Source organism: Rhinopithecus roxellana, chromosome 9 (genome assembly GCF_007565055.1).
Source record: "Rhinopithecus roxellana isolate Shanxi Qingling chromosome 9, ASM756505v1, whole genome shotgun sequence".
In the NCBI taxonomy this organism is placed as follows: Eukaryota; Metazoa; Chordata; class Mammalia; order Primates; family Cercopithecidae; genus Rhinopithecus; species Rhinopithecus roxellana.
Genome location: NC_044557.1, coordinates 113,309,066 through 113,453,244, shown reverse-complemented (window position 1 = coordinate 113,453,244; position 144,179 = coordinate 113,309,066). Strand labels below are relative to the sequence as shown.

Genomic DNA, 144,179 nt, shown 5'->3' with positions numbered 1-144,179 from the left:
TTTGTGTCTGGTTTGTTTCACTTAGCATAATGTGCTCAAGTGTCATCCATGTTGTAAGTAGCATGTGTCCAAATTTCGTTTCTTTTTAAAGCTAGGTAATATTCCCTTGTACATTCAGCCCCCAGTGTTCATCCATTCGTCCTTCAATGGGCACTTGACTTGCTTCCACCTTTTGGCTATTCTGAATGGTGCTGCTGTGAAAGTGGGTGGGCAAGCATCCCTTCCAGCCCCTGCTTTCACTTCTTTGGGGGTAGCCAGAAGTGCAACTGCTGATATTATTTACAGAAGAAGAAGAAATCAGGTGCAGGAGATTAGGCGACTTGCCTAAGCCTGTGTGACTAAGTGTCAGAACCAGGATTTCTCCCAAGCAGACTGGCTCCAAGGTCCTGGCTCCGGACCACCAGGCTCACTGCTTCCCACCTGTGCCTCTCACTTTCTGAGATGACCACACCTGGAAGGTTACAAAGAGTGGTCATGCTGACCAGCAGAGGGCATGCCTTGGCCTCTCACGGGGTCGCCCATCTTCTCTGCCCTCCACATCTGCGGCTTGCAGAGACCACAAACCGACGTGAAGAAACATCCTATAGAAGGGCCGGGCACAGCAGCTCATGGCCGGGTGCAGCAGCTCACGCCTGTCACCCAAGCACTTTGGGACGCCGAGGTGGGCGGATCACTTGAGGCCAAGAGTTCAAGAGCAGCCTAGCCAATGTGGCGAAACCTCATCTCTACTAAAATAAATAAATAAGTAAATAATTAGCCGGGCATGGTGGCAAATGCCTGTAGTCCCAGTTACTTGGGAGGCTGAGGCAAGAGAATCCCTTGAACCTGGGAAATGGAGGTTGCCGTGAGCCGAGATCACGCCACTGAACTCCAGCCTGGGCAACAGAGCGAGACTGTCTCGAAAAAAAGAACATAAATGTCCTTTAGAGACTGGAGCCGGGCGCGGTGGCTCACGCCTGTAATCCCAGCTCTCAGGGAGGCAGAGGCGGGAGGATAGCTTGAGCCCAGGAGTTCGAGACCTGCCTGGGTAATACAGCGAGACCCCGTTCTCCACAAAAAGGAAAAAAAAAAAAGACAAAAAAAAAAAAAAGAGACTGGATATTCCACTTCCCTCCACACAGCTGTAAAACAGAAATTGGTTCGCTCCCTCCCCTGCCAAACCTGTCATTGTGTCCCATTGCTCTTAGAGATCAAAATCTCTAAGATTATTATGGTCCGCCCTGGTGTGATCCTGCTGCTTCTTTACCCCATCTTTGCTTCTCTCTGACATTCATGTTTCCATCAGAGCCCACCTTCTTCCTATCCTCAGCCATGTGATCATAGACCGACTAATGGCCACCCAAAGATATCAGGGCCTAATCCCTGGAACGTGTAAATATTAACGTGGTGCAAAAGTCATTGTGGTTTTTGTCATTACTTTCAATGGCAAAAACCTCAATGACTTTTGCACAAACCTCATACTACCTAATAAGGAAAAAGGGCCTTTGCAGGTGTGATTAGGGTAAGGATTTTGAGATGAGGTGCTTGTCCTGGATTATCTGGGAGGGCCCCAAACGCCACCACAAGTGTCCTTATAAGAGAGAAGCAGAGGCAGACCAGACACACAGAGGAAAAGGCTATGTGAAGACTGAGGCTGAGGTCACAGCAATGCAGCTACAAGCTCTGAACTCCTGGAACCACAATGGCTACCTCAGGGCCTCTGCGCTGCATACCTGCCCGTCTCTACCTCTGCATGGCTGGCTTCTTCCTGTCTTCACACCTCAGCACAAGTTTAGGTCTTACCCCCTTGGAGAGACCTTTTTCGCCTTCCAGACCTCCCTACAAGCCCCCATCACACTCCATGACCCCACCCTATTTATTTTATTCCTACCCTATCACTACTATTACTTATTTCCTTCTATCTTATTTGTGTCTTACTATAAACAGGCATTTCTAATTCGACATAAATATAATAAGATGCAGAGGTTTATATGGATCTTATTTTTTGCCTCCTGCTCTAATCCATCAGAGCAGGGACTGTCTCTATCTTCTTTGATGCTGAACCCCCAGTGCCTGGAACACTGCTGTGTTTGCCAAGGATACCATAACAAAGTACCACACAGACTGGACGGCTTCAACCATGGAAATTTAACTTCTCAAAGTTCAAGAGGCTAGAAGTCCATGGCTGGGGGTGGTGGCTCACACCTGTAATCCTAGCACCTTGGGAGGTTGAGGCAGTAGATCACTTGAAACAAAGAGTTCAAGATCAGCCTGGCCAACATGGCGAAACCCCGTCTTTACTAAAATTACAAAACTTACAGCCGGGTGTAGTGGCTCACACCTGTAATCCCAACACTTCGGGAGGCCAAGGTGGGGTGGATCCCTCGAGGTCAGGAGTTCGAGACCAGCCTGGCCAACATGGTGAAACTCCGTCTTTACTAAAAATACAAAAAATTAGCTGGGCATGGTGGCACATGCCTGTAGTCCCAGCTACTCAGGAGGCTGAGGCAGGAGAATTGCTTGAACCCTGGAGAGGCAGATTGCAGTGAGCTGAGATCACGCCACTGCACTCCAGCCTGGGCCACAGAGCGAGACCTGTCTCAAAAAAAAAAAAAAAAAAAAAAAAATTCGTAGGGCGTGATGGTGGGCATGTGTAATCCCAGCTACTTGCCAGGCTGAGGCAGAAAAATTGCTTGAACCCTGGAGGCAGAGGCTGCAGTGAACTGAGATTGCGCCACTTCACTCCAGCCTGGGCCACAGAGTGAGATTCTGTTTCAAAATAAATAAATAAATAAAATAGAAGAAGTCCAAGATATAGGTATCAGTGGATTTGGTTTCTTCTGGGGCCTCTTCCCTTGGCTTGCAGAGAAGTAGCTTTCTGGCCGTGTCCTCACGTGGCCTCAGTTCGTGTGCATCTGTGGTGTCTCTTTCTGAGCGTCCTAATCTCTTCTTGTGAGGACATCAGTCAGATTGGATTAAGGACCAGGCTAACCACTTCCTTCTAACTTAATCACCTCTTTAAAAGTCCTATCTCCAAATATAATCTCAGAGCTTCAACTACGGTGAATTTGGGGAGGCGGGATCCAGCCCCTAATAACCACCTCACATATGTTAATGGTGGGCATGTGGCAGCCATGCTGTTAGGTGAATGCTAATGCTATGATCACACCAACAGAAACATAAATGGAAGAGGGAAGTTGGAAAGCCACAAAAGAAAAACTCAAATGGACAGAAAATATAAAAATACATCCAATCTCACTAGACTCAAAGAATACATATTAAGGCAACAATGAGACACTATCACTTGCCTAACAAAATGGCTGAGATTTAAAAGTGGACAATAGTTGCTTGTAGGAGTGCAGAGGTGGTACACGCCTTCTGCAAAACAACTTGGCATGAAGCAAAGTACAGAGTTCCACGGGATGGGCGGTCTCCCTTAAAGAAGTGACCTGAAGGTAATTCTTAGTCAAGTGAAGACAGAGAGAGGAACAAATGGGGCAGAAAGAACAGTCTGATTAAAAGCCTCGAAGCCACAAAGTACAGTGCCTTCAAAGAGGTAGGAGAGCCCTATTCCACATAGTACTGGAAGTCCTAGCCAGGGCAATCAGGCAAGAGAAAGAGATCAAAGGTATCCAAATTGAAAAAGAGAAAGTCAAATTGTCCCGGTTTGCAGATGACATGATCTTATGTCTAGAAAAATCTAAAGATTCCACCAAAAATCTTAGATTTGATAAATGAATTGAGTACAGTTGCAAAACCAATATACAAAAATCAGTGGCATTTCTGGCTGGGCTTGGTGGCCCATGCCTATAATCCCAGCATGATTGAGATGCCGAGCTGGGAAGATCGTTTGAGGCCAGGAGTCTGAGATCAGCCTGGGCAATATAGCAAGACCCCATCTCATTTTTTCAAAATTAAAATTTCAAAAATGAGGGAAAGGAAAGCACCAGGAGCCGCCGCTGCCAGCACAACAGTGCCTGGAGGCGGGAGGAGATCCGGGCCGCCATGCGGCCTCCCCTGCATCCCGCCACCAGCCGCCTCTGTCCTTGGACCTATTCCAACAATCTCTTAAAACATGGTGGATTAGTAGGAAGTTCTAGGTGTGTAGAGACATGCCTCACCCGAGGATGTTAAAAAGGCATATGAGAAACTGGCTCTGAAGTGGCACCCAGATCAAAATCCTTGGAATAAAGAAGAAGCAGAGAGAAAATTCAAACAAGTAGCACAGGCATTATGAGGTGCTGTCAGATGCTAAGAAACGGGACATCTATGACAAATATGGCAAAGAAGGATGAATTGGTGGAGGGGGAGGTGGAAGTCATTTTGATGGTCCATTTGATTTTGGCTTCACATTCCATAACCCAGATGATGTCTTCAGGGAATTTTTTGGTGAAAGAGACCCATTTTCATTTGACTTCTTTGAAGACCCTTTTGAGGACTTTTTTGGGAATCGAAGGGGTCCCTGAAGAAGCAGAAGCTGAGGGACGGGGTCGTTTTTCTCCACATTCAGTGGATTTCCATCTTTTAGAAATGGATTTTTCTTCTTTTGATACAGGATTTACTTCATTTGGGTCACTAGGCCAGGGGGACCTCACTTCATTCTCTTCTACATCATTTGGTGGTAGTGGGATGAGCAACTTCAAATCGATATCAACTTCTACGAAAATGGTTAATGACAGAAAAATCACTACGTTTCCTAAGGCCTTCCCAGCCATGTGGGACTGTGAGTCGATGAAACCTCTTTCCTTTAGAAATTACACAGTCTCAAGCATTTCTTTATAGCAGTGTGAAAATGAACGAATACACTCTCCTTTCTTTTTCACCTCCCCTTTATCCCTCACAGCTCCCCTAATCCCCTTCCAAGGAACAGGGATTCTCACACAGGTCCCACGGCAGGACCCATGCTTACCAAGCCTCTGGCTCTTTCTCCCAGCTCCAGAATCCCTAGGTTTCATTTTGGAAACAAATTTATGTCTAGCTATTAATAATGTTTCATAGCATTACCTCGTTTATGTAATATATTTGCACTTAAATTTGACTTCAAGAGACTACAAAGAGAATTGTTGAGAATGGTCAAGAAAGGCTAGAAGTTGAAGACGGCCAGTTAAAGCCCTTAACAATAAGTGGTAAGGAGGAGCTGCTGTGCTTGGGTAACGAGTAATTCAATGCATGCACTGAATAGAAATGTTAAACTGTAATAAGCATCATTTGAGGATTAACAGGCACTGGCACTTTTTTTTGAAGACTTCAAATGAACTCCACTTTCAGTATAATTATACCAAATCTAAAGAATTTATAAACAACTCATCAGAACCTCTATTTGTCATAGACTTTTGAGTTTATTGTTGGGACAACATAAGAAGACCATTTTTTTTTTTGTCTTTAAAATTTTTGTAAATCTCTGTATGCACTTTGCTTTTTTATTAAATGTACTCCAAGGTGACCCTGACTCTTTAGTGTAGGACAAGATTGCACACTAACACCAGCATGGATCTGCTTTTCCATTGTGTCTGAAATGTGAGCCACGTGGTGTCAGTCTGCTGTGAAGTTAACATTGCCAGTACAAATCTTCTACAGAAGTAATTTCAATTTATTTTCAGTATTTAGTAGTGAAAGATATTAATGCATTAATGGTAATACATTCTGGTTTAATATAAATTAAAAGTGGCTGAGTGCGGTGGCTCACGCCTGTAATCCCAGCACTTTGGGAGGCCGAGGCGGGCAGATTATTTGAGGTCAGGAGTTCGAGACCAGCCTGGGTCATAGGGTGAAACCCTGTCTCTACTAAAAATACAAAACTTAGCCAGGCGTGGTGGCGAGTGCCTGTAGTCCCAGCTACTCGGGAGGCTAAGGCAGGAGAATCACTTGAACCCAGGAAGCGGAGGTTGCAGTGAGCCAAGATCATGCCACTGTACTCCAGCCTAGGTGACAGAGCGAGACTATGTCTCAGAAAACAACCAACCAACCAACCAACCAAAAAAACAAAAACCCTGCCCTTGTATGTTTATACAGCACTATTCACAATGTGGTCTGATCAGATTTGCGTTTCAGAAAGAGTATAGTGACCAAACCAAGGGAGGAGCAGCAGGAAGAAAGGAAAGTTGAGGGACACTGGAAAAATAATGGAGTCAGAATCAGCAGACCGGTGACACAACAGACCTGCAGGGAAGCAAAAGAGAAGGAAGTGTGGGTCCCGCCCAGCTTGGGGCTTGAGCAGGTGAGTGGTGGCGACTCTTTCCAGGGGAGATAGGGAACAGGAGGAGGGGCTTCAGGGGAAAAGCCTGGCATGTCTTATCCTAGACATGGTGAGACTGAAGTCCTGTGAGAGATCCTCGGAAAGTTCCAGCAGGCAATAAGCATATAAAGGTATTATCTATAAGTCAAAACGGGAAGCCAAAACCTATGTTAGGAAGAGATTGCCCAAGTGGGGTGCCCAGGACCGGTCCACCCAGCCCCAGCCTCATAGCCATGACCAACTACTATTGCATCAGTTTGGTACTAAAGCATCAGGAACCAAGGTAGAGGCCATAGGCCTGCCTGAACATGGACATGTTACAGGCTCCAGGGAGTCCCAACAGCTGGGAAGTTGAGCCCTGTCTCTAGATAAGGCTGATTCTGGGAGACAGGCTTTCACAGACATTTTATAAGATCCAAAAATTATAGCACTGTATCTTGCGTAGAGGGTCTTCCCCACACTGTCAACACTTACCTGCAAATTAGAGTCGGGGGAGGGTGCCTTCTCAGAAAACACAATTTTTCTCTTTACCATAGGTGTTGGAAATCTTTTCGCAATTTATCATTTATCTTTTGACTTTATTTATGGTATTTCTCATACATAAGTTTAATGTTTCTGGTAATCAAATTTATTTTTATTTTTTATTTACTTATTTTTTAAAAATAGAGATGGAGTCTAGCTATGTTGTCCAGGCTGGTCTTGAACTCCTGGCCTCAGGCCATCCTCCTGCCTCTGCCTCCCAAAGTGCTGGGATTATAGGTGGTAATCAAATTTAAATAATCAAATATTTTCCGTAGGATTTCTGAGGTTAAGCATGGGGTTCCTAATGTTCAATAAGGCCCCCTTTGTCTTTGTTTTTTTATGAGTCAATTCTGAGAATCACACAAGATCTTGAACTCACAAGGACAAGATGGGATCAACAATAACTTAGGCAAAATATTCTATTGTCTGCACTAGCGAGGCTATGGTTTGCTGCCTTCACTGATTTTTTTTTTTAATTCAGTGTTATATTTATTTTAGGGATATTATTGAGGATGTGCCCTTTTTTTTTTTTTAACACTTTTAAGGAAAAAAATTTTCAGGCAGCACTGATCAAAACTATGCAGTCAGCTTGCTTTTAGTTTTTTGGGCTGTGTGTGTGTGTGTGTGTGTGTGAGTGTGTGTGTGTGTTTTCTTTCTGTTTTTTGGGCTTTGATGGATTGAATTATGTTTGCCTCTTTGCACTGGACACCAGGATGCTCAGGTCAAAGGTTTTTTTAACCCTTCCTTTAAAAAAGCTCTTGTCATAACATTTGTGTTCGGGGAATTAATATTTGCTCAAACTTTACATTTTTCTTCTATACTTTTTTGCCTTCCCTTCCAATTTATCTTTTAATCTTTTTTTTTAAAATTCAACCTTTATTTTAGATACAGGAGTACATGTGCAGATTTGTTACATGGGAATATTATATAATGCTGAGGTTTGAAGTATGAATCTCATCACCCAGGGAGTGAGCATAGTACCTGATAGGTAGTTTTTTAACCCAACTACTTCCTTTAGTAGTCCACAGTGTCTGTTGTTCCCATATTTATGTCCATGTGTGCTCAATGTTTAGCTCTCACTTATAAGCGCGACCATGCAGCATGTAGTTTTCTGTTCCTACACTGATTTGCTTAGGATTATGACCTTCAGTGCCATCCATGTTGCTGCAAAGGACATGATCTCACTCTTTTTACGGCTGCATAGTATTCCATGGTGTATATGTGCCACATTTCCTTTATCCAATCTACCATTGATGGGTACCTGGGTTGATTCCATGTCTTTGCTATTGTGAATATCTCAGTGATGAACATACAAGTGCATGTGTCTTTTTGGTAGAATGATTTATTTTCCTTTGGGTATAGACCCAGTAATGGGGTTGCTGTATCTTTTAATCTTATCTTTGATATGGCAATATGAAGTCCTTTTTGAAAGGGGATGGGAAAGAAAAAGATGGAGAAAGGGTGGAAGAGAAAGACAGAGAGAAAGAAAGTAGCTAACTATCGAAATGTGCAGTTAGCAATCAGATACATTATTTATATTAAAAAATCGCATTTAACTTCACCATGGGGTTACTTGATGTAGAGTTCCCAGAAAACATTTTATTTGCTTTATTACAAAGCATTCCCCACAAGCACAGTATCTCAACTCATCTACTGTGTAAAGTGAACTTTATCTGTATTTTAGAATAAAGAAAACCACTCAGCAACATCTGCAAAGTGGAGAACTCAGCTACCTGCTGAACTTGGCAATGATCTAGCCCCGCCCCGCTTGCTGTCTTGCTTTATTTATTCTAGCTGGCATTTTAAAATCAAGTGTTTGATACACGCCAGGCCCCCTTCTTTTATGTGTCTATTTCTTTTAATCCTCATTAGGAAGAGACTGAGACTCAGATAATTTACATGATTCCCCAGAGTAACCCAAGTCAATGGCAAAGTAAAAAATGTCTGTCTCCACTCCCTGGGTGTCTGCCACTATGTCGCACTGAATCCTTCATTCCCAAAGAATTCCAGTTATATTCTCAGGACTAATTAGCAAAAATATGTACTTTATACCTGCAGTCTCCCTCGTTTCTCCTCTCTCCCTCCTCCTCCTTCTTATGCGCACACACAGGCGCGTGCACACACACGTGGCTTTTAACTATGATGTTTATCTTACCAGGTATAAATCATCTCAAGGTCAAAATTACAAATTTAAATCTTGATCATCTCACACCCATTAGGATGGGCCCTATAAACAAAAACAAAGTGACAATTGTTGGTAAAGGCGTGGAGAAATTGAACCCTTGTGCCCTATTGCTGGGAACGTAAAATAGCACAGCTGCTATGGAAAACAGTTTGGAGGTTCCTAAAAAATTAAACAGAATTATTGCAATGATTCTGTAATCATCCTCCTTCTGAGTATATATCCGAAAAAATTTAAAGCAGGATCTCAGAGATATTTGTACACCATGTTCATAGCAGCATTATTCACAATAGCCAAGAGATGGAAGCTACCTAAATGCCCACCGGTGTTCCAATGAATAAAATGTGGTCTATCCATACAATGGAATGTTAGTCAGTCTTCAAAAAAAGACAGAAATTTTGTCCTATGCTAGAACATGGATAAACTTTGAAGATATGATGCAAAGTAAAAGAAGCCGGTAACAAAAAGACAAAAACACTGCATGACTCCACTCATATGAGATGTTAAAATAGTCAAACAAAGTACAAGAGTGGTCGTAGAATAGAGGCTGGGGAAGGGGAACAGGGATTTGTCATTTAATGAGTGCAGTTTTGCAAGATGAAAAAATGCTAGAGACCTATTTTACAACAGTGTGCTTATGGTTAACACTACTGATCTGTACACGAAAAATGGTTAAGATGGCAAATTGCATGTTCTGCTTGTTTTACCACAATTTTAAAAACACAAACAAAACAAAACACTTCTACAGTCACAGAGAGACTAATCAATGCATTAATTTGAGACACTCAGAATTTGACTTTCATGAGAAAAGATTTATAAATGTGTTTGCAAATATAATTAATTTCAATAAAACCACATATTAGAGTAAAATAAATTTAAATCCTGATGAGTTAGATCCTAATTTAAAAAACTGACTTTATGCAGTAGTTTTTGTCAGTTTGCCTGAGACATTAAGCTTTGAAATGATCATTTGTCCTGTCTGTCTGTCTCTCTCTCTGTGAAGGGCCTCACCCTGCCCTCACCCCTCCCTTTGCTCCTGCACGCCTTTGGCCATCATGCTGAGCCAGAGTCAAACGAACCTCCTGCCAGGCACAGGAAGATACAGGCAGGCTTCTTGGGGGTGAAGGAGGGGCTTGAGGATCGCAGCAAGAGTTGACATCAAAGCAGCCTGGTTTTTTTGTTTGTTTGTTTTGCTTTTGTTTGTTTGTTTGTTTGTTTGTTTGGAGATGGAGTCTCGCTCTGTCGCCCAGGGTGGAGTGCAGTGGCGCGATCTCGGCTCACTGCAACCTCCACCTCCCGGGTTCCAGCAATTCTCCTGCCTCAGCCTCCTGCGTAGCCGGGATTACAGGCGCCCGCCACCATGCCCCGCTAATTTTTTTTTATTTTAGTAGAGACGGGGTTTCTCCACGTTGCCCAGGCTAGTCTCAAACTCCTCAACTCAGGCAATCCGCGTGCCTCGGCCTCCCAAAGTGCTAGGATTGCAGGTGTGAACCACCATGCCTGGCCCAAAGCAGCCTCGTTTTAAGCAGAACCCGTCAGGAGAAAGTGAGCTGAGCAGCTGCTGGGCTCCAGCCCTCACTGCAATGTGAGGAGATGGTGAGATCCTACACCTCTTGGCATTCTTCTTGCACGATGTGCTGAAATCTGCTGCTGCTCGTCTCCCGTTGTCTTTATAAGGATCAGTTTATTCTCTTTTTAAGTTCTGTTACCGTAATTTTGGCAGGGTCTCAAGAGGGAGAGGAGATGAGTGTTCAGAACTCTGCTTTTTCTAAAGATCTGGTTCTCTCTGATGCTCTGTGTCTGCGCGCGCACGTGTGTATATGTGTGTGTGTGCGCGGAGTGTATTTCAGGATAAGAGCCTCATTTGATAAGCAAGTGAATTGTCTCGGAAGCCGCTGAGAAACTCTGCGTTTTAATGGTGAAAACCCAACGTTGCAATTAGAGCGGATTGTCCATGAGGTGGCAGATGCTGGTCCTTCGGTGGGAAGGGAGGAGTGGCCGGACCCGGGGAGACTTGGGTCCCCGAGCCTTGGAGCAGGCAAGGCAGGTGAGTCGTGAGACATCAGAGACCAGCACCCGACTCAGTACCACTGAGTTCAGCTGTGCGAATTATACAAGTCCTGGACAGGTTTTGTCTATCCCAGGAAAGCAAAAACGATTTTGCATTAAATCTCTTAATGTAATTCATGACATTAACATATACAAGAAAAAAAATCACCTCATCTCAACAGATGCAGGAAAGGTATTCAACATAGGTCACAGCTCATTAATGACTTTTTTTTTTTTTTTTTTTTTTTTTTTTTGAGACAGGATCTCATTCTGTCGCCCAGGCTGGAGTGCGGTGGCACAATCACTGCTCACTGTAGCCTCAACCTCCGGGGTTCAAGAGATCCTCCTGCCTCAGTCCCGAGTAGCTGGGACTACAGGTGCACACTGCCACGCCCAGCTAATATCTGTATTTTTTGTAGAGATGGGGTTTGGTCATGTTGCCCAGGCTGGTCTCAACTCTTGGCTTAAGTGATCCGCCTGCCTCCACCTCCCATAGCGCTGGGACTATAGGCTTGAGCCAGCACACCAGACCCTGACAAAATCCTTTTCTGTTTAAATAGACACACCCATGTACGTAAGTTGACATAAATAGGACCATGTCGTATGTGCTATTTTGGGCACCTCAACTACCGTCCCCCCACCACCACCATATGAGGGCCCCATCCCCACACTTCCCATTAGTCACTTCTCTCCACAGTCATACAATGCCATATACAACTATGTGCACATACATATATTAAAGTATAAATGAGGGTAGACCCTATTTAATATAAATGGAATAATATTTTACAGACTTCCTTGCATCATGCTTTTTTAAAATGAAATTCACTGCAAGATATCTAATGTGACTCACACATTCTCTTAAATGGCTGTTCACTATTCATTGATGTGGAGGAACCAGACCTCATCCGGCTGTGCCCTACTGATAGGCTTCGCTCATTTCCATTTGAGGCCTTTACAGGCAGCACTGACAAACATTCTTTCACTCATGATTACAAACTTGGTAGTGTGGTATGTTTTTTTCCCATGGGATAGATTCCTAAGAGTCAGATTCGAAGACCAGAGTATATGTCGACTGTTCATAAATGCTGCCAACTGTCTCCAAAATGACCCTCCTGCTCCCCATTTCCACCAGCACTTATAGGAGTCCGCCTTTCTTCTCACCCCCACCTGTAGTGACAGGGTTTTTAAAATATTTTTGGCCGGGCACAGTGATTCATGCTTGTAAATCCCAGCACTTTGGGAGGCCAAAGTAGATGGATCACTTGAGCCCAGGAATTTGAGAGCAGCCTGGGAAACATGGTGAAACTTCATCTCTACCAAAAAATATATGTGTACCAAAAGTAGCTGGGCATGGTGGCATGTGCTTGTAGTCCCAAATACTCAGGAGGCCGAGAAGGAAGGATTGCTTGAGCCCCAGGAGGCAGAGGTTGCAGTGAGCCAAGATCATGTCACTGCACTCCAGCCTGAGTGACACAGCAAAACCATCTCTAAATAAATAAATAAATAAATAAATGTTGCCATTCTGACGCGTACCAAGTAATAACTCATGCTCACTTCAATTGGAACCGTCCTGATTGCTTCTAAATTTGAGCTTATTTTATTTTTACTTCGTGTTATTTTTGTCAAAGTTCTACATCCCTACAGTACGACAAGGTCAAACAAGGACTTCTGAGTGAAGAGGGCAGCTCAAACCCACCCATCTACTTCTGCTGCCTCCTTATTTAACGTGACAGCAAGCCTGTGTTTCCCACAGGCATAGAGTAATTGACAAATAGGCTTTACTCCCTAAGCTGTGGACTCCTCGTATGCTGTTCATTGTATTATTTTGTGGATCTTTTTATATGTCTAAAATATTTCATTGTAAAAAGTCTGGGGAGTGCATATCCATATGCTGGAGCATTCTACTGCCATAAAAAGGAATGAAGAACTGATAGCATGTTGGAACTGACGGCGTGTTGCAGTGTGGGTGAACCTCACAAACACAACGTCACATGGAAGAAGCCAGACACTCCGTTCGTGGTCCACGTGTTCGCCCAGGCCTGGAGGCTCCAGGCAGGTGGCAGGGTTGAATCAACACTCTCTGACTCCGCGTCCACCTCATGTGGGCACCGAGAGCCCTGATTTTCCAGCTGCACCACTGGCTTTCTGATAGGAGCGCAGAAGGCTGTGCTTGCCATTGCGTTCGCCTCACCCCATGGTTCTATGTTCCTGTTGCTTCTGTTCTGTGAAGATGTTTATCCTGTTCCAAGTGTGACTATGAATTTCCCCAAATTAAAAAAATTTTTTTTTAATTTTTTTGCTTTTGCTTAGAACGGGCTGGAGAGAGCTTCTTTCACCACTGTTTCAACCAATAAATATTGCCTGTAAAGTATGTGTGTGTGTGTGTGTGTGTGTGTGTGTGTGTGTGTGTGTGTGTGTGTATGTGTGTGTGTGTTTTTTTTTTTAAAGAGACAGGGTCTTGCTCTTTCACTCAGGCTGGAGTGCAGTGGTGCGATCACAGCTCACTGCAGCTTCCAACTCCTGGGCTCAAGAGATCCTCCCATCTTAGCCTCCAGAGTAGCTGGGATTACAGGTGCGCCCCACCACACCTGGCTTTTTTTTTTTCTTGTAGAGACAGAGTCTTTCTATGTTGTTCAGGCTGGTCTTTAACTCCTGGCCTTAAGCAGTCCTCCTGCCTTGGCCTCCTAAAGTGTTGGGATTACAGATATGAGTCACCATGCCCAGCCAGTAAAATGAATTTTGAAGGCATATTTACAACTGCATACATCCAGCATTTATGCAATATGTGCAATTATGATGTCACACTGCAGGTATAATTAGTAAATATATGTTAAGTTTCTTTGTCTGCCCCACCCCCTTTTTAAACAAGTTTGTCAGATGACTGCCGTGAGCATCCAAAACAACCATCGAGGTTGTTTTCAGTTCTCCAATCAATATTTTGTTTTTTAAAATGAGGATGTGAGGAAAGTAGAACAGAGAATAATTAAAGGATGGGAAGGGTAGAAGAAGGGGAGATAGGATGCAGAATTACAGCTAGATGAAAGAATAAGTTCTATTCTATAGCACTGTGGATGACTATATTTAACAATAATATGTAGTTTCAAGTAGCTAGAAGGAGGATATCAAATGCTTCCAACACAAAGAAATGACAGATGTTTGAGATGGTGGATATGCTAATTACCCTGATAGGATCACCGTACATTAAATGTTTCAAAATATCACCATGTACCCCATGAATATGTATCATTATTATTTGTCAATTAAGAAATAAAAATAAAATGAAGATGTGAGAATTTTCGGGGCATGGAACTGTTCTGTATCTTGATTGTGGTAGAGATTATGCAATTGTACCTACCTGTCAAAATCTACAGAACGGTCTACTACAAACAGTACGTTTTTCCTTATGTAAATCAAATTTTAAAAAATGAGGGCCTGGCACTGTGGCTCACACCTGTAATCCTGGCACTTTGGGAGGCCAAGGCAGGAGGATTGCCTAAGCTCAGAAGTTTGAGATCAGCCTGGCAAACATGGCAAGACCCTGTCTCTACCCCCCATCCCCCTCTACACACACAATAAATAAATAAAAAGTGGAGAAAAATAATAGTTTTCCCACGTACCATCTCCAAGTTACAATTCTGACCCGGTTGTGAAATTCAAGTTTCTTTGAGGGCCCCCCCCAAATAATCCACCCTGTCTCTGTGACAGGATTTTTTGTTTGGAAGAAAGAGGAGGAGAGATTTATACTCCAGAGCCTTTTCAGAAAGAGAGTATCTGTTGCCTCCTTCCTCTCCCTGTCTCCTTCCTAGTTCCCCAGGAACCTGATCTGACACTCAACCTCAAATTCTTCTCCCTTGACTATAAAGAACAGTTTAGCCCCCTTGGCGATGTGTTCTCAAACTCACATACCAGCCCTGGTCGTAACTGCAAGTGTTAAATGTGGTCACGAATATGGCTTTAAAAATCATGTTACAAGCCATATTTGTTGGTCTGAATGGCATTGAAACAGGACACGTTCGTTGTTCCTTATGGAGCCATCTGGGTACGGAGGGAGCTTCTGGAGGACTGGTGCTTCTCTGTGTCAAAAACAAAACAAAACCCTGCCCCCTTCCTCCCTCTTCTGTATCCTCCACATCTCTCGGTGATGATGAATTTAGGGGTCAACTTCGCTAGGCCCTGGTGGCAATACTTGGTCACTTTCGCGAGGGTGTTTTTGGATGTGATTGTGATTAACATTTAAATTGGTGGAATTTGGGTAAAGCCCCTTGCCCTCCATAGTATGGGTGGAGTGGGCCTCATCCATTTTGTTGAAGGCCTCACTGGAATAAAAGCCCAAGGTCCCTGGAGCAAGATGAATCTGCAGCAGTTGCCCTTCGGGTTGGAACTGCATGGTCAAGTCTTCCCTGGGTCTCCGGCCTCCATAACCAGTGACCCAAGCCTTTGCAATAAATTTCTCTATTTACACACATCCTATTGGCTCTGTTTCTTGAGAACCCCAATACAGAGCCTTCCCTCTAGTATTTAAATATGCTCAAATCTGTCCCCCTTAAAAAAATCCTTCCTCAAGCCCCTATTCCCTATGCTTAACATCATCTCTCTTCCTTCCCCTTCAGGGCCACATTTTGCAGAAACGGGGGCTGTTTTCCTATTGTTTTACCTCTTCACACTCTCAGAGCACCCTAGTCTAACTCCCATCTCCAGCAAGCTTCCAAAAGGGTGGCTGTTAAAATGAATGATTTCCATGTTGATGAAACCAATAAATGCCAGACAGTCCCTCCTTTCCATTGATCTTGAAACACGTGGCTTTACGGCTCTTGAAATACGCTCTTCTCAGGGCCTCGTTTTCCTCTTGCTGTCTGGCCTTTTCAACCTCCTTTTAGCTTCTCCTCTGCAAATCTTTCAATGTTGGAGTTCTCTGGGCTCTTCCTAGACCTTCCTTTTTCTCTCCACTCCCTCCTCCAGCCCCAGGTCATGTTATCCATTCTGTGGCTTCACCTACCACTGGTTGCTGATTAAGTCCAAAGTCTCTGTCTCAGCCAGGTCTCTCTTCTGAGTTCCCGACTCTTGTATCCAACGGCGCAGTCAATGCTTCTGCATGACTGCCTGACACTCCACTCCCACACTCCTTCTGGACCACCAGATGCTGTCCCTTAAGAAATGCGACTGTAATTCCAAAGCAAGCTAGGTGTGTCCTTTGACACTTTGGGGTGACATATTCCGTCATTCATCCCATCTTACTGAGTGTACTTCCTAGATATTTCTCAAATCCATCTTTTTTTCCCCCGTCTCCACCACAAATTTAGTTTTAAGCCACTGTAAATTCTTCCTCCTAACTTGCCATCTCATACCTATGCTTGTCTGTCTCAAGTTCATTCTCCAAGTTTAAAAGAGTGGCCAGGTGCGGTGGCTTACGCCTGTAATCCCAGCACATTCGGAGGCCAAGCAAGGCAGGCAGATCACCTGAGGTCAGGAGTTTGAGATCAGCCTGGCAACATGGCGAAACCCCGTCTCTACCAAAAATTAGCCCACGTGGTGGTGGGTGCCTGTAATCCCAGCTACTCAGGAGGCTGAGGCAGGAGAATCGCTTGAACCCCAGAGGCGGAGGTTGCAGTGAGCCGAGATCACGCCACTGTACTCCAGCCTGGGTGACAGAGGAAGACCATATCTCAAAGAAAAAAAAAAAAAAAAAGAAGAAAAGAAAGAGTGGTCTTTTAATAATGCAAACCTAAAAACCTAAGTCTGTTGTTCCCCTATTTAAAACTCACTAACGGCTTCCCAAAACTCTTTGAATAAAGTCTGTAATTGTCAGTGTGGCCTCCAAGGCCCTTCCTAATCCATATGTTGTCTCTCCAAGTTCTCCCAGCTCTCGGTGTCATCACCGACTGTCTTTCAGCGATGCTCCTGTTCTTTTTGACTTTCAGAGCATTTGTTGTTCCCTATTCTCGGGAAGTTCTTCTCCACCCTTTCTCCTGGCAGCTCACAGCTTCTCAGATTTCAGGGCTTGGTTTAAAGGCTACTTCAGCTAAGTCCCCATTTCATAGGTTCTCATAATTCTGTGTCTCCTTAACACTAACCCTAATAATGTATGCAATTATTTATCTGTTTACTTTCCCTGCTAGATAGAAAGTTCCATGTCCATGTTTGGTTCAGTCACAGATGACATTTATCTTTCCTTTCGGCAACCGAGCATATGAACTTCTTTCTAGGCTGGAAGAATCGACCACTTTATGAGTCCTGGTGGGGGTGGAGGGCAGGAGGGCAAAGGAGCACCCCCAGCTCCACTCACTTTTCAGCCTCTCTTACAGGCAGGACACCAGCAAGCCCCCCAATCAGGCACATCCAGAGAGATGTGGGCTCAAGAACCAGTGACACAGGAGGAAAGGGTTGGGAAACTCCCTTCCTTCGGGCGGAAGGAGGAGGGGGGTGCTTCAAGGGTGAGCTCCTGGGGAGAAGCGTTTTGGTGCTGGCAGCAGCAGTGGCCGCACAGTGAGGTCCTGGGAGTAGAAAGTGGAAAATGTAGCGCCTGGTGTCTGGGGGTCTGTATCCTTCAGTAGAGTGGCTCTCCAGCCCTCGATGATTCCATCGGCTTGTAATACAGTTTTTAATAGACCTTTATGTGCATCAGGCTCACGCTGTAACAGAATAGCAGGCTATAAACCACAGTGGAGTCCTGGCATGTGGTAGGTACACAATGAATATCTGCTGATTAAAAGAATGCACTGAACAACGGGGTCTTAGGTGCTTTTGTGGACTGAAGAAGATCCGTTATTCTTACACAAATTTTTGAAACTCACACCCATCTTCCATTTAAATGACAAAAATCACAAATGTGAAACCAAAGAAAACACTATTAGTTGATGTTGGAAATGCCTTTAAGATTGTGTTCACTGCATTAATATATGATTTGTTTTCCTAATAAAAAAGAAAACCACACCCACCAAAGAACAAAAAGGTGGCCTGGCAACCCGGGACAGTGCATCACGTGAAGGCTGGTTCACTTTGAGGGGAGGGCTACCTCGCCACAGACACCAACCCAAAGGAATTCAAAAGTTGCTCTGGCCGGGTGTGGTGGCTCATGCCTGTAATCCCAGCACTTTGGGAGGCCGAGGTGGGTGAATCACAAGGTCAGGAGATTGAGACCATCTTGGCTAACATGGTGAAACCCCGTCTCTACTAAAAATACAAAAAATTGGCAGGGCGTGGTGGCAGGCGCCTGTAATCCCAGCTACTCGGGAGGCTGAAGCAGGAGAATGGCGTGAACCCAGGAGGCGGAGCTGGTGGTGAGCCGAGACCGTGCCACTGCACTCCAGCCTGGGCCACAGAGCAAGACTCCGTCTCAAAACCAAACCAAACCAAAACAAAACAAAACCTGCCCTGTAAGAATGCAGAACAGAGACCTGGTTCCTTTACTGAACACTAATTTTCTCATCTATAAAACTGAAACAGCTCCTACTGCAAATGGGCGTGGTGAGATTAAAGAATGTAAGACCTCAAAATTCAAGGTCTGCCTCATGGTAAGGGCTCCCTGAACATTTCCATATTTCCTTCCTCCCTCTTCTCCTTCTCACTCGAAACAGTGATTTGTTTATTAACTCACATGTCGAACACAGCAATGTTTAAGAAACCAGTGATACTGACAGTTTTTTCCAGGCAATATATTCTCACCCTGGCTTACAGCCCCCAAAATATGGATTCTTTGGCAGGAACATTTATAGCACTTATAAAAAAGCACAGATGATATGAAAATTAACTTTTGGAAATGGTTGAAATGCATATGGATTTTTCTTTTACAGATTTATTCATAATGCTGAACCTAGGGATGCCCAAATGGATACTTTAAAGCTCAAAATCTATCTTCACACAAGGATTATTAGAATTGCCAAATACACATAGAACAAAATAGGCCACACTGACAACACTGTCTAGTGTTTGATTCAGTTCTTTTATTTCTCAAATCTGCCATTAGAACTGCTTTTTTTTTTTTTTTTTCTGAGACGGAGTCTCGCTCTGTCGCCCGGGCTGGAGTGCAGTGGCCTGATTTCAGCTCACTGCAAGCTCCGCCTCCCGGGTTTACGCCATTCTCCTGCCTCAGCCTCCGGAGTAGCTGAGACTACAGGCGCCCGCCACCTCGCCCGGCTAGTTTTTTGTATTTTTTAGTAGAGACGGGGTTTCACTGTGTTAGCCAGGATGGTCTCGATCTCCTGACCTCGTGATCCGCCCGTCTCGGCCTCCCAAAGTGCTGGGATTACAGGCTTGAGCCACCGTGCCCAGCCGAGATGGAGTCTTACTCTGTTGCCCAGGCTGGAGTCTAGTGCGTGATCTCAGCTCACTGTAATGTCTGCCTCCCAGGTTCGAGCAATTCTCCTACCTCAGATTCCCAAGTAGCTGGGATTACAGGTGCGTGCCACCACCACATCTGGCTAATTTTTTGTATTTTTAGTAGATAAGGGGTTTTGCAATGTTGGCCAGGCTGGTTTTGAACTCTTGACCTCAAGTGATCCACCCACCTCGGCCTCCCAAAGTGCTGGGATTACAGGCCTGAGCCATTGCACCTGGCCCAGTATTTTTAAGACTACTAATTATTGCAGTAGTTAATGATCTGGTTAGAAGTTGTGATTTTCAAGATATAAACTGATTCTAAGGTACTCTTTTGGAAATACTAAGAAACCTCAGATTTAAAAAGAAATGCTTGATTTAAAAAGAAACGCTGGGGCCGGGCGCGGTGGCTCAACCCTGTAATCCCAGCACTTTGGGAGGCCGAGACGGGCGGATCACGAGGTCAGGAGATCGAGACCATCCTGGCTAACACAGTGAAACCCCGTCTCTACTAAAAAATACAAAAAACTAGCCGGGCAAGGTGGCAGGCGCCTGTAGTCCCAGCTACTCGGGAGGTTGAAGCAGGAGAATGGCGTGAACCCAGGAGGCGGAGCTTGCAGTGAGCCGAGATCCGGCCACTGCACTCCAGCCTGGGCGACAGAGCCAGATTCCGTCTCAAAAAAAACAAAAAAAAAACCAAAAAAACAAAACAAACAAACAAAAAGAAACGCTGGTTCCTGAAAAGTGCTTTTGCTTTGAATTGGCATCCTGACTCGAGTTTATTAATGCTGTGATAGGGGTGAATTGAGCCCAGGTTCCTTCATCAGGAACTATCCCTTAGGACTGCTAGTAACTAATAGCCACTTTTGATGCTCAGCACAAAGTTTTCAACAGATGCAGTTTTTCTCAACAGGCAGCGGAGATAACTTCTCAGGAACACTGATAAAAAGCCTCAGGCTCTCCACACCTTTCTCTGAGAGCTGAATTTTAGTGTAACCCCTCCGATGTCCAGTCATCTCATTTCAGGTCACTGAAGGCAATCCCAGCCTGTAGACAATACTATATGGCTAGAATTAATCACCATTCCATGTTTGATGTCATGCCAGCCAGCCCTGTAGTACAGGCTGGGTATATCTCTTGGGATCTGAAGTGCTTTGGATTTCAAATTTTTTTTGAATTTTTTAATATTTGCATTATACTTACCATTTGAGCATCCCAAATCTGAAAATCTGAAATCCAAAATACTCTGAAATCCATAGCTCACTGCACCTTTGACTTCCCAGGCAGGCTGTGATCCTCCTGCCTCAGCCTCCTGTACCTGGGACTATAGGCATGCGCCACTGAGACTAGCTTTTTACCTTTTGTAGAGATGGGGTCTCACCATGTTGCCCAGGCTGGTCTCAAACTCCTGGCCTCAAGCAATCCTCCCGCCTCGGCCTCCCAAAGTGCTGGGATTACGGTCGTGAGCCACTGTGTGCAGCCATTAATTTTCAATAGGTATTTTTAGCATGCATTATGTCACAAGTCTGGGGCCAATTCTGGGGTACAGTGGGCAAGACACAGCACTTACCTAGAGGAACTACAAAAGAGCCAGACAAAGACAATTCTCATTCAGGGTGACTGGTGCCACAAGGGGGAAGTGCTGGGTGTTCCGGGAGATCAGAGGACAGGCACCTAGCCCAGGTAGGGGAGGGACGTGTGGCAGATGTCAAGGAAGTTTTCTCAGAGGAAGTGACTGCCAAGCTGAGCCCTGAAAAATGAAGCGGGGGTGGGGGAGGGCTATCCCTGGCAGGGAAAACAGCACTTGGAAACAGGGCTACAGGAGCATGAAGTTAGGCTGACTTCAGTGGGGTGGGAGTCGAGGTCAGCCACGGTCCAATGAAGCTGGAGATCAGCAGGTCTGGCAGCCACTATGGGAACTTGAACTTGGTCCCCAAGACAATGGGGAACCATTTAAGGATTTCAAGTGACACCATGATCAGATTTGTAATTTAGGACAATGACTGTGGCTGCTGAGAGAAAAGTACAGAGCCACAGAACTCAGCTAGAAAGCCCTGGGAAGGAGGCAATCAAGGGCTCTGGGGCCTGGATTAGGTAGGGCAAGGTAGGAAAGGTCGGTGACACTCAGTGGTGTTTTGAAGGTGGAATTAACAGGTCATGGTGACTGACCTGATGTAGAAGGAAAGGAAAAGAGTAATTGGCAAGTTTCTGGTTTGAGCAATTGAAGGCACCCTTGCGCCATTCACAGACACCATAAAAAGATGGGCACCTGGAAGAAAAGAGGAAGCAAGAGGTAGGGAGTTCTGGATGCACAGGGTTTGAAATGCCCATGGACGTTTGAATGGCCATGTCTAACAGGTAGCTGGACATATGGGTCTGGAGTTCAGGGGAGATCAGAGTTGACTACAGTCATGGGCATCATTTCTCCCACACCTGAGGACCAGTGAACTGCGTCTTGGCTGTGCATCAATCACTTTTGGAGCTTTTATTAAAAACTGTGTTTCTTTCCTTACCAAGTATGTCCATGATTTTTCCTTACTTCTACTAGGAGTGGGAGTAGCAGACAGGACATTGTGTAAGTGGGGTAGAGGTCAAATTCACTGAGATTGAGCTTTTGTTTTTGCAGAGCATTTTGAAGAATGATGAAGCCCCAGAGGAGGTGTATCTTTTCCTGAGTGGCAACCAAATAATTTCTGGTAGGATTTGTAGCCCCTCTTCTCTCACACCAAGTTTCCAAGCCCATTTCATTGGGACAAACTTCAAACTGGCATTTCAAAGCCTAAGAACTAACCAGCAGCTTAACAATCAATTACTGCTTATTCAAAACCCTTTGACTGTTATTTCAGATATTTATAGGACTTGCTATAGTCCATTTACTTCTGATGACTCTGTTGTCCCAACTGAAGAAATGAGCTCTTCGGCAAGACTGATTTTCTCTTGATTTGAATTTATAAATTGGCTAATTTCATGACCTTAAAGTTTGTATTTTTACCACTAGGTCAGAAATAGTAACAGATGAAGTAAAGGACATGGTAATCTTTACAAACTCTTTCCTCCCCCTCTAAAGATTTTGTTACATTTTACAATTAGTTTATAAATGTGGTAATACTATGAACTTCACACCTCTCATGAAGCAGTGGTACAAGAAATAATTGAAGGGCTAAAATACGTAAAAGCAAAAACATCAACAATGGGGCCCACTGGCTTCCTGAAGATCAAGCTTTTGTGATGTGGAATCTCAGCTCACCTAAACCCAGAATTTATATTTTTTTCTCTGCATTCTGTTCCATTATCTTGGTCCATTTACATTTTTGATGCACTACCAAAGTAATATTTATAAAATGTCCATAGTGTCTATTCCTCATTCACCCATCCTTTTTTTTTTTTTTTTTTTTGAGACAGGATTTCACTGTTGCCCAGGCTGGAGTGCAATGGCACAATCACAGCTCATTGCCGCCTCAACCTTCTGGGTTCAAGCAATCCTCCCACCTCAGCCTCCTGAGTAGCTAGGACCACAGTTGTGTGCCACCATGCCCAATCAATTTTTTGTATTTTTTTGTAAAGATGGGGTTTTGCCATGTTGCCCAGGCTGGTCTTGAACTCCTGAGCTCAAGCAATCCTCCCGCCTTGGACTCCCAAAGTGCTGGGATTACAAGCATGAGCCACTGCACCTGGCTCCTGCCTTTTTTTTTCAGACACGGTGTCGCTCTGTCACCCAGGCTGGAATGCAGTGGTGCAATCCTAGCTCACTGCAGACTTGACCTCCTGGGCTCAAGCAATCCTCCCTCCATCAGTTTCCGAATAGCTGAAACTACAGGTGTGTGCTACCATGCCTGGTTAATATTTTTAATTTTTAGTAGAGATGGGGTCTTGCTATATTGCCCAGGTTGGTCTCAAATTCCTGGGCTCAAGTCATCATTCACCCATTCCTAATCCTGCTTTTTACCCTGAACCACAATTTACTAACAGCAACTGTAGCATTAAAAGGTCCACAGAGAGCACCATGGGCAGCCCGTTGGCTTGACTCATGAGACAGCTGAAGCTCAAAACATCATGTCACCCAGGCTGTGAAGCAGCGGATCCCAGTCCACCTGCCTGGTGCTTCTGGCTGCACTGGGGAATGAAGGCAGGAGCCATTGTAAGGCTTTGAGGATTTCAGCATTAGTTCCCGTCTCCGTCCAGAGAAGGAGATACTTCTACTTCTCTGGGAAACAACTCTGTCTTCCTTCATCATCGACCTCTGCCTTCTCTTCAAACATGGAGAAACTGCAGCCACCAGACGCAGGTTTCCTCACTTTCCATTTCTAACTGATCTCTCCTCACCCCTTCTCACATCTTCATTTCTTGTCATCAATGTCTGGGTTGTGTAAACTCCACCTTTCCAAGGCTCACTCCCCACTGAGTGCTTAATTACATTTCCTTCCTCTCACTCTGGGAGGGAGTAGGTCCCACTATTCCATTATCGATCTGCTCCCTCCGCAACTCTAATATTTCCCTCTGCTCTCTCTCCTTAGCCTACACATTGACCCGTCTCTATTCCCAACCTAAGCCAACAATCCTACAATTCTGTCTCCTCCTCAGAAACTCCCCCCTTGTTTTCTTAATCATGAAGTTTATTCAGAAAAGCCAACACTTCTTGCTATTCATTCACTGACCCGACACAATCTTATCCAGGATCCCTCTTTCACTCCTACAGAAAATGCTCTTGCAAAGATCAGCACAGATCCAACTGCCATATTCCAAAGCTTCTCGATTCATCTTACTTCACCACGAAACATGGTCACCTCCTACTTTGGGGGTTCTGTGATACCAACAATATCATTCACTTCGAACTTCTCTTCTGCTCAGCCTTCAAATGTTGGGCTTTCCCGTTATTTGAATAACTTTCTTCCTTGTCCATTGTCCAATATAATGCACGGGTCTGTGTTTTACTTTCACTCCAGACCCTTCTCCTGGGTTACAGTTCTATCTAATAAGTGTCCCATCAGAAGTCCCTCAGACATTTCATGTTCAATGCACTCAAAACTGAAATCCTCCCTCTTTGCTCCTACCACTCCATTTCTTCTCCTGTCCTCCTTTAATGGGATCAACCCATGTTTTCAGGACAGACACACACACACACACACACACACACACACACACACACACAAAGGAATACACATGCCTTCCTCTCTAAGTCACCTTCTGACCAGTTTACTTCCGCTTTGTTTCTCATACATATCCTGGCCCACCACTGCCAACCCCAGGGTGACAGCCCAGGGCAGGCCCTAGCTCCTCACCTAGAGAACTGATTGATCTCCTCTGGTACTCTCTCACCAGGTGGCTTGACTGTCTAAAATATACGTCTTAAATCACCTCCCTGTTTAAAAGAAGTAAACCCCCAAAGGTATCCCTGATGAAGTGTGACCCCTGGGAAGGCACACACATTTCAATTAGGTTCAATACTAACCTACATTTTTCAGTTTCCTCTGTATCCATCCTGTTTTTCAGGCACATGGAACTTCCAGTTCCTTCTGGATCCACTTTCGCAGGTGTCCCCACCACCATTCCCATCAGGGCACACTCCGCGTCCCTCTTGTACTTCCGGAGCACTCCCCCCGTGAGCACCCTCCTGCCACCACCTGGAGGCAAATGCTCTGAATGCCACAGTCCCGAGGCACTCACAAATGCTCACAGCTCGGTGACCGTCCCCACAGAACACTGTTCACACCCTGAGCACTGTCAGCAACTCCACTGCTGGGGAGCCAGATGACTGGAAGGCTGTGCGCAGGCGAGGAGGCCTCATCGCCCGAAACTCCCAGACAAGACATACGACAGAAAAATGATATACTGACAGGGAAAGTTTTGTGAGAGCTTTAATGGCACAAAATGTTTATAGCTACAAGTTATGCATGTATTGTAAACTGTATATAATGGTACAAAGTGCTAACTAAAATAGATGAAGAATGCATAATCACTTTGGCTCAGTTAATTCCAATAATTTCCACAATGGGTTCATGAAAAAACTTATCTGCCTGGCTAAGTCTTCAATTCTCATTTTTTTAGAATAGTAAGTATTTTTACTGCAATCACGGGAAGTTGTTGCACTTTCCAATGTGCAAGTTTGTGCAGTTTTGCTCTTGATTCTATTTACAAACATCTTAAGCCAGTTTTCATCAAACATATGAAAAATGAAGCCTGCCTTTTTGTCTCCAAATTGTAAACAGGTGTAAAGCTTTTAAAACATTAATCTCACAACTTCCACTGTTAATTGTTGAATTCTCCTTTCCAATCCACAATGTTTTCGTTCAACACAAATCTGGGGGTAGCAGTAAAACGTCCATCCCGTGTGTTAGGGCTATAGATACACACTACACGCTCTCATAATAAATTCTACTGTGATGATGTATTCATGTTTTAAGCAATTTTCCATAATTTCATTGAGGCTTTAAGAAAAAGGGCAACACTACGTCTATTTTTAACATTGAAAGAAATCATAAATATACCCAGGTTCAATGGCACTACTGACAGAACTGCTGCTGAACGTGGAAAGAGCACAGTGCACTAGCTGTAAGAAGTCACTTTCAGGTAAAGTATAATTTTACTTTCGCCCCGTAATACCAATTGTAATAGAAATTGCATACTGTAGCAGTTTAGCTAGTCAGTTCTCCTAACTTTCCGGCCTTTCCAATTTTATTCAGGCTTTTCAAAAATCAGTGAGCCATTGGATTTACTTTCTTCCCAAAGAAATTCAAATATGAACACTTGAAATAAATAGGTTATAGAAGGCAAATCAAGTGTTACCAGGTTTAAGAGTAAGACAGAAACACAGTCTAATAAAAAGATGTCCAAAATTATTTAGACATCAAATGCTAGAAAGAAAAAAGAAAATGACTTGCAAAACTATTTAGGATATATCATCTTTCTTAAAGATAGCCAGCTATATTCTTGAAAAAAGATAAACATTTTCTTGTTTAATCTGTATGTTATTTTCCACTATAACACATCAATTTTACAAATGTTGATGTGAGAGAGAGAGTTAGATAGTTTCTGCAAACTGGCAAACCTGGCTGTCAGTGTTTTTATTCAAGTTGACCTGATGCACTTTATAGATTGCTAGTTTTAAAATTAACAATGGCGGCCGGGCGCGGTGGCTCAAGCCTGTAATCCCAGCACTTTGGGAGGCCGAGATGGGCGGATCACGAGGTCAGGAGATCGAGACCATCCTGGCTAACACGGTGAAACCCCGTCTCTACTAAAAAATACAAAAAACTAGCCGGGCGAGGTGGCGGGCGCCTGTAGTCCCAGCTACTCGGGAGGCTGACGCAGGAGAATGGCGTAAACCCGGGAGGCGGAGCTTGCAGTGAGCTGAGATCCGGCCACTGTACTCCAGCCTGGGCGACAGAGCGAGACTCCGCCTCAAAAAAAAAAAAAATAAAATAAAATAAAATTAACAATGGTTCTCTAAAGAGTCAATATCAATGTCTATATCATAAACATTAATTATTTATATATAAAACATGTGGTATCCTTCGGAGTCATACTGGATGTTCTGAAATCCAAGAAAATCTACTAGAGATAACTGGTCATCCTGATGCTTTCTAACAATTTGGTCCTAAAGCTTCACATTTTAGAAATGAATGAACAAGTGTATCATTGAAGGAATCTGTTGAGTCTTCTGAACTTCAAGAGTTTTACCATAACTGAAAAGACGGCTACATGAGAAAATGACCAATGCCTGCAGTCGCAGGAATCACCTTGGGAAGACTGTACAGTAAACATTAATCAGTGAGAGATCAGAAGGAAACAAATGGCATCTTTTCAGAACGCTGTCAACTGTTCCCACAACCCAAGTCTGTTTTTCCAAGTTGCACAACTGCTTGGAATAACTCTGAAACAATTATCTTCAGAGTTTAAAGGCTTCAGAGTATAGGTGATGCTTCCTAAAACAAGAAGCCTGTATTAACATCACAAATTGGAATTCATTCCAAAGCCTCTTCTTAAGAGAAAAAAAAAAAAGGAATAAAAAATAAAAAATTTAAAGTCATGAAAAATCCACATGCAGCTAATTAACATAAAAAATATCAAACACACACACAAAAATCTCGAAAAGCAATTTCATATATTTCTAGGCCTGAGACGTTCCTTATCAGAAAGAAAGATTCTACACCATAGAAAAGACAGCATTACAACAGACTAGTATGAAAATCTGCTGATGTATTTCAGTTCTTATCCTATTTCATACCTATTATTATACAGCTTGCCTCCTATCAATTAAAAGGCGCTATTAGGAGGCTTAGACAAAAAAAGTGGCTCCAAAGCTGGTTTAAAATAATTTTTTTATTGCCCAGGATATTTTTTTCTTGTGTCTTGCTTTTTTTTTTGTTTTCTTTTTAATAACTATCAACGCAAACTGAGGGAAGCTTGCCTTTGTCTTGGGGGAAAAAAACAACTAGACAATAAGCTTCTTTTACATCATTTGCTAACCTGATCTCGTTTTAAGAGAGAGATGGTAGTTATGTTGCAAGAGTAAAATTTATACCATGAATGATACAGGTCTAGTCTGGTGGTACTAATTAGAGATAATAGCATTGTTGACAAAATTATAATCTGCTGGTGGCATTTGCGGAAAAGAAGCCCTTGCAAATTTCTAAACAACAGTAAACTCTGTTAGGAAATTCTAAAATGTCTTACAGGCCAAAAAGGGTATAAGGTTAGTAAAATGTCTCAACAGAGTTTGAATAAAATACTGGATTGGAGAGTTACTGGAATTGGATATGTAAAAACAGGGTGGTAGGTTGGGTCATGCTTACAATGGTCTCAAGTTCAAATAAGCTACTGTGACAATACACCACTTCACAGGTCACACGCATTTCCAGGGGCTTTTCCTTTCCCTCAGTAGGTGCTGGCAGAGGGTGTGCTCAGTCGCTTTCCAATATAGATGCTGAAAGGAAGCAGAGGTATCATGTTTCACCTGTTTCAACAGTTCTACACCAGCTTGTCCACAGTCTGAACTCTACTTAACACTCTTCAGTCTTTGTAAAAGGCTCTAAAGGTTTGTGGGCACCGCTCCCCAAACTAACATGAAATCATCGCTGACTTTCTTAAAACCAGTCACCAGCCCAGCCAAACTGGTTTTATATGATTCTGTTTACTCTTTAAATTGGGGCTCCACAGCGAAGGGGTAGTGATTAGACAAAGTAAAGCCAGAGAGAACAGATCCCTCCACAGAGTAAATAAAGCAGCCCAACTCCTTCAATATGTTTCCCTTTGGTGGACAGAAGGTTCTACTGACACAAAAATATAGTAATATGTGAAATCATTTTGGTGCTCTATGTAGGACAAAAAAAAAAAAAAACCCTTAAAAGCTGTCAGTGCTTTAAAGACAGCTCTTACTAGTAACTCTTAAGGATTAGGGGCCTTATAATACTTTTTCAGGCCAACCAAGTATTTGGCCTCTTCAACAGCAAAAGCAGAAGGGAAGTTAAGGAAAATATGTAACAAGCTTCACCTCCAGTGCAATTAAAGCAACCAACTTTTTAAACCCTCTTTTTACATTCATCTATAGCAATAGTTATACTTAGAGCCAAGACAAACAATCTGAAGATGACTGAAAGAGAGACGGCAAGGTACAGAAACCAACCGCTTAAGGGCAATGAACTGCTGTATAGGTAGCAACGTATTAAACTCCTATACCTGCCCCATATCGACCCCCACGCAGCGGTCACACACTGCTCTTCTGCACAAATCCCTTCTAGGTTGTTGTCTGTGATTACTGTCCTCGCCCTCACAAAAGCAGATCAAGCACCCAAGAGAGACAAGAGGGGCGTGTGGAAAGCTGTATGCAAGTTTCTGAGGTCGTGACTGAGCATCTCTCTCCAATACGCTGAGCTCCTTAAAGGGAAGAAAACAATGACCCACCTTCTGTATATCTTATATGAAAACGACCCATTGGGCATACTTAGAGCACAACATATGTCTTGAAAAAAATTAACAGCTACTGTTTAACTCCTAAAATCTTTCAGAAGTGTAATTCCTCAATTGTTTAAATCAAGGAAAAAAAGCAATTTATTTAAAAGATGTGGCTGAAAAACTAATGAATTACACATAAATATGAGGTCGATTTTAGCAAAATAAATGAAAATACTACAAAGTTAAAAAAGGAAAAAATGAGCACCAATCAACCTACCAGTTTCATTTAAAAAAACCATTCAATGTAATCATGTATTTTCCCATATGAAAAAAGTATTTGCATTGACCACAAAATTTACATGTTAAAGATTAGTTTAGTTCAAAAATTACTCAAGATTAAACAACAAAACCCAAAAAGAAAAATCAATCACAGAAGAGTCCAGTTAAAAATGATCATTTAGGAGATTAATAGGAACATCTTTTCTTTTTTTTTTTGAGATGGAGTCTTGTTCTATCCCCCAGGCTAGAGTGCAGTGGCATGATCTCTGCTCACTGCAACTTCCGCCTCCCATGTTCAAGCGATTCTCCTGCCTCAGCCTCCCAAGTAGCTGGGACTACAGATGTGCACGACCACGGCCAGCTAATTTTTGTATTTTTAGTAGAGACCAGGTTTCAACATGTTGGCCAGGCTGGCCTCGAACTCCTGGCCTCAGGTCATCCACCCACCGTGGCCTCCCAAAGTGCTGGGATTACAGGCATTAGCCACCACACCAGGCCAAACATCTTATTTTCAAGTAAGAAAAAAAACCTCTACTATTATTAAAAATGCTTATTTGTAGAACAATTGTGTACCCACTTTAATCATTCTTAAGTTAACCTTATTTGCACTGAAACATTAAAAGTAAAGCAGTAAAAACTGCTTTCACATACATTTCTTCAATCCGAAAATAAAATAGGATAAAATGAATGGAAAAAACTTCAAGAGTTGGCCAGTACTTACCCTAGCCCCAAAGCCAAAACATGAGAAAGGAAGAGAGATGGAATGAAGACCTTCAGAAATTCTGCAGAGAAAATACCCCCTTTCTTCATGGCTCCACTTTTCCTCATGCTTAAAGACACAGAACGTTTAGGGTGTCTGAAGTGGAACTCCCTGAGAAAGAAATTCAGAGGCAGATGTCATTTGCTGAAAATATCGTGGGGATTACCATCCATTACCTATAAGCAGGTGCAGATCAACTGTGTCCACCGACAAGAAACATGTGAGAACTCACTTGGGTGGAATGTTTTCGGGTCTACTGGACCAGTCTGACACCCAGTCCGCACTTTTCTTCAAAGCCTCAACTTCCTTCTCTCCTTCTACAACTTCTTCTTCTGACTGTAAAGAATAATTCAAAGTTTAAGAAAAAAAGGAAGACCAATTCCTCCTAATACAAAGACAAGTCTGGACAGGAAATATACCAAACTCATAAGGTTGCGTCTCAGCAATTTTAGATAAGAAACAAGCTGTGGCCGGGCGCGGTGGCTCAAGCCTGTAATCCCAGCACTTTGGGAGGCCGAGGTGGGTGGATCACGAGGTCAGGAGATCGAGACCCTCCTGGCTAACACGGTGAAACCCCGTCTCTACTAAAAATACAAAAAACTAGCCGGGCGCGGTGGCGGGCGCCTGTAGTCCCAGCTACTCGGAGGCTGAGGCGGGAGAATGGCGGGAACCCAGGAGGCGGAGCTTGCAGTGAGCCGAGATTGCGCCACTGCACTCCAGCCTAGGCGACACAGCGAGACTCCGTCTCAGAAAAAAAAAAAAAAAAAAAAAAAAAAAAAAAAGAAACAAGCTGTTTTTCTAAAAAATGCTGAAAAATAATCTAAGATCAGAGTATGTAATATCTTCAGAACAACCTGAGTAAGCTTTACTGTTGGGATATCTAAGCACAGCATAGGAACTGGAAAAAGACTGTATTTTGGGATGTAATGCTAACTGAAGTATGAAAAACCTCGATAAGAGTTATATCTGGGCGATACTTGTAAGGAGGTCCATTATATTATTCTCTCTTGTATGCACTTAAAATTTCTGTAATTAGGCCGGGTGCGGTGGCTCGCGCCTGTAATCCCAGCACTTTGGGAGGCTGAGGCAGGTGGATCACTTGAGTTTTGGAGGTGGAGGTTGCAGTGAGACGAGATCCAGCCACTACACTCCAGCCTGGGCAATAGGGTGAGATTCTCTCTAAAAAAAAAATTCATAATTAAAAAAATAAAAGGAAATAAAAGGATATGCTAAAAATAAAATGAGAAGTAAAACAAAAATAAGTGAGAGATGTGATGAGGAAATAAATAATAGTATTTACTGAGCACTTAAAGGGGCAAATATTATTCCAAGCATGCTACATGCATTAACTTTTTTTTTTTTCCTGGAGATAAGGTCTCGTGTGTCACCCAGGCCAGAGTGCAATCATAGCTTACTGCAACCTTGAACTCCTGGGCTCAATTAATTCTACCTTAGCCTCCCAAGTAGCTGGGACTATAGGTGTGTGCCACCACGCCCAACTAATTTTTGTATTTTTTAAAGAGACAGTGTTTCACTACGTTGCCCAGCCTGGTCTTGAACTCCCAGGCCCAAGGGATCTTCCCCGCCTCAGTCTCCCCAAGTGCTAGGATTACAGGTGTGAGACACTCTGCACCCAGCCACATGCATTAACTTTCACCTTGCAAAAAACAACCCTATAAAAATAGGAATTATTAAAATCCCATTTTACAGATGAGGAGACTGAGACATAGATTAAATAATTTGCCTAAAGTTCCACAACCAGTACATAGCAGGGCCAGTATTCAAACCCAAGAACACTGTATAGAGAGGTCCTACTGTTAAGCACCAGGGTTGACTCTCCAGAAGGAGATTATATTTTTAGGAGAAATTGCTATGCAAACATTTTCCAAGGTTTCGAAACTATGTTAGTCAAAAGTTTTTTGGAATAATTCATAATAAGTTGAGTCAGAATTTAACATCTGTCATATCAAATAAAATAAAAAATGTGATTTTAAAAAATTGCTAATGATAACCTAAAGTTTCAGGCCAAGAACAATTAACATTTCCAATAGCTCCCCTGTTAATAGAACCAAAAGGAGGGGAAAAGTCCTAAACATATTTATTTATTCAGTTATATTGATTCAGTATTATTTATTCAGTTTTCTTTTTGAGACGGAGTCTCGCTCTGTCACCCAGGCTGGAGTGCAGTGGCGCGATCTTGGCTCACTGCAACCTCCACCTCCTGGGTTCTAGCAATTCTCCTGCCTCAGCTTCCAGAGTAGCTGGGATTACAGGCACCTGGCACCACACCTGGCAGATTTTTATATTGTTTGTAGAGAGAGGGTTTCACCATGTTGGCCAGGCTGGTCTCGAACTCCTGACCTCAAGTGATACACGCACCTCGGCCTCCCAAAGTGCTGGGATTACAGGCGTGAGCCACCGCGCCTGGCCATATTCAGTTTTAAAGAATGTCCCCAAACGTAAGGGCCTCAAAACTAAGAAGCATTTTGACATTTTATTTTGTTTGACTGGGATTCACTCTTTGACTAAAGCTGTCATTCTTTTCAGTAGGTAGCTAAGAAATGCAGAGTCTGACATATTCACATGACTCTTTTTTGACAGGTCTAGTTCTCTGTGAAATAGCTACCCCAGGACAGGAGCTTCAGACGGGGCAAAGTAAAACCCCTGTGCGTTGTCTACTGCTCGTTAGTACCATTCTTATCTAGTTCTGCTGAACTTGGCAAATTCCGCTGAATGACACAATGTAGCATTTAGGATTAAGCTCTTTCCATTGGCTATTGAGATTACTCAGAATCATGAGTTGGCTCTTTGGAGTAACACTGAAATCATCCCAAATCAAAAACAAAAAACGGTTACAATTTACTTGCAAATCAGTTGCTGTGCACACAGTATCTGACTATACTCAACATACTGCAGGTCGTTTCTGTTTAGTTTCCTGCTTTGGCCTCACAGTTCTCTCTTTAAACGTGCTCAAAGATTTAACAAGTTAATATTTCATAATTCCTGACAGAATGAAAACGCAGTAAGATTTTACGCTCTAATTTTTGTTTTCAAGAGGATGGAATTTTCTCAGTTGAGTGAAGCAAAGTTACCTCTGAACAAGTGTTTTCAAAAGAAAACAAAACAAAAAAGAACTCCAGATAAATTTCTCAACTTATTCTAACACTTTAAGAGTGGTAAGCTTTCCCCATTTACTACTGCTCTGTGCTTCCTTTTATTAGTCTTAAATTTGCCACTTTCAGGTTTTAAACTGCCTTCCAATTCTTAGAATTCCAGAATATGGTAAAAACGTACTTAATCTAATTATGTAAGATTTGTGCTTTTAAAATCAATAATCCTCTCTCTATACCTACATCTATTCAAAGATTCTGGCTGGGCACTGTGGCTCACACCTGTAATCCCAACACTTAGGGAGGCTGAGGTGGATGGATCACTTGAGGCCAGGAGTTTGAGACGAGCCTGGCCAAGAGGACAAAACCCTGTCTCTACTAAGAATACAAAAATTAGCCAGGCATTGTGGTGCACACCTGTAATCCCAGCTTCTTGGGCGGCTGAGGCAGTAGAACTGCCTGGAAACAGAGGTTGCAGTGAGCCAAAGCCACTGCACTCCAGCCTGGGCGACAGAGTGAGGTCCGTCTCAAAAACAAGAAACAAAAACAAAGATGATTCTGATCATTCTTGCCTGTTCTCTCACATGGAGTTCTTTATTTTCTAATCACTTAAGTTTTCCTTCTCTGGGTCCACCTCAAGGTCACTTTGTCCTCTAAATAGGGATATTAAGCTGTATACCATGATTCATGTACAGATAAAAATCACAGTTTTACAAGAGAGGAAAAGGAGGACACTTTCTGTTTGGATCATTTTTCAGTAACACTCAACACTGTGCTGGCATTTTTTGGTCCCAGAAACACAATGCAAAAATGTCTTCAATAAATAATCTATACTGCTTCTCGGACTTTTGGCTAAGATCAAGTGAAAAAACAATCTACAGTCTGTTTTCTGATACAAAACTGAGACTCTTGAGAATGATCATCCCAAAAGCAGTTTCATGATCTTTTTCCTAAGTGCACACTGCCTTAGGCGGAAATTCCCCACACCATAACTCAGCAGACATTTCTCAGTTCATTCTCGTGGCTTTGTGAGCTCTCCTGTTAATCGAATGCACTTACTTAGTTCAGTAAAAAGAACAAGGGCCACAGACTGAGACCTGCTTTGAATCCTGGCTCTAACACTGACTTGCTTTGTGATCTTAGATAAGTAATTAGTACAAAGCCTCACTTTTTCCATTTGTCCATGGGGATAATATCACTGCTTTCACTGGATTGAGAACATTAAAAGAGAGGTGGGAATAGTAACTCATGTCTGTAATTCCAGCACTTTGGGAGGCTGACGTGGGAGGATCATTTGAGGCCAGGAGTTTGAAACCAGCCTGGGCAATATAGCGAGACTCTGTCTATACAAACAAAATAAAAAATTAGCCAGGCGTGGCAGTGTGTTCCTGTAGTCCCAGCTACTAGAGAGGCTGAGGCACAGAAATTGCTTGAGCCAGGAATCGGAGTCTGTAGTGAGCTACAACTGCACCATCGCACTCCAGCCTGGGTGACAAAGCAAGACCCTGAGACACTGTCTCAAAAAAAAAAAAAAAAAAAAAAAAAACGAAAGAAATTGAACAACTAGAACATATCTAGTTAATGCTAGTGACTTTCCTTCCTCATCTTAGAAAAGCTTGAAAATGATATATAGTCCTTATAAACACATATAAAAACATTCTATAAGATGAAGTACAATAACAGGCCTTAACCTGTTTTTTTAAGTTTCCTAACCCTCAACTTTCTTCTTATTCAGGAAGAAAATCAATGTTCCCAAATCCTAAATAAATTAATTTTTAAATTATTGTTTCTTCCATTAAAAAAAGGCAATGTAAAAGGTTTTTGAAAGTTTAAACTATACCTACTGACAGCTCCCTTATTAAGTCTTACTCAACTGCTAAAATCTCTCTCATAGGAGTTACTGTCTTTCTAAACTCTTCCCTTGGTTGAAACTGACCGATCTGATTGTCAACATAAAATACCTCCTCTTGATGACGGCCTATGCTCTCTTAGGGATTTGGTCCTGCGAAGGGATCAACACTGGCAAACCTGCCAAAGGCCAAAAACCTGACATTTTCTTTCTTGAATTTCAAAAACTCCTTTGGAATTCCAGGACAGATGCATTCGGCTCTAGAATTCCATGTAAATTCAATATTCAGCTAAGCCTAATTGCACATCTGCAACTCTGTGAGCCAGGAAAGCACTTACCAAAGTGCTCCACAGAGTTATTAAGTTCTTAAGGGAAAAATGTATGCAGACAAGAGCAAGAAAGTCTAAGGTCAAATAAGCTTGGGAAACATTTGGTTTAATTAAACCCATTTCTTTTTTTTTTTTTTTTTTTTTTAAGAGACAGAGTCTTGCTATGTTGACCAGGCTGGACTCAAAACTCCTGGGGCTCAAGGGACCCTCCCGCCTCCACCTCCCAAGTAGCTGAGACTCAGGCAAGTGCCACCATGTCCAGCTTAAACTATAATCATTTCTTTACTGCAGGAACTGGTCAGAACTACTCATGCGACTACTAGGGTGAGAGTGTGGGGGAGCCTGGGGCTGCATTACTTTCCATTTATTTGACTTCAGGACTATCTTACAGAAATTCCCTTTGAACAAAATTCTTGAAAACACATTTTGGAAAATGCTAATCTAAACTTTAAGCTTTCTGTATAAAAGGTGATATGGATTGAAGAAATCCTCCTCAGGAAAGACCACAGCAAATAATTTGATTTCTCTCTTGGATTCCTTGGTACGCTTTCTGCTATAGAGACTTTGTATGCTTTCTTCTACATCAGCTATCACTTACTGCATGTGGCCAAACTGACATACATAAGCCTGCAACTCAAATGCTCCAGTCAGATTATCTTACTACATGACAGCCTGCTATTGTGAGCTTCTCTACAGTATAAAGCTTATCATCATAAAATAAATTCATGCTGAATCCATAGATTTTCGACATTTCAGAGGAAAGCAAAAATAGAGCATAGTAAAGTATGGAGGAACTCTGTGGCCTTCAGAAACAGAAAGAATACTGGGTGGATACACAAAATATTTCTAGTGCTCAGGACACAGCATATTGAAAACCCTACAAAACAAGGTTTTAGTTGCAACTCATTCAAAGGTTCATTCAATATTTTTCAAGCACCCTAAATACAGGAGAAAAAGAAAATGGTTCCCATCCTCAAGAATTTGTACTCTAACGACACTTTCAGGTGATCTTACATATCAATAAAGTTAAAGCCTGGCCACGAGTATTCTAAATCATTAGCAAAAATTATATACTTACCATATTTTAAGTTTTATAACACAAACATTTGTAAGATTTTAATACTATATCCCTGTTTCCAACATTGTGAACTCCTAGTAAACAATATTTATCTTCAAGGAATCTTGCATAATTTAGATAAATTTTATGTCTACCTCTTGAAATTTATCTCAAAAGTCACTGCTTTGATTTCAGATGCATAAAAAAAAAAGTCTTCATGTCTAGTTCTTCATCTTCATTTATTCTGTGGTCTTAAAGCATCTATCTCAGTTTTTTCTACTTATAAACTCAAGAAACTAGCCTGGAGTATTGGCATGATTCATTATGGGCAAGAATTTTCCAATTCTTTTAGAGAGCCAAGGCCCCAAATCCTTAATTGTAAAGGAGTGCAACATGAACTATACCATCCTAAATAAGTTCCAAAATCAGAAATTCAGTAATAGCTTCAAACTATTCCTAAAAGTCTTCATGTTCTTTATTTTAGGAAAATATACTTACAGAATTTCCATCTTTCTTGTTTACTGTATATCAGAATCCCCCCCACACACCTGAGAGCTATGGTCCCTGCTGGTGTGCATTTCCACATCAAACATGATCTGCCCATCTTCTTGTGGCGAAGGGCTAGAAGAGAAGGAATTTAGCTATCAGTTTTAATTCTCACTTTGTCAAATGACTTAGTCTCTACTAGAAATTAGAAAATTAAAAGTTACAGCAGTATGGCTTTGAAAAAGCAAATTAGAAAATATAATATCATGACCCCATACAAGAAAAATGTATGTGATATTAAATGGCTAAATGAAATTGAGCATTCTTACTCCCAAAATGTTCTGTACTTTTTCAGTAGTAATAAATTCCTTCAAAATGATACATTTGCAAAGGAAATACTACCTACAGACACAAACTGTCACATTTTCTTATATTTACTCTTTTGTCCATTAAAGGTAAAAAATCTTCAAATTCAGGAACTTTAGTTCAGAGTTCTTTTTCTCAAAGTTCCCTCATCACTAAATAATTCACCAGTAGTTCTCAAAGTGCATAAGGTCGTTCTCAAAGATGCTTTCAGATGGTCTTTGAGGTTCAAGTTCCTTTCTTAATACTAGTAGGATTTATTTGCCTTTTTCATTCTCATTCTCCCATGTGTACAGTGGAGTTTTCCAAAGGCTACATGATGTGTGATAGTAAAACAGTTAGAATGCAAGCGTGGATGACAACCAGCTGTTTTGTATTAAGCTGGGTGTTAGCGATTTGTAAACGTGTAAAACAATGCCACTATTCTTATTAACTTGGAGGGTTTATAGAAAATAGGTACTTTCACTAAAAAAAGTTACTTATGTTAAAATATTATTTTTGAATATGTATTTTCTCAGCTTTAATTTCTAATATAGTAAATATCAAAATATATGAACCCACAAACAAGTCCTTTGGGGTCCCTAATGATTTTTAGGAATGTAAAGATATGCCGGGCGCGGTGGCTCAAGCCTGTAATCCCAGCACTTTAGGAGGCTGAGACGGGCGGATCACAAGGTCAGGAGATCGAGACCATCCTGGCTAACACGGTGAAACCCCGTCTCTACTAAAAAATACAAAAATCTAGCCAGGCGAGGAGGCGGGTGCCTGTAGTCCCAGCTACTCGGGAGGCTGAGGCAGGAGAATGGCGTGAACCCCGGAGGCGGAGCTTGCAGTGAGCTGAGATCCGGCCACTGCACTCCAGCCTGGGCGACAGAGCAAGACTCCGTCTCAAAAAAAAAAAAAAAAAATGTAAAGGTATATAATGACCGAAAACTTTGAGAACCACTATTTTACTTATTTCAGAAATATTTGCTTTGAGATATTTCAGAGTGAATTATATAAGCTTATATATTAATATAAAACCTTTATAATTGCATAAAATACATTCTTAGAACTGTAAAAATTTACAAATAAGTTTTTAGACAAAAACAACACGGTCACAAACTGCACTTGATGCAAGAGATGAACAGAATGTGCTAAGCTAATTTCTCAGCTTTATCAATGATTCCTTGTGTAAAAACTGAAAGTCACTGGGGATCCTTCACTACATACACAAACCCTCCCCCAAAATCTAAAATAGAAATAAAAAATATTTGAGGCTTAACTTGCTGAAAGGAATAGATATTAACTATAAAAGTTATCAAGAGTATGTATACAATGTTAATTAATGTACGGAAATGTTGGTGAGACTGACTCAGAAGTAAGATCGTCAGAAATTTATCTGACAGATGAGGCCTAGGAGTCTTTTAGACTGGTATAACTGACATAGGAGATTCTTAAATGGGGACAGGAAAAGAGAAAAGCTGGTTCTGCATCAAACAAACGACATATATATTTAGGAAATTTTTGTCTTGAACTAGCACAGGAGTCAACCAGAACTGGGCACTCCTGGTGGCCTCAGTTTACTATCTTGGTGCTCATAACACTGTTGGGTTCACAGCTACACATCCGGGTAAGGGTCAGCCTTACACAGCCTTGACCAGGTCAAGGCAGTCAGGGTGACAAAGTCAAGAATCCTATGGAAGCATCGCTCTGCTTTCATATGCTTCTTCACACTGGCACCAACCTCTTCTCTAAACTGTTTATTTCCTCCTAACAATTTGGAATGCATTAGAGCTTCACCCATGGCACATATTAGAATTGGCTGGGGAGCTTTTAAAATATTGTGATGTCTCTACCCTGCCCCTGTCAACCAAAATGAGAAGTTCTTGAGATGCAGTCCGTGTGCTGGCATTTTTAAAAGCTCCTGGGTGAATCTAGTGTGCCGTCAAGGTGAAAACCCCTGTGACAGGATGGAAGGCAAAGCAGAACACACTGGGGTTCCCAGCTAACAATCCTTGCAGCAACACAAATATTTCTATGCAATAATTTTTAAGTTGAAAATATACATAGATCAGCTCTAGGACTGATACCCAACAACCCCAAAACTTTTCCCCCAACAAAAAACACTTCCCAGTGACTTTTCAAATACAGAGACGCATGGCGATTCAAATGACGTGAGTTTTGAAGACACTCCTCAATGGTAAAGCATGTTAGTCGGATATCCCAGAAGAGTACTGTTGCACACTCAAGTTCTAGGCGTTCTCTGAAAGATGACCACTAATTTAGGGCCTGGAGATACATAAGATGAGGGGTAGGAAAGTGTTCAAAAGCACTTGCCATGCCTCCTTCTCACATGCTTTAGCAACCTAAACTGAAACATGATCATGGGAGGGTGAAGGCATATTCAGTCACATGTAAAACTGCACCATAAATGAAATAAGATGAACAGACAGGTAAGCAGGTGACTTTTCTCTGCTCATTGACAGCACCATGTGAACAACAGGCTCATGGACACCATGGTACCAATGATCAAGGCCTACACACTTGAACTTAGAGTGAAAGCCTTGTTGACAGGCCATAACAAGCAGAAAACTTGAGAAACCCATCAGCGAGTTCCATAACATAAATACAAATCTTCATTCGGAAAGACAGACTAATGCTGTAGCTACTAGAATCAAGGGCAAGCTGTTCAGAAGAGAGCCATCTGTTCTGGTTCCGCTTATGACAAGAGCCATCCCAGGCTCTAAGAAACACAGGGACAAGTAAGGGATGACACGGGGGTGGCGGGGGTGCACAGTGTGCCACAGAGCCAACAAGCCAGTCCCCCCGCTGCCTTGGCAACATGAGTGGATCATAAGCCACTCAGGAAGCTGGACGTGATTTAACTCATTTCTCCTTTTTTTCACTTCTTCTGATAAGTAATAATATGTGCAATATACACAATTTTTAGAAAATACAAAAATGTTAAGAAGAAAAATACCCATACTGCATTCCTAAAGATAGTCACTGTTTACATTTCCTTAATCTGCTTCCTGTGCGTTTGTATTTTATGGTTAACATCAGTTAACAACTACCCAGAAGGTCATCCAGTGACCCATAATGCTAACAGTGTAGCTGTCACTGAAACAAGAATTTTTTAAACGTCATTTAATATCTAGCCCTTTTGGAAAAAAAACAGAAAAGTTTATACTAAAAAATAATGACCTGGTTTCATTCCACACACATATCTCATCGTAATCTTACTCTTTCACCATAAGCAGTCCTTAATCCATGGAACTAGTTTCTTCAGGTCAAACACAGAAAAATGAGGTCTGAAATAAAACATCCTCTGAGAAAGCAGAAGAGCCTTCAAAACTATCTTCACAGACCTTGGTTGGTGCTTCCAACTGTGCAAACATTGCTATAACGTGCAACGACCTGCAGGTCCTATGAGTCAAACATTTACTGAGTGTCTATTATGTGCCAGCACCATTACTGTGAAGCTAATAAAAATGAAACATGGCTCCCGCCCTTTGAAACATCAAGATCTAGAAGGGAAGACAGACACATACAGAGGTAACTAATTCAAGGCAGTCTGTGATCTGTGAAACAGGGATACAAAGGAAAATGGGGGAAAACTATATTAATTCTATAAATTAGCATTTACGCCACTGAATTTTTAAACCGATAAACTGCTAAAAACAATATAATCTGGGTAAGAAAAATGACAATCTGGGGAAAAACAGTGGGCACTGAAGCATCTGTCAATTAGCTGTCTCATATAAACACAATATATATCTGTGCAATATATATTACACTGCAATATATCAGAAGGCATATTTTGCTAAGTGAAGATTTAGGCAAATAAATTTTTCCTAGAGAGAATGAGCCCTATAACCCACTCATTTCCTGAATTCCACCAAAACATGGGTCTCACTTACCTGTCACAGTGAGAACTGCCTCTTGAACTACTCTGTCCTGATTCATGTTGTGCATCCAGTAGAATCTTCTCCATGTCTCCATTGTGGATGGAGGATGAGGACGGTACGTGTTCCAGCCCCCCATTTTTCCCATTGCCATTATCATTGCCATTGCTGCTGCTCATGGGGAGCTCCACCCAGGAACCTGTTGGACAAGTCAGATAAGTTAACCACAGCAGAACTGAAATCTGTCATGTGCACACAGATGTGAACATGGTGAATCCAGATAAGAATTCTGACTCTTCTCAAACCAAAGGCAAAAGTATTCTGAAGAAAATAGGTAAGAATAAAAGTCTAAAGATCTATATAGTTCTGTTCCTGAAATATCTCATGCCATCAACTGAGAAGCAGCTCGAACTCTAAAACATCTCAGAAAATGTGTTTTCCAGTCAATATTCTCTCTGGGTAAAGCTTAGTTTATGATAACACTTTACTGAAAACTCTGAGGTTGCTTTTCAAAAAAAAAAATTGCTACTTTTAGGCTACTTACCTTTAATATTTTAGTTGGTGTATATATATACACACACACTTTCTTCATAGTCTACCTCATAAGCTACTCAGCTGTATCTGCTCCAGAAATGAAATAAATACATCACTTACAAATTTCATAAAAGGTCATCTAAGTAAGTTAGCAACTATATCCTACTTAGTGCAAACAACTGAGAAATTCCTAGAGAGGGAACCTAAATCCAATAGCAAAAATTTCAATTTGTACACAAATCAGGAGCATAAAATTAATGTGGCTGGTTAACTAAATCAGGTGATAATGCTAAAAATTCAGAAAAAAGCTTTAGCTCTATCTCACTGATTATTTTCTTCATTTCCTTTATATCTCATGCTTTCTAGTCTTTCTCCTTTTTTATACACTAAACATACCTTGTGAATTTGTATATTTTCTCTTCTCTCCCACGAGTTTCCACTTTCTAGGGTTTTCATTAAACCCTGTTGATGTGGGGGCAGAAACAACCGCCCATCAGCTACAGGCAAACACGAAAAGTTTTCTTGGACACAAAGTTGAAGGGGTGGAGCCACAGAAAAAGGGGATGTGCCACTGGTAATTCTGCATAGGTCTTGAAAATATTTATTGGTCCAATGAGTTTGCAAAACATATTAAGGTGCTTTAATTTTAGTAAGAGTTGAGGCCAGGTACAGTGGCTCACACATGTAATCCCAGCACTTTGGAAGGCTGAGGCACCAGGATTGCTTGAGTCCAGGAGTTTGACACTAGCCTGAGCAACATGGCAAGACCCTGTCTCTACGAAAGAATAGTAAGTAAATAAATAAATAAATAAATAAATAAATAGTTAACAGTAGCCAATAAACTAACTTCACAGTAAAAAGAGATAGTAGTATATTTTGTTCATAATTTCCATTTCTAACAATAAATTTTGTTTTAGAAAATGTAACCAAGTGGCTTGGTGTGGTCATCCCTCTAAACTCCCAGCAGAAGTGTTAGAGAGTTCCAGGGATGAACAAGGAGTTCCGTCAGTAAGTTAAAGTAAAATCATCAAAACTGGCTCAAACTCTAAAATGCACTCTAAATGTGGCGATGGCTACACCAGTTCCAGAGTGAATTCAACATCGCCCTCACAAGAAAGAAAACTCCAAGGCAGACGTAGCTGGGAATCTGACCCCATCACTTCCTGTCTACCTTTGTGACCTGAGCTTCAGCTTCCTCATTTGTAAACAGAGATAATAACAACACCGGGTGCTGTGAGGATTTAGTAGTATCAAGTGCTGGTAAATGGAAGATGCTCAGTTATACACTAGAATTTACATTTGTAAGTCCTTAGAACCCTTTTCTTTCTGTTTGAAGCAGCCCCAGTGGCTACCACCATCCCATAATCACCACCAATTCCTTAGGACTCTGCTGCCAAATGACAGAGCTGTACATCTCCATGGCCTCATTCTATACACACATAAAATGGACGCAGACTAAAGACAACTCAAAATGGATTAACAAATACAACTAGCAAAGCTAAGAGAGATCTAACATTGAAGATAATTTATCTAGAGTGCCTCTGGAGTGTATAAGAAATATGCCAAAAGCATCCCTAAATATAGAACTCTGTAAAATATTTCAACTGGAGAGAAAGGGGGTGGGGGAGACAATATGTATATAAAAACAGTTTTTTTCTGACTCTCACTGTTTCTAGGATTTTCAAACTTATTTTTAAACCAATGGAACCAGTTCTTCTTGTATAGAAACCTAATGTGTACAACAGTAACAAACCAAAACCCAGAGCTGCTCTGACAGAAGCACAGCTAAGGAACCAGGAGTTCCAGATGGGTCTCTGTGGAAGCCAGTCTTCCCTAAAATACAATTAATGTTCACTTGAAGTAGCTGATCAAAGAGAAAAAAGGGTGTAACAAACAGTATCAGGTTTTCTGTTCCTTACTTTTGTCTTTCTTTTGAGACAGTCTTGCATTGTCACCCAGGTCGGAGCACAGTGGCAAAATCACAGCTCACTGCAGCCTTGATTCCTGGGCCCAAGCAATCCTCCCACCTCAGTCTCCCAAGAAGTTGGGACTACAGGGCACATGCCACCATGCTCAACTTATTTATTTATTTATTTTGTAGAGATGGGGTCTCCCCCTACATTGCCCAGGTTGGTCTCAAACTCCTGAGTTTCAGCAATCCTCCCACCTCAGCCTCCCAAAGTGCTGGGCTTACAGGTATGAGCCACTGCTCCCAGCCTGGTTTTTACTTTTTTGAAGGACTTTTAAATCAATGTCTGGATCCTATTTTCTTCATTAAAAACACGTAAGTAATCATAATCTAATATATACTTTAGGAACTTGAAAGAGACATACCTAGAACAGCTTAGAAAAAGTGATCTGTGCTGTGGCCTCCACACCCTGTAGCATAACTGAAAGCACTTCTACTTAAGGCAGACAATTTGTACTTGGCATACACTGGTATAGTTTGGTCAGGGGCTGAGACTGAAGCCAGGCTCCCACTCTCAGTTACAGCTGTTACCCTCGCACAGGGTACTTAACCTCTTTGTGCCTCAGTTTTCTCATCTATAAAACAGAGATAATAATTGTATCTACCTCGAAGACTTTTTTAGGAGGATTAAATGAATAAAGCACCCAGAACAATGAGAAAGGGCCCTAAGAAAGTTTTAGCTACTATAACTATATTCTGTATCATAGAAAAACCATTCCTTACTGGAAAAATGTGTTCCTAGAAAATGTAAACATCAATACATAAAATTAAAAATTAACATCTCTCCCAACCTCCCATTCCTTCTCCCAAAGGAGCCACTTTTCACACTTTCACATGGAGACTTGCAGAGTTTTTTCCAATGAAATATAGGTCTGTTTTTGCTTTTGTTTTTATAAAGAAATGGAACTGCACCACACACACACACTGACATATTCTGTAAGTCGTTTTTCAGACGTCTTCCCTATCAATATATACTGACATTCATTCTTTCGAACAACTGCATTGCATCTCATCTTTTATAAAGATATACCATACTTTAACCATTATCTAAATGGCAATGGTTAACCACTACTCAGATGGTTGTTTCTAATACTTTGTTATTACAATCAGGGCTTCAGTGAACATTCTGGAGAATAATTTGCCAATATGTATTAACAGCCTTAAAAGGGTAGATTTCCTTTAACTCAGTAATTCTCTTTCAAAAATATCATCTATGGAAATACATAGTGGGTGCAGAGAGTTATGTACATAGGCATTAATTAAGAGGCTACATATTAATCTTTTGAGTAACATACAAAAAAAAAAAAGTCTTCCTCAATAGATGAAAAACACATCCGTTTCCCATCACCTGATTCGTTCCTGATTTACAGCCTCAGAATTTCTTAGTATTCTAACTCTACCAATCCTCACAAAGCCCCTTTTTACTTGCAAAGGAAACAAGGCTAGATAAGACGTTTGTGCTGTCCAAGCAACACAAAGTAGAAAACAACCACAGAGTGAATTCTCTTCCTAATAATCAAGCTTGAAAACTAAAAGCTGGAAAGCTTTCTCTATTATTTAAAAGACTTTACAAATTAAGAGCTGTTCCTTATGCCAATCTGTACATAATATGCAATGACATGAGGTATCTTCTGGTTTGGGTTTATTGGGAATGACTAAGAGATTCAGAGAAACTTCTGTGAATGCTTCTCCATTCTCTAATATAATAGATCGTGAAGGGTAGTCCAATAATTGTGATTATACTCATTGCTGTATGTTGCATAATCTTTACAGTTTTATAATTACTAGTTCAATCCTCTTGCAAGAAGAAGAGGAGAGGAGCTTTGGGACAAGAGGAGGAGAGAATGAAGAGTATTTCTTCTCATTTTTTCCCCCTAACTTTTAAAGGCCCACATGTAACTCTTTTCAAATTTCATTATATTTATATTCTTTCCTCAAAGCTTTTCATTCATTATTGAAAGGAATTCAGACCAGGCCAACAAGAGTCACTGGCATTCTTCTTAAATTAAAAAAAAAAAAAAAAAAGTTGGTCTTTTTGCAGAAGTATGTATTTACACACAAGTTACACAGGTATTCAAAACATTATGAGGCAGTGACAATCCATGAAGGCCTTAACAGCACTCTTCATAACAGGAAAGCAAGGACATCGTGCTTGAAGACGTTTCTATTTAAAAAAAAAAAAAGTTTGTGACCAGCTTGGGCAACAAAGAGAAACTCCATTTCTACAAAAAATAAGTCAGCCAGTGACCAGCCTGGGCAATGAGGTGAAACTCCAACTCTACAAGAAATAAAATAATTAGCTGGGTGTGGGGGTGTACACCTGCAGTCCTAGCTACTTAAGAGGCTGAGGCAGGAGGATCACTTGAGCCCAGGAGGTCGAAGCTGCCATGAGCTTTGACTGCATCACTGCACTCTAGTTTGGGTGACAGAGCAAGACCCTGTCTCCAAAAAACAAACAAACAAAAAAAAAATTGAAAAGAAAAAAAGGCTATATTTCTCAATAACAAGAATTACACTACGACTTATACTACTACTTTGATTTTCCTTATTCGACCAATTGAATCTTATTCAAATATTCTTAAGGAAATTGATAGTTTTCTTAACAACAAAACAAACTGGACAACATCCTTTTGACTTGGAAGGAGTTTGGGTATTTGCCCTGTAATTTTTAATGAAAGTGAACAGTCTCTCCACAGCGGTAAAGTTAAAAAAAAAAAAAATCACAGAAATACTTCATTATTCAACTATTTCAATAATTTGCTATTGAAACTCTGCTTTGACCCCTGAACTAAAGATAAAAAATCCCAAACCCAAGAAAATCTGTACATTTCATCTGTTTTTCAGTTGTGCAACTTTACCCAACAAAGTCCTTCAACTTATCAGCAATTTGGATAGTACTAGGCGCCTGAATAAATTGTTTTGCCCAATGCCCAAAAATCACTTCAAGGAATCAATGAGGCTTCTTGTTTTGTTCAGTGCAGTGTTGTGTAATGAGCTAAAAAAACGAACAGAGTTAACAGGAAAGAGGGGAGTAATTAAATATGGCGTTATCTAAAAGCTTTTCAGAAAGCTCACCCTATCCCACGTAAAATACTTTCTATCTAGAAGATTTCCCAAAGCAACATTTTCATATCCCATGCAGGCTGAGTACTTCCACCTCTGTAAGAGCTGATGTCAACCAAGCAGGAACCGACTGGCCAAAGACATCAAACTCCTCATAGGTCTGTCAGACTCCAAGATAAACAATGACATATGGCTCAGCCCCCCCTTTTTTTTTTTTTTGAGACAGAGTCTCGTTCTGTCAGCCAGGCTGGAGCGCAGTAGCCCGATCTCCGCTCACTGCAACCTCCGCCTCCCGGATTCAAGCGATTCTCCTGCCTCAGCCTCCTGAGTAGCTGGGATTACAGGCGCCCGACAAGCCAGCTTAATTTTTGTATTTTCAGTAGAGAAGGGGTTGGTCTCTCACTATGTTGGCCAGGCTGGTCTCGAATTCCTGACCTCAAGTGATCCACCCGCTTCGGCCTCCCAAAGTGCTGGGATGACAGGTACGAGCCACCGCGCCCTGCTTGGCTCAGCCCTTGTTGTTGTTGTTGTTGTTGTTGTTAAAGGGTCAAAGGAAGATGAAAATCCCTTAGATTTCTGTGAAATCATGTACACCTACCAAGTATCTTCACTCATAAGAAAACTGTACAATTAAGAAACAGAATACTAAAAAGAAACAGAAAGGTGGGCCACCTTTGTGAATTACGTAGAATAACACACTGACAAAATAAGACACACAGACCAGCAGGAGGTTCTGGACCACTGAAAAGAAGTCCTGAAAAGAGGCCGGGTGCGACGGCTCAAGCCTGTAATTCCAGCACTTTGGGAGGCCCAGGCGGACTAATCACGTGAGGTCAGGAGTTTGAGACCAGCCTGGCCAACATGGTGAGAGACCAACCCCCTCACTACTAAAAATACAAAAATTAGCCTGGGTTGGTGGGCGCCTGTAATCCCAACTACATGGTGAAACTTCGTCTCCACTAAAAATACAAAAATTAGCAGGGCGGGTGGCAGGCACCTGTAGTCCCAGCTACTCAGGAGGCCGAGGCAGAAGAATCGCTTGAATCTGGGAGGTAGAGGTTGTAGACAGAGCGAGACTCCATCTCAAAAAAAAAAAAAAAAGCCCTGAAAAGAGCAGTAGACAGGCTGAACATGAGAACCTCTGCTTTGCTCCCAGCCAGTTGTGAACTTGGACCAAGCTCTTTACTCTAGACTTGTTTCTCTACAGGTAAACAACAGGAGGCAGTTAGCTAGCTCTGAAGTTTCTTCCCATTCTAAAATCTAAGACAGTATGTTAAACATGGGCAATTAACTTGAAATTGCATAGGAATATGTGATACGAATAACGTTTAATGACTCATACATTCATCCTAATTTACTGTGGGAAATAACATAACCATCTTACATTCTGGAATATAGGACATTTAAAGGTTTTGGGAATTAACCCATCAAAACCTGGAGCAGCAGCATCTGTCTTAAAATCTCCAAACTCCGTCGCTACCTGGTGAGGGCTGAAACTCTCTTCCCTAGAATAATCTTCAGGCCACACTGGAAGCATCTCCCTCTTAGGAAAGATATCGCATGACCTTTAAGCATCCAAGCGGTTTTGAAAAGCCTTCATCTGGCCATATGCTCGCTGCCCCCATTACCTCTTTCCCAAGAGCTGAATGAAAGAATGGTTAGGCAAGAACTCTTCCAAGAAAGCTCCCGGTTCTCACGACCAGGAACAATCTGAGGACAAGATGTCTGGGCAGCGGAATGTTATGAAAAGACCCTGGCCTGTGTTGTCCATCAGCCTTGCCCGTTAACTTCCAACTGCCCGAGTGCGTTTTTAATTCCGTTTCTTTAAATTCATGGCCCCACACTCCCTGACGTGTGCAGTCCTGGGTGGTTCAGCAGGCTGCTCTCAGGTTTACTGGGCGCACAACCTCATGGCTCTAAAAAAAAAAAATCACTTGAGCAACTTCGAGAAAGCTAATAAAAAAAATAAAAAAGGAAAAAGGAGAAGCAAGGCACAGCCTCTCAACCCACACGTGACTGAAGCCACCCCTAGACCAGCAAATGAATTTTCCTGACAAACATGTGGCAACAAAGGAATGCTCGCTGGGGGCTCCCGAGCCCGCCAGACGCTGCCCGCCCGCGGGCCCCGCACACCTGATCCCCGACACGTCCCGCGGCAGCCGCCCGCCCCGCCCCGCTCCCGCGCGTCCATCCCCCGGCGTCCCCGCCGCACGTCCCCATTCCGGCCCACGTCCCCTCCGCGGCCCGCTCCGCCCACCCGGCCTCCCAGCCCCCCAGGCCCGCCCCCGCCCCGCCCGGCTCCGCTGCTGGGGACCACCCCCAGCACCAGGGGAATCCGCGCTACCTGCGCCGCTCCCGGACCGCGAACCCAAACGGGCCCCGGCCTAACACCCCAGGAGGCAATAGAGAGGCCCGGAGCAAGGCAGGCGCCCCTCCTCCTGACAGGTGACGGGAGCTGTCAGTCACCCGGACATCCCCGGCCTGGGCCAATGAGCTGCCTTCTCCTCCCGCCTCCCGCGCCGCGCCGGTGGCGGCGGCCGGGGCGGCTCCTCCTCCCCCATCCCCTTCACCAAGCCCTCGGCCCAGCACTCACTGTTGAGGCCGGCCGGCTGCGGCAGAGACTGGCCACTTTCCTCGCAGTTGTTGTTGTTGTTGTGCAGGGGTGGCGGCGGCTCGACTAGGTGGGACATCGTCGGACAGCTGGCAGGGCTCCGGCAGCAGCAGGACCGTCTCAGGATCCCAGGCAGCAACACAACAAGCCGAGTCCCCCGCCCCCTTTTCTGCGCCTGCGCTGTCCCTCCCCTGCCCCTGACGTCAGGGCCCGCCCAGGCCACGTGATGACAACACAACAAGCGACCTGACGGGGCAGGGGCGTTCCCCTGCGGGTCCCAGACGTGGAGACGCGCGAGTCAGGCTGACGCGCGCGCCAGGAACGAACTCTTGCGTGTGACTTGGGATGACCAGATGGGATGAGTGATGCCAATGGCACTGGGAGAGAGGATGAGAAGAAGCGGAATGAGGAAGTGCGCTCCTGTGTTAGCGCCCGTGCCTCCTCTCACACAGGCTTCACACTGCTTCATCCAGCGCTGCGCATGCAGCTGTTTTCTACCTCTTAGGACTCACTTCTGCAATAGGTGTCTTGGGGACACAAAGGAAGCCCCAAACCCAGGTGCTTCCATGTGTAAACTCCAAATAAAGCTGCTGAAACATCAACCCTCCATACGGGAAACAAGGGAAGGCCGCCCCCAAATTTAATTGTTACAGAATTTTTAAAATGTCGATTACAAACACACCATCATTGTAAAAAAAGAAAGAAAGAAGAAAGGGAAAGAAATAAAAAAGAAAAAGAAAAATTCAGGAAAAACAGAAGAAAGCAATCACCCAAATCCCATCGACTAATCGATTTCTGGGACATGACGTGGGAAGCCGTTTATCCTGTACGTGGATGACATTTAACTATTTTCCTGAGCACACCTCCTACTTCACGTCTCCATGTCTTCGCCCTGTCTCCTTGGTTTGATTTATGAGTCACATATGTTTCTCTCAGTCTCTGACTTGTCTTTTAATTTTTTTTCACTGTGTAGAAGTGTAAGGTTTTCATGTAATCAGATTTATCATTCTTACATGACTTGGGGAGACTTTCGCACCAAGATTATTAATCTATAATTCCCCTATAACTTTTTCTAATTTTCTTATAGGCTTAAATTTACATTTAGAGCTCTAATCCATCTGAAATTTATTTTCCATATGCTGTAAATGATTTAAATTCAATTATTCTCAATTTTGTAGCCCATTGACCCAATAATATTAATTTTAAGCCATCCTTTCTACCCTGATTTGAAATTGTACCTTTGTCACTCTCTGAATGTCCACAAAATTGTGAGTCTGTTTCAGGGCTATCTACAATACCTCTGTTAGATAACTATTAAAGTTTCTCTTCATTTGTCTTTTTCAGATGTTGATGACTAGTTACTCTTCAGATGAGCTTAAAAATGGACTTGTCCAAAATTGACCATGTGTTGGTAATTATTGAAGCTATGTAATACATTAAAGTATTCTTCTAATTTTTTAATATATTTGAAAAATTCCATGCTAAAAGATTTTTTCTAAGGATTGATTTGTCAAATCCCTTTGCAAATTATTTTAAGATTTTGGTCAGAAATGAAATCTATTAATAGATTGAGTGCTGTTTTCAATCATACCTGGAAGCAGGAGTTCGAGCCTCAGCTGGTAGGGATTGGCGGCTGCTGGCCATCTGAGTTTTTTAAAAATTGCTTGCCGTGAAGCCAGTCTGCAGCCAAAATGTCCAGCAGAAACAACAGGCTGCCCAGCAACCTGCCGCAGTTACAGAATCAGATCAAGCGAGACCCACCGCCCTACATTGAGGAGTTTCTACAGCAGTATAATCACTACACATCCAATGTGGAGATTTTCAGATTGCAACCAAATAAACCCAGCAAAGAACTAGCAGAACTGGTGATGTTTATGGCACAGAACATCCTAGATATGTGCATCTGAATAATAGGAGAGAAAGAAACGTCAGAAGAGCCTTTGCTTTGTTACAGATTAGTCTCTGCTATGCAGGGTATCTAAGTAATTTTCCTCAAGTGGTGAAAGATCTTCTGTCCTGTAATCATACCGTATTGGATCCAGATCTTCAAATGACATTTTGCAAAGCTTTAGTCTTGCTGATAAATAAGAATCTCATCAATCTATCAAGCCTGCCAGAGCTCTTCTTTGAACTTCTATGTTGCCATGATAAGCTTCTGCAAAAGACTTTATACACACATATCGTGACTGATATCAAGAATATAAACACAAAACGCAAGAATAAAGTGGATGTAGTGTTGCATGTTAAGAGATAGCAATGCAACCACAGCCAAGATGTCTTTAGCTGTTATGACTGAACTCTACAGAAGGAACATCTGGAATGATACCAAAACTGTCAATGTTATCACAACTGCATGTTTTTCTAAGGTCACCAAGATATTAGTTGCTGCTATGACATTCTTTCTTGGGAAAGATGAAGATGAAAAACAGGACAGTGACTCCGAATCTGAGGATGACGGACCAACAGCAAGAGACCTGCTAGCGCAATATGCTACAGGGAAGAAAAGTTCCCAAAACAAGAAAACGTTGGAAAAGGCAATAAAAGTGCTCAAGAAACAAAATAAAAAAAACCAGAGGTGTTTAACTTTTTAGCTATTCACTTGATTCATGATCCCCAAGATTTTGCAGAAAAACTACTAAAGCAGCTTGAATGCCATAAGGAGAGGTTGGTAGTGAAGATGATGCTCATGAACCTCATCTCCAGGTTGGTGGGAATTCATGAGCTCTTCCTCTTCAATTTCTGTCACTTTTTGCAAAGGTTTCTGTAGCCCACCAAAGAGAAGTAACAAAGATCCTTCTGTTTGCTGCACAAGCATCTTATCACCTAGTACACCCAGCGATTATTCAGTCATTGCTTATGACTGTGGCCAACAATTTTGTTACTGACAAGAACTCTGGAGAAGCCAAGACAGTAGGAATCAATGCTATAAAAGAGATAACAGCTCAGTGTCCTCTGGCCATGACTGAAGAGCTTCTCCAAGACCTGGCCTGGCTCAGTATAAACCACACAAGAATAAGAATGTAATGATGTCTGGTAGAACTTTGATTCAGCTCTTCCGAACACTGAATCCTCAGATGCTGCAGAAGAAAATCTGGGGTAAGCCTACAGAAGCCTCCGTAGAAGCAAGAGTACAATAATATGGAGAATTAGATGCTAAAGATTACATTCCAGGAGCAGAAGTTCTGGAAGTTGAGAAAGAGGGGAATGCTGAAAATGATGAAGATGGATGGGAAAGTACCAGTCTCAGTGAGGAGGAGGATGCCGATGGCGAATGGGTTGATGTTCAGCACTCTTCTGATGAAGAACAGCAAGAAATTTCCAAGAAGCTGAACAGCATGCCCATGGAGGAGCAGAAAGCCAAAGCAGCAGCCATCAGCACCAGTCAAGTTTTAAGTCAGGAAGACTTCCAGAAAATCCGCATTGCCCAAATGAGAAAAGAACTTGACGCTGGCCCCTGAGAAATCCCAGAAGAGGAAATATATTGAAATCGACAGTGATGAAGAGCCCAGGGGTGAATTACTTTCTCTTCGGGACGTTGAATGCCTTCATAAAAAGCCAAAGTCTAACAAAGAGACAAGAATAGCAACTGCAATGTCTGGAAAGACAGACTGAAAAGAATTTGTGAGGAAGAAAACCAAAATGAATCCATTTTCCAGTTCAGAAAATAAAGAGAAGAAAAAACAGAAGAACTTTATGATGATGCGATATAGCCAGAATGTCTGGTCAAACAATAAGCATTCCTTCCGAGAAAAACAGTTGGCGCTGCGAGATGCACTTTTGAAAAAGAGAAAAAGAATGAAGAAACTTCCCAGAAAGTTTTCCATTCCAAGAAGAATGCTAATTTGTGTCATTACTCTGAAAATTTATTATTCATGCAGAAGTATTGAGTGCCTATTGTCCCTGTGGATACAAAATGAATGAGTTGTAACTGCCCCTTCACTCAAGGCTTGACAGCTTAGTTGTGGGGGTGAACACATACATGTGTATTTACAGTGCAGTGTAAATAGTTCTCTAGTAGAGGTAGGTCCATATTTCTATGCAGTCACTGAGGCCTTATGGACTAACTCTGTGGGGATGAGGGTTATATATTCCTGTAAAACAAAACAAAACAGGACAATTGTTAACAAGAGTAAGAGGTTCTTACTTGTATGTAGGCTTACCTGCTGAAAACAGGCCCCTGCTGTACAGATTTTGGGTACATAATTTAGCTCTTTTAGTCAATTCAAGAGATTTAAATGACCCCCTCTTTTTTTTTCTTTTTGGAATGCCATTTAAAGGCTTTTTGGTTAATACCTCATTTTTTGGAATGTATTTAGTTCATCATTTGAGACGACTTCATACTGGTTTCCTCAACCTTCCTTCACCCTGTATTATTTTCAGCCCACTGTTTACCTTGTCTCAATAAAAGGTTTCTAATGCCAAATAAAAAAATAAAAATATTGAGGGGATTATTGACATATTTATAGAATTGTTTTCCCAGTCAGGACTACGAGATCCCACTTCGTTCTATTTTCCTTTTAGGTGCTCCTTTTAAAAGGTTTTAAACTTTCAAAAAAAAGTTTTTTATTAATCATATGCTATTTTATTTTATTTTATTTTATTTTTTTGAGACAAGGTCTCACGCTATCACCCAGGCTGGAGTGCAGTGGTACAATCACGGCTCACTGCAGCCTTAGCCTCTGGGGCTCAAGTGATTGTCCCACTTCAGCTTTCCCAGTTGGTGGAACTACAGGTGCTTGCCATCATGTCCAGCTATTTTTTTGTATTTTTTTGTAGAGACAGAGTCTTCCTGTGTTGCTCAGGCAAGTCCCAAACTCCTGGTCTTATGGGATCCTCCTGCTTCAGCCTCCCAAACTGCTGAGCCACCTCGCCCAGCTTACTATACTCATTTTACTGAAAATAGTTAGGTTTCCTTTTCTCTGGTCTTACGTAGATGACATTGAAATTACTTTCTTTAAGGAGATGTTGTAATTCCCTATGGAAACATTGGGGCCTGGTGCTTTTAGGAAGATTATCTCTTGTTTCTATAGGATGTTATCTTTATTTCTTATTTTATGTTGTTTGTCCTCGGTTTTTTTCTTGATTATATTACCTAATCATTTATTTTATTGACTCTTAAATTGAATTCCTGCTTCCTAGTTGTATTATTCCTAATTCTTGTTTTTTAACAGCCCCATTGAAATATAATTCACATACTATACAATTCATCCACTTAAAGTTCAATTCAATTTTTTTTTATATATTCAGAGTTATGTAACCATCACAGTCTAACTTTGGAATGCTTTTGTCACACTGCCCCCCACCCCCCAATGAAACCCTGTACTCGCTGCAGTCACCCTCATCCTTTCCTAGCTTCTTATATCTTTGATAGTTATTTCATTCTTTATTAATTTGCGTATTTAAGAATTTTTCCCTGGTCAGATTTGGTTTTTGTACCATTTCTAGTTTGGGATTTTTTTTTTTAAGGTGTTCTCTGGGGCCTAACTTATGATTCTTTTTGGTGACTATTCCATATTTGAAAAGAAGGTGTAGTTTGTGTTCACAAAATCAGGTTTGATGTATCTATTGGAACCACCTTAATGTCATTTAAGTTTTCATATAGTTGATTATTTTCCTCCCTTTACATGTCATGGATTTCAAGAGGTAAATTAATATCTCCTACTCCTGTTTCTTTCTTCTTGTATCTTCATTCCTTATAGTTGATGCACAGATATTCATAACTATCCCTGTTTATCACTATAAAGTGGTCATAATTTTGTCCTCAGTTCAATCTCAATACTAAGATCATGGTTTGGGTTTTTACTACTATTACTGTTGCTTAGTTGTATTTGCCTGATGAAATTTTAATTTTTGTTCAGTTAATTACCTTTATATATTTATATAATCCTCCCTAATCCTTCTTTTCCTTAGTTTCTTTTAATGCCCAGCAAGGAACAGTAATGAAATTAGTATAATTCCTCTTCTTCCACCTTTACCTCTACTACCCATTTTTTAGGTGATCATATCCTTCTTTCTTTTTTTTTTTTTTTTTGATAGGTTCTCACTCTGTCACCCAGGCTGGAGTGCAGTGGCAGGATCCCAGCTCACTGCAACCTCTACCTCCTGGGTTCAAGCGATTCTTGTGCCTCAGCCTGAGTAGCTGGGATTACAGGTATGTACCACCATGCCCAGCTTTTTTGTATTTTTAGTAATAAAGACGGGGTCTCACTATGTTGGCCAGGCTGGTCTTAACTCCCGACCTCACGTGATACACCTACCTTGGCCTCCCCCAGTGTTGGGCTTACAGACATGAGCCACCATGCCCAGCTGATATCCCCACTTAATATTTACTTTTCTCATTTTAGATAGTTGTACTTCTCTTACTTGATTGTGGCAATAGCTACTGGATACAATTTCTTGATTTATTAAGATGATTAATTTTGATAATAAATAAGGTAATATACTTGCCCTACCAATTATTTATTTGTTTAGAGACAGAGTCTTGTTCTGTTGCCCAGGCTGGAGTGCAGTGGCATTCGAGACCAGCCTGGGCAACATGGTGAAACACCAACTCTACAAAAAATACAAAAGGGCGTGGTGGTGCACGTCTGTAGTCCCAGCTACCCGGGAGGCTGAGGTGGGAGGACCACCTGAGCTCAGGGTTTAAGGTGGCAGTGAACTGTGATCGCACCACTGCCTACTGCCCTTCAGCTTGGGTGATGGAGTAAGACTGTCTCAAAAATAAAATAAAATAAAATAAAAATAAAAGAAAATAAAAAGAAAACAGAAACAATGCTGTGCTCTGCAATATGTTTTACAATAATTATATTAAACTTTTGAACATTGATTCCATAATACCACATCCAATTACAAGTAGTTTTGCCTGGTTTGGTCATAATTTTAAAGCAAAAGAGGAGGCACAAACTCAAATGGTTACAGAAGGAAGGGGAGTTAGTGTAGTTGAGTGGAGGAGTGACTGTTGAGAGGCAGTCATCCAAGGACCAGATAAACTTGTGTACAAATAGGTCAGCACTTGGCTGCCAGTGGACAGAAAGAAGTAAGGATGAGAGGAGGGAAGGGGAGAGGAGGAGGGAGAAGTTTCTATTTTCTAGGCTGGGCACAGTGGTGGCTCATGCCTCTAATCCCAGCATTTTGGGAGGTGGACACGGGAGGATCGCTTGAGCCCAGGAATTCAAGCTTAGCTTGGGCAACATCTCTACAAAAACTTTTTTAAAAAGTTAGCTGGGCATGGTAGCAGGTACCTATGGTCCCAGCTACTTGGGAGGCTGAGATGAGAGGACTGGGCCCAAGACGTTGAGGCTGCAGTGAGCCATGATCAGGACCACTGCATTACAGCCTGGGTGACAGAGTGAGACCCTGGCTCAAAAAGCAATTATCATTATTGTATTTTCTTAAACTCACAGGATTCCTAGTATGGCAGTCCAGCACATCCTAACCACTTTGCTCTGTGTTACTTAACAACTGTATTACCTGATCAGTGAACCTTTTTAGGCAGTGGTAAGTTGTGTTGGGCAACAAAAGTTTGATATAGATTTGGACTAACAAATTTACATTTTCAAAGATACTGTAAGAAAGCAAAATGGTGTTTGACAAACTCAAATTATGATGCTTCATTCTGTTAACTGCTGGGCAATCGATTTAGTGAATAGAGCAGAAATACATTTCAATTCTGAAAAGAGAAAAATGTTCTCCTTACAGAGTGACTCAGTGATGTGACCTTTGATAGAATGGTATTTAATAATTTGTCACTAGCAAATTCTACCAAACACTGAAGGAAGAAATTATACCAATTTTGTCCATATTCTTCAATAATACAGGAGAGGAAAATTCATTTTATGAGATCAGCGTTACACTAGACAGTGACATTAAAATATAAAAAAATTGTAGATCAGTATCCTTCATGAACATGGATGCAAACTACTCAACAAAACACTTGCAAAATACAAAACTTAGCTGGGCGTACCCAGATGCCAACTGTGATGTCATTACTTATGTTGTACTACTTTATTGTATATTGTATGACTTTATTGTAGTACAATGTAAGTAATGACTTTACAGTTGGCATTTGTGTTCCCCTCCATCATTGATTTCTCAAATATTTACTCGAGGGTCATAGTGAACAGTGGTTTGGGGCACACAATATCCTGTATTTGGTCCCTGATTTTCTTTTTAATAATGAAGCTCTTCCAGTACAGGAAGACTCCCGTTTATACATTCTTAAAAACACCCCATCATTGCTGCTCAAAACTTAACGATCACCCCCTAGTGGTTTCTTAAAATATATTTCTTAAAATACATCTTTTATTTGTAGAGATGGGGTCTTGGTTTGTTGCCCAGGCTGGTCTCAAGTGATCCTCCCACCTCAGCCTCCCAAAGTGCTGGGATTACAGGCATGAGCCAATGCTCCCCACCATTGCCCTCTAGTGGGAAAGTCCTCGAAGAACTTGTTGCTATTCAGATTACAAAGGAGCATGAGTAGAACATTTGAAAAAACACTGAACATTGAAAAATATTAGCTTTTCCCCTTATGCCAGTTTGCCAAATTCCTTTTAGAGGAAACAGCTTTGTAGTGCCTTCTCTTTGATACACTGAGCCAGCAAGAGACTTATTAACGTTAAGCCTGTAAAGTGGGTGTTTCTTCATTCTAATACAGAGGTAAGAGGTTCCAGTCTAATACCACTATGGAATAAAATGTTGAGACAATCTCAGTTACAAACAGTGTCTTTGGCATCTGAGAACACCTCAAGACTGCAGAATCGCTAAGCATTTGATTAATACTAAATGAGTTGTAATGTTTTGACCTCACGCATAATTACAAAATGAAGCAGGGTCATTTTTCAAGGCTTTTTTGGGGGCAAGAGGAGGTGCGTCAAACCCCCTTTTTAACCACGTTAAGACATACACACAGAGCTTAAACTATCACCATCTGAACAGATACTAAAATACAGGTGCTCTCAAATGCACAAGTAAACTGACTTGATTCTTGACTATGCTGCATATGCCTATCTTTTCCATCTTTTGGGCCGGGGGGAGATGGGTTTGTTCTTCTGGAAGTGCACAATACTATCTACATTTGAATTTATGTGTGGTAAAGATGCTCAAGCAATATTCCCTTAGAAGGGTTTAAATATCACTAAAAATTCTTTAACAGTACTGCATAGCTTTCCTATGTGCAACTTCTTAATTAGCACCTTACTCAAAAAAATAGTCACACATTGAATCAAAGAAGCTGCTTTCCTATCTCTGGCTTGCTGTAGACATTCCTCTAACCAGAATAACTCACATTTAAGGTTTTAAAATTCTCTTCATTTTGAAAGGAAAAGAGTGCATGGATGCATTTTTGAGACGGTGTCCTGTTGTGTCGCCCAGGCTGGAGTGCAGTCACGCAATCCCCGCTCACTGCAACCTCTGCCTCCCGGGTTCAAGCCAATTCTCCTGCCTCATCTTCCGGAGTAGCTGGGATTAGACACGTGCTACCATCCGGCTGATTTTTATATTTTTAGTAGAGACAGGGTTTCACCATGTTGGCCAGGCTGGTCTTGAACTCCTGACCTCAGGTGATTCACCCACCTTGGCCTCCCAAAGTGTTGGGATTACAGGTGTGAGCCACCACGCCAGACTGGACGCTTTTTTTTTTTAAATCCCAAGAGACGGAGGGCTGCACAGAAGCTTACCATCCACCAGTTAATGGTTGCATAAACATGTATTTAGACAGGTTTATAAAATAGTTCTTCTTATTGCCCAGCCACTAAGTAAAGATCAAAAGAGGTTAATAGAATGAAAGTCCTTTTCCTACCACAATCTCTCCTAAAAGGTTAAGAGATGGAGTATGTGCATGTATATTAGTGGCAAGAGAATAGGAAATACAAGCAACTTGACAAGACTAAGTTTATTCTAAGTATAATTTTTATTAATAAAAAGATTAACCATGGCCATGTAAAATGAGTGGCTGGGCTTAGAGTTTGCTACACCAATGAGATTAAAAAATTAATACTTGAGAATGTTAACAATAATTTATAATAGCATTCCTTGATAGAGGCATTTTAATTTTAGCAATTATTTCTCTTAAATATATAAACTAATCCTTAGTGTCATGGAGGAGAATCATCATAGCTACTGATCAATCAAAAAAGAATTTCTGAGAGCTGTTTAGTGGTGTTATCTCAAGACATACAACCAAACTGTAGGAAAATCTCCCAAAAAAGATCTGGAAAACTGTCCAGTCACAACACAGGAAGTATATCACTGTTGGACACTTGTGGCAGGGGAATATCCCACTTGCAAGTCAAGTGTGAAGAATAAATAACACAAATTAAGAATGTACCCAAGATCCCCAAATAAATTAGTAGAAGTGCCATTAAGAATTATCAGACATAGAATGTGTTCAAATACAAATTTGTTAAATCCAAGAGATACAGTAATTTTATTACATAAAATTTCTCCTGTGTGCTAAAAATGCTAACTTACAAGACATAATATTTGTAATAGAGGGAATCACGGTCGGCTCGTTGAATTCTTTTTCATTATTGTAGAACAATAGGTAGTGGACATAGAAGCACTCAGAGTCCTCTGAAATTCAAGGTTGTTACATTACGTTCAACCAAAATAAAACTACCATTCTCTAATAATATAAATGCCTGTTCATTTCACCTTTCAAAAATAAAGTCCATTTCTTCTCCATTAAAGCTTCTGCAAGACTGACAAAGGTACATTCTACCTATTAAAAATAGGGGCACTCTTCATCTTTGGATAATGTATCACTGCTTAGGGAAAATGTACTCATATACAGATTTTTGAGGCAGCTGTTGGAGTTCATTAAGCACTTTTTGAATGCTGTACCTTTAAAAATTTGTCTTTAATATAGCTTTGGAAAACCAAAAATAGAAGAAAAATATCTATGGTAAAGTATATTTCATTCTGATTTGATAGCAGTAAAATACAAAAAAAGTATTTAGTGCATTGTCGTCACTTGATGTTTTCTGCTATTTTATATGACTGAATGACAAAAAAAGTTCTAACTTGTTAAAAATGTTGTATAAGTCTTTGACTAGTAAGGCAAAAATGAAATTAAGCACTGTAAAAAGTAGAAATTAAGTTCTACAAATTTGGTTCCCATTTACAACAATTTCATTAACAGATAATGAGTTAAATAGAGATACAACGTATCCAATACCCTCATGATGATGGTAAAAAGAAAAAAAAACTAGTAGCATTTATAGATTGTGAAATCCTTAATAAAACCAATATATATTCAAAATATGTTCATAGAGAACCAATACCTCTCCTCCTGCATGTAAAAGAACACTTGTTAAAAATAATTAACAAAAATACCAATAAAACAATGAAAACCCATTTTGTTTCACTGTGCCCAAAGATATGACACAAAATATTGGCTACAAGAGGTAGGTTAAAAAGAAAAAGAAAACCAGATTCTCCATTCTTTGTCACTTTTATTCAGTAGTAGGTTTTTTTTTTTTTCCTTATTTTCAGTGCCAGACACGGCGAGGAGTGATTACAGCCAACTGTTATTAAAACATTTGTTCGCAACATATACCCCCTTTATACCACTGACCCCAAACTGACTCATTTTGTGTGCTTTCATTCTTTCTTTTTTTAATATACCACCACCAAGACCGGGTGGAGGGAGCAAGGGTAAGAGAGATGAAGGGGAGGAGTCCAGGAGGCCAGAAGAGGAGGAATGCTACAAGCCACAGTAAGAATGAGCTGTATTTAATTTAAAAAAGGGGGGAAGGGGTGTACCCCACAAATGATACAGTAATGATACACAATTAAATCCCATAGCATGACTGAAGGCTTTCACTGTGTTTGACGTCATCACAATGGAAGGCATAAAAAGTGGAGTAAATCAATGTTGATACAGTCCAATCTAGTCCATTAGGCAAGATGGTGCAAGAAGTCATTTAAATTAAAAGTGCCCTACCCTTACCTAAATGGCTAGCAGACATGGAGAACACCACAGTGATGAATCCACAGAGCTTTCTCCATGTAGCTATAACAATGTGTTGTCGAATGGCACACTGTCAAACACTGGAAAGGGGCGCCACAATGGACCTCTCTCTTTTATAGGAACGAATGCTAGATTCAACTATCTCAACTAAGCAGGAAGTGGGTTCTTCTGCTAGGAATGCCAACCCTAATTCACTTTGTCTTGAAATATATACAGATTGTTTGTAGTAGCTACGGCAATGATATTTTCCTTGGGGTGCCAGGCTGTGTGAAGGATTTTCTTATTGAAGTCTAGGCTGTCAACACTTATTTCATCTTTCTTTCGCTTGCCACTTGCACAGACTTTGCGAGGCTTCAGAACCGTGCGAGGCTTATTGTTTTCCCGCGATGCTTCTAGGGTGATGTCTCGCTTTGTGTTTCTGTCAAACATTCTGAAGAAATTATTGTAAGATCCAGTCATGACAACGCTGTGAAAATAGACAGTACACTCAGTCAAACAAGCAGAACAAGAAATTGTTTTTAAGTAAAATTATTCAGTGATTAAACCATAGGAAACAGCTACTTCAAGCAGATTTAAACTAAGGGACAGGGCTGTTGACATCAACTCAATCACTAGAATAAACCAGAAATATGGTACTAATTAACTGAGTTTTCTGCTGCTTATTCCTTTTCATGGCTACCAAAACTATCACCAAAGTTGACAGCATCCTCAAGTAAAACTTCTTAGTAGTGCAGAATTATCTTGGTTGAATAGTTTTGCAACTACAGGTTGTGTGATCAACCAGGCCAGGCAGCTTCTCAAAGGAGCAACTATCTGTGGAACTCACAGGTTCTAAAATGAAAGAACCCCGCATGAAGTAGCTGTAGCTGTTCACAAGAAACCAATGCTTTATCTTATGATTTACATTTTTTGGGTCAGGCACGGTGGCTCATGCCTGTAATCCCAGCACTTTGGGAGGCGGAGGTGGGTGGATCACGAGGTCAGGAGATTTGAGACCATCCTGGCTAACAGTGAAACCCTGCCTCTACTAAAAATACAAAAAAAGTAGCTGGGCGTGGTGGTGGGTGCCTGTAGTCCCAGCTATTCGGGAGGCTGAGGCAGGAGAATGGTGTGAACCCGGGAGGCAGAGCTTGCAGTGAGCCGAGATCGCACCACTGCACTCCAGCCTGGGCGACAGAGCGAGACTCCGTCTCAAAACAAGATGACGACGACAAAAAAATACAAAAATTAGCTGGGCGTGGTGGCACGTGCCTGTAGTCCCAGCTACTCAGGAGGCTGAGGCCAGAGAATCGCTTGAACCTGGGAGGCAGAGATGCAGTGAGCCAAGATTGCACCACTGCACTCCAGCCTGGGTGAGAGTGAGACACTGTCTCATAAATAAATAAATAAACAATTATCTTCTCAGGGTGTTGTCTGGTTCAGATAATCACATTTAATAAATGCTTATAATCTGCTCCTGAGAAGTGGTACATAATATGTGTGTGTGTGTGTGTGTGTGTTTGTGTATGTATGTATTTTTTTGAGACAGGGTTTCACTCTGTCACCCAGGTTGGAATGTGGTGGCACAATCACAGCTCACCACAACCGCAACCTAGACCTCCTGGGCTCAAGCAGTCCTTGCACTTCAGTCTCCTGAGTAGCTGTGACTACAGGCACATGCTACCATGTCCAGATAATTTTTAAATATTTTGTAGAGATAGGGTCTTGCTACATTGCCCAGGCTGTAATATTTTATTAACAGAACATCATTTTACTTTTACCACTAAAAACATTTTAAGCAAGTATTTGTAAAAGTATCAGTTTAAAGGGGTGGCAAAACTTTTAAGCTGCCCAAGACACTTCCCTGTCAGTTCTATTTGCCACCCATTACTGCTCGACATTTATTAAGTATCCTCACAAATAAAACTTCCTAAGTTTGAAGCTCTTAATAATTTGGAAAGGGTCTGCTACCACTGCTTATCACATGGTTCAAATTATTATTGTAAATAAGGATTACAGGATACTGGGGAATTGTTCAAAGTAATACTTACAGACAAAGATCACCTACTGAGTACAAATGATTATCTATTTAGTAATGTCAATTCCCAAAGAACACTTGACAACAACTTTAATCAAACTCAAGGTAATGCATGCCCCTGAAGATAAAACTGTATTTCTTTAAAAATGGCTCATGTAATTTAGATTGACATCCCCATATCATCTGAGTTTGTGTGTTTTAATGGATTAGGACATTTAGTCTGTGGCTATTTGAAACTTTAAAAAGGTATCATTAGGTCAGCATTTCTGTGGTCTTCCTGCCAAAAATGTATAGCTTGAATCTAATAACGAGGAAACATTCTATAAAATAATTGGCCTGTGTTCTTCAAAATGCCAAGGTCACGAAAGACAAGGAGAGACTGAGGAACTGTTTCAGAATAAAGGAGCCTAACAAGAGATGACAACTAAATGTTGGATACTGAACCAGACTGACCCTGTTCTGTGCCATAAAGAACACAGTTACAGTAACTGGTGAATTTTAGTGGGTCTGTGGATTAGATGGCAGTACTGCATCGCTGTGAATGTTGCTTTGGATGCTGCACTATGTTGGAAAAGTGTTTTTGTCAGGAAATATTCAAGAATTTAGGGTTATGGGCATCACATCTAGAGTAAATGGGGTAAATTCCCATGTGGCACACAAGTTGTGTGTGTGAGCACGTGCGCATGTACCTATGTGGACAAACATAGCTATAAACAAACAGAGGATAGACCACGTGATACAGCAAACAGCAACAGGGGAACTTGGGTCAAGGCTGGCCAAGAGTTCTTTGTGTTATTCTAACAAATTTTCTCTAAGTTTGAATAATTAAAAAAATTTTTTTAATATTAAGGAAAACAAATAGTTTCTTTCTGATAATATAACATACAACTGCTAATTATCTGCTTAAACAATACAAGGAAGAACTAGTTGTAGCTGTCGCCACACCCTAGTTCAGTATCTCTTTACTCTTCAAATTTGTTAATCTTTTTTTTTCTTCTTCCTTTTCCTTCTTTCTTCTTCCCTTTCCTTCTTTCTTGATGCCTCAGGTTTAGTAGTGGCACTCAAAGGCAATGTTTGCTACCAATAGAGCTCTACTAGTTTACTAGTAGTAATAGTTTACTAGTCCTCTCATCATGTCACAAATCAGGTAATTTTAAAAGCCAGATGAAAGAAGACATTCTGTAAGTTCTATTATCCTTTGTAACACGTAACACCATGAAATCAGAATCATATTAAGCTCTGTGATAAAACTGTTAAAGTATCTCTAATTACTGTAAATGTCAGTTTAATTCCAAAAATTATGTTTTACTACTTTCTGTTCTACTGGAACATAGTGGCAAATAAACAGACAACTAAAAGACTCAAAGACTGACTTTATCTTTAAATAACGGTAACATTTTACTAAAAATGAATACTAAAAAGGAATTACACTACAGCAAAACTGGAAATTACAAAAAGCAAAGGATAACTACTCCTAATATTTTAACCATATATATTATGGTTAACATCATACATAAGATACATATGAAAGACCACTTCTATGAGGTATTAATGTAGCATCTGGAAAACCTGGTGTCTCTAACAATTCAAATGAATTATCTGCCGCCTGAATGATTCTAAAACAGTTTAATGGTAGAATAACAACCAAGCTGAAGCTTCACTGTTTTAATGGTTAGCATGTCAGAAATGTGATCTGGTTCATAAAAGAAAATTCTAGACATTTAAATAATTTAGATTACCTAGAATTTGTGTACTTTTACATTTACTAGTGAAATACAATGCTTAATTTTTATCTGCCAGTACGGCCGTGCTATATCTAAGATTAGTAAATTTATTTCAAGGAATCCCTAGAGACAAATGAAGTTAGGACCTGGAATGAAATAGTTAAGTTTCTTTTCTTTATAAAATTCCTATTTGAGAGGTTTGACTTAAAATCAATTACCTGTCAGATCCATTCCAACAACATTCAAATTTGTCAAATATGCAGTCATTTTCATACAGTGAACAGAGTTTACTTCTGAGGTATTCATGCACCTGGGGAAAAAATACAAATATACTGCACTGAAATTAGGAAAATGATTTAACAAGTCCGTATTTTTAAAAAGAAAAAAAGGGCATATACAGACACACAAACAAAACCTTTTAAACCTATTAATCTCAATCTTCTCAGTAACAATAAAGGCATTTTGTCCTTTTACAAAACACACAAGCCCTTCAGGGAGGCACATTTTCCTACTGGTATGACAAAGGAAAACTCCATTCTGGGCATGGCACACATAACCTTTATAAGCCTGAATAAAACATTCAGGCCAAAAACACTTGAAAATGGCACAGTTTAAGAGACTAATAAAAGAACATTACAGCAATATCTGAATATCACTATTCTTGGCTTTCAGTCCATTAACTACTGATAACAACACTGAAACTGTGCCTATTTCTTAAATACCATTTTCTGGGCATAAATTTGACTGAAGCCTGTATTTCCAATTATAAATGCACATGTATGCATAGTGTAACCATGCCTTGGTTTGGTGATAAATTATATGGTTATCCTGGGCATATATTATTAAAAATTTGATAGTATCATATATTACTTATACAATGTCAGAAGCAAACAAAGCTGTGCCTCTGTTTTTTGAATTATACAATTCTGTATTTACTAATGTCAAAATAGGATAAACTAGAAATAAATCTCATATTTTAAAAAGTAGCCTGAGAAATATGACATATTTCAACATTAATATTAATTACAAAGAAAAGTTCCAAAGTATTTGTTGTAACTCAAAGGAAAAAAGAAGTGTCTATATTTCACCATCTCTTTTTAAGGAGCTACTTAAGGAGAAACGACAGAAATGAGTAGGTATCTTCTAAATGCTTAGAATTCTCTATTCTATATGAAACAATCTAAACTTATTTCAGTGTCCATTTTAACTTTAAATATAGAGGAATGATTCAGGCCATGTCTCTGTGACATAAAGTGAAAATCTGTAATACAGAGGAATAGCAACTCATGTGGGGTCAGGACCAAAACTGAGCATGTAACACAAAAAAATCAGTAAGAAAAAAATACCCTTCAATCACACAAAACTTGGGAAGACGCTGGTACAAATTCAATAAAAATAGTTTTCTCTATGTAAGATACGTTTGCCTATAATGTGACTACTTTTAATCACTCCAGTTGATTATCGGTAGAAAAGTAGCAAATCAGGTAAAATTAGGTAGATCATAATTTAGCAACATTTTAGAATGCATGTTACAGGGTTTCTCACTATACATCAGTATGAAGCTAAGGTTCAAATCAATTCTTCTCAATGGGAATGAAATGGTGGTGAGGTAACTAGATGTATCAATCTTGGCAGTTACACAAACATAAGTCTTTTTTCAGTATACATGAGGGATCGGTTCCAGGAACCCCAGGGATGCCCAAATCTGCAGTTAGCCCTGCGGAACCCACACATGAAGTTTTGGCTCTCCATATATTTGAGGGGTTTGCATCCCTCAAATACTGTATTTTCAAATGTGCACTGGTTGAAAAAAACAAAAAAATCTGTATGAGTGAACCCATGCAGTTCAAATCTGTGTTGCTCAATAGTGAACTACATTTTGAAAAGCAAAGCAGTATTTTGTCTTTTTGGCTTTTGTTTCAGTGCAGTATTTATTTTGAAATTTCACATATCAAAAACAATCTTGGTTTGTTTGTCAGAGGATTTAAAAGTTTGAGAAACATACTTCCAAGTCTATTGAGAATATATAACATAAAGTATATGTATAAAATAGAGTTAAGTGATTTCAACACTGCAGTCTAGGGCCTAGTGCAGGTTTGTGCTGGCCCTCACCCTGTTCCAGACTGTGTACTTCATTCTCTTTTGTTTGATGTAGTGGACACAGATAAATAGTAGTGGCTGGCTGATAAGAGAATCAAGAACTGATATCCAACAACGGATAGGCAACTCCTAAAGCCATCTGCTAAGGCTTTCAAGCCCTTCTCCTTTAGCTGAAGACAACAGTTATCTGCCAAAAGGCAGAACACCAGTCCATTTGACTTGGCACACCAAGTTTAATCTCTAGTTGAACTACTCCCACAACCTGAGCAGATGCACCTCTACTAGGACTGGCCATTTTCCCCAATCCTCTTCCTGCCCAGACCTTAATGAGGGGTGCTCTTCCTTCCTCACTTTAAATGTACATAGCGGCAGGAAAAAAAAAAATGTCAATACTGAACCAAATGGGTAAATCACACTTTAACTGCAAACTCAGGAGAAGACACAACCTATGTAAGTATACATACATTTAACATAAGGAAAAGCAACATACTCATAGATCTCTGAGGGAAAAGGCCTAATGGTGAACCAACACCATACAGGGATTAAAACCTAGTAACAAAATCCTTCTCTATAAACACTTCAAAGTAAACAGGGTATATGCTCATTGAAAGAAAAAACTGCAAATACCTGGTATGTTTCCACAGGCCTGTTTTCCATATTTAAGTCCCAAATTTTGACTGACAAATAGTCTCTAGTCATCATATATCGACCACTATGGCTGAATTTTACATCCGAAATAGAGGAGATGATTTCGGAAAAAAATGACCTGTTACTGGGATCTTCAGGTTCTTCAAACACTAAAAACAAAACAAAACAACACAAAAAGGGCAAGGTACAATATTCTGGCTTGGAAAAAGCATTTCCTAAACAACCATTCACAAACTCCCTACAAGTGAGGTAAAATACCAGGCTAATAAAGAACTGAAAAACATCTCTCTGGCTAGTTTTCTCCTGAAAGCTTCTTAGGATAATTGAATATTGAAGTTGAAGATGTGTAAGTATTCAGTATACTTCCAGTCATGACTAATTTAGAACCAGACTCACCTGGGACTTCTGACTTCAGTGCACCAGGTTTATTGGTATATTCCTGCAATATGCCTCACTCACTGCCTATATTCACCATGAGAAACACACCATCCTCGCCCATCCCAAATTCATACCAGGATTTTATTTTCTAGTAGCCAGGTAAAATTACTTTGGTAACAGGCATGTATCAATTTTCATGAGTTAATATTCAACAAGACAAGAATACTGTATCCTGAAGTTTTTAAACCAAAGTTGTTTTGTTTTTTTAAGCCAAGGAAACCTGTTCTCAGAAGAAATCTTCCTAGAAAGCTCAAAATAGGAAGGGAGGATGGGAAAGAAAGGAGCAGCTCTACTTGAATACAAGGTTAGAGAGCCCAACCACAAGTTACCAAACAACAGCAGCATTCCACGAGAAATACATTCCTTGTCTATATTATCAACAGACATGTGCCCCAAGAAAGCTTGACTATACATGCTTCCAGGGAATAACCTGGAAGGCCTCATGAGGAGGTAGGCAGATTACCAAGGGTACAAGTGGCTCTGGACACACAGGTTTAAGACTTGTAAACCTCTGTAATTGTACTTATCATATCTGAGGCTTATTTCAGACAAACAGAATATGTAATCATTTTAAGGAAAGATACAATAAACTTACATTTAGAATGTCTATCACAGAGGGCAGATGCCCTCATGTCACATAGCCGAATAGTTCCTTTACTGCTGCTGTATACAAATGTGTTACAGCTGTTTGGATGAAATTCTGCTGCTGTAATCACCTCTGTCAGCTCTTCCATATTGGCAGGCTTGATATCCACAATGTCTAGATAACATTTTATTAAGGAATTTCCACTTAGAAAAAAGGGCAAATATAATTCTACATTTCTCAAACCTAAAACTCATTCATGGACCTAAGCAAAAGTATTAATTCTGAATTGTACTCCACTGTTTTTATGAGTATAAATTCCAAAGGTATTAGAACATTTTTTTTAGACGGAGTATCATTCTGTCACCCAGGGTGGAGTACAGTGGCACAATCTCAGCTCACTGCAGCCTCCGACTCCCAGATTCAAGTGACTCTCCTGCATCAGCCTCACGAGAAACTGGGATTACAGGCGCACACCACCACAGCTGGCTAATTTTTTTTTTTTTTCTATTTTTGGTAGAGACGGGGTTTCACTATATTGACCAGGCTGGTCTCGAACTGCTGACCTCATAATCCACCAGCCTCGCCTCGGCCTCCCAAAGTGCTGGGATTACAGGCGAGAGTCACTGTGCCCGGCCTCAATAGAATATTTTTATTGACCCAATCATGCATCATGACTTGAGTGAATTTCTTTTTCTAATCTTAATGAGACTATATGTGTGTATATATATATATATATATATATATATTTTTTTTTTTTTTTTTTTTTTTGAGACAGAGTTTCATTCTTGTTGCCCAGGCTGGAGTGCAATGGCACAATCTCAGCTCACTGCAACCTGTCTCCGAGGTTGAAGCAATTCTCCTAACTCAGCTGAGATTACAGGCACGTGCCACCATGCCCAGCTAATGTTTTGTATTTTTAGTAGAGATGGGGTTTCACCATGTTGGCCAGGCTGGTTTTGAACTACTGACCTTAGGTGATCCACCTGCCTTGACCTCCCAAAGTGTTGGGATTACAGGCTGAGTCACCGCGGCTGGCCGAGACTATTTTTACAATAAAAAATTCAAACACAATACTCCACAAATTTGATTAGAAGAAAAAAAAATTTTTTAGAGACAGGGTGTTGCTCTGTCATCCAAGCTGGAGTGTAGAAGCATGATCAAGCTCACTGTAACCTTGAACTCCTGGCCTCAAGTGATCTTCCCACCTCAGCCTCCCAAACTGCTGGGATTACAGGCATGAGCTACCATGCACAGACCTCACAAATTTGATTTTTAAAACAAAAAACTGTATTATAAAAAAAATTCCTATTTCCATAGATACAAGACAAATTCCTTAAAATTCCATGACTCCAATTTTAAAATAATACATTATGCCCTTTATGTTTAGCAAATAACTTTTTCCAGTATTTCACTACTATGAGTATGTATATGATATGTATATGATACAAAGAAACAATAAGTTGCCATACATATATGTATAGAGACTATAAAAAGAAGGAATGAAATTCATTAAGGAGAGATGAAATAAATCCAATATGGGCACAACATGCCTTCTTCACCAAACACCAAAGAAAACCAAATGGATACTAAAACTCCTATCTGTAATTTCCAGATGCCAAAGATTAATCCGCAAATCATCTGCAGATAAATATGTTTCATAATCACTATTAATAGAAATTGAGTTGATGTGATATGTATGAGCATTGGCAAATATTCTTCGTGGACTGGCCTCAACCATTAGATCCATAGGCCTAAAGACTGGCACCTGTCAATAAGACACATGAAAAAAAGAAGTTACAAAAGGTTCAGTTTCAAATAGCAATTAAGATTCAGAAAACTTCATTATTTTAGTTTTTGAGAACATAAAATAGAACAATATTACAGAGATTTAGTTTTAAAAAGCAACTGATGTTGATCCTTTCAAATGCTGAAGAAAAATGAACAATGTAGATAATGTATCTTCTTTTACTGGCAGCAATACTATTAGAATTTGCAGTTCTTAGTTCCGATATTTTGCTTGAAAGACATGCCAAGTTAATGAATGTTTATGGTTCAAGTTAAAGAGGCTAAAAAAAAAATTAACCCATAACATCTAACGTTGGGTATTTTTTAGCTACAATTAGAAGATTTGATCTACATCTACTTTTTTGATTTCCAAAGAAAATTTATCTTGAAACTTGACCTTGTAGTAGCTAACATGACAAACCAGAGATGAAGTCTGATGGCGTGAAACACTGTCTTGTGTTTGAGTCCTGCTTCTGTCCCTGGCCAAAGTGAGACCTGTATGTAGGTCAGTTTCTATGTTTAAATGAGTTACTCAATATTCTACCTGATTACAGAATTATTGGGAAAGGGGAGACAGACTATAATTATTCCTATTCAAGCTCTGCTCAGGATTTGGTCTATATAATATGAATACAAACACTATCTGTGACATTTTATTCTTACGTACTTACTCGTAGTGTAGTAACTGTAGTAGGATCTCTATACCTTCCATCTTCCTCTTTCAGGTTATACCCTTCTGGTCTTTTGTCCCTTTCACTGATTTTCCATAATTTTATTGTTTTATCTGGGAAGAAAATAAAGCAAGTCCTTAAAATAAAAGAGTAGTACTGAAGGAGAAAAACATTTTAAGGCATTTAAAATATGCTATTTCACATTTCACCTAAAAGGATTCCATGGAAAAAAAAAACAAAAACCCTAAGCTGACTTACTAAAAAATGTCCTATTATCAGCTGAATACCACACACACATAGAAATAAAGTACAGAGATCACAAATTTATACATTAGTGGCACTCATATAAATTCCATGTGATAGTCAAATCAAGTCAGACAGGTCTCTATCCCTATCCCTTAGAAGTAATTAAAGCTAGAGGGAAAAACTTGATATGCATGTGTGGTATATGCAAACACATGTATGTCTGTACATATATGTACACATATACTCCATATATGCTCAGTATCGAATTTCGTATCAGGGTTCAGAAGTAGGAAACGGGGCCTGAAGAAAACTGATTAAAAGCATACATCCCCAAGTCCTTCAAGAAGAAACCAAATTCCTAGGTATCAAGGATATATAAAATGGCATCTGTTTAAAAACAAACTTTTGTTTTACAATTAAGTTCAGATTTACAGAAAAGTTACAAGAACTGTAGTGTTCCATATATCCTTTACCCAGTTTCTTCTGTCAACATCTTACGCAACCGTGGTACATGTGTCAAAACTAAGACATCGACTTTGTATATTACTATTAACTCAACTACAGACTTCATTTGGAGATTTAACCAGGTTTTCCACTAACATTCCCTTTCTGTTCCAGAATTGAAACAACACTGCATTCAGTCATCAAGTTTCCTTAGTCTCTCTGCCTTTAAGTTTCTCAGGCTCTCCTTATTTTTCTTGATCTTGACAGTTTTGAGTATTGGTGGTGAGGTACTTTCTAGAAAGCATATCCCTCAACTGGATTTGCCTGCTGTTTCCTCATGATCAGACTGGGACCGTGGGTTTTCAGGAAAACAACAGAGAGGTGAAGCAACTTCTCACAGCACTGTTCAAGGGCATACAGCAGTATCAACATGACTTACAGCTGGTGGTGTTAACTTTGGTCATTTGGTTAAGACAATGTTTGCCAGGCTTCTCCACTATACAATGACTCTTTCACCCTTGCCATATTCTATTCTTTAGAAGTGAGTCACTAAATCCATCCTGTACTTAAAGGGAGAAGTAAGTTATACTCCCTGTAGGGAAGAGTATGTATCCACGTCTTATTTAGAATTCTCCTGCAGGAAGCATCCCTTCTCTCCATTTATCCATTCAATTGTTTATTTGTATCACTATAAGCTCATGCACGTTGATTTAAAACTGTTATAATCGTAAAAGAACATTCTTATAGGAAAGCATCATATTCCTAATGATTTTTCATAAGCAAAATGGTATAAAAAAATTGTTTAAAACAGTATATAAAGCCATTTTATAAAAACAGTTAAAAACAATTCAGAGAGATGCCAGTGACTCTAGCCTGGTAGTCTCTGTATCGTAGAGAAGAATGACAGTTGCCCCTAAGGATGCCCTTCCCAATGTTGAAGTGTAAACAGAGAAAAGCTGCTAACTTTAATAATCTGTAATCTACTATTTCTTCTAAGCCCTATGTGATCTTGCTTATAATTTTCTTGTACTTCAGTCATACATGTTCTATGTGTTAGTTTATATATGTATACAATTTATAGATAGATATGGACCTAGCCTAAATCTGTATTTTGAGAAGTATTTGTTCTAAATACTTGCAAAGTATTTGTGATGAGGATGACAACACCGCCACCCCCTCGTCCAGTTGTCTTGTGGCCTGTTTAAATCCATCCTCCTTATTAAAGATCCAAATAAAGAAACCACAATGTACTTATGAAACTTTCAGATGAGATGAAATTAGTTTGTGGTACCTAATATTGTTTACAGAAAGAAAGCTCTTTAAAAAATATTTTTTCCATTAACACAAACACAGGACACATAACGAATTAGGATACATTTTTCAGTACGGGGGGACAAGGCAGGCAGGAAATAAATTAGTATGTTAATAAATATGACATAAATTTTAAATCAGAATCCTAAGGCTGGGCATGGTGGCTCACGCCTGTATTCCCAGCACTTCGGGAGGCCGAGGCAGGCGGATTACGAGGTCAGGAGATCAAGACCATCCTGGTTACCACGGTGAAACCCCATCTCTATTAAAAATACAAAAAAATTAGCCGGGCGTGGTGGTGGGCGTCTGTAGTCCCAGCTACTTGGGAGACTGAGGCAGGAGAATGGCGTGAACCTGGGAGGCGGAGCTTGCAGTGAGCCGAGATAGCGCCACTGCACTCCAGCCTGGGCAACAGAGCAAGACTCTGTCTCAAAAAAAAAAAAAAAAAAAAATCGGAATCCTTATGTTCTATAGCAGTGATGTTTTATCGGCTCGTAAGACAAGGTATGTGAGAATAATCAAACTCCATAAAACTGTATGTAAGATTATGTAAAAACACAGTTTTCAGTGGAGGGGTTATTAGATTCTCAAGATCTGTTCCTTCCAAAACGACCACTCTGTGGTGTTCCCCTGAATTATCAACAATAATAACTAAAGGCATTGGAGAAGCTGCAGAAGAAGAGAGTTCCTCTCACCACAAGCAGAGGGTATGAGCAGGGAAAACCATGCTGTCGTTTCCTTTGTGAGAATGCAGCTTTATGTAAGACCCTAAAAACTTCTTATCAAGCAGTTAAGACACATCCTATTTATGAGTGTACTTTATATTATTTATATATGTAAGACTCGTGGTCAACAGGTCAGTTTCATGTTTTCTGCCATGTAGGGGAATTAATGAGAATTCAGAGAGGCAAAAGAAGATTAAAGAGAAAGAGAAAACGCTTGAAGGAACATTAAATTAACTCAAGTTATAAGGTGACTATGAGGTCCTTTAAGTAAAAATGATCTGGGAAACCCAGTTCATATAATGATCATGGAAAGCCAATGCAAAGATTTTTATAAGATTAATTTTATAAGATTAATCAAACCTGGAAAGTTTGGTACAATTTTCCACCTTTCTCCCACAGTCATAGTTTTTATATAAACCCCATTACATGGGGGGGGGGGGGGGGCACGGGGCGGAGGGCGGTGGTGGTACTATGCTTACAGAAAAAACTCACAGAGAAAAATACACAAAATATAAAAGATATCACTCAGAATCAACAGACGTTGACATTTTTCTCTAAATTTCCTTCGTTTTTCAAATAAAGTCCTACTCCTCCCATCCTTTTCTCATCATACCCAGACACAACAGTTCCTATGATTGTCATAATCTGCTCTATCCTTCCACATTGGACCCTATTATTAAGCACTATTTTTAGCATTAAAAAATGCAGCCCCCAGTTAGTTGTATTTTACTTAGTGTTAAGAAACAAAAGACAAAAATCTACACCACATTCTCTAATGTCTTTAAATAAGATTTAATCCACACAAGTTGAAATGGGATTTGCTTCCAAATAACACTGAAGAGAAGAGGAAGGATAAGGATTCGAGACACAAATTGACTGTGAACTGAGGAGTGTCGGAAGTGGATGATGAACATGCAGGGCTTCATTAAACTATTCTCTTGACCTCAGCCTACATTTAAAAAGTCCTCTTTATAAAAAAACTGATGTAGCCCTATAAGAAATAAATTGCCACAAAACATTCCAATATATAAAATGTTAACAACACACTTCCCTAGGAACATTTATTCTAAAAGTAGAAATTATATAAATGGTTTAGTTATGTATCATCTGATGTCAAAGAACAAAGTATTTGAAGCTATTTGAAGTAACTTAGTTTACCATATAAATTAAAACTGACCCCAGACTAGAAGCTAGCACATGACAGGAGTAAACTGTTCCCTCCACCCATGCTGCTGCGAGTTACAGGCTTTAAATAGTTACTTCTGTTTATTGTTCTTCTAATAAGGACAAGAGAGGGGAATGTAGTTTATTGTGGAAAGAGAGAAGGCAGAGGGTACGAATCTCAATGGACTGACTGGGGAGAGCTTTCATGATCAGAAAACTGGGCATCCAAGAGGCGGCCAACACTGATGGCATCAGACATTTGTGAACAGCATTTCTAAGAACTCATACTGTGGACCAAGGGCATCAATTAGATGGAGGAAGTGCTGAATTTCTTCCCCTATTTCATCCCCAAAGTCATTTAAGTTTATATTCTGCAAATGGTTATGGTCTAGGTGTTAAAATTTGCTTTTTCAATTAATAGTGAGGGAATGAGAAAATAGGAGGAGGTTTCCCCTCACCCTAGCACCAATCTCAAAAAAAGTTTTAATCACAAATTTTTATAGACTACAGCTACCAAGAAACTAAAGTATCTCCTCAGTCACTCTAATGATTCCCTTTAGACTCAAGACTCCAATGAAGTCCAAACAATTCACGGGAAAAAGTTTTTTATAAGAACAAAGAAAAAGAACCCAACTTATCATAAAGGATTTCAAATTCTGGTAGAGTCATTACTAACTTTTAATCCTCACTTAACTTTTCTTGGGCCAGGCATGGTGGCTCACACCTGTAATCCCAGCACTTTGGGAGACTGAGGAGGGGGGCAGACTGCTTGAGCCCAGGAGTTCAAGACCAGCCTGGGCAACATCGGGAGACCCAATCTCTACAAAAAATGTTTTTAAAAAATTAGCCTGGTGTGGTGGCATGCACCTGTGGGTCCCAGCTACTCAGGAGACTGAGGTGGGGAGGTCGAGGTTGCAGTGAGCTGTGATTACACCACTGCACTCCAGCCTAGGCAACAAACCTTGTCTCAAAAAACAACAAAAACCTTTCCCTGGGCAAGTAAAACAGTAGGAGAGGAATCTCCTTCCAGCCATGTGGATTGCTGGGAAGAAGGCAATATGCTAATAGGTGGTCAAGTAAGACGAGTGATCTGAATGGAGACCATCCTTTGAGTATTATTTTGTATCTGCAGTTAGAAATACCCTGTGTAGAGTTCAGGAACACTTAAAAAGGAGGAATAAATTAACATTTATTGAGCACCTGCACTCATGACATTTGTGAAGAGTTACTTAATATTCATAATAATACTATAATAAAAAATTACTATCTTTACTTTGCTGCTGAGGAAAATTCAATTCAGTGTTAGTAACCTGCCCAAGATTAGGAGACTGAGAAATAGCAGAAATAGTACCTGACCTAAATCCAATGGTATAGCAGTCCATTCTTTTCGCTACAAATTGGGGGTGTAGTAAACAAAAAATTGCTATCTGAGAATCTTTTAAAAGTAGAGTTTATATTCTGTATAGAAAAAAAGTCCTTTTTAAAAGTATCTCTGTTAAATGATTCCTCTCCTAGTCTACAGGATTATGTGCAACAGGTACACACAGTGGGCACATGGAAAGAAAATACATATACTTACCATTGGTAGACAATAAAAACTGAGCAGCATTTTTCTGGGGTAACCACCTAATTTTGTTGATCTTTTCTTCTATTTCTAAACTTTTCAAGTAGTCAAACTCTGGTTCATGGCTCTGGAAGGTGCTGTAAACATTATATTCTCCTCTGCTATGAGACTGGATTTTGTTCTAAAATGAAAACAAAAATATATGGACCATTGTTGAAAAATATTTCAAAATAATCAAATATGTAATCAATTCCAAAGGACCCTGCTAATTCTCGACAGCCCATTAGCTGTGTCTTTATACAATTATATTCTATTTTTTATATTTCTAAAGGCCTTCAAGGGTTAAATGAGAAAATTTAAGGGGGAAAAAAGGCTAAATAACACTGAATAAATAAGCTCAATTCATTAGGGAAATAATGACGTTAAATATGGATCAATCTGATTGCTAATTTACTCTTATGTATTTGATGGTATAGAGGCATACTGATGAAAAAAACTCTGAGCACCCATAATAAGGGAGTTCATCTAAAGAGTAATGACTAAAGAAAGGCTTGCCCAGAAAGAGCTAGAGGAGGCACACCCTCTTTCTCTGCCCACTTTAGGGTCAACTCCCCAATCTGTTATAATATGATGTACTGTCCTTTTCCTTTCTGATGCCTGCCTTTTGGTTATTTCGCTGCTGAAAGCTTAAAAAAAAGGGGGGGGGGATCCCTTATAAATGAAGGGATCCCATTTGACCCCTGCCTCCCACCCCAAGACTGCTGTTCCAGACAGCTTTGTCACCAATCAAGTCCATATTCAGCACCACCCAGCAATAGCCCCATGCACCCTACAACAACTATTTACTCGCCTTAAATTTGCTTTCTCATCTTATGAACCTGGCACACACTGATGATTAATTTCATTTAGTATCACTTTGAAAACATAATTTAAGCTATCTCGTAAAGGGACTACTTGTGAACTACTTTGGTTAGCACTAATATCTCAGCAAAAGTGAGAATTATAATCATATTCAGAATTTCATCTTTTATCACACAATTAAAAACATTTTCATAAAAAAATTTAAAACTCTAGTTCAAAGAACCACCTATGGAAAAAGTTTAAATAAAAGAATGAGATTATTATTGACAGTCAACTATTTTAAGTAAAAGTGAGTTATCCAGTGAAATGTTCATGCCTTCTTAATAAAAACAGCCTATTACTATTCTCCATATCAAAAGGAAACTTCACCGAATCATCTTCAAAGTCTACATTTTGGGTTGTTTTTTTCCAGCAGCCTGACGATCTGGGTTGTTCATTCATGAATGGTTGTATTTAAACCCTTGGACAGCAGTATCAGTTATTACAGGGCAAGTCTGCCAGTGTTAAGAATGCAGTGTCCCACAAAACGATCCACATATTGGGGACACACAAGGGGTAAAAATCAGACTCAGAGCCTTGGTCTCATCACCATACCCACACACCAAATTAGGCAGCCTATTCCATTAACATATATAAATACTCCAGTGTCACTTTAAAGCTCCACACATCTTCTACCTAAAATGACTCACCCAGTCTCACAGAGTTTATCATTACACTCTACAAGGAAACCACAATATCATTAAACAGGCAACTCGATTTTTAATATAAACCCTGCGTTTTAGACTGGTTTTTCATCTAACACTTAAAGAGACTATAGTATATAGCACCATGTACACGTAGAGGGAAAGACAGAATCCCCACATTCAAGTAACCTGTGTACGTCAAACTTCAGTCAAAGTAGAAACTGGTTACGGTCTACACAATTAAGGCAAGCAATATGAAGGGCCAAGGGCGAGGCACACATTGTATTTGATGAGTTAAGAAAAGCACAAAACTACAGAAATATTTTCTGAAACAGAACATGAACATCTTCCGGTAGACTCACGGACAACAACATGAGTCTACTAAACATGATCTCTTACAGAATCCAAAAACAAAATCATAGAGGTATATGGCAATTTCAATGGACTGCAAGAAGTTCCATCTCTTTGCAACAGGAAATAAATATATGTATCATAAACGGAGAAAATTTTGTCTAAAAAGCTCAAGATGCCAGGCTAAGCACATGCACTAGCCCCTCTCTTCTGAAACTTTACTAAAATTATCATAACAGAACTTTTAAAAACAAGTCCACAGGACAAAGAGTAATGGCAGAAATGACAGCAGCAGTAACAAAACAGAAGAGGCTATAAAACATGGGTATAAGTGGTAACTGACAGTAGACTGCAGAGAGCTGCAATAGATTTTCCCTAACACTTTGGGAGGGGATGTTTAGATTATAATGACCATGATAGCATTGTTCCCTGCACAAACAAAGTACAGTGAGCAAGCCTGAAATAAAAGAAACATAACCATATACTCAACACTGAGCCATTCAAATGAGAATGCATCAAAATCAAACAACGTTTTTGTTTTAAAAACCTCTCCTACAGTCATACAGAATTGTGACACATCCTTCAACAATTCATACTGGCTTTACCTGCACAGCATTTTCACCTCCCTCTCTTTTCTTGCTTGCCTTTATGATCACTATGAGAATCATCTTCCTAACCATACAATCTATTTGCATGAAAGTTTCTACGGTAAGTTTAGATGTGCTTTATTCCCCAGCACCTATAACAGTACCTGGCACATGTAACAGGCATTCAATAAAGATTTTCAAAGCAGGACTTAGAATGAGGTATGTCACATACTTTACATGCATTAGAAACACAGGACACAAAACCAGTATCACACATTTTCAACACAGATGCAAAGAGAATTCACTAAAGGGCATCATAACCAAGTTTTAAAGCAAAGTCATAAAGACTGTGTACTGGCACGAGGATAGACCAATGTGCCAATGAAACAGAACAGATGGCCCAGAAACAGGCCTAAATGATGACAAAGGTTGCCCTGCTGGGCAATGGGGAAAGGATGGTCTTTTCACTAAATGGTGTTAGGTTGAGTATTCATAGGAAATAAAATGAAGCTCGACCCCTTCCCTAAACCACTCATGTGAAGTGATTACAGTTGAATAGGAGATATAAATGTGAAGGTACAATAATCAAGTCCAAGGGTAACACGACCCAAGAAAACTTTTCTGCAATGATGGAAATCGTCTGTATCTGTGTTGTCCAGTATGGTTTTGCCACTAGTCAAGTTGAGCACTAGGCACACACTGAGCACCGAAAATGTGGACTGCAACTAAGGAAGTTAATTCTACAATTTATTTTTAACAATTTAAATTTATTTATTTATTTATAAGGTGGTCAGGCTGACTTTATTTAAAGAGGGCCATGGAGACAGGGACCACTGCAACAGGGTCTTGCAGCGGGGGAGAGAGAACAGGCTCAACTTCCCATTAATTTAAATAGCCACATGGATCTAGTGGCTACAGTATGAATCATCCAGTTCTAAAAGGTAATGGGAATAATTTCCTGGACCTTGGGGTTGAAAAGTATTTCTTATAGAGGACAGAAAAACCGGTAACCCTAAGAAAAATACTGATCAACTGTATTACATTAATAATCTCTATTTATAAAAATACACTATTCAGGCTGGGCGCAGTGGCTCAAGCCTGTAATCCCAGCACTTTGGGAGGCCAAGACGGGCGGATCACGAGGTCACGAGATCGAGACCATCCTGGCTAACACGGTGAAACCCCGTCTCTACTAAAAAATACAAAAAACTAGCCGGGCGAGGTGGTGGGCGCCTGTAGTCCCAGCTACTCGGGAGGCTGAGGCAGGAGAATGGCGTCAACCCGGGAGGTGGAGCTTGCAGTGAGCTGAGATCCATCCGGCCACTGCACTCCAGCCTGGGCGGCAGAGGGAGACTCCGTCTCAAAAAAAAAAAAAAAAAAAAAAAAAAAAAAAAAAAAATACTATTCAAAAAAATGAAAAGGCAAGTCACGGAATGAAAAATACTTCTAACAAAATGTGTATGTGTGTGTTTTTTTTTTAAATGGGGTCTTCCTCTATTGCCCAGCCTAGTCTCAACTTCCTGGGCTCAAGTGATCCGCCCAACTCAGCCTCCGAAAGTGCTAGGATTACACTGAGCCACTGCCCCTGGCTCCTCCAACAAATATAACTGAAAAAGAGTTCATCTGCAAAAAATGTGAAGAAAGTCTACAAATCAGTAAGAAAAATGACACACAACACAGTAAAAAATTATAAGAGATTTCGACAGTCACTTCCAAAAGATAATATCCAAATAGCCAATATAAAAAGCAGCTCTGGCCAGGAGTGGCAGCTCATGCCTGTAACGCAACACTTTGGGAGGCCAAGACAGAGGATTGCTTGAGGTCAGGAGTTCAAGATCAGCAACACAGTGAGACCATCTCTACCAAAAAAAGAGAAAAAAAAAATTAGTCAAAGTGTGGCAGTGCATGCTTGTAGTCTCAGCTACTGCGGAGGCTGAAGTGGGAAGGACCACTTGAGTCCAGTAGTCTGAGGCTGCAGTGAGCTGTAAGCGCACCACTGCATACTCCAACCTGGGCAACACGGAAACACCCTGTCTCAAAACAACGTAACAACAACTCAATCTCAATGTGAATCACGAAAGTAAGCACAAGGCCGGATGTGGTGTCTCACACCTGTGATCCCAGCACTTTGGGAGGCCGAAGCAGGCAGATCACCTGAGGTCAGGAGTTCGAGACCAGCCTAGCTAACATAGTGAAACTCTGTCTCTACTAAAAATACAAAAATTTAGTTGGGCATGGTGGTGCATGCCTGTAATCCCAGCTACTAGGGAGGCTGAGTCAGGAGAATCGCTTGATGGGAGGAGGAGGTTGCAGTGAGCGAAGATTGCACCAACTGCATTCCAGCCTGGGTGACAAAGCAAAAAGACTTCGTCTCAAAAAAAGAAACAGTAAATACAAACTTAATTCACACCCACAAAGTGTTAAATTTTAAAAGACCGATAATATAACACAAAGCACTGGCAAAGATGTAGAACAGCCATAAAATTTATATACTGTTCACAAGAATAAAATTAGCAGAACTTTTTACTGTGATGTCTGCTAACAGTGAATGCCTACCCTATGGCACAATAATTCTACTCATGACTGTACAGCAAAAAACATGAGTAAGAATGTTCACAGCAGCATTATTCATAATGGATAAACCGTGGATTCCATTTATTCAAAGTTCTAAAACTACAGGTCAAAATAATTGTAAGAAGACAGGCTCATAAAGGAGAGGAAGGGAAAAGAGAAGGGTTTGTGGAAGTGTGGGAAGTTCTGTTTCTTGACCTAAATAAATGTTTGCTATGTAATAATCTGCTAGTGTTTTATGTACTTTTCAGTGTATATTTAAATAAAGATTTAAAAATATATACCACACATATGTTGCAGCCCCTATGGAAAACAATGTGGAGATTCCTCAAAAAAGCTAAAAATAGAACTACCATATAATCCAGCAATCCCACTTCCGGATTTTATCCCAAAGAACTGAAAAATGGGACCTGAGAGAGGTGTCTGTACAGCCATGCCCATTACAGCTTTATTCTCAAGAGCCAAAAGGTGGAAGTAACCCAATCAATGGTTCCAACAGTCTCTTCATCTCCCTAACTGGGAGGCAGTATTTCAACCTGAGAAAACACTGACAATACATAAAACTCAACACTACAAAGTGATACGTACAACATGAGTCTCCTTCTGTAAAACAAAACAAAAATCCCTGAGAAAACAAAACACACACACACATACATACATTCCCCCCACCCACCACCAAAACTAAGCAATAATATTTCCTCTTAAATGAACAAAAAATTAAAAATGTGATAATGACCACTGTTTTAGTGACAAAAAGACAAAGTCACATACTACTGGTAGAAGTATAAGCTATTCCCACAAGCCACAAGTTTACTGAACCTTGTCACCTAAGTTATAAGACGGAATATGTTCTTCCCAACTATTCAAGTAACCCTTTCTACTCATTGGTTCTAACAGTCTCTTCATCTCCCTGACTGGGAGGCAATATTTCAACCTGAGAAAACATAGACAGTACATAAAACTAAACACTACAAAGTGATATGTACAACATGAGTCTCATTCTGTAAAACAAAACAAAAATCCCTGAGAAAACCACACACACACACACAGACTGGTCTTCATTCTTCATTCCTGTTACGGGATGATTTTAATTTTATTCTTTGTGGAAATGATACACATTTTTCATATTTTCTACAATAAACATACTAAGAATAGTCAAGAGTTAAAGGCAACTTCTGAAAAAATTTCACTTAACATTTTGCAACAGCTACTTCTAAATGTAAGTAACTCCACTGTGCTTTTACAGGCTGAGTTTCCCTTATCCAAGATGCTTGGGACCCGAAGTGTTTCAGATTTCACATTTTCTTCCATATTTTAGAATATTTACATATACATGATATTATCTTAGGGAGGGGACCCAAGTCTAAATATGAAATTCAGTTGTTTTGTATGCACCTTATACATATAAGCCTGAAGGTAATTTTATACAGCATTTTAATAAATTTTGTGCATGAAACAAAGTTTTGACTGTGACCCATCACATGAGGCCAGGGGAATTTTCCACTCGTGGTATCATGTCAGCACTCAGTAAGTCTCCAATTTTGGAATACTTTGGATTTGGGGTTAGGAATGCTCGACCTGTCCTAACTTTCTCCTTCCTTAAATGAAACTCTGCAAAAATGTAGGACATATTTACTTTGCTCCATGAAAAAAATTTAAAAATTTAAGAAAATATTAAATGTATTTTACTTTGATCTCATATAACAGAAAATAAATATTTTTAAGCCTCCAAATAGAACCCTACTAAAACTTACTGTTTATTAATGTTCACCTTCTATGTAGTGTAAGCAGTCATTTGTTTTATATTTTACAGCAGTATAAAAGTATTTTTAAAAGAGTCAGTGTTTTGTGAAATGGCCATTCAGGGATAGTGGCAGAAATGGTACAAAACAAAATTAAATGATAGTTGATAACTACTCTCAACACATTCAGAAAATATGGGGAACTTTCTAGAATAAAGCAAAACACAAGTCATTTGATGAAATAAACGGAAAAGAAATCTCAAAACTTTCTCTAAACTAATGACAGTCATGGAGCACTTCAAGATTTTGCAAGGCCTTATTATAAACTATATTCACTAAGCTAATACTCATTCACTGAGTGCCTATTATGTACCATGTACTAAATGCAATTTGGAAGCATATCAGTCACAATATCCTCTCAAAAAAACAATAATATAGTGGGAGAGATATGTGAATGAAGGATACCTGGTTGAATCAAATCAACAGCATTATTATTTGTCTATAAGATAGTCAAAAAAAATTTAAAGGAAATGCATAAAATACAACTAATATAATGTTTTAAAACCTGAAGTTGTTAATATGCTTTCACTCAGATTATCAAACTAGCTAGAATGTCTGTTTCAGACTATGCTACAGATTAAGTGATAAAGTTACATAGGAGGAATGCTTATTCCACATTTTACACATTACTGAAAGGAATGGAAAAAAACAAACCCTCCATGCACATGCGCGTGGACACACACAAACACCCCACATGAAAACTGTGCCTTGCTCAGATGCTGGTGCTCTTCCCAGTTCTATCAGCAACCAAGGAATGGAGGCAGATCTCAAGGCTCTCCAACCTTGTTTCTCTCAAAATGGAATTTCAATCTAACTTGGACCCTTAAGGAGTTGGTTTCTCTCTGACAGAAGATTCAGATGAACCCCAAATGGTATTAGATGTAACAACAACAACAAAAAGTCTTTTTACTACTTGTGTCTCCTTCCCTTTGAAGTTCATAAAACAATCCCCTGGATCCCGTTTTCTTCATGCGTTAAATACAATTTATTCTCTCAGGAAAGGATAGTTTTGGGAATTTAATGCCAAAGCAAGTAAAGTTCAAACACTAATTTCTCTTTCAGACAAGGATCAAGCCCAATGAGTGCAAATTCTATCATTTAGAAACAACATGATGCAGGTAAATGCATGACGCCCTGGCATTTGAGGCGCCTGATTTCAGACTCTTTTCTGTGCCTCAAATTGGAGAAATAACAAATAAGATTGGACCAGATGGTCTTCAATGTCCTTTCCACTATAAGAAAGGCCTCCCTACCCCCAATAAATTGACTACAGATGAAGTTCGCTAGAAAATTCCCCTTTGCAAAGGCACAAGTCAAATCCTTAATAACTAGATACTAAGAAACCTGCAACAACCTCTATTCTGATCAAGTATTTACTTTGAAAGGGTATAGAGACATATTTGAGAAAGAACCCAATTTCAATACATTTCAAAACCTATCTGCACAACTCAACTGTAAGAAGGGACAAATAAAGTAGAAAGACTAGTAGAGCTCATTATCCTTGAATAAGACTCTGAAAAGCTAAAATACAGTGAAGTCTAGACACAACTCTGCAGATGACTGAGCTAATGAGCATTTTAAATCCATGTGAAAAAATTTAAATAAATAATGCAATAACCAGCTGGGTGCAGTGGCTCAGGCCTATAATCCCAGCACTTTGGGAGGTCAAGGTGGGCAGATAATTTTAGGCCAGAAGTTTGAGACCAGCCCGGTCAACATGGTAAAACCCTGCCTGTACTAAAAACACAAAAATTAACCAGGCATGGCGGTGCGTATCTGTAATCCCAGCTACTCAGGAGGCTGAGGCGTGAGGATGACTTGAACCTGGGTGGCGGAGGTTGCAGTGAGCTGAGATCGTGCCACTGCACTCCAGCCAGGGTGACAGAGCGAGACTCTCTAAAAATAAAATACTACTACTACTACTACTACTACTACTACTACTATTACTACTACTACCACCACCACCACCACCACCAATAAAACAACAACTACTACTACTACTACTACTACTACTACTACTATTACTACTACCACCACCACCACCACCACCACCAATAAAACTACTACTACTACTACTACTATTACTACTACCACCCACCACCACCACCACCAATAAAAACTACTACGACTACGACTACGACTATACGCTACTACCACCACCACCACCACCACCACCAAAAAACTACTAACTACTACTACTACCACCACCACCCCACCACACCACCACCACCACCACCAAAAACAACTACTACTACTACTACTACCACCACCACCACCACCACCAAAAAACAACTACGATACTACTATACTATTACTACTACTACACCACCACCACCACCAATAAAACTACTACTACTACTACTACTACTACTATTACTGCTACTACCACCACCACCACCACCAATAAAACTACTACTACTACTACTACTACTACTACCACCACCACCACCACCACCACCAATAAAACTACTACTACTACTACTATTACTACTACCCACCACCACCACCACCACCACCACCACCACCAAAAAACAACAACTACTACTACTACTACTACTACCACCACCACCACCACCACCACCAATAAAACAACTACTACTACTACTACTATTACTATTACTACTACTACCACCACCACCACCACCAATAAAACTACTACTACTACTACTACTATTACTACTACTACCCACCACCACCACCACCACCAATAAAACTACTACTACTACTACTACTACTACCACCACCACCACCACCACCACCAATAAAACAACTACTACTACTACTATTACTATTACTATTACTACTACCACCACCACCACCACCACCAATAAAACTACTACTACTACTACTACTACTATTACTACTACTACCACCACCACCACCACCACCACCAATAAAACAACTACTACTACTACTACCACCACCACCACCGCCACCACCAATAAAACAACTACTACTACTACTACTATTACTACTACTACCACCACCACCGCCACCACCAATAAAACTACTACTACTACTACTACTACTACTACTACTACTACTACTACTAACAACAATAACCTGCCTGGCAATCTGAGAATGGGTGGGGAAGGTGGAAGAGAAGAAAATCACTTCATCACATGATTTAGGGTAATAAAGTCTAACTAAATAATAAATTTAAAAGGGAACAAAAGAATGTTTAAATAACCTTTAAACATTTTTAATGTTTAAATGTTTTCTGTGGGCAGAAAAACAAAAAGTAAAACAAAATTTAAAGGCAGCCATTCAACAAAGCTGAAAAACATAATGCCTGAGAAGAAGAGCTGATGCCCTCTCTCACAACATGTGGCCCATCCAAATTCAATAAATACACTACTAGAAAAAGAGGGCACAGAACAAGATACTTTAATTATTGGGAGTATTAAAGGGTAAAGTAAAACCAAAATCCAATGAAATAATGTATTTTCAATCACCAAGTTGCTACTTTTATTTCTTTAGAAAGAGGGAAAAACACAGTAACGGCAAAGGGGCAGTCTCTCACCTCCCGACCCTGAAAAAAGAAGCAGAAATAATCTAGGAATCTAACAATAGAGATGAGATCAAATAAACAATTATGCCGTGTCATGTCATTACAGAGATGATGATACAGAAAATTCAATGACATGAAAAGGTATTCACTATACAGTATGTGAGAAAAAAAATCATACAACCCTAAATTTATAATCAGATATTTAGAAAGACATGCCTTTGGTATATACCAAAAGTTCTTATTTTTGTTTGGCGGAGTTATACATGCATTCTTTGTCATTTATCCATATTTACTAAATTATCTACATCGAGCATAATGAATTTATAATTAAGAGGGAAAAATTATTAAGAAGAAGAATACAATGAAATGTTTTATATGTGTGAGGCTAGGGAGAGCAGGGAAGGAGGAGGAAAGGTAAATAAATTCCAAATTTATTAATTAATTTAGTAATTAATTCCAAAATCACTGGGCATTATTAATTTCATAGATTTGGAGTTGTTTTTGGTGGAGAATTTCTTGGGGACAGGTTGAGCATACCTAATCTGAAAATCTGAAACCCAAAATGCTCCACAATTCGAAACTTTTTACTGTCAACATGACACCACAAGTGGAAAATTTCAGAAAATTTCACACCTAGCCTCATGTGATGGGTCACAGTCCAAACTGTTTCATGCACAAATTATTTAAAATATTGTATAATTACCTGCAGGTCATGTGTATAAGGTGTATATGAAACAAATGAATTTTGTGTTCAGGGCTTGGTTCTCACCCCAAATATATCTCATTATGTACATGCGCAAATTCCAAAATCCAAAAACATCTGAAATTTGAAACACTTCTGGTTCCGAGCATTTCAGATAAGGGATACTCAACCTGTACAAGAAATACGGTTAATTCGGATGTCTGCTCAACGGGTAAAATTAGGTACCCACTGAGCAGGTATTTTAAATATTTAAAATACACGACATTTTGCTTTTGGAAAATGTAATACCCTAAGGAGCCCCAAAAGATTAACAGGTAGCTGACAAGAATCTGATGGCAGTCTGGAGAGAAATCTGGACACTAAAATTAGGCTGAACAAGAGATGGCTGGGCAAATGCATGAATGAATACCAGGACTAGAACCAAGGCTGTTCGTTCAACTCTCAGTCCATTTTCCCCTCTAATGCCTATGACAGAAAACAGATCACTCATTAATAGCTCATGTCAAAAAGTCTAAAGATCATGTACTTTCCTCATTAGGTATAAAGTAATGAGACTGATTTTCCTGGGTGATTTTTAACAATTAGGCTCATTACACCAAACAGGATTAAAGATTTTTTTCATTTTAAAATCAACAGCCAGCACTGTGAATACTCATCTCAATTTATACAAAATTAGCTTTTACCCACTTACCTAGCACGGTGATCTTGGAAATGTTCATGTATCCTCTCTAAGTCTCATTTTATTTATAAATTTGTAATACATTGAGATATAGTAAACATACAAACATCTTTGTTATTTTGCTGTGACAATTAAGTAAGATTTAGGGATTTTGGTAGAGGGCCTAGCACATAAACTGCTGCTACTATATCCAGGTCAGAGTGCGCAAAGCCATGGGGTGGAAATCAAGAATATGTGGCTTCTGCAGTAGGGGATCACTTCCCTATTAACTGTATGACTTTGGATGGGTAATCTGGTACCTGGGCCCCCAGCTGGCAAAAGGAAACTGCACTACCAGGAGTTACAACTTGGGGGCTCATGGACACAAGGGTCCAACGACAGAACCCAGGAATTTTGTAAGCCTGGATGGGGGCGGGGGGTGGGGGAGGGCAGAGAATGTACACATTCATTTTCACTAACTTCCAGTTAAATTTCAGCATTTCTTTTGATCATGGACACAGGTAACAAACTGCATACAATATTAGGTAACAAACTGCATACAGTATTAGCAATTCTTGTGACTTTGTCACACATAAATGACATTTTAAGATAATCCAGCTGTTATCCACTCATACATTACTCAATTATGAGTATTTTGGTAAATTATTTCAACCTTTATGATCTTAAATATTTTATGCAATTAAAACATTCTGGCAGGGAACGGGGGCTCATGCCTGTAATCCCAGCACTTTGGGAGGCTGAGGTGGGTGGATCATGAGGTCAGGAGATCGACACCATCCTGGCCAACATGGTGAAAACCCATCTCTACTAAAAATACAAAAATTGGCCAGGTGTGGTGGTGTGCACCTGTAGTCCCGGCTACTCAGGAGGCTGAGGCAGGAGAATTGCTTGAACCCTGGCGGCAGAGGTTGCAGTGAGCTGAGATTGCGCCACTGCACTCCAGCCTGGGCCACAGAGCAAGACTCCGTCTCAAACACAAAACAAAACAAAAAACATTCTGAGAAGTCTACAGGATTTGCCAGGCTATCAAAGGAATTCATGGGACAAAAACAACAACACAAGTTAAGAATCCCTAGAAAGCCCTATAAATTGTAGCTCTTACATTCTATGAATGCACCATATACATACACATTCTTGAGGAGCAGGATAGAAATCTGCATTTTATTTATTTGTTATTATTTTTTGAGACAGAATCTCACTCTGTCTCCCAGGCTGGAGTGCAAAGGCACCATCTCGGCTCACTGTAACCTCTGCCTCCTGGGTTCAAGTGATCCTCATACTTTAGTCACGCAGCTGGGATTACAGGCATGTGTCACCAGGCTCAGATAATTTTTGTATTTTTATTAGATACAGGGTTTCACCATGTTGGCCAGCCTGCCCTCAAGTGATCCACCCGCCTCAGCCTCCCAAAGTGTTGGGATTACAGGCATCAGCTGTGACCCCCAACCCAGAAATCTGCGTTTTAAATACATGCAAACATTTTGAACCCTATATAATTTAGGAAGAGAATACCATCATATTAACAATACTATCCATTCTTTTGTGAAAAGCATGCTTTTTAAGGTTTCTTCTGTACCCTGTTAAGGAGTTTTGGGAATACCATATTAAGAATAAAAAAAGCCAGAGGGTACGAAATCCAAGAAACTTACCAGCAGCCCTAGAAAACAAAAATCAAAGGCCCCATACCAATCTAGAAAGATGATTAAAAAGAAGTGGAAAGAGGTACAACCTCCCTCCTCACCTTATGCCTTAGCTGTCCCTTTAACCCAGCACCCATGCCCCCACACTACCTTACAGGGTACAACACAAAGTCTCAGAGAAACTGAAGGTCTGAACAACCCAAAGTCAGTAGGAAACCAGCTACTTTGACAACCGCTAATCACCTGATTTGAGCACCCATGGAAACAACAAAAATCCCTAAAACCTAGAGAACATCATTATCCACTTTAATAGATGTTCGGACTTCCCCTCAAAACCCTGTATTAATATTTTCATTAACAAAAAGAATATACCCTATCATTCACTTTGCTGTCGAAAGCTATTAGAAGCTGTAAAAATAACATGGGTCACTTATAGCAGATCATGCTATAAAGAACACTGGATTTGTTATCAGAATTTTAGACTCTTACTGACCACATGATAGCTGTGATTACATCAGGAAAATCACTTTACTTTTGTGCCTAAAGTTCTTTAGGTGCCCTGATTCTACAACAGAGATTCTGTGTAGCAGAATACCTATACAAATATATTAGTTTTAAAAAACACTATTAAATGACGCTAAAAATATTCAACAATTATCAGTCTGAAATATACTCAAACCAAATGAAGAGCCTCTGAATGACTACTCAGTTTCTTCATGTTATGACTGGGGAATAAACGGACAGGCAGCAAGAGGACACAGATACCCCGCCTGGATCACAGCAAGGAGACTAGCTACTTCTGAAGGGTAAAATGAATGAGGCAGACATGAGGGTTTACAGATGTCAAAGTCTGACGTGCCAAGTTCTCTGCTGCTGTTATATGATCTTTTCTTCTTCCAAGTAAAGATAAAAAAAAAAAGAGTGGGTGGAGATATTTTGGTCCCCAGTAAAGTCAAGTTTAAGAAGAAACCCTGCCACTATGTAAGAGAATAAAGCTACAAAAGATCAAATGCCAGTGTGTTCTGCAAACAAGGCTAGCACCATTATCAGAGTCTAAGAAACATTAGACACCAGTGTACTCTGGAATGAACATATAATAGTTGGATTGCAAATCAGAGACCCAAATCCTAATCTGATTTTTGCTACTAAATGAAGTAATATAACTTTGTTAAATAATTTTTTCTGAGATTTTATCTACAAATTAGGAAAAGACTATTTTTCACTTTTCAAACTGTAACACTATCTTATAGATACATAGATGTGAATTGATAAAATCTCATCCAATTACATTAGGTATTGAAATAAAGGTGCCTCTAAGTGCAAAGTATACGTATTTATGACCAGTGACGTAGATCCTGAAGACAACACTATATTAGAAGCTCTAATATTAAGACAGGGCTTTAAAATGTAGAAAATTAAATAGGCAAAACACACCAAATTCATTGTCAAGACCAAGTTTCAGGAGTGAAAAGTCAATCAGTATCATCATCCTTACTTTATCACTTAAAAACATACTGATATTTACACCACTAAGTAATTCTCAAGACATGTTACTGAGTTTTTACAAAACTCTCCGTTTTGAATTCTTAAATACGGTTAAGAAGAATGAGACACACGAAAAGGAGGTCCTGTTTTTTCCTACCAATGGCCCTTCTCAGAAAGTTATTCTGCTCATTTCTCCTTACAAGAATATGTATTTAAAATACTAGCACTTTAGAATCTTCAGTGGGATTTCAGAAAAGAATCATGGGAAATGATTATCTTTAAAATAATTTTGTCTTATTTTCTAATACAAGTAAAATGAGCAGTTTCAGTAACTATATGTTAGACCTTTAATTCCAAATTAATGTATTACTAACAGCCTTTAGGAAAATACTAAATACTAATACTCTGACTACATTACTAAACCCATATTAAAGCAAACATTTCCCTCAATTAAAAAAATTTTCAGCCATTTTTTCCCACACTTGATTTTGACTTGGACAACAACGACCACAGGAGATGAAAATGACTTCATTCTCAGGTAAAATACTTCCAAATTAGCTTTTAGTTGACAAACTTATATTTGTGACAATGACACAATGCCCTCATTAAAAATGAAGACTTTCTGAAACCCTCAGAATGTTATGCCTAGGGCAAAATCAATTTTTACAAGTTTTTCTCAAACACTTTTCTTTAAAATAAAAGTAAAGTGTGGAGTCATTAACTTTCAGTAAAAAATACATTCAAGGGCTCTGAGAACACCTATGGGAAGGTCTGCTCTAAACTCTAGATAAAAACATTCACATTTTGGTTATCCAGCATGAAAAACAGCAAAGAACACTGAAAAACGACATGTCAAAAGTTCTGGGTTCTGCTTGTTAGTTCTGCCACTAAGTAATAAAGTAATCTATTTATATCTTGGCTTTCCCGTTAGTAAAGAAAGGGAAATTATAATGAAATTCTAATGTAAGCTTCCATGTCAACTCTAAGTATGTCAAGATTCTTATGGTCAAGTTTTTGGCTACTTAAAAACAGAAAACTGATTTAGCTCCCCCCTTCCCACGAGACCATTCTTTGTCAAGGAAAGCTTGACTCTTATTTTCATATTTTCTTCCAACCAAAAAAAATAATAATAAATAATAAAAGACATATTTAGTGTTTGTGCATCTTCTAATCAGACACTATTAACCATTTCTTTTAAAATTAAATTACCTACCTCACTGGGGTGTTGTGAGGATTAATTCATTAGTGTTTGTAAAGCACTTTGAGATCCTCAGGTCAAAGGCGCTATAGAAGTGCAAAGTAGTAGTATTATTACTAGATTCTTTGCTTATTTAAGGAATTTCACAATCCTTTAAAACCTAACTCTGTGTTATGATTTAGACATGTATTTGTAAAACCCTGCAATTTATCCACATTACTTTAAACTTTTTAAATAAATAGGGGCAGAATGTTTCAAAACAACTGATTTTAATGGTTAAACTCTGATCTACAAATGGAAGGAGAGAATGAATAAGAAAAAACCAAGTGTGACAAATTTTGTTTAGCAAAAAATTTTTAGTGAGAAATCTGGTCAATTAAATTTAGAAGTGTGCCTAAGTTGTAAGAAAAACAAAACAAAAGCCCACTTTAATTACAGATTCTGCAATTTTCTCTTTCTTCAAAAAGATAGCACTGCACTTTTAAGTTACTTTACATGCATGTACATGCAACTGTCATTTAAACCTTTACATTTAAATCATTGTAACAGTATTAGTATGAACTGACATCAAAAAAATTGAGCTGCTTTTTCTTTAAACTAGCCTCTCACCCCTCAATTGTACAAAGTAAACCAAGCATTGAGAAGAAGTCAAAGCAACTTTGCTTTACGGAGTTTTAAAGGAAAAATTATAATGAAGGGCCAAGACTTCAAAACCGTTAAAATCTTGGATTATTCCATCACTTTCCACCCCCTTCTCTAATCAAGTATTTTTACAATTAGTGTTATGTTTTTAAACCAAAACAACATACGCTCATGTACACACATGCACACATACAAAGCTAAGAGAACCAGAGCTGTCTATACATTGGACATTGTATTCAATAAACACACACTTCTTTAATAATTCCAACATCCTCTGATGAGATTCTCCAGTGCAGCCCAAGCTCTAGTCCCACGATCAAACTGAAATTTAGCCAATAAACTTTAAACACTTACCTCCTGCTCCTGTTGAAAGATGACGACTCTACCACCTTTATCTCCTGTTGCTAGTAATTCTCCAGAATGATTAAATTCTACTGTAGAAATTATATCTGCTGTATAATTGAGACAAAACAAAAAAGATATTAGTTTTTTTTCCTGACTCACTAGTTTCAGAACTTAGCATGTTTTCCAAACATTCCAAGTCTATGAAGTGTATCTTTGAAGTACATCAACCACCCATCAGAAATAACATGAATCTAAAGTTCTTTCATATTTTGATCCACTAAAAATTCTCCTCAGAATAAACCAGTATGAAACTATTTTAGCAGAGAATACAACAAATAATAATAGCTTATTAATATTTCACTAAATTTGTGAATGCAAAGAAATCAACAATTTGTGAAACATTCTGATAGCACCCTTAAACATCATCCTGCTAATTTTCTTAAATACATTTGATAAGCTTGTTTATGCAAATGCAAATAATCATCTATAATAAAGGCACATATTACTAACAAGGGGAAGGAATTTTAAATGTATAAATACTTTCAGATGGCATTTTAAGTCATAAATTCAAAATCATGGCTTCAAACAAATGTTTGCAAATGGATCCCGCTTTTTGATAGCAGAAATGCTTCGTGCTATGTGCCTTCAATGTGCACGGCTCCTCCAGCTCCCCCATACTACAGAGCCACTAGGATCAGGCATGTCACATGGATTCTACCAACTCAGTGCTGACTTCACAGTCACAATCAAATAAAACTGTCAGGTTTTTTTTCTTGCTTTTTCACACTAGAGCCCTTTTCCTAAGGAAAAAAAGTCTAAATTACAGAAATGGGCATAAGATAAAGCAGTAACATGGTACAATTCATTTTGTGTTATTAACAAGTTCTTCACTATAAAGTGTTAAGCTGAATTAGAAAAGCCCCTATCATATGCATTTAAAATAAGTCAGTTTTATAAGAGAACAGCCATCCTCTGGTCTACAGTAGCTCACTGTTAAGAATTTAAGAATCTGACGATATATACACTTTAAAATTTTAAATTTACTGAAACATGTATTTTACCAATAACCTATCCAGCACTGCATTTCATAATTTTCTTTTAGCAATTTTTTAAAGTCCAGATTTTGAAAAGGTTTCTTTGCTTCCTCCATTGTTAAGTCCAAGGCATTTAATCTTTTTGAACTCTTTCAGAATCTACCAAAAGTTACAAATGCTCTCCCATGAAATTGTACATATTTAAGTGCTCATAAAAACGTGCATATTATCTCAGACTGTTTGGACAACACCTCACCACCAGGTTTAAAAACCCCTGGCTACACCACAGTGGTTACCAGGAAAGAATAAACTTAATGTGTTCACTGCTTACCTAACGCACAAGGCGTAAAACTGAATATACCAGGCTAGTAAGTAAAGCAAACACCAGTAAGTACTGAGAAGTCGTTTGATTAGGAGTTCTGTACTGTACTACTGACTTCTACAGCAAATAAAGGATTAAAAATATACAAAGTCCCTGCACTTAAAGCACATTAGAGTACAACTTGGGGAGATAAGTAGGAGCAAAGAGTAGCAGACAAAAAATAGTGAATCAAATTTTATTTGAGTGTTAGGCTTTAAAATCAAAGAATACAAACATACAGAGTCAAGATTATCTTTAAATTCAAATCCCTCACACAGACACTCTGAAGACACAAATTCTTTCTCGTAAGTACAGCTCAGACAATTTTCCCTACAGCATTATAATTTCCTGTTTTTTAGCCTAACCATCAAATGAACTAGTTAATTTGAATATAAAACCATGCTGTACCAAAAATACCTATCTTTGATCTCTAGAATATGCTCTCAGTTTGGTGAAATGCTCACATCTGAAACCAATACCAGACACATTCTCCTGTTCAACTCAGTGGAATAATGGGCCGAGCTGCCCATTACTTATTTTATCTCTTTCCCAGGTCCAAGTTGTTGCATCCACTTAAATTAACCACAACTCCTCGTCAGGTTGATGAGCTGTTACAACTATCACTTAGTAAGGGAAATGTCAATGACCATGGCATGACTAGCCTGACTATGCTCTCTGCTAAGCAGTAAGTTAGATGGGTAGGTTTGGTGCAGGATTTAAAAAAAAAAAAAAAGGCCTGTTTACCAGGCTGGAGTGCAGTGGCGCAATCATGTCGAACTCCTGGGCTCAAGTGATCCTCCCACCTCAGTCTCTTGAATAGCAGGTACTACAGGCCTACACCACCATGCCTGGCTAATTTTTAAAAATTTTTTGTAGAGACAGGGTCTTGCTATGTTGCTCAGGGTAGTCTCGAGTTTATGGCTTCCAGTGATCCTCCCACCTCAGCCTTCCAAACTGTGGGAAGTTTGTAAGAGCCACCATACCTAGCTGGGCTCAATTTCTACTAAGGAAGAAACCTTAATATTCCTTAAGTGAACTGAATACAGAAAACCTAGAGATGATTAAGTCAGTAAGGACAGCATTACAGTAAAACAACTGAGATTTGAGACTGAGGGGTGGGGTGGGAAGGCACATCCCAAGCCAATTTATTATTTTTTGAGATGGGGTTTTGCTTTGTTGCCCCGGCTGGAATGCAGTAGTTCAATCATACCTCACCTCAGCCTTGACCTCCCAAGTTCAAGAAATCTTCCCATATCAGTTCCCCAAGTAGCTGGGACTACAGGTGTGGACCACCATGGCAGTCTAATTTTTTTTATTTTTTATAGACAGGGTGTTGCCACGTTGCCCAGGCTGGTTTTGAACTCTTGGCGTCAAGCGATCCTCCTGCCTTAACCTCCCAAAGGGCTGGGATTACAGGCATGAACCACAAAACACAACACCTGGCCCTTATCTATTTTATTATAAGACAGAACAAGAATCAAGTAATAAAGCAGTAGGTACAATATTCCAAACTGAAGACAGGACTCACACAACCAGTTATAATGTAATCACTGAACATGCGAATGGAAGAGAAAGGTGAAGGGTGTGTGGGGAGAAGAAAAAGACTTGATTGCAAGATGCAACAGAAACAAGACATTTGCTCCAATAATGTATCACTTCTTATGGCAGGAACAATTATTTTATGATGACATTTTTAGCGTAAAGTGATGTGGTATGTGTTTAGCAGTGAACTAGTTTTGTAGCAAGGGTAAAGAATTTAAAGAGGGGCCCTTGTGTAAGGGTGAGGAATCCTAGAAACAACTGGCCCAAACAACAAGTGGCTGGACATCAGGAAAGGGACAAGAACCAAAGATTTACACCATAAAAGTCAACTCACTATAAAATCCTTGAGGGAAATAAATACTGGGTGAATGGATTACCAATTTTTAGATTTTCTTAAGACACTGGTGTTTGTTACTATTTATCTTGCCAAAAGCCAATAAACAGAAAGTTTTAGAAACAGCCAACCAAGTCACTTTTTATCTGAACAGTGTAATTTTATTTTGGGGAGGGGTAGATGGACAGATTCATGGTCTCCTTGCTGAGATTTTTATACTGCATATATTTAATGTAACCATATTTCTGGTAGGAAAAGTATTTTCCTGGTTTGTAAAACAGAATTTAAATATATCACCACATCATGGTGTTCCTTCCTCCTTTCTCCCTTAAACAAAAGAGAAGAAAAGAAAGATCATATATACAGTTACTCATTAAATCTCTAAGTTTATGGATGATGCTTTGAAAGGTTTTCTAAGTTGTGAAATGCCAATATCTCACAGTCTCACTGGGAATATGACATATAAAAATGATGAAATAAGAAGGGAGAATGCATTCAAATTCCACTCATAGACCTAGAAAAACATCCAGGAATGAGTTATAGGGAGCACTCTGAAGCAGCTTTGTACCATATGTGCCACTGCATACTGGCGTGCCAAAAATGGGGTACGGTCTTGCCTGGTGCTGCAGAGCACCCAGATCTGTAAGCCCTAGTTATAAGCACCCTCTGCTGTGTATCCCAGTGGGCCACACAAACATCACTGCTTTTTAGGAATGCCATGTCATGCAAAAAGTGAGGAAGCACAGTCCTGCAAACAGGGGTACCATTTCATGCTATACCCAAACCGGGCTGGCTAAATACTGGTATCCAGGTTTTAGAAAATAATCTACTCTTAGAAAATATTCTTCTCATGTTCTGATACCCATATGTAGCTAGCGGCTACCAGACTGGACAGCACAAGTCTAAAACATTACAGAGTGGATACTGCCTTTTTTTTTTTTGAGATGGAGTCTCACTCTGCCGCCTAGGCTGGAGTGCAGTCGCGCGATCTTGGCTCACTGCAATCAATCTCTACCTCCCGGGTTCACGCCATTCTCCTGCCTCAGCCTCCTGAGTAGCTGGGACTACAGGCACCCGCCACCACGCCTGGCTAATCTTTTTGTATTTTTAGTAGAGACGGGGTTTCACAGTGTTCGCCAGGATAGTCTCCATCTCCTGACCTCGTGATCCGCCTGCCTCGGCCTCCCAAAGTGCTGGGATTACAGGCGTGAGCCACCGCGCCCAGCTGGATACTGACTTTTATTGCAAACCCAAGAATGCTGGAACTAAGAGAATTCTGCACCTTTAAACAATGCACGCTATCATGTTTTTTAAAAGCAAAAACTGACATCACTGTTAGAGCTATCATACTGAATTTGTACGTGGCTTAGTATATAATATAGTACCTCAGTTGAGTTATATTCTCACAAACCACCACCACGAAAATGTCGAAGAACAAACCACTTCTTTAAAAGGAAAAGAATCTGTCCTATGACCAATTACAATGCTATTTTACAATGAAAAATGCCTGTATTAATCTTACAAAAGAAATTCTGATAGTTAATAAAAAGGAGGACCTTTCAGAATATTAGTCCACTGCCCTACTATGCATTAAGTCAACCCAGCAATTTTAGACACACATTGATTTCCAAATTGTGCAACATAAAAGCAGTATTTAAAAGGCATAAGAACATTTTTTGTTAAAAAAAAGTACTGTAATGTTCTTAAATTTTATTTATACACTACTAATGCAAACCAAGGGATTGGTAATTATACAGCATGAAATTCTGACTTTTTCCACCTCCTCTTTCTAAACTGTCAGCAACCAGGCAGGTTTCACTCTTAGAAGGTGAAACAATTGCTTTCTTTTGTGAGTGGAAGAGCAATTGGTAGTGGGAATGACAACAGTGTCATTGGTCGGTTTTCACTTCATAAGGCCATTTCCTTATTGTCACCTATCTTCTGTTTCTTATGTACTATAATAAACAGAACAGAACACATACAGCCAAAGGTTCAAAAACGTAACTCTCAGGATAAAACTTAGCAAGGGGAAATTCAAATAGTATATATAAATGGGTGTAATTAATAATTACTATCCATTAAATGAATAAATTATTAGTAGCCTTGGCATTCTCTAAATACCTCAGCTCTTGTGTTGTGAGGTACTTTATGGAATCTCTCTGATTTCATAATTTCGCTTGAGGACTATGTCTCAAGTGATTTGAAAGAAATTAATCAAAGTTAGTGCAAAGAGGGTTATAACTGTATTACCTATATAATTTTTTAATACAGCTGAAGGTATTTGAAATACTCAATAGTTAAGAAATACATTGTACCAAAGCTGTCAAATGAAAACAGCAACAAAAACACACAAAAAAGACAAAGAAATACAATACTAGTCACAGGTTGGAAAACCATGGCCCACCACCTGTTTTTGTAAATAATGCTTTATTGGAACTCAGCCATGCCCGTAAGTCGAATAGATGGCACAAACTGAAAATATTTACTATCTGGCCCTTTGCAGAAAATGTTTGCCAAACTCTGCTTTATATTAACTGGATACCGGCATTAAAATAACACAAAGTCATATCAAACTAAGGCCAAAGCATATAGAGAGGTTACAACCAAAATGTGCCAAACACTGTGCTAAGTGGGCATTTATTCTCTTAATCCTTATAACATCACTGTAATATGCGTATCATTTTGAATGTATAGAAGAACAAATTAGAGTGATTAACCTGCCTAAGAAAAATCACACAGTGATCAACTGTCAGACTCGGGGTTCAAATTTAGCACCATAGGGATAAGGTGGCAGCACAGAATTCTATAAATCTCTGGATGATGAATAAAAGAGATGTGTAAGTATTCAGTTTATTGCCTCTTTTTCATTGTCAAAATGTGTGCCAAGTAAAATATTTAGAGCCAAACAACATCAACTTTATACTACTTACTAATTACTACATTACAGTTACTGCCCGTCCCTATAACCAAACTTCTAAATATTTATTCAGCACCTGCTACATTCAAGGCACTGGGTGATACACATTCTAAATTCTAGCTAAGAGAAAACACTGTAACCCCTACAGATGAAGCATTAACCAATAAAGGATTCAGTAAATGTTTAAGAAAACCAAAGAGTATCCTAAGGCAAAATAAACAATTACAGCATGAATTACAAGACATAAAGACCAAGTCAATATGTAAATGCCTGTTTTTAAAAAATAAAAATAAAGGAGGGGAGGAAACAACTGAGAGGAATTGCTTAAGTATTTTTTTCTTTTTTTCAAAAGATACTTTGATATCAATTTGTACCTTTTTTTTTTTTGAGACAGTCTTGCTCTGTCACCCAGGCTGGAATGCAGTGGCATGATCTCAGCTCACTGCAACCTCTGCCTCCCGGGTTAAAACAATTCTCCCTGCCTCAGCCTCTTGAGTGGTTGGGATTATAGGTGTGCACCACCACACCCAGCTAATTTTTTTGTATTTTCAGTAGAGACAGGGTTTCACTAAGTTGGCCAGCTTGCTCTTGAACTCCTGGCCTCAAATGATCCTCCCGCCTCAGCCTTCCGAAGTATTCGGACTACAGGCATGAGGCACTGCGTCTGACCTGTTTAAGTATTTTTAACCATCTGATTTATAGATTTACAGATTCCCGAAAGCGTCATTTGAAACAGCTGATCTAAGCTCCATTCCTTAAGATGCTGACAAATCCTATTCTGTTATTTCCCTCAATATGATTAGGCTTTACAGTGAAACAGTAACAATTTAAAAGGTTAAAACTCATAAAACACTCTAAACATTGCTGTAGCAAATAAAGAACACTGAAAATCCAGAAATATCTGTTTCATGCAACACAAAATAGCATAAATCTTAAGATAACCATGAGGTTCGCGAAAATTCTATGAGTAACCACTATCTCTTAAAATTCTGTATTCCAAATACAGTCACAAAGTGCTGCATTTGTGTAAAGAGCAAGTATCTGCAAACAAACGGGGCTGCCAATGTAGTATTCTAATAAGAAATTAAATGTTCATACCTGGAAGAAAATGCTCTTATCAAGTTGGCTATAATGTATCTTACCTTTCCACAAGTAACATTTGACTTCCCATAAAGCTCTACTAGGTAATTAGTCTCCTCTACTTTTTGTTATATTTCAGTAAAAAGACAAAAATTAACAAAGAACACTAAGACTATATAAACAAAGGTACTCAGAAAAAGTACCCAATAAAAAAGTGTAATTTTTACTACTACTACTTTCAAGAGGTTAAAGTAAAAGACAAAAATCAAAATTAAAAATCTGGTAACTGGTCTTGTTTCTGGCCACGAAGGAGTTAAGATAACCTGAATTTATTGTCCTGCTGTGAAAGACTAGAAAACTGAACAGAGTATATGGAACTGTTTTTCAGACAACGGACAATGATGATGTGTAGGGTGGAGAACTGTTAACTTTTAGAAAAGGAAAAGAAAGTGATCCCTGTATAGCTCTTGCTTACTGACTGGAAGGACCAAGACAGCATAGTGAGAGTTATGAAGAATCCAGAGGCCAGAAAGTTAAAGCAGCTAAAAGGTAAAGGCAGAGTACCCCAAAAAAGGCATCTACAGGCAGCTCACTTAGAATCTTTGGCTGAATACTGATCTGGGCATCTATGAAGTGACACACGAGGGCTCTGAAAAATTAGGGTCCCCACCAGCCATAGAATAGAAATCCCCACCAGCAGGTAGAGTTCTCAGGAGTGTCACACCTTAGTAATCAGGCTAAATCAGCACTAAAGACTAAACTTGTCCTAACAGCGTTTAAAAACAAACATTTGATCCTTGGAAAGGATCAAATCTATCCCAAGTAGCTTAACTATGTGCTAGAACAAAATCCAACACTCTACAATGTAAATTCACACTGTCTGGTTTCCAATCTGAAATTACCAGGAATATAAAAAAGCAGGAAAATACAACCCATAATCAGAAGAAAAACCAATGGAAACAGAGTCAGAAGTGACAAAAATGAAAGAATTAAGCTCCTAGCAGACACGGACCAAAAACAGCTTTTGTAAATATGCTTCGTATGATCAAGAATAAATCATGGGCCAGGCACGGTGCCTCACGCTTGCAGTCCCAGCATTGAGGTGGGTGAATCACTTGAGGTCAGGAGTTTGAGACCAGCCTGGCCAATGTAGTGAAACCCTGTCTCTACTAAAAAAAAAAAATTAGCCAGACGCAGTAGTGTGCTCCTGTAGTCCCAGCTACTCAGGAGGCTGAGGTGGGAGGATTGCCTGAACGTGGGAGGGTCACTTGAACCCGGGAGGTGGAAGGTGCAGTAAGCCAAGATTGTGCACTCCAGCCTGGGCGACAGAACCAGACTGTCTCAAAAAAAGAAAAAATAAATCAACATGATGAGAAATAAAAGACGAAAGGCAAAAATGTGACTAAAAATAAAAAACATATTATTTGAAGTGAAAGATACATTGGCTAGGACTAACAGATTAAATACTGTAGTGGAAAATATCAAGAAGTTGAAGAACTACCCTATAATCAAAACAAAACAAAGCAAAGAGAGGGAGAAAAAGTAACCAAGACCTAACTTGTGGGATAACATCAAGTGTTCTAACATAAGTATCACTGCAGTCCTGGGAAGGGGCAGGGCAGGACTATTTGAAAACATGATGACTAAATGTAAATACTCAGGACATGATGACACTGTATGCAGAGTACTCAACACGAAGGGTTCAGTGATAAATGTAGACTTACTCGGTTATATAGTACCCACAACTCAAAATCCATTAGCAGCATTGCAGTAGTGATGTGATTTTGCAAAATTTGAAGAATTCTTTTAAAAAACCCCAAAACTTCAAAGTATAACTTTCCCTTGATTTACATAGTAACCCTTGGTACAAAAAGTTGTGGCCTCTATTCCCCGAAAAAAAAACCCTTGGTAAGTAAAACCGCTAGCTTGTAGGCTTAGAAAATAACCAAGCTTTTTTCCAGCATCATGAACATTTGGTAGTATATTCTAAGCTATGCAGACCATGGAACAATTTTTCTTGTTCAAAACTGTCCTGCAAACTGCCAAATAGCTAGCATACTTGGCCCATGCCTAATAGATACAGATGATGTCCCCAGCGTCTGGTCCAATTTTTTAAAAAAGAATTCAACAGGAAAAGGGGTTTTATATTATGCAGGTAGGTAGACAAAAGGTATGGTGAAAATGTAACAGTCATAAATTTTTATGCCCAATGCCCAAAGCAGATTTTAACTTTACAATTTCAGGGTTACTAGGAATAAGGAGCTGATAAAAATGTAGAAGACAGGATAGGAACAGGGATGGGAGCTGCGAGGGAGAAGGGATAAACACCTAAAAAATATAACTGACAAATACACACACAGGAAAATTATACCAAATTAAAAGTATATATTTCTTCTAAAAGGGTATGCAATTAAATACATACACCGAGTCACAGAGAAACTGTAAGAAATCAAATTATAAAGACCATACTGTCTAATCACAATAAAATAGCTAAAGATTAACAGCCAATGATTAAATCAACTACTTAGTAACCTTAAAATTAGTACTGCAATATAGGTACTTTAAAAAGTTTTATAGGAATCTAAATATGTAAATAAGATAGCATTATGTTCATAAAAAATGATACGATGATCACTATAAACTAACCAACTCACAAAAAATAAAGTGTAAGAAACCCTGAAATCCCACCACTGGAAGAGTCATTTAGCAGACTCACGCAAATTGCAAATTATGTATCAGATGTGTTTATATGCAATATGATTTTTAAAGATCACCTGTAGTAATGAGATTATTGTAACATAGGTTTTTAATTAAAATTAACTTCATTTTTTAATCTCACAAACTACTTTGCAGAAAAAGGATAATCATCACTCTTAGCCCCACTTCTGAGGGAACCACTATTATTTTAGTGAATATTCCTCTGCTGTCTGGCCATGTGTGCTTGCACATGCCTAGTACAAAAAAAATAACATCTCTAAGAACACAGTCCACGATGTATCATCGAGTTTTTAAAAAGTTACAAAGCACATTTGATCCCGTTTGTATAAAATAAATAAAACAATCAAGGAATTACGGAATAGTTACCAGAACTCAGAAAGAGAAACCAGGTAACAGATATGTGATAGCCATATGCATAAAAGTAACCATGGAAACTTTGATAATAGATGGATTTCTACAAGGTGGAAAAATGATATGCCACTACACACCATTGCAATGATTAAGATTTTTTAGAAAGAGGCAATACTTAGTGCAGGTATTGGGCAATTACTTTCACATATTTCTGGTGGGAATGCAACTCTTACATATTAATATTACCACAAAATTACTTCTCTGTCATTCTATAGTTCATACTAAGTTTTTAGAATTGAACTCTCTCAGTGAGTTCTATAAAGAAGTATAAATATATTGAGAACAAAAGGACTAAATACAGCAAAGGGTTAAACCCATAACTAACTCCTTGACATACATGGTTATGACTAAAATGTCTACCCTGCAATAACAGATGAATCACTTGGTAAACTGAGGCTCTAAAAAAGTTAAGAAACTGTGTATGTCAGCTTACTCAGAAGTTTTAACATATGCCTGCATCTTGCATTTCCTAACACTAATCTTCTGGTACTCACTGGTTTTGTTCAGATGAAGGGGAGGAGTGGGTGAGAACACAGCTGGTACTACAGATCACCTTTACCTCTGTTCAAATCAAGGGTCTACTGTCAAAACATTCCGGCCCAAAACAGCACAGAAACCAGGTTCTCATCTTGATCTGGTTTGTTCCAATGGTTAGAATATACTATTTTGTTAGGTTACATGACCCATCTTCATGATTTTCTCAGCTGTATTTCCACACAGTAAATGAACTTTACAATTGGTCCCCCATAGCTAATTAGAATATGATTAACCCAAATTTCTTTTCAAAGGTACCAATTTCTTCCCAATACAAGAAAACATTTTACTGGATAATACATCTATAAAATGATAGTTCCTTGCTGAAAGGTAGCTTAGCTTTAGGTACAATCATTTCCCTACAGACCACTATGACGCTCTTTTATCACCGCTGGCCTCTAGAGGGAGCTCAAAGTTCTTGCTATTTTTCCCAAAGGGCAGGACACTCCTCCCAGCAATGTGTGATATTCAGGATTTCAGAACGTTTCACTGTAACGCCCTGAAGAGCAAGTGTGGTTTGTCCTTCAGGAATCCCTTCCTTCTTAAAAGTGAATAAGGCTTGACCTATTCATCTGTTCCTGACTGAACAGGTTCCAACCATTCCTTCCTCTCCCTTCAATACTCCTCAAACTCTCTCTCCCCAGTTGGGATTAATTAACTTATTTATTTCTGTAACCTGAGGCTAAAGGGCGGGCAGGCAGTAGAGACACAGAGTAGCAAATGCTCCCTCTCGCTTATTATGTGAGTGCAGCAGGCGGGTGAGCTTCTACTTTCCTCATGTCACGGCACACCCTCGATTTAATGTTTAGGTAACAAATTCTAAAGAGAAGATGGAGCTGCTCTTGTCTGCCCAGGCACTCTAGTCACCTAAGACCCCACTGAGGCACCAGCTAACAAGGGCTGAGGGATCTTGGCACACCTGTAATACATTCTCAGGGTCCACAAGGTAACTTCCAAAGACGTGTAATGGAACCAGTTTCCCTTCTTTGTAACTTGTTCCTGGATAATCTGATATCCTGTTTGCATAAAATGGAAGGGAACCATATCCTACTGCAACCAAGAACAGAAAGATAAACAGTTGCTAATACATTTAGTCTAGAGTTGTAGTTTTCTAAACAGACAATAAGCCTTGGTATGTAACCGTTATATATGTTAGAAAGAAGGGCTCTAAATTGAGCATTCTAGACTTAAAATTAGTTATCATCTTCATTAGATGTTCCCCAACTGGCTAATAAACTTCACAGAAGCAAACCACCTCATTTAGTGGTCTTACTAAGTATAATGTAAATAGTTTCTCAAGGAGATTATACAAACATGTAGTATAGCATGAAACTCTTGCATCTATGTATGCCTGATTAAGGTATTTTTATAATTAGAATGGGTATCTGGCTATTAGTATCTCCCTAAAATCATTACAAAGTATGATTATTATGGCCATGCTATAATAATCAGAAAGCACTTCACTGTCCATCTGTCTTGGTAGAGTCACATCCAATACAGTTTGTTTCCTGCCATAACTGTTCCAGTGCACCCACAAACTGAAAACAAAGAGGCAGAATATTTAGAGAAAATGGTTGGAGTTTTCAAGGTATGTTACAAAACATTTTACAGACTTTATTCGAATGTCAAAAAGGAGTCCACTTGAGAATTTTAAGTAAAAGCAATCCAGTCATACACACACCTTAGACTGCTCAAACTGAAGCGAAGGAGACTGAGAACTGGGAGGAACCTAAGCAAAGGGAAAACTGGAGACCAATCTGGAGTTACTCCAGAAATCCCGGTTTAGCAACGATAGTGACCTGAGCCAATAATAGTAAAATATCGTTATTATTAGACAGCAACATGTAACATTTACATAACAAGCCAACATGGTGGCTCACACCTGTAATCCCAGCATTTTGGGGGGCCAAGGCGGGAGGATCACTTGAGCTCAGAAGTTCAAGACCAGCCTGGGCAACGTGGCGAAACCCCATCTCTACAAAAAATACAAAGTATTAGCCAGGCGTGGTGGTGCACACCTGTAGTCTCAGCTACTTGTGGGGCTGAGATGAGAGGATGGCTTGAGCCCAGAAGACTGAGACTGCAGTGAGCCAAGATCATGCCACTACACTCCAGCCTGGGTGACAGGGTGAGGCCCTGTCTCAAAAAATAATAATAAAAATAAAAATAAGTAAAATTTACATACTATATGTAAGGTATTTAATCATCACAACAAACCTATTAAGTTGGCTGTATCAATATACCCATGTAACAAAGAAATTAAAGTGCCAAGGCCAAAGAGGGATCATACATGAACAAACTTTAAGATACATTTCCAAAGTACATAAAACAAGGCTTGATAATTGATAAAGTGTGGACAGCTACAGACGACAGCCAAGAATAACGTCCAGGTACTTATGCAGCTGAATGCACATAATATCATTAATAGGCAGATATTTATCTTACATGAAATATTATTAAACAGCATCTAAACAGGAAATACAACTGTATTAGTCCGTTTTCACGCCGCTGTTAAAGACAGACCCAAGATTGGGAAGAAAAAGAGGTTTAATTGAACTTACAGTTCCACATGGCTGGAAAGGCCTCCGAATCCGTGGTGGGAAGTGAAAGTTACTTCTTATATGGTGGCGGCAAGAGAAAAATGAGGAAGAAGCAAAAGTGGAAACACCTGATAAACCCATCAAATCTCATGAGACTTATTCACTATCACGAGAATAGCACAGCAAAGACCATGGCCGGGCGCGATGGCTCACGCCTGTAATCCCAGCTCTCAGGGAGGCAGAGGCGGGAGGACAGCTTGAGCCCAGGAGTTCGAGACCTGCCTGGTAATACAGCGAGACCCCATTCTCCACAAAAAGGAAAAAAAAAAAAAAAAAAAAAAAAGACCAGCCCCCATGATTCAATTACCTCCCCATGGATACTCCCCAACAACATGTGGGAATTCTGGGAGATACAATTCAAGTTGAGATTTGAATGGGGACACAGCAAAACCATTTATCATTCTGCCCCAACCCCTCCAAATCTCATGTCCTCACATTTTAAAACCAATCATGCCTTCCCAACAGTCCCCAATGTCTTAAATCATTTCAGCACTCAAAAGTCCACAGTACAAAGTTTCATCTGAGACAAAGCAAGTCCCTCGTGCCTATGACACATCTGTAAAATCAAAAGCAAGCTAGTTACTTCCTACAGTGGGGGTACAGGTATTGAGTAAATATAGCCATTCCAAGTGGGATAAAATGGCCAAAACAAAGGGGTTATAGGGCCCATGCAAGTCTGAAATCCAGCGGCGCAGTCAAATTTTAAAGCTCCGAAATGATCTCCTTTGGCTCCAGATCTCACATCCAGGTCATGCTGATGCAAGAGGTGAGTTCCCATGGTCTTGGGCAGCTCTGCTCCTGTGGCTTTACAGGGTACAGCCTCCCTCCTGGCTGCGTTCACAGGCTGGCGTTGACTGTCTGCAGCTTTTCCAGGTGCATGGTGCAAGCTGTTGGTGGATCTACCATTCTGGAGTCTGGAGGACGGTAGCCCTCTTCTCACATCTCGGCAAGGCAGTGCCCCAGTAGGGACTCTGTGTGGGGACTCCGACCCCCCATTTCCCTTCGGCACTGTCCTAGCAGAGGTTCTCCATGAGGGCCCTGCCCCTGCAGCAAACTTCCTCTCTGGGCATCCAGGCATTTCCACACATCAGAAATCTAGGCAGAGGTTCCCAAACCTCAATTCTTGACTTCTGTGCACCCACAGGCTCAACACCATGTGGAAGCTGTATTAGACACTATTTCTAGGTACAAGAAGAGTAAGACAAACAAAAATCCCTGCTCCCATGGATGTTACATTCTTATGATGAACACATACTATAAACAAATAAATAATATAAAATATATCTGGTGGTGCTCAGTGGTCTAAAAATATAAAGCCCTAAAACAGAATAAAAAGTAATGGAATGGGGAATACTATTTCAGGTAGGGTGGTCAAAGAAGCCTCTCTGAGGTGGTGACTCAGGCAGAAACCAAAATGAAGACATAGGAATGAGCCATCCAAACTTGCTGAAGGAAAGCATTCCAGAGGGCCTGGTCTAATGAGAAAAGAGGCTGGTAAACTTGATGCAAACAAGACAGTCAGTAAGATTAATGTAGAATCTGTAAGAAAAATGGTGGCACCGGCCTTGTAGGCCATGGTAAAAGGGCAGTGGACTTGTCCTAACATGTGATAAGAAGTCACTGGAGAGGTTCTACATCTGTTGTATAAAAACTGGAGGAAAGAAGAAATGGTTCCTATGTTACTGCAGTAGCCTAAGAAAAAGTAGAGTCAGAACTCAGGTGGTAGCCATAGAGAAGCAGAAGGGAGTGGGGCTGAAGACTGAGCAGATCACAAATGGCCAATGACTTAATCATAATGAAGTCTCCACGGAGTTTGGAGGGCTTCCAGGAAGGTAAACTACAACACATCCAGGAGCTGGGTAGGTGGCGCACCCCAACTCCACGGGGATGGAAGCGCCTGCATTCAGGACCCTTCCAGACCTTGTCCTACATATCTCTTCATGTAGCTGTTCATTTGCATCCTTTAAAATGTCCTTCATAATAAAGTGGTAAATGTTTGCCCTGAGTTCTGTGAGCCACTCTTAGCAAATTCATCGAAGCCAAGAAGGAGGTCTTGGTAACCTCTATGTATGGCCACTTGGTCAGAAGCACAGGTAAACAACCTGGGGCTTCCAAGTGGCATTGGAAAAAGTGGGGGCAGTCTTGTGGGACTGAACCCCCTCAACCTGGGGAATATGATGCTATTTCCAGGTAGACAGTGTTGGAACTGAATTGGAGGGGATCCAGACAGTGTCTGCTGCAAAACTGATTGCTTGCTCGATGTACAGAGAAAAACTTACATATTAATATATGTTATCAGAAGTGTGTTGTGCAAGAAACTGTGTGTGTTTTCTACATAGTCAGCTAGATTGATCTGACAGCAGATAGGGAAAGGGGGATATAATTAGGGTATCATCAGCTCAGAGAAGACATTTAAAGTCACATGACACTTAAATGTGATTTCCTAGTGAATAAGTATAGATAAAGAAAGCCGGAGGTCTAGGCTAAGGATTAAGCCTTGAAACCAGGTAAAAAAGGAGATTGCACAGGAACTACTGGTGAGTAGGAAGAAGTTTCCTGAAGCTAGGCAAAGACCGTGTTTTTAAAAGGAGGCAGTGATGAACTGCATCCAAAGGTACTTAAAGATCAAGTAAAGTGAGGGCTGAGAATGAAACCTGGTTTTGGTGACTTGGAGACTTCTTAGTGATTTCAGCAAAAGTGGTTTCAATGGATTAATGTCTTTAAAAACTGCTGCTTCCTGTGGCTTTATTCATCGTTGTCAAAAGGAGAGGAGAAGCTCTGGAGTTGAACTAAGTTGAAATCACCGTTCTGATGGTCTGAAGTTTGGCTTATGAAGGGCATCCTCTCAACAGATACCAAAGATGAAGATGTTCCCCTACTTTTATACATAAGTGTTGGGTTATTCTGGGAAACAGGATACAGAGTTACACAATGCTGAAGTTGACTTATCATGCTTTTGAGATGCTAACTACTCAGCTGGGTGTATTTAAGTCTTTTTTTTCCCCTCAAGTAGTCAGAGTGATATACTTTTGAGTTCCTGCACACCTATAAAAAGTCATCTTGTTGCACTGCCTATGTAAAGGATAACTTCATCAATTTAGGATTCTTAGTTTATCATAGGTTTTTCCTCAGAGTTCTCTGGAAGACACTCTACCACAGCACTGTCCATCAAAACTTCCTATGATAGAAATGTTCCATTCTGCAATGTCTAGTGCAGTAGCCACTAGTCACACACAGCTACTGAGCACCTGAAATGTGCACAATGCAACTGAGAAAATGAATGAAAACAAATGCTGTGTTCCTTATATTTTTGTTACAATTTTCAACTTCTTTTCCCCATTGTATTGAGGGAATATTTCTAAAACTCTGCTGCTACTTCACTCCAAAGAGTCACAAATTTCACTTAAGAACTCCTTCCTGCTCTCTGATTCTTTCAAATGCTCATCAGTTTCCCAGAGCAACTAATTAGTTGCTCTTTAAACTTCAACAGTTTCTCTTGTTTCCTGCACTAAGTCTGTTTCATGGGAAGTTACTGTTCACACTGGTCAACTTCTTTTACAGTACCTACTGAGTCTGTATGTGTCTATCACTTTCTGTATGCACCTTTAAAGAAAAAGGCCTGTTTATGTAATATTGGGAACTGTGTTGGGTTCAACCAGAAAACACATTTAGAACCAAGTTCAAATCTCAGACCTAGGAGGGGAAATGTTGACACTGTTACTTCCTATGTAAGTTCTCTACTGCTGCCTTAAAAATTGTCCCAAAGTTAGCAGCTTAAAACAACAAATACTTATTATCTCACAACAGGTCGGGCATCTGGGTGTGACTCAGCCAGGGGGGCCTTGAGTTCAAGGTCTCTCACAAAGTTGCACATATCCTAAAGCCTGACTGGAGGAGAAGAATCTACTTCCAAGCTCGTGCACCTGGCTGCTGACAGGTGTCAGGTCACTAGCTGTTGGCCAAAGACAACAGATCCTTGACACGTGAGCTCCACAGGGAACCACACAAACATGGTAACTGGCTTCCCTCAGCAAGTGAAACAGGACAGCCCAACATGGATGCCAAAACCTTTCTGTAACCTAACCTCTGAAGCAGCATCCCAGCATCTTGCCCTACTTGTGGAAGCAAGTCACAAGAGGTCCAGAAACACTCAGAGAGAGGAGGTTACACAGAGACATAAACACCAGAAGCCAGGGATCACTGGGGCCACCTTAAGAGGCTGCCTGACAAAGAAGGCAGCTTGGTTGGGGGCAGAGTTTCAACTTTGTGCTTCATGGTCCAGTCTCTTCCTTCTCTGCTGGTCACATTTCTCTTGGTAAGAGTCATTTAGTTTTTAATCCCAGTTTCGAAGTACAGAATACATGAAAAAACTTGTCCAGTGGCTCCCCCTTCAATTTTAACTCTGGCTATTCAAAGTAGGTTCTGTCACTTACTCCTACCCATGCTTCACAACCACAGAAATGAACACTAAGGCCCTCCCTCACAATGTTTCTTGTTTGTACTGTTTCCTGCTAAATTTTTTTAGTTTAGTTATGGCACCCTTCCAGGGTTTCCAAGGATACCGAATTCTCCTTATTATGCTCGTTGGTCATTTCAGTGTGTCATCTGTCTGTTTTAACACATGGGCTTAGGTAACCATCCTCCTCCCAAAGTCAATACAAGCTATTTGTTTAAGTAAGGCCCTCTACACATTCTTTAAAAGACTGTTTTGATAAACGTGACAGGAAGTGCTTGTTGGTGTTCTAGCCATGTAATTCAATTCTATTGTTGGATAAAACAAAGATATTTTAATCTACACCATCAACCCCCAGGATATTTTCTACCATGTTAATTTAAGTAACTGCTGCTTTCTTAAAAAAAAAAAAAAAAAGTAATAATGCCACCAAACTTGGTACCATTTAAAACATTACAAAACTTAGTAAGCACGGCAACACTAACAATATACCTACAATCTCAAAAGGCAGGGAGACACAGCTGCTCAGCAGTATGAACTAATCGCACAGAGAGGATAAACTAACCAGAGTTATAAAGAAGTACCTACAACTGCATGCCCAGCAGTGGGCACCTGGCACTGTGGAACATACATAATACAGACTAATCATAAGTTAGAATACCAGCAGTATTTTAACGCACAAACCAAAATATACCCACTTCTGGTTTAACAATTAAAAAAACTTACCCTACATCATGTATCTCTTTTACCGTCTCCCAATAGCTTATTCACTCTATCTCCTAAGAACATATAACGATATCGGAAGGGAAGAATCAACCAAAACTGAATCAGGCAGCAACATATTTTCTGATCTGATACCCTGGAGTACAAAGTGTAGACTCTGTCAAATAATCAGGATTCTGTTTTTTTATCTTCTCTGACGAATACTCAAGAGAACAAGAGAGTTGACACACACATACGTCTACCACATATGACTGTACAGGATATAACCAACACAAACAGCTATCCTGTACAGCACATGTAAGACACAGTGCCTAAGGGTCAAACCTGATCTCACCAGATTTCCAGGTGAGGTGTTGAAAGAAAGGTGATTTTCAAACATTTTAGCACTGCACTTATTTAATAAAATCACTTAGCTTGGCAAAGATACAGGATATAAAATCACACAAAAATCAGTTGTTTCTATACACTAACAATGAACAATCCAAAAAGCAAATTAAGAGAACAATTCCATTTACAGTAGCATTCAAATGAATAAAATACTAAGGAATAAATTAATCCAAGGAGACAAAAGACTTCTACACTGAAAACTATAAAACACAGCTAAAATAAAGACATAAATAAATGAAAAGACATTCCATCTTCATGGATTGGAAGACTTAATTCCTAACAAAATCCCTAAAGCACTTTTTGTATAAATAAAAAAAAATCCACCCTAATGGGTTCTATCAAAGGAATAGAGAGCTCAGAAGTAAACCCCTGCACATATGGTCAAATGATTTTGGACAAGGCTGCCAAGACCAACGAATGAGGAAAGCAGTCTTTTCAAAACATGGGTGTTAGGAAAACTGGATATCCACACACAAAAGAAAAAAAAAATGGACCCTTGCCTTACATCATACCAAAAATTAGCTCAAAGTGGATCAAAGAGCTAAAGACCTAGAAGTATAAAATTCTTATAAAAAAGTAGAAAGTGTTAATGAGAAATTAAAACCCTTGTGTATTGCTGGTGAAAATGTAAAATGGTGCTGCCACTATGGAAAGCAGTATGATTGTTCCTAAAAAGTTAAACATAGAAATACTATATGCTACACTAACTGCACTTCTTAGGTATATACCAAAAATAATTCAAAGCAGGGACTTGAACAGATACTTGAGGATCAATGTTCATAGCAGCACTATTCAAACAGCCAAAAGGTGAAAGCAATCCAAATGTCCATCAACAGATGAGTGAACAAAATGTGGTACATACATAAGATTATGTAGCCTTAAGAAAAAAAATTCTGACATACGCTGTAACAGTCACAAAAGACAAATACCGTAGGATTCTCCTGATATAAAATATCTAGGAGTCAAATTCACAGAGACACAAAATAGAATGGGGGTTGCTAGGTGCTGGGGAGACAGAAATGAGGAGTTAATGTTTTAGTGGGTATACAGTTTTAGTATGGGAAGATGAAGAGAGTCCTGGAGATAGATGGTGGTGATGACTGCACAACATATTTGTATGCACTTAAATGACACAGAACTACATACTTTAAAATGGTAAACCTTATGTGTATTTTACCACAATAAAAAAACTGTCATCTCACATAAAAAGTCTCAAGGTATGGCAAATAAAGCCAGGGTTAGTTAATTCACTGGCTTAATGTTATCAAATATCCAGGTTCTGTCCATCTTTATATTCTGACAAAAAATAGTTACAGGGCTGGGAACTAAGGTTCTCCCTGTGAGAGCCAAAAGGCACAAATACAGAATGAGGGAAGTAAGGAATAACCCTGCGGTATCAATTTAAATTGGAAGTATCAGCATAAATTGATATTTTAAAAGTTTCACTACTACAAAAGGTAGAAGAGCATCATATGAATTCCTGTGTACCTATCATGCAGCTTCCACAATTATACATTCATAGCCAATCTTGTTTCTTCTATAAACCCATGCCACATTATTTCATGTACATCCCAGACATCAAACTATTTCACTCATAAATATTTCAGGAAAGATTTCTAAAAGACCACCATTTTCAATATAACCAAACACACTTACCGTACCTTGAAAAAATTAAAAGCACTTCCTTAATATGAAATATCTAGTAACTATTCAAATTTCCAATTGTTTCATGTCATAAAAAATATTGAACTATTTGAATTAGGATCCTATAAGGCTTTTACAATAACATTGGAAGGAGGAAGGAAAGAGGATCGAACAAAGTCCTGAGTAAAAGTTCTAAGAATTATTAGCTGTAGCAGAGACTAATCGTCCCTAAGAGTGACCATTTCCCCCCGTCTCCTTTAGTAATGGCACATCCTGGCACCTTCACCCTCAGAACCCAAAAAACCACACACACACACAGAGTTTTCATAGAAAATTAGAGGCTACATGGTTCTTTAGTACCAAGTTCTAAACAATGGGTTGTGAATAAAATTTCTGTCACATCCTTAGAAAGTAGCTACTTGCCCTTCTCTCTCTTTTCTCCCCCATGGGCTAGAACACAGATTTGAGCCAGATCTGACCATGCACACAAGAGCAATACACCCAGACCCTGAGCAGAACAAACCTGCAATCCTGGTTTGTAATCTCTGGCAAAACCAGCGTATCCACTTCAGACCCCTCTCTACCACTGATGGTCACATGAGAGAGAAACAAGCTAATTTTTTGAACCACTATGTATGTGGGTCTTTAAAGTAGTTTGCTCTATAATACATATACTAGCTTGTGTGACTGTGGGGATTTATCTGGGTCTCCTTTTACTGGTTCAAAAAACTGGGAAGTGCTACTAATTGTTAGCTTAATCCATTTCCCTATTTTAAACAACAAAGTGTATATTTAGTGAAATAAAAAACTAAGTTATCCTATATTTTAAAATGAAATGACACACTGCAGAATTTATCCATTCAACAAATGCCCACTAAATGCCAGATACTGTCATGTGCCTAAAAATGTTACAGATGCTAAGAATGAAAATCGCAGAACAAAAAAATCAGGATTTCCTCATATGTGAAACTCAGAAACTGGAGAGAAAGAAGCCTATATACAATAAGCAAGCAAACAATAAATAACATCATTTCAAATAATAGTAAAGATATTTTAAAAACAGGTAACATTAAATGTACATCTCTTTCAGGGTTGGAATGGAAATGGGTTAATTTACACAGGGTAGTCAAGATTATGAAAGAAGGTCTATTTCAGAATAAAAGGGGCAAGTTCAAAGCCCTCAAGAAAGCTCCTGTGGCTGGACCTACCAGCGAGCAAGGGGAGAATGACAGGAAGGACCTGTGGGGTAGGCAGAGGGAGCATAGTACTAAATCTACAATACAAATGTTATATTACTAGTAATGGGGTATGAGTATTCCTGATGAAAAACAAAGAAAGCCATTACTCCCTTAATCCTGTGTCTTAGTTTCAAGACAAATAATCTTCCCAACAGAAAATTGGTATTTTAGTTGCCCTACAATCAAACTGACTATAATCTTACGTTCTACCTTATGTTGCTATGGACTAAATGTTCATCCCCCACAAAATTCACACGTTAATACCTAATATAATGTATTTGGAGGGGAGGTCTTTGGCAAGTGATCCGGTAATAAGGGTAGAGCCCTCATGAATGGGATAAGTGTGTCCCTATAAAAGAGATCTAAGAGAAAGTCCTTGTCCCTTCTGCCATGTCAAGACACAGCTGTCTCTGAACCAGAAAGCAGGTCCTCAACAGATCTGCAGGTGCCTTGATCTAGGACTTCCCAGCCTCCAGAACTGTGAGAAACAAATGTCTGTTGTTTGTTTGTTTGTAAGCCACCCAGTCTGTGGTATTCTGTTAACAGCAGCCCAAAAGGTCTATGACAAATGTCTTCATTCTAAGACAAACATATGTATTAATTAAAATTATTTCAGGAGTAAAAAAATATAAACTGATTTTTATCTAAGAAAGCTAAAGTTTTCTCTGATATATTAAGTTCTTTAAAACCTCACTGCTTTTGGCTGACTGCTTCCTGCCTGAAATTTAGGTCTAAAAATGCAGGTTAGTATCTTAGACAAAAGCTATTTTAATTTTTATCATTTTTTGCTATTAATTGAAGAAAGGAAAGGCTATTAAAAACAGTCCACAAGCTGGGCACAGTGGTTCAGGCCTGTAATCCCAACGCAGAGACTGAGGTGGGTCGATCACCTGAGGTCACGAGTTCGAGACCACCTCGGCCAACATGGTGAAACCCTGCCTCTACTAGATACACACAAAAAAATTAGCCGGGCATGGTGGCAGCCGTCTGCAATCCCAGCTACTAGGGAGGCTGAGGCAGGAGAACTCCTTTAACCCAGGAGGCGGAGGTTGCAGTGAACCGAGGTCACATCATTGTACTCCAGCCTGGACAACAACAGCGAGACTCAGTCTCAAAATAAATAAATACATAAATAAAATTTAAAAAAAAGAAAAGTACACAATATCAGAATTTAGATTTAAGAAAATAAATCTACTTTTATATAAATTCTGTGAATTCCCCTTTTCTATTGTATAGAAAATGATTACCAAGTGTTCTAGACATGAATGAAAAGAAACTATAAACATTTTATTGATACACTTGTTAAACATGTAGATGTAAAACACGCATTTATCTTCTAAATTGCACTAAAATGACAGTAAACTAATAAAAACAGTCTAAAATAAGAACAAAGAAAATGCAAGGGAACAGCAGAAGGAAGGTAACAACAATGTGCTGAAAAACAGAAAACTCAGCAAAATAAAGTGAAACCTCTGAGCATGCAAAAGGGGTTGCCAAGTCAGGACACAGAAGCACCAGGCACCTTGGAGGGCTGCAGTGAGGCATGAAACTCAAAACAGCTATTGGGTGAAACATCTACGCAAGATGCAGAGAAGCTAGACTCTAAAATAGAGAACAAGACTACCTCCTGGAGAAACTGAACCTGACCTAGGAAAGGTATCAATTTGAGAGGAAGCTGGTGGTGAGGGGTCAAATTAAAAATAAGATTAAGTGAAAGGCTGCATATTAATTCATGAGTTGCTCGGTGATCTTACTGGCTCCCAGAATGTCAGCAGCCAGGCTTAAGATGTGACCCATCCCACCTCCCCACCTCCCACTGAGATAAGACACTAGAAGTTCCTTCTCATCTAGAGATATTGACCTGTGGGTTCCTGGCTCATCACCCTACAGTGAAGCCTACCAGCTGAGTATCTCTGCCAGTGGACACAAAGCTTCTAATTTACTTTTAGTACCTCATTCTTAAGAACTAAGACAGACAACCAAGGATCACCAGATACCAAAGTCTATCAATATGAATAAGAAAAAAGAAACTCAAAGGAAATAGATGCTCAGATTAGAAAATGAAAACAAACCCAAAAAACTATTAATCTTCTCAAAGACAAGATACTCCATTTATAAAACCAGGGCTGCTTAAAACTACCACCATCCACACTATTTCCAAAGGGCAAAAGAGCTCTTAAAAATACAATGGTAAAAATAAATGAAAGAGTTGAGAACAAAACTGAGGAACTCCCCCAGAAAGTAAAACAAAAAGGAAATGGAAAATAGTGGGGGAGGGGCGGGCGGGGAAGAGGACCAGCACAAAAGGTTCAAGATCCAGATAAGTTCCAGAAAGAACAAATAAAACAGAGAAGGAAAAAAATGGAAGGAAATGAATCTACAAGCTGCAAGGGTCCAATGAGTACAAGTCCAATTAATGAAAAAGACCCACACCAAAGCACATCATCCAGAAAGGAAAAATCAGTAAACAGAAGCGCATTAGTGTTCTCAAATGCAACACCGGTAGCTAACAGACAAAAGAAACACCTCCCAAATTCTAAGGGAAAATGTTAACCAGCCAAACCTGAAAGTGTGAAGTAGAATAAAGACATCTTTTCCAGGCAGGTAAGATCTCAAAAATTTTACCTCCTATGAAATCTTTCCCATAAAGCACAGGATACTGTGTACCATCCCAAAATAACAGCATAAAACAAGAAAGAAAAAGATGTGGGATCCAAGAACAAGGAGCTTCAACATAGGAGAGGCAAAAGGAATTCCCACAATGATGATGATCACGATGATGATGATGAAGGAAAATCCCAGGACAACAGCTGTGCACCAGACTTACAGACTGCCCAGACTGAAGCAAGTGGCTGGAGGGATATAGCTTAAGGCAAAAGTAAAACTGATAGAACATCTGATGTGCTTCAACATATTAAGAGGGGATTTAGTCTCCGAAGAGGATTTGAGGATGATTTAGTGATAGATTCACAGAAAACGAAATGAAGCACTCCAGACTGAAACATGATGGAGAACTCCACGAAGAACATAATCTGATTCTTCCTGATTATGTGGAAAACTACATTAGAAGGCTTTTGAAACGTGCAGAAAGAAAACAGTGATGGGAGATTAAAGTCAAATGAATAAGGTAATTATTAACCCTAAAGAAAACAATGTTATAATAGAAAAAAATCAGAATTTATTATACAGCAGCCATATGCACAATGTCCACTCCTGCGTTCATTTCCTATCACTGTTGTAACAAATCAGTGCAAATTTGGTGGCTTAAAACATGATTAATTTTTTTTTCTTACAGTTCTGGATGCCAGGAGTCAAAAATCAGTTTCACTGGGCTAAGGTGAAGTTGTCAGCTGGGATGGTTCCTTCTAGAAGCTTTAAGGGAAGAATTCATTTTCTTGCCCTTTCCTCGCTTCTGGAGGCCACCTGCACTTCTTGGCTTGTGATCCTTTCCTTGCAATCACTCCTATCTCGTTTCCTCCCTTTGATTTTCTTGCCTCCCTTTTATAGCATCCTTGTGCTTACATATTTACAGCCTACCAGGATAACCTAGGATGATCGCCCTATCTCAAAATCCTTAATTTACTCACATCTGCAAGTCCTTTTGCCATATAAGGTAACAGTCACAGGTTCCAGAGATTAGGACGCAGATTTCTTTTGGGGGCCATTATCCAGTCTACTACAACTCTGAACACTGGCTTAAACAATCAACACAGTGTAACAATACTGAGAAAGCTGGGAGGAGCAGTAGGAAGAGCCTAGGGGACCTTAGTTCTTAGCTACCATTTCCATCTGTGGATTGCTTTTAAAAAGAGCTGTATGAGCACTTAGTTTAGAAATATGAAAACAGGCCGGGCACGGTGGCTCATCCCCGTAATCCTAGACTGCGGGAGGCCAAGGCGGGCAAGCCACCTGAGGTCAGGAGTTCGAGATCAGCCTGGCCAACATAATGAGACCATATCTCTACTAAAAATACAAAAAATTAGCCAGGCATGGTGGCACACAGCTGTAGTCCCAGCTACTTGGGAGGCTGAGGCAGGAGAATCACTTGAACCCAGGAGGTGGAGGCTGCAGTGAGCCGAGATGGTGCCACTGCATTCCAGCCTGGGCAACAGAGCAAGACTTCATCTCAAAAAAGAAATATGAAGAAATACCAGAAGAAATAACTAAAGTGGATTCAAGATGAGGACAGGTGACAGAAACAGAAAATTCATTTTCCTTATAAGTATTTTGAAATATGGACTTTTAAAAAACTATATACATGAGCTACATGGATAAAACAAAAATCAATCTAAAACAACGTTAAAGTTAGATAGCTGGTAAGGGAGAGAAATCCTTATCTGAGATGAACAGGTGCCTCAAGGCTAAGGAAGCAAACAGAAAAATGACAAAGATAAAAATTTAAAGGCAAATTACCAGCAAAAAGCACACCTTTGCTAAGTATGGTAAGGTCTTAGCCTGAGCCAAACTTGAAATTCAAATACAAATTTAAAGTAACAACTAGAGAGGGCTAACATGTAGCAGTATGACACAAACTGCTCTTTTAAGAGCTAGTGCAAAACTCCCAAGGAGGTGTTTTAATTCATTTACAGAACAAACGTTAAGTGATGTGAGAACAGCACAATAGATCTAGTCTGTCAAAAATGCTGAGTAAAAAAATCAAGATACTAGGTCTCTCTTACCCTTAAAAAGAGGCTAAAAGCTGCCTTGCTGCTCAAAGTGTAGTCTGGGGACCAGCAGCAGCAACACCAGCATCACTGGGAGCTGCTCAGAAATGCAAAAATCACAGGCTCCCCTACAAGACCCAAATGCACCATCATCATCTGTATTTTAACCAGACACCCAGGACATTCCTATGCACATAAAGCTAGATAAGTGCTGATATCAGGCCAATACAATTCTTCTTTAACAAAACAGCACACTTCTGAATAAGGAATTGAGGGGAATTAAGCGTGTTCACTGGTACAATAACATTTGCTTTCTATTTCTATTCAGACTTCTGTAGAATTTTCCAAGGGCTCTAAATATATTTGTCAGCCTACTTGAGACTCTGATAAAAGACTCAGATCATGATACAAACAACCGAGTAAAAGAACGAGGAGAAAGAGAAAATATTTATAACATAAAGAATATACTATTTACAACGTGGCCCTAGGTAGCAAGGGGAGCCAATAACAGGGTATTTTAGAGCCTCAGTGACACCATCCCTTCAGATGTTCTCAAACTCCATCCCTCCTGCTATGAGAAATGGACACCAACAGGGAAGGGTGCTTTGGACCCTCCTGCATGTTCTAGGTGCACCCCACCCCACCCAATTATATTACTCTTGGGAGAAGATGCAGAATATATAATTATAGGGAAGAATAAAACACTGGAGGAACTTGAGAAAAAAGGGAAAACAAGACAAAAAAAAAAGAAACAAGCTTGAACTTCTGTTGCCACACATTAATTTTCGTTCATTGTTTCAGAGACAGGGTCATGCTACGTTGCCCAGACTGGAGTGCAGTGGCTGTTCACAGGCATGATCACTGTGCACACTAGCTTTGAACTCTTGCTTTCAAGCGCTCCTCCCACCTCAGCCTCCCAACTGGGATTACATGCTTGCACCACCGTGCCCCGCTCAGCACAATAATTTTAAATTAGTCAAATTAATAGTCAAAGTGCCGGACCCTAAACTAATCCTAATTCTGATGAAGCTGGGAAACTAATCTCTCCCTAGCTTTTTCCAAATGCCTAACCCAACCAACATGAAGTGTTAGTCATTAATGTAACGTATATTTATTGGAAGTGCCTAAAATGTGCCCAAAACCTCAAAAACTAGTTAATCTCAATTTGTGGACTGGAACGGGCTTTTATTCTTCTGCTGTCAAACTGTTAATTCTGTTAATTGGGCATCAGACAGCAAAATAACTATATCAATTAAATTTTCTGAGGCTTACTATGTGCCAAAACTAAGCATTCATGTACATTTAATCCTCTAAACAAAAAGGCAAGCACTATTATTCCCATTTACACATAAGAAAACTAAAACACAGCAATTCTCAAATGTTTGTTTCCTTACTCTCTGGTTTCCTTTGCTTGTCTAAAAAAGAAAAAGGAAAAAAATCCACTTCATTTAGGAAGTCTTTCCCATGTAATGCAGACCCAAATTATTTCTTCTTTGAGCTTCCCTCCAATGTTCCTCCACTACAATGTATGATTCAAAGGGGGAAAAAGGCTGTGATACTACAAATAAATTAAAAAAAGCATCACCAAAGAAAACTAGACAAAGAACACAAAAAGGCTCCAACACTTGAACGTGCTCAAACAAATAACTGGAAAAGATTTTTCTGAATGGTGAATATTGTGCCAGGTATTGTCAAGAGGTCAGGAAATGGCCACTCCCATTCACTATTGGAGGAAGTGAAAAATCAACACCAACTTTCTATGGTGATTTGGCAATAAATACCATAAGCCATTTAAAAAAAAAAAAATCACACCTTTCGACCCAGCAATCCCATTTCCAGAAATGTATCCTAAAGCAGTAAGATTCTCACAGGGATGTTCATCTTGATCTTTATAATAGCAAACATTATAAACAACCAAAATGTCTAAATGAAATACACTAGAGATCCAATTAAATATACAGCCATTTATCTTCTTCTCACATTTCAATTGGAAAAAAACATAATACAAAACTGCATGTCTGATAACAATTTTGAAAATATATATTTGCAGTGGAAAAAACTATATGATGGAAAGATCTATACCCAAATATTAACAGATGTGATGTAAAAATGGTGAGATTATACAGGCATACTTTTATTGTGCTTCAGAGACACTGTGGTTTTTTTTTTTCTTTGAGATGTAGTCTTGCTCAGTCACCCAGGGTGGAGCACAGTAGCGCAATCTCGGCTCACTGCAAGCTCCGTCTCCTGGCTTCACGCCATTCTCCTGCCTCAGTCTCCCAAGTAGCTGGGACTACAGGTGCCTGTCACAATGCCCGGCTAATTTTTTTTGTACTTTTAGCAGAGACAGGGTTTCACCATGTTAGCCAGAATGGTCTCGATCTCCTGACCTCGTCGTCCACCCTCCTCAGTCTCCCCAGGTGCTGGGATTACAGGTGCGAGCCACCGCACCCGGCCGACACTGTTTTTTATAAACTGAAAGTTTGTTGTCAGGCACAGGTGCTCACGCCTGTAATCCTAGCACTTTGGGAGGCTGAGATGGGCGGGTAACCTGAGATCAGGAGTTTGAGACCAACCTGGCCAACACGATGAAGCCCCGTCTCTACTAAACATACAAAAAAATTAGCCAGGCATGGTGGTCGACGCCTGTAATCCCAGCTACTTGGGAGGCTGAGGTAGAAGAATCACTTGAACCTCAGAGGCAGAGGCTGCAGTAAGGCGAGATCACACCACGGCACTACAGCCTGGTCAACACAGTGGGACTACGTCTCAAAAAAAAAAAAAAGACAGTCTGAGGCAAACTTGCTAGAAAGGAACTTTTTTTTTTTGAGACAGAGTCTTGCCCTGTTACACAGGCTTGGAGTACAGTGGCACGATCTCGGCTCACTGCAACCTCCGCCTCCTGGGTTCAAATGATTCTCCTGCCTCAGCCTCCTGAGTAGCTGGGACTACAGGCACGTGCCAACACGTCCAGCTAATTTTTGTATTTTTAGTAGAGGTGGGGTTTCATCATGATGGCCAGGATGGTCTAGATCTCTTGATCTCGTGATCCACCCGCCTCAGCCTCCCAAAGTGCTGGGATTACAGGCGTGAGCCACTGCGCCCGGCCGAAAGGCACCATTTTTCCAGCATGTGCTCACTTTGTGTCTCTGTGTCACACTTTGGTAATTCTCGCAAAACTTCAAATTTTCCATCATTATTATACCTGTTATGGTCATCTGTGATCAATGATCTTTGATATTACTATTGTAATTGCTTTGGAATGCCATGAAGCACCTCCATAAGACAGCAAAAGACAGCAAATGTAATTCTTAAAAATGCTGTATGTTCTGACTGCTCCACCTACTGGTAGTTCCCCTATCCCTATCTCTCCCCCTCCTCCTGCCTCCTGGAGACACAATATTGAAATTAGGCCAATTACTCTAGGGGCCACTAAGTGTTCAAGTGAAAGGAAGTAATTTAATTGATAAAGGTGACTACCCTAAACAACAGATTTTCAAAGTAGACTAAACAGCCCTGTATTAGAAGAAGATATCACCTAGGACTCTCATAGCTGGAAAGGAGAAGCTGATGGCTGGCTTCAAAGTTTCAAAGAACCGGCTGACTCTTCTGTTAGGGGCTAATGCAGCTGAGTGACTTTAAGTTGAGGCCAATGCTCATTGACCATTCTGAATTCTAGGGCCAAATCTACTCTGCCTGCACTCTAGAAAAAAGCCTAGTTGAGAGCGCCTCTGTTTACAGCACTGTTTACTAAACATTTTAAGCCCACTGTTGAGACCTACTGCTCGGAAAAACGACTCATTTCCAAATATTGCTGCTCACCCAAGGACTCTGATAGAGAGGAACAAGGAGGTGTTGTTTACATGCCTGCTAACACAATATCCATTTGGTAGCCCACGGATCAAGGTGTGATTCTGACTTACAAGACAATTGTGAGCATTATTAAAGAAATACAGGCTGCACGTGGTGGCTCACTCCTGTAATCCCAGCACTTTGGGAGGCCAAGGTGAGTGGATCGTTTGAGCTCAGGAGCTCAAGCCCAGCCTGGGCAACATGTTGAAACCCCGACTCTACAAAAAATTTAAAAACGAGCCAGTGGTGCACACCTGAAGCCCCAACTACCTGGAAGGCTGAGGCGGGAGAATCACCTGAGCCCAGGAGGTCAAGACTGCAGTGAGCCATGATCACACCACTGTACTCCAGCCTGGGCAACAGAGTGAGACCCTGTCTCCAAAACAAACAAACAAAAAGAAATATATTTTTGTAAGGCTGTAACTGCCATAGACAGTGATTCCTTTTGTAAGGCTATAACTGCCATAGACATTGATTCCTCTTAAATCTGGGCAAAGTCAACTGAAAACCTCCTGGAAAGAATTCACCATTCTAGATGCCATTAAGAACATTCATGATTCATGGCAGGATGTCAAAATATCAACATAAACAGGAGTTTGAAAGGAGCTGATTCCAGTCCTCATGGATAACTCTGAGGGGCTCAAGACTTCCATGTAGGAAGTTAACTGCAGACGTAATGGAAATAGCAAGAGAACTAGAATTAGAAATGAAGCCTAAAGATATATTGTTCCAATTTCATGATACCATCAATAGATGAGCAGTTTCTTTTTAATTAAAGAAAATGGTTTCTTGAGATGGAATCTACTGCTGGTGATGACGCTGTGAACACCGTTGAAACGAAAAAAACAAAATTTAGAATATTATATAAACTTAGTTGATAAAGCAGCAGTAGGGTTAAAGAATTGTCTCCAATTTTGAAAGACCTTGTACTGCAGGTAAAATGCTATTAAAGAGCATCACATGCTACAGAGAAATATTTCGTCAACTGATGCAGCAAATTTCATTTGGCACTCTTTAAGAAGTGCCATAGTCACTCCAACCTTCGGCAAACACCACCCTGATCAGTCAACACCCATCAACATTAAGACAAGATCCTCCAGGGGCAAAAAATGTACAACTTGCTGAAGGCTCAGATAACTATTAACATTTTTTACCAATAATGTACTTTTTAATTGTCATGTACACTGTTTCAGACACAATGCTACTGTACACTTAACAGACTACAGGATAGTGTAAACGTAACTTTTATGTGCTCTGGGAAACCAAAAATTTGTGACTCATCTTACTGCAGTATTTGCTTTATTACAGTGATCTGGAACTAAACCAGCAATATCTCTGAGGTACGCCTGTATTTGATTTTATTTTTTCATTTACATACAGTACATGGGCTGTCAGAAGAACCAACAACGTTCAACACCTCACTCCCCCATTTTCCAACTACGTGACCTTTGGCAAGCTACATTATTTAAGCCTCGATTTCCTCATCTATAAAATGAAAGTAATAATTTATCCTCAGAGTGAGAAGATTAAATGAGATAATACATATAAAGCTACACATAGGCAGCTCAGTTTCTTGAGCACTTATTTTTTAAATTTCTAATTTATAATCAGTTATTTTTCCTTTAACAAATAAAAACTCTTAAAGATTAAAAAACTTTTGCATAGCAAGAATTTAATAAAGCTTTATTCTAATCAATCTGAGCAGTATACAATCTGAGCAGTATACAAATCATGACGTTTTGGCATTTTAAGGAATATTAACAAAACTCCCAAGAAATTAGGTTGAGAATTAGACATGGTGGACAAGTGACCAAAAAGGCCTACGTGTTAACTGAACAGTTAAGAACACACATTATGTCTTTAGGATCTAGCCTATTCTATAATGTGTAGTATAGTCTTAATCAAATAAATCACCAAAATGAACTGGTCACTTTACATACTGCCAGGAACAATCAGATTCAAGTGGAGAAAGAAGAAAGACTTGAGGTCTACAACCCAAAGACTCCAGTATCTATGAACCCAAACTGTTATTTTTAAAGACTTAGATAGCTTAGATATTATAGATTTTACTTAGCTTTGTTTAGAGTCCACTAATTGCACATCTAGATGTAAATTTCAAATGTGTACAACCTTCTCAGCAACTCTCCACATAGAAATCTGTATGGTTTTAATCTACTGGTTAAAAGAAAATGCTAATTTCTCAGGCAACTCATCAGGTCCTCTTTAAGGCAGGGCCTATAGACCTTGCCTAATAATTCATGGATTCCTAGAATACATTTTCCTACTTTCAAGTCCAAAATGATAAAGATGTGCTGTTAAAAACATATGCAAATACAAAATAAAAAGCTTCTGGATGATATATAAGAAACCTGTGATGGCATCTCTGGTGAGAGGACAAAGAAACTGGGACAAAGAAGAGGGAAGCATACATTTGCTGTATTCCTCTTGATTTACCATTCTATATATGTATCAATTTTTTTTTTCTGTCACCCAGGCTGGCGTGTAGTGGCACGATCATGGCTTACTGTAACCTCGAACTCCTGGGCTCAAGCAATCCTCCTGCCTTGGCCTCTCAGTAGCTGGGACTATAGGCGTGCATCATCATGTCCAGCCTTTATTAGATTTTTTTAACCTAGTTATTAAAACATAAAAACCTTTACCTATATTTGGTTTGTAAAACAGATGTACAAACTAGATTTGATTAATACAGTGGGGGAAAGTTAGATGTAAATGTAGTCTGTGTGTGACTTAGAAGTATACTGCTGCAAAATGAATGTTTTTCTTTTGTAAATGCAGTTCATTGGCTGTAGAAAACTTTTTTTTTTTTTTTTTTTTGAGACAGAGTCTAGCTCTGTCACTCAGGCTGGCTGGAGTACAGTGGTGCGATCTTGGCTCCGTGCAACCTACACCTCCTGGGTTCAAGCAATTCTTGTGCCTCAACCTTCTGAGTAGCTGGGATTACAGGCAAGCGCCACCAAGCCCAGCTAATTTTTGTATTTTTAGTAGAGATGGCGTTTCACCATGCTGGCCAGGCTAGTCTCGAACACCTGACCTCAAGTGATCCACCCGCCTTGGCTTCCTAAAGTGCTGGGATTACAGATGTGAATAACCATGCCCAGCCTAGAAACTCCTTTTTTTTTTTTTTTCCTAAGACAGAGTCTTGCTCTGTTGCCCAGGCTGGAGGGCAGTTTAACATGATCTAGGCTCACTGCAACCTCCACCTCCTGGGTTCAAGAAATTCTCCTGTCTCAGCCTCCTGAGTGGCTGGGATTACAGGCGCGTGCCACCACGCCCAGCTAATTTATTTTTTCTAGAGACAGCGTTTCTTCATGTTGGCCAGGCTGGTTTCGAACTCCTGACCTCAGGTGATCCACCTACTTCAGCCTCCCAAAGTGCTGGGATTATAGGCGTGAGCCACCGTGCCCACCCTAGAAATTCATTTTTTAAAAAAAGAGTAAATCCTACCTCTTTTCTCCCATTTAATTTTTATTGTTTTACTAGTATTTTTTCCAAAATCAGTGCACAATTCAGTGGCTTTTTAATATATTCATCACTACTATTTAATTCCAGAACATTTCCATCACCCCTTAGAGAAACTCTGCATCCAGGCCAGGCGCGGTGGCTCAAGCCTTTAATCTCAGCACTTTGGGAGGCCGAGATGGGCGGATCACAAGGTCAGGAGACTGAGACCATCCTGGCTAACACTGTGAAACCCCATCTCTACTAAAAAATACAAAAAACTAGCTGGGCGAGGTGGCGGGCGCCTGTAGTCCCAGCTACTCCGGAGGCTGAGGCAGGAGAATGGCGTAAACCTGGGAGGCGGGGCTTGCCGTGAGCTGAGATCCGGCCACTGCACTCCAGCCCGGGCGACAGAGCAAGACTCCGTCTCAAAAAAAAAAAAGAAACTCTGCACCCAATGGCAATCACTGCCCTTATTCTCAACTCCCTTTCCCTCACACCGCTCCTGGCAAACACTAATCTACTTTCTGTCTCTACAGGTTTGCCTATTCTGGATATTTCATGTAAATGGAATCATAAACCCTATGGTCTTTTGTAACTGGCTCCTTTACTTTGAACGTTTTTAAAAATCTATCCGTGTTGAAACATATCAGCACTTCATTCCTTTTAGTGTCTGAGTAACATACCATTGTACGGATACACCACCTTTATCCATTCATCAGTTGATGGAGACTTGGCGTTGTTTCCACTTTTTGGCTATCATGAGTGAGGAAGGGTCCTAGCAACATTCATATACCAGGTTTTGGATGGACATGTTTTCAATTCTCTTAGATATACACCTGGGAGTAGAACTGCTGGGTCAGAAAGTAACTCAGTGTTTAAGGAACTAACAAAATAGTAAAAATCACGGTATGGTAGCCTGGAGGCTACCATAAACATTCACCTAGAGAAGTCTCTAAAAATATTAATTAGAAAATTCCAACTCACGACCATTTGAAAGCAGTAAAAGACAAATTTATGGTCTTAGACCTGCAATATGAGACTTTTTAAAATTTAACTCCAAGAAACAAGTAAATATTTGTACTACATCCCCATCTCAATATCAAGCAGCATAAAATCAACTTAGAAAAGGGAGAGTAATTTACTACTCAGACTCGAGTATTATCCGTAAAATTTTTACATGGGATTAGAGGTTTTCACAGTACCATAAATAGGTGTAATACCAAAAGCCAAGTGCTATGGGAAATGTTTATTTCAATAAAATGAACCTCCAGTGTACCTAGAAGGAACAATATCTTCTATCTCCTCCACAGCACTGGGAACTCAACAGATACCTGTTGACTTCTGGCTGAACAAAGTCTCACCTTAGCTCTATCCCCTCCCCATAAAAATCAGAGATGCAGACTCAATCAAACAGGAGTCTTAAAAATAAAACTACACCAATGTCTAAATCCTTTAAACTGACACTTTCATGTTCTACCTAGACTACTCAAATTAATTACAGAAAGTACCTACTTTGTTCCTTCCCACAGAACCCGATATATATAAAAAGACTAGGAGCTCGCTAAAGCGTAAAAGCAACCAACATGTCCATCAAAGGATGAATGAATAAACAAAAGGGATATATACACACAATGGTCTATTATTCAGCCTTAAAAAGGAAGGAAATCCTGTCACATACTACAACAGGGATGAACCCTGAAGACATTATGAAATAAGCCAGTCACAAAAAGACTGTATAATTCCACTTGGAGGAGGAATCTAAAGTAGTCAAATTTGCAGAAACAGAAAGTAGAATGATAGCTGCCAAGAGCTGAGGGGAGGGGAAGAAGGGGGTTGTTTAATGGGTATAGAGTTTCAGTTTTGCAAGACGAAAAAGTTCTGAGGATCTGTTTCACAGTATGAAGAGAGTTAACACTACTGAATGGTGTATTTGAAACCGGTTAAGATGGTAAATTTTATTATGTTATGAGTTTTCTACAATATGCATAAAAACATTAGGTAGCTAAAAATTTTCACTAAAAATTGGTTCTGTTGCTAGAAAAAAAAACAACGCTCACTTTATGTCAAGGAGAAAAAAGACAGAACAAGCAATGCCTTTCCTACTACCAATTCCTTTAACAACCATTTTTGCATGTTGCATGCCTTGATAAGAAATTTGTTCACAACTATTTATTGCCTACAATAGCCTGTTTCTCTTGAATTAGAGTCTTCCACTCTTATTAGCCAAAAGGAAAGATTCCTCTTATGTTACCTTAGAAAGTCATCTACCCTTAAGAATCTTACCTTGCGGTAAGCAGGAAAAAACAGACACACAGGGTAACACCAAAAAAAGGTACTATTTCTACTTTCACGCAGAGCAGACCTACGACGAGCCTGCAATGGCAGGTTATGAAAAGTAACACTGTTCCAGATCTAACCATGTTCTTCTGAATCTTTAGAAAATTTTTAAAATTTTGCCCCCAATCCTTTTTACCTACTCTGATTTCTCTCTTAACACAAGCTACTGAAGAACTTAAACTTCCTTCTGATTAAAGTATAAAACAAGCAACTGGTTCAAAATCCAATATATCCCTCTAATGTTTTTACCAATGAGAGACAGTTTTCAATAAAGGGGGGGGGGGGAAGATGGGAATGCACTAAATCTGTCAAGTCCAGTATTTTAGAGAAGATTAATCCCTCCCGTATTATCTCAGGAAAAAGTAATAAGAGGATTGGTAAGAAAAAATACCCTCCTGAATAGTCTAAACACCATTATTACCACACAAATATCCTTGATTCTTCCAAATTTAGAGTCCAATAAATAAGTTTCAGTAAGTGTGTAAACACAGGCATAACTACAAGATTAGAGCAGAAGTTCTTAAACCAGATCACTGGTCCACAGACCCTGTGAACTGGATAAAAAGAGATCATTCAAAGATTCCAGAAGAGAAAACTCCATCTGGTATTTGAACATACAGAGAGGATTTAACCAATAGAAACTAAAAGCTACAAGAGTGTAACTCCCGGCAATGTGCTATACAGAAGTATTCAACGACTTGCCAAGGATTCCACATTTGCCAAGAGCAAAGATCTAGATGATACTGTAATCAACTACTGCCAACATTAACTAAAAACATTCACATTAATTTTTAAAAATTTGCTGAGTTTTTAAAAACTACATTCCGTGTTTAAAACTGGACAGAAAACTGTTAAAAGTCTACAAACCCTGGCATTCAAGCGTAGAAAACAGCCACAAAAATATTGAAAATATTAAGCAATAGTTGATACTACATCTTTAGAATGGGAAATTTATTTAAAATGGAATTATGTTGCTCATTTCAGGATTTTCAGAAAAACATTGTTCCCTCTCTCCCTTCCCTTTAATAGTTAAGTTGGGAAACAGAGAGTTACCAAGCCCATTTTATGCCTTCTTTCCTAGAACAGACCACACATCACCAAACTGCTACATGTTGGGCTCAAAATAAACACAATGTCAAGGTCACCAACTCACTTCTAATGACGAGGCAGGCAACCCAGGATGGCACTAAATTAGGCTGTGAGAATTTCAGTGTTCCTGATAGTTGAACCTGAGCAGACACTGTGGGGAAAATCGTAAAAAATTATTTTATTCTGGCAAATCTGTTACTGGTATTTAATCTCTGTAAGGGAGAGTAAGTTTAAAAATAGATACTTTAACGTCCTGAAGGTATTCTTCCTTCACCAAGATCACCAGCTGAAAGAGCTTAAGGCAGATCTAATTTGGTATCTAAAAGAACAGGGAGGGAGGAGAAAAGAACAGGGAGGGAGGAGACTGAAACAATTTCAAGTCACAGAAACTACTTTTATAGGCAATTTTTTAAGACATTCATGCACAAAAGCAGTACACTGTTCTGATCACTTATCTTGTGGTTCATGAGACTTGTAAAGCATTATTACTAAAATGAAATCTATGAACAGACTAAACCAACAACTGTCAAATTTTCAGAATGATAGATCCCCTTAACTCTTAAAATCTTAAACCACCAAACAGCTTTTAAACTTTAAAGTATTTCTTCACTGTAAAATAGTAATAAACCTCACACATTAACAAAAATTTTATGAAAAATGACTATACCCCCCCACCAACAAAATTAATGACACTGCTTTACACTGCTGCAAATCTCTTTAATATCTGGCCTAACAGAATGAAGGTTCTCTTAACTGCTTCTGTATTCAATATACTGTACCACAATATGCTTTGTCGATTAAATATGTGAAGAAAATCCAGCCTCACTCAGACATGTAGTTAGAAAGGGAGGAATATTTTAATAGGTTTTTCAGGTAGTTATGGATATACCTTTGATACGACACCAAAAGTCCTCACTGGTAGATTCTTAAAGGTTTGTGGAATCTGAAAACATTATTGGTAGTCACAATAAAATTCAATGCTCTAGCATGCACTTTTACTGATGTATGACTGTTTAACATCACACACATTGGTCACTCGTAAAAGACTGATTCACTGAGTTATACAGATCTTACAAATGTTGACATATTACATAATATCAAAAAATCACATTAAAATGACTACTGATTTTATTTGAAAAAATCTTGTAAGTACTGGGAGGCTGTCAAGCTCACAATTACAGACATGTGTTTTCCAAAATTCTAATTTTTGCTTGAAAGCTCAAATTTCATCATGGGCAACAAACACTGTCTACTGAAGCAACAGTTTCACTGTTCTTTTGAGAAAATGTCCACCAAATATCCAAGTCCGAATAACCATAGTTTACCAGTTATTTCAAATAAAAATGATGTTCCATGAAAACAGCAGTTGAAACTCAAATAGCTGCACCAATGCTGTTCCTCCAGACAACCACTGTACTTTGCTCCCTTGCAGAAGTGCTCTAGGTATACCTTCCATTCTGTCACGCAGAACATCGAATAGACATGTGTTCAAGTAGAATAAAATTAAGTTTTTACTGCTTCAAGGACATTCTTAAAACTGATAGTTTTTTAAACTGCTCGTACATGGTGATGAAGATTACCTCTACAAGTACCCTTTTGTGCCACTGTCTTGATCTCATGCTAAGATGGCTTCTGTACCACTGCTGCAAAGTGTACTGAAAAAGGCAAGTATCATCTGAGTACTACTGTGAAAATAGTTTTGACTTCACAGAGTTTGAATGAGTTCAGGTGTTGCCAGACCACACTTAGAGAACCACTGGACTACATAATATCAATTTTGATGGCAGCTATGGACTCTGACCAGAGAAATGCACATATGTACAATCACACAATTTCACACACATCATCAGAGGGTTAACAAAGCCCTTATAATCCATCTATAGACAGCACATCTCAGCTAACAAATGCCATTAGCAGACCAGCCTGGGCAACATGTTGAGACCTGTCTCTACAAAAAAACATTTTAAAAACTAGCCAGGCGTGGTGGCCTGTGCCTGTAGTCCCAGCTACTCAGGAGGCTGGGGGAGGAGGATCACTTGATCCTGGGAGGTTGAGGCCGCAGTGAGCCGTGATCATGCCATTGCACTCCAGCCAAGGTGACAGAGCAAGACCCTGTCTCAAAAGAATGTCATTAGCAGAAAATTCAATAAATCTCCAAATTCTATTTGATTATTTCAAAATAAAAATTATCTACTAGGCATTACAAATAAACCTTGTTATAAACAAGAGCTGCAGTTCAACAACATCAAACACCTTCACCTGAACTAAAAGGAGATCAAGTTTTGAAACAAAATTATATTAGGAAAAGTGAAAGGTCTGAGGTAAGAATCTCAGCTTCATCACCTACTCAAGATTCTATTGTTAATTAACTTTCCCACCAGTCTACTTACTTCACAGGGTTTTTGTGAAGAACAGTAAATTAATAGATGTAAAGCACCTAAAACAATGCCTGCCTGGTACATAGTTAAGCACTCAAAAAATGTAGGTTACTCAAGATGGCCATGCCATGCCTTCCTTACAATGACTATACAGCAGTTTATTTATAGAAAATCTAATTTGCACCCAGGCTTTTTCTTTTCTGAGATGGAGTCTTGCTCTGTTGCCTAAACTGGAGTGCAAGTGGCACGATCTCGGCTCACTGCAACCTCCACCTCCCAGATTCAAGCCATTCTTCTGCCTCAGCCTGAGCAGCTGGGACTACAGGCACACGCCACCACACCTGGCTAATTTTTGCATTTTTAGTAGAGATAGGGTTTCACTATATTGGCCAGGCTGGTTTCAAACTCCTGACCTTGTGATCCACCTGCCTCCACCTTCCAAAATGCTCGGATTACAGGCGTGAGCCACCATGGCCGGCCAGCTTTTACTTTTCTTTCCGTCTGCTGAGGAAGCACCTTATGGATACTTGATTACTCAATTATAATTTCCATCATCATATTAAAGGGCAACAAGATTATAGTTGAGAATATTAGCTAAAATTTTTTAGGTATTTCCAGTCCTTCAGTTTTCCTATTTAACAGCATTAAGAAACTTACCTTTCTTCCTACAACTCAACTTTAAGATAAATTAGGCAAACATTTATATGCAAATATGTAACATATTGTAACCTCTTCATTGATTTAATGAATTTTTGCTTCAACCTCTCATCATTCTGCTTATTCCACAATTCTCAATAACTTGATTTTAATATGTCATTCACTATTACAGAGTACTAAGAAACATCCAAGACTAATTTTTGGTTTATTTTAATAACAAGACAAAATTTCAGCAATATGTTTTCAATGGCCTTGATCTCTCATAATCGTTTGTCAAATGAATTTTGTGAAAAAACTTAGTATTTTAAAATAAAGCAAGAAAACTATTTGATGCTAAACAGATACTATCATTCATGGTATTTAATGGGTAAATTGACACTACTACTTTAAGTGACTGTACTGAGTGAGGTCTACTAGACTTCAGTCAGTAGTAATGCTAGTGTTAAGAAAAAGAAGTGTCACATGTCATACAAGGTAAGAATATTAACTAAGACCTTCACCACAGGTCATTAGGTTTCGGAATACAGCTAATGCACCACTACTTTTAAATCCACAAAACAACAGGGTTCTACTATTTTTTTCTACTAACTTACCTCACTGCCTAAATCTAACATGCATACTACTCTAAGAAACACAAAAGACGGCCTGGGCAACATAGCAAGACCTCATCTTTAACAAAAAAAAAAAAAAAAAAAAAAGAAAGATGCAGAAGAGACATGATTTTAAATTCTGTTCATATTACAGCATTAAACATATGATATGGACTAAAACCATTAAACTGTGTGTGATATCAAAATATGGACTGTTTCTCAAATTTTTACTTATGTCCTTATTTGGGGCATATTTTAGCCTCTACCATTTAAAAAATATTTTTCAAGACCCAGTCCACAAGGCTAAATCCTACCAAAAGTAAACAGAAAGCAAAGAGTTGAAAACACACAATGCGCTTGGATCCAAGTTTCATAAAATCAGACTTTATAAGATAATATCCTAAAATAATTTCCTATGAAAGTTTAAGACTATCAAATATGGAGATGAGGTTCATTATTAAATATTTAATAGCATCTGATATTTTAAGATTACTAAACAATGAAAATGTATATTAAAATAATTATCTTGAATGGTTAAGTTGTTCCTTTTTTTTTTTTTTTTTTAAACAGAGTCTTACTCTACTGTCCAGGCTGGAGTCTAGTGGCACAATCACAGCCTAACTGTAGCAGACCTCTCAGGCTTAAGCCTCAGTCTCCTGACTAGCTGGGACTACAGTTGCACGCTGCCATGCCCTGCTAATATTTTTATTTTTTGTAGAGACAAGGTCTCACTACGTTGTCCAAACTGGTCTCAAACTCCTGGATTCAAGAGATCCTCTTGCCTGGCCTCCCAAAGTGCTGGGATTCCAGGCATGATCCACTGCACCTGGCCTGTTCCATTATTTTGACCAAATATTACACACTTCAGATTACCCACATGTATCTGAATATTTAATAATTTATTTCCACAAGTAAAATTTAAACACATTATCAAAATCCTTAGAAAAAATTTCTTACAGTTTGACATTAAAAAATGAACTTGGCTTTCTATTTTGTTAAATCCAGATTTTAAAAACAAATATTATTAAATAACAAAAGGATGGGAACGGGTCAAGTGATGGAAGCATAAATGGGGCAGCACTGGCTGTTGACAATGATGGGTGACAGGAGTTCATTATACTATTCCACATACTTTCCAAATTAAGTTTTTTAAAAAAACAAATAGTAGTCAACTTAACAAACAAGCAATTACTGCATTACCTTCAGGATGAAATAAACATTGTAGAGCACTTCTGGTTTAGTAGAGAACGTGTGCACGGTCATAACAACTTAAGCACTGACGTCCAATTTAATCATAGTGTGTGATGTAACACTGGGGCACAACAGGGACAGAAATGGGGGCGATAATGTGAACAGCTTAGTTATCACCTACTAGAGGAGCAAGTCAGCTGGAAATGCTAAAATTGACAAGATACAGAAATACCATTTTATACCCAAAAAGGAAATGACGCACCAAGGAATCCAGCAGACAAGCTGAACTGCTCTAAGGAGACGGACTAGGGATTAGGGAGTGGGGAGGTAGGGGACTGCCATTTTCCATCCTAAACCCTTTAGTACTGTATTAGATTTCTAAAATCCTCTTATTGTAAAATTTAACAGATAAAGAAAAACAAAAATTGAAACAAAAATGCCCAGGTTAGTCTTTACAAACATCTGTACAACCACCATCCCAGTCAAGATGGCACCCAAGGGCCTCCCCCACCCTTCCCAATCACAACTCCCTTCCAACAGCTTAAAGGTAGCCACTACACTGACTTTTACAGTACTTTTTACAGTACTTTTTTTCCTTTTACTTCATAGCTTTTCTTCATAGTTTTACCAGCTTCATATGTGTCTCTAAATCTATAGGTTAGTTTTGAACGTATTTTGTAATTTATTGAATCAAAGAGTATGTATAAAACACACATACATGCTATTTCCTTCACTTTGAGAACTTTTTAGTAGGCTTTAAAGACAAATTCCCAATTTACTCATACTCCAAAGACTCTTCCTTCAAAGTAACAATAATACGAAGGTTCAAGTAATAGTATCTAAATCCTCATAAGGCTCTTTTGTGCTGGGTACTGTTCTGTTTTATGTGTATAAACTCATTTAATCATCAAAACAACACTGTAAAAAAGACAGGTTTCATTGTTATCCTCATTTTATAGAGGGGAGCTAGGCACAAAGAGAGGACCATACAACTGATAAATGACTGAGCAAGATTCAAACCATGTAGCCTAGCACCTGAGTCTGTGCTCTTACCTACTGTCTCATGACAGAAAGTTTTCAATAAAAGAAAAATTAAAAATATAAACTATATTACTAGCAATAATTTATTTTTTAAGGCCTCTAGAGAGTCCAGTATCTCAAACACCAGTAGTATTAATTACCAGTAGTAATAATTCTGTGGCTGGTGGCTCACACCAGTAATCTCAGCACTTTGGGAGGCCGAGGCAGGTGGATCACTTGAGGTCAGGAGTTCAAAACAAGCCTGGCCAACATGGCAAAATCATGTCTAATAAAAATACAAAAATGAGCCGGACATGGTGGCGTGTGCCTGTAGTCCCAGCTTCCCAAGAGGCTGAGGCAGGAGAATCACTTGAACCCGGGAGGCGGAGGATGCAGTGAGTCGAGATTGCGCCACTGCACTCAAGCCTAACAGAGTGAGACTCTGTCTCACCAAAAAAAAAAAAAAAGGTTTTGGGCTGTTTTTTTTTTTTTTTTTTTTTTTTTTTTTTTTTTTTTTTGAGACGGAGTCTTGCTCTGTTGCCCGGGCTAGAGTGCAGTGGCCGGATCTCAGCTCACTGCAAGCTCCGCCTCCCAGGTTTACGCCATTCTCCTGCCTCAGCCTCCGGAGTAGCTGGGACTACAGGCGCCCGCCACCTCGCCCGGCTAGTTTTTTTGTATTTTTAGTAGAGACGGGGTTTCACCGTGTTAGCCAGGATGGTCTCGATCTCCTGACCTCGTGATCCGCCCGTCTCGGCCTCCCAAAGTGCTGGGATTACAGGCTTGAGCCACCGCGCCCAGCTGGGCTGTTTTTAGATGCTTTTGGAAATTAACAAGATTAAAGTACAAGGAAGAGCAGAAATCACCTAATCCATTCTTATTATTCCATTACTAAACACACAGAAACCCAGGGGAGTACTTATCCCCAGTGACACACGCTAGTTTGTGCTGGAGCTAGGGTAAAAACACAAGGTCTCCTGATTTCTTTGTATTATATGGTTGTACATCATCAATCTGGTTATAAAAAGCCTACCGATGATTCTGCACACAGCGTTTTAAGTTTTTATTTTAAAAAGCCTACCAAATAACTAAATCCATGACTGCTAGAAGTACATCTCAATCATCCCTTTACCATTTCTCTTCCCCTTTCAAAACCTAAGAACAATAACATTTATGTTCCTTCATTCAAACAAATATTCAACTACTGTCTGCCAGGCATTGTTCTAGACAGAGCAGTTTCATGCCTGCATAAGGTACGAAGATAAATCAGTCCTGCACTAAACTTTGTAGTATGTAACAGTAGAGATGTGGGGTACTATATGATATCTACGTAATAAAGTGCCATAAAGGAAGATTTTAAAAACAGGTATTTCCAAAAGACGGAATTAGCAAAAAGGTTAAAGGCATGATTTGAGGGATGAACAGGATCCTGGTAAGAGAACTGTGGGAGGACTGTCAGGCATTCCAAGGTGGAAGCAGCAAAAACATAGACCCTAAAATAAGAGAGCATAGAACGCCTTTGAAGAACAGTATCTGTTTAGCTGGGTCATCAGCCATAGCAGCAAATAAACTGAGAGAAGGAGAGGCCATATTGGACAAAGGTCATACATTCTAGACAGAGATGTCTGAACTTAATTCCTAATCCAGTGGATACAGTGATCCACCGTGGACTTATGAGGAAAACGACAAAACTAGGACTGCATTTAAGATTAACTCTCAAGCAAAACATAGGATGAAAAAGCAGGGAATAATTTAGGAACTTGCAACTCGGATGAGAGAGAGTGGAAACCTGAACAGAGGTGAAAGCAGGTATGCAAAGAATATTAAGGCATTACAGAGTAAAAATGGTATGCCCTGGCAGCTGACCGCATGTAGATGGGAGAAAGGCAGGCGATATGGAGACAATCAAGATGTATAAAACAGGCAAGTAAAAGTTGAGCTACAGGTAACCTGTTTAAGAGATCAGTCTAAACCTAAGGGGGTAGGGAATGTGTTAATCTTATTTTACTTCAGAAAAGCAAATCTTCCCTTAGTAAAACAAACAAGACTATAATATTCAAACTCTAGTATGCAGAAATACCCAAAATAAAGTGGTGTCACTTGAAAACTGGATTTTTATACTTAATATTTTGTATAATGATATCTATTAGAACAAGTCGTATTTTTACTAAGATGTATGTTATTTTACTAAAATATATATACCAAGTATCAGCGTTTTAGGATGCTAAGAATATGCTTAGGTTAAAATATTTAACCTCTAAAGAAAATTATTTAATGAATCAGTAGAAAAATGCACCTAACTAAGTATCAGCAAAGGAGAACTATAACTGATTTATCTCCTAACCTCACCTCAACACGTTCTTGAAAACTGACTTTTTTTTCTGCTCAGCATCTTTTGTTACAATACTTTCTTTGCTTAAAGTCACAGAACGTTAAGGGAGGACTTAATGTATATCACAAGCTATTTGGTTCAGTTACACAAATGATCTTCAGTTTGAAATATCAATTTCTTCTCATTAAATAAAAGCCATGTGGTCTTTCTGCCTAATGTTTAACCAGCAAACTATGAGCTCCTTGTGGGCAGAGTTTATGTTGTAGACACCAAGCACCCTCAGTGCTCAGCATTTAGGGGAACTTTCCTAAGGGAATAAATGGAATTCAACCAAAGAATATTTTCCAAGTATACAGCACTTTCATAACTCGGTGAGTGTTACACAACTGCACAGAACTAATGATCCAATACTGGAGTGTCTACTATTCAACAGGTAATGTAGTTACAAAATGAGTAATACACAACTCCTCCCTTGAAGTTAGGACTTATTTCTCTAAACAAGTCAAACACTACTGACTTCATCAGAAAACCTTGATTTACACAATTTGCAAGACCATCAGTCAGTCTCTTTTGTCTCTGGTTTCTCATCTAAGAAACAAATAAGGATTCAAAACAAAAGGAACGTGAGCGAGCTCTGCAAAATATGACAAGTATAACCTATGCCAGTTGGCTTCCCATAGGATTCACCACACTCTAAAACAAACACTTCATTAAGAATGACACTGACACAAGCAAATAAAAGCATTCGGCTACCACCCACCACCTGAAAAAAACCTCCAAAAGAGTACCCTACAGACAGGTCAGAACTATGAGGACAACACAATCTAGGGAAAAGGTTTATGAATTTTCACCAAATTTTTAAAACTCAAAAGTACATGTTTAAATTTATCTGAGTTTTGTTTGGAAAATCCCTACTGTAATTCAAGACACACAATGCCATTAAAACTCAAACTTCAACATTTCTGAGGAATGAAACAATGCAACAACTTCGTGGGAAATGCCTCTGCTGCCTAAGACCATCTCAAATGAATGCAAAACCTTGAAGTTCCAAAACTTAAACTTCTGAAACACATTAGTAAACAAATTTGGGTAGAAAATCAGACGTTAAGTACTTCAACTGATCAAACACTGTTTCCACCTGCACAAGAATATACGCTTCCTAGAAGACAAGCGATATATGCATAGCATTATTACTGTCTTATCCACCTAAATACCAGAAAGACAACAAAATGAATAATCTGAGCTATCATCTCTTCACAGAATATGCCAATCAGCATCACACTCCCAAAGCGGACAAATTCAAAAGTAGTTAAAAATTTTCCCATAAAAATCAAAGACGCTGTTAAGAATGTTTCTGAACCAAATGTTGATGGCACCTATTTCAATTTACTTATCTAAAACAATGTACAAACATAAAAATGCATCACCATTTATTTGTATGTGGAATTTACATAACAAAGAAACTCTTAAATGCAGCACACAGCGTTCACGTGAGGATTTTGTATGTCTCATCACCTTTCATATAAATTCAGAGGAAAAAATAATAAAAACAAGGCATAAATAACAAATGAAACTTAAGGCTGCTTTTCAGAAAGGTAACTTTTAAAACTGTTCTTACATTTCTTGGACAATAAACACAAAATCATCTTGAATTTATAGCAGTTTCGGCTTCAAGGAAATCCCTCAGTAGGAAACGTTTCTGAAAAAATTATATATCCAAAATTTGCATTATTAAACGCTTTCTTACCTTCTGCTACATCATCATCTACTGCTCCTTTCACCTGAGAAAAACACCACTGAATATCATTCCCTCCTCCAGCTCCTGGAAAAAGAAAACACACCAATTAAAACCGAGTTCTGCTTATGTTGACTCTCGTAAACACAGAGATGGTATCCATGGTTGGCATGATACTTACAGCCTAGTTCTGCCCACACATACAACTACCACCAAGAGCACCAGTTTGGAAAAAGATTAAACCCCAATAGTTGGTACTGTATTAAAAAGAAAAAAAAAAATCCCAGGTATGAAATATTTAAAGGCACATGATCTATGGTCATTATATATCTGTTCACAAACCTCCTCTCAAATACAGTAAAAGCCTTACATTCAGGCAAGACCTACCAGAAAAAAAGTAAATACCAAGAGTTAAAGAGTTTTCTTTTTAAGTATACAAAAAGCCTGCAGAAGAGTTAAATAAGGTTAACTACCATGAAACATAGAACGAAGAGAAAACTTCGGGAACATTACTGCCTGGGTAAGAAGTAATGATTCATATGAACCCTATCACCAAAGTGCACACACAGCAAACACTACACCCATTTCTTTGCATTCATTACCAGCAAATCACTGGCTCCAGACAGAGAGGAAAAGAAACCGAAATGAATGCTGCTAAAGAGACTGTCAAAGGAAGCTTGTTCTGCCTCCCTTCACCTCATCCCTCGACTCCGAAGGACCTGGCAAAGAATTCATTTTGCTAACATGTCATCTCGTGCAAAACAATTTTAATCTCGTTTCATTATTCAACAAGGCCAACAAGCAACTTGTTTATAGCAAACCTTAAGTCAATCCGACACGTTAACTTTTTCAAAAGGTTTAATTATCTGAATAATGAATATAACAGCACGGAAAACTGGTCTCATCTCGGAACGTTTCTATTTCACGTGCAAGTACTGAGGTCGAAATGGTGAAAATGTCCTGGGGCTCTAGGGAGAAAAGAAACTGAATCTAAATCTGTAATTGATTCTACTACATGAAGGAAAAGATTTAGCAACACCAACATGTACAAAAAGAATTCTCAAAGCAATTACATTACTTCTCTCTCCCCCATCACCCCTATTCCTTGCTAAATTTATTTCCAAACTCATTTTCTCTCTACATCCTTTCCCCTCCCTTTCAAAGCTTCTACCTAAATCTCTCTCCTCCTTGCTATTTATATCTCTGAACTCCGCAACTATTTTAACTAACTCTACCAAACCCTTTTGGGAAAAGGACATCTGCAAAAAAGCTAACATACTAAACGGAAAGTTTAAATTATTTTCATGCAACTTGCTGTACATGAAAGGCCTTGCACTCTTCGGCGGTAAGAGGGAAGAAACGGAAACGAAATGGTTCGAAACAAAAAATTTAGGCTTCCCGTCTCAAAAATACTGGCATCCACAGTGGGGGAAAAAATACACATATGCCCCCATTGTATTTTAACTTGTAAAGCGCTCTTCCTTCTCGGCGCAAAATAAATGTGTATATACACCCAAGAAGACTTGCAGCAGGGGGAAAAATACAAATTAAAAGAAGACCTGCAGTAAAAAAAAAAAAAATAAAGGCGAGCGGCGAGGTGGGGAGGTGGGAGAGGATCCACCGGGCTCCCGAGCGGGAGGGACAAATCTGCACGCGCCCCCACCCCGCCCCACCCACGCCTCACCCCAAGCTCGCCGGCACACCCCACCCCCACCCCCGCCACGGCGCCAGCCCCGTTCTCCAAGCCCAGTGACTCTCACCGTGACCACTTGCCTCCCGGGAGCCCTCCCTGCCCCCACCCCACCCCTCTGGACCCTACTCCCTCAAACCCGAGGGGCGTCCTGTGGCTCCGCGCAAGGCGCGGGCGGTCGCTAGGGGGTGATGGAGGGAGAAAGAAGGAAGCGGTGCCTTGTCAGGGGGCGAGGGGGATTTCTCCTTTACCTGCCATGTTGCGCTGCAAATGGTGACCCTGCTGGGTTCCTCGGGGTCTCCGCTTCCTGAACTCACCCCCCTCACCTGGGGATGGGGGGGTAGAGAAGGCGGATGGCGGCGGATGGCACCTGCGGGGGGAGGGGACGGGGGCCGGGGGAAAAGGAAGGAGGGGCGGGCAGACCAGCCGGCAGGATGCTAGATTTCACTCTGGGGCTTCCCCGCTCGTGCTCTTTCTCCGGCAGCGGCGGCGGCGGCTACGACAGCGACGGCGGCGGCGGCAGCGGCAGGGGTAGGCGACTCCACTTTCAAAATGGCGCCGGCTGGCCTGGCCAGTGACGTCACGCAGGGGGCGGAGCCGCCGGCCTAGGGCGGAGAGCGGAGGGGGAGGGGCGGGGGAGCGGCCGGGCGGGCTCCTGGCCACGCCCCCTTCCTGCTGCGCTCCTGCCCCGCCCTCCGCGTCCGGACCGGCTGGGCCTGCGCCGTTCCCGCGTCTGGCCATGGCACTCCATTTGCCCGCTCCGCCTGCGCCAGGCCGGGGCTGTAGGCACCTGGCAGTGTCCCAGCCTCTCGCACTAGCGCCAGAGCTCTGGGGCGGGCTCAGCAGTCCAGTTTACGTGCTCGCCTGCAGGGATTCGTGGGGTCCTACGTCTTTTAGGAATACCAGGGCCGGGGACCGTGGCTCACGCCTGTAATCCCAGCACTTTGGGAGGCTGAGGTGGGCGGATCACAAGGTCAGGAGTTCGAGACCAGCCTGGCCAACATGGTGACTCCCCATCTCTACCAAAAACACATACAAAAATTAGCCAGGCGTGGTGGTGTGCGCCTGTAATCCCAGCCACGAGGGAGGCTGAGGTGTGTGAACTGCTTGCACCCGGGAGGCGGAGGTCGCAGTGAGCCGAGATCGCGCCACTGCACTCCAGCCTGGGCAACAGAGCAAGACTCATTATAAAAAAAAAAAAAAAAAAAAAATACTCTCACTGCTGCTTAGGAAACTAAGTAAGAAGGAAGAGTAAGTAAAAAGGGCTGTCACTTTGGGTCAGTCCTGAG

At 39.9% G+C, this 144,179-nt stretch overlaps 2 protein-coding genes and 2 pseudogenes across 5 annotated transcripts; 2 read left to right on the top strand and 2 right to left on the bottom strand.

Annotated features, from left to right (window-relative positions):
- Positions 1–4,054: 4,054 nt before the first annotated feature.
- On the top strand, positions 4,055–5,140 carry LOC104673953 (annotated as a pseudogene).
- Positions 5,141–27,584: 22,444 nt separating this feature from the next.
- On the bottom strand, positions 27,585–49,716 carry BNIP3L (BCL2 interacting protein 3 like). Of its 3 annotated transcripts, XM_030937757.1 has the most exons (7): positions 42,225–42,332; positions 41,839–41,915; positions 41,310–41,493; positions 37,107–37,179; positions 30,446–30,549; positions 30,175–30,324; positions 27,585–28,206 (listed from the first exon to the last, which is right to left on the bottom strand). In XM_030937757.1, the coding sequence occupies exons 3-7, from the start codon at positions 41,471–41,473 to the stop codon at positions 28,158–28,160; spliced, it is 540 nt and encodes a 179-aa protein (XP_030793617.1). In that variant the 5' UTR covers positions 41,474–41,493; positions 41,839–41,915; positions 42,225–42,332; the 3' UTR covers positions 27,585–28,157. The 3 variants fall into 3 exon arrangements, with proteins under 3 accessions (XP_030793617.1, XP_010376440.1, XP_010376441.1); XM_010378138.2 differs by lacking the exons at positions 41,839–41,915; positions 42,225–42,332 and adding an exon at positions 49,454–49,716; XM_010378139.2 differs by lacking the exon at positions 41,839–41,915 and having other exon boundaries at positions 42,225–42,375.
- Positions 49,717–51,162: 1,446 nt separating this feature from the next.
- LOC104673970 lies at positions 51,163–54,442 on the top strand (annotated as a pseudogene).
- Positions 54,443–59,870: 5,428 nt separating this feature from the next.
- PPP2R2A (protein phosphatase 2 regulatory subunit Balpha) lies at positions 59,871–143,474 on the bottom strand. Of its 2 annotated transcripts, XM_030937663.1 has the most exons (11): positions 143,142–143,279; positions 141,213–141,287; positions 93,930–94,027; positions 92,949–93,019; positions 76,878–77,043; positions 71,409–71,521; positions 70,540–70,717; positions 68,962–69,126; positions 67,908–68,077; positions 65,399–65,490; positions 60,902–61,905 (listed from the first exon to the last, which is right to left on the bottom strand). In XM_030937663.1, exons 7-11 carry the CDS (start codon positions 70,697–70,699, stop codon positions 61,626–61,628), a joined length of 867 nt encoding a protein of 288 aa, XP_030793523.1. In that variant the 5' UTR covers positions 70,700–70,717; positions 71,409–71,521; positions 76,878–77,043; positions 92,949–93,019; positions 93,930–94,027; positions 141,213–141,287; positions 143,142–143,279; the 3' UTR covers positions 60,902–61,625. The 2 variants fall into 2 exon arrangements, with proteins under 2 accessions (XP_030793522.1, XP_030793523.1); XM_030937662.1 differs by lacking the exon at positions 92,949–93,019 and having other exon boundaries at positions 59,871–61,905; positions 143,142–143,474.
- Between the last annotated feature and the right edge of the window lie 705 nt (positions 143,475–144,179).

Coding starts and splice junctions, on each gene's coding strand:
- BNIP3L (XM_010378138.2), bottom strand. CDS start 49,550: ATGTCCCACCTAGTCGAGCCGCCGCCACCCCTGCACAACAACAACAAC. Junction 41,494..49,453: donor GCAGCCGGCCGGCCTCAACA/GTGAGTGCTGGG, acceptor CTTGTCCAACAG/GTTCCTGGGTGGAGCTCCCC. Junction 37,180..41,309: donor GGCAGTTCTCACTGTGACAG/GTAAGTGAGACC, acceptor CTTCTCTTCTAG/CCCTTCGCCACAAGAAGATG.
- PPP2R2A (XM_030937662.1), bottom strand. Junction 68,078..68,961: donor CTGTGATAGACATTCTAAAT/GTAAGTTTATTG, acceptor TTTTGTTTTTAG/TGTTTGAAGAACCTGAAGAT. Junction 61,906..65,398: donor TGTTGGAATGGATCTGACAG/GTAATTGATTTT, acceptor CTATTTTCACAG/CGTTGTCATGACTGGATCTT.